The following is a 120615-nucleotide window of genomic DNA, read 5'->3' as shown; positions in this document are numbered from 1 at the left end:
AGGGGCATTTAGTGGGGGTAAACGTCACAGAGTGTAATTAAAGAGGAGCTTGCCCTTAGGAGCTCTCCCAGTTGACAAAGCGAGTAAGTGACAGTGTCTGTTTTTTCTTTTTTCTATCAAACCAGCAAATATTGACTTAAAAGAGCATGGCTTAGAGAAATATTAAGTTGTTTCACAAAATTGTTATCACTGTTTGTCAGACACATATAGAATTCTTCTAAAGTGGCCCGTTTTTCATTTCAACTTTTTTCCTCTCGACACAAGTTAAACGACTGTGCTAGAAAAAAAACAGTCTAAACTAGTATGATTTATGACATCATCAAATGTGTGTTATCTGTAATTGATCAAAAATATGAACAGAAGCGGTCAATTAGTGGCGCGTTTGTCCTGCTTTATCTGTCCCACTAATGGTACTTCTGGAATAAATATGGTGCCATATCTTATCTGTGGCAATTCTCCATATTCACACCCACAGGAACGGTCCTGTACATCAGGCTATAAGGCCTTGAATCGCTAGATTAATGAGACAGACAAAGGTAAACTTGATTAGAGTAGAGTCACCCCATTCCACCCTTTCTGATTTGTAGTTAATCGCCTTGGATTGATTTAAGCCTTTGATTCTATAAGATCACTTCTGCGCAGCAGAATTTGCAATGACTTGAAGAAAAGAGAAATTTTTCAGCAGGAATTTCCACCTTGTTTTCTATTGACTGCTAATTGATGTTAGATAAAATTACAAACTAAGAAAAGTCCCGGGAATCATCAATCAAATAGCCATATTCTGCTGTACTCAGACCTATGGAGGACAGCTGCTATATAACAACGGCTGCTAAACAGGACTAATTCTCTGGAATGAAATATGCTGCAGAGGACGGCCATTTACAGGACCGGTATCAGAGCTATATTTCAAGGCCCAGCCGCAGCCTCTGCCCATTAAAGTGTGTGTGATGTATTTTAGGGCCGGTTTATGTCCTGCTCTTTTCTCAAAGAGGGCTACACACTGACATGATGGCTGATAGAAGATGCTTCTGGGCCAGCAGTGGCTCTCCATACAGAGTAAACCAGAGTAGAGGCTATATTATTAAAGAAGATAGACATCTGAAGAGTCAATTTGGCCAAACCGTGTGAATTCAGATTAGAGAAATACCAAAAATGTCATCGCTGCTTTCGTTTTTATTTGCCTTTACAAATAAATGTAAGCGCTGGTATCATAAATGTGCATTTAGTGGCTGGGATTAGCTTTAGTATTCTAGGATACACTAGTATCAGCCAGACTGTTGGAAAACCATTTTACAGCAGAATAAAGGTACGCATATGGAAAACAATGCACATTACTTGACCTCCGCAGTTGCTATATTTGTGGGTTAACACTGCTTCTGTATGTGGACTACCAGCACCTATTACACATGAAAACAAATGATGTTATGGTCAACAAAATAACAAGGTACTTTCTTTATACGCGTTAGGCGCAGTAGGTGTGACGATGGTATCTCCTAGTGAGCAAAAACAATGCTGTTTTTAAAAAATCGTTTTTTGTTTTACTCTGGTTTAGCTTTTAAATTTTACATGTGATACTTTTTAGCAGCGATATATTAAATTCATTAATAACAAGAGAATTAAAGCAGCTGTGAATGAAGCATATTCTCTGCCTAACAACACGTGCCAAAGACGTTTGCTGAGCCAAGAAAAATAATTTTAAAAACAGCCCTACTAGTGGGTACAGCACATAATTTAAGGCATACCAGTAGTCACACTTTGAACACATGGCCTGTTTCCTCATTGCCCCTAAAGATTGAAGACACAACTTAGAAGTTCAGCTCTGATTGCCCGCCAGATGGCCATACCGGAGAGATCACTTTTCTGAGAAAGACTTTCACCTGGAGGCTTCCTCAATCATGTTAAAATTTTACTGCAGCATCTGACATCTGACCAGCGTGCTGCATAGCCAATATGGAAAGAAAGTAGTTATGGAACCCACAGCTTTCTCTGCATCGTCTGCATAATAAAAAGCCCGTGAGTTTCATAAGCAAATAGAAATCTGCATCACGCACCCTTCAAAGACGTGGCTTGTCATTATGGCATCAGCTAATAAGCAAGTGGCAGGAAGTAAATAAAAACAATATGCAGCTAATAATATGACAATACCCAGCTGTTCGGCACTTCTGAGTATAATCAATCACCTGGGCAACAAGGTGATCTATAAAAATTTCATCACATTTATCTAGTGGAGAACTTCTACCCTGATAAGACACCAACTGCCACATGAAGTAAATAGTTCTTGAAGAACATTAGTGGCAAGCAGTGTATTGAGGTTGATTATCTCTGTGACTAATGCTCTGTCACTCTGTGGTATGAGAGGGCCCAGCGAGGACCCCCAGTAATGGAGCCTGAGCAGGTGCTGAAAGCCCATTGACATCAGGGGGGAGTGCACTGACAAGAATTTCTGATGAATTTCAATTACTGATCTATTAAAGCTAATGAGGTAAATGAACAGCCAGAATACATTTGCCAGATAGCTTGAGACAAGACCTCAGCCGTTCCACTGGATTTTGTGCGTATGTGGCCAAAGCAGACGGCATAACGCCAGTGTAGAAATGAAATAACTGGGCGAGTGGGGGCTGAAAATTTAACAGTCAAATAACCACTGGTAGCTCGGGAATTAAATGCTTAATATTAAGCACACTGATATGGCGAATAAAAGTTTCCACCGTTTGCTGTCATGTCCTTACTGAATGTAGGGATAGCATGCCACCAAGTGGAGTTAGTGCAACATAGCATAATGCAGGTTCGCCTGTATTTTGAGAGTTGCAGCACCATCTGCAGGCTTTATTGTGAACAGCAGTTTATTGAAATAAAAATAATTATACCATTAAAAATTGCCCTGTATACGCTGAAAACCTCCATGTACACTTCGAAGCTACCTTGCACTTGGGTAGGTTATTTAATTACAGGTAAATTATATATATGGAAGATATAAATGATCTTTTCAATACAGCTGCACAACTAATGACATAATGCTAACTCTTGATTGCAAGAGACATGCCCAACCAATAAAATACAATTAATTCATATAAAATAGAGCTTTCTTTAATTAAAATTTAGATTAAAATTACAATTGGGAGTATATCATTTTTAATATGGGTACTGGGCATCTTTGAACTAGCTAATCATGTGACACCTCATGGATATCAGATTGTGCACAATGATAAATATTGATCAGCTAATCACATCCTTAATCAGAGTTCAGCAAAGACCTGCCAGCTCAGCATAACTCAATATGTATGATCTATCAGTGATAATTAATGTTAGAAAATCAATATTATTTTTTTGTATTTAGTATCTTTCGGAATGTTTTTTTTAATCCCATTTGAAAATACTTTGTGTCAACTAAGACTATACCAAAAGCTGTCTTCATTTTGCTAATAAATAAAGTGCTTTGTTATTTTTTTATACTGTAAGATAAAAATGAAAAAGTTAAATCTGCTGCAAATCATAATGCCATATTAACATTGATTTAAAGAAAAAATATTACGGATTAGCTGCCTGATTAGGCTACAGATGCTGCATATGTGAAACAACACTGGCATCCAACATTTCTTTAGGTTTAAGATTCAACTGAGAACAAAACAACCTTGGTGGCTGAAAAAAAATTGTAAATATAGAGCAATAACTGGAAAACTTTGTAAAGCCGGGTGATTATTTTCTGTGGCTCTATCACAAGAGGTGACCTTTTCCACATATTAGCGCTGTTCTAACTGTAAAGATATAGATTATAGAGACTTTATCATGAAAGGTCATACCGATACTAAACTTCCTTACAGATTAGAAAAAGGCCCACGATTTAGTAGCTAAACGTATGTGTCTTCTTGTACAGCCACAACTTTTACTCACTCGAGATAAACTGAACTATATTGATTTTATTCATTCTTTCTGACAAACTTACAGAATAAAGATCCAGCAGAATAGATGGACATTTCTCCACAGTATATATTTAAGCATGAACAACAATGCAGCTCAGATCGCCGTTGAACAACACTTTGCCATCCTTCTCTGTGCTGCACTTTCTCCTTAGAAGATCTAACATGCCCGCTCTGATCTCTGGGGTGAAGGACTCGTGGAATTTGTTGTTTCCTGTCATGACACTCAGCAGGCATTCTCCAAGGTAGCTGCCTGGATTGAAGCACTCGGTAATGTCGAAGGTGTTGGGAGCTGAATGCTCATCGTATTTCAGACCCAGGCTCTCCAGACAGGCAATGACCTCTGCTGATGCACGGTCCTCTTTAATGACACCTACACACAGCTCCTTGCTGTAAGTCTTCCACAAGATGTCCCATCCACTGTTGGCTGGATAGCATGATATTGAAAATCACATACATTTCTGAATAAAAAAAATACTTCAAACAAAAGTAGTCAAGAGTAGTCAAAAGTAGTCCGGACTCAAAATATAAAAGTAAAAAGTAGCTCCTTGAAGGCCAGCTATGTGCAAAGCTAACAGAACTTCATTATGAATATAAAACTCAATATTATTAATGGAATATAAACTTTAATTCAACTTAAATTTAAACCTAAAGTAGCTGTTTTTAAATTTCCCCTTCAAATGCATTAAATACAAAACAAACATGCTCAGACATGGATTTTATATACAAAATATAACCCCAAGAGGGCACCATTCTTCCAGCGCAAAGAGAAAAATATGTTTGAAACAAGGCTCATCTCTGGTAAAAACAGGAGCATAAAACAAACATATAACTGTTTGCTTCTGAGTAATGCTGAATATGGTCTCAAAAATTTATAGTATACTTTCTTTACATTCACACAATCTGAATGTGACACCTTTAAACTGTTATACTGCGGACTAATTAATTAAGGATAATTAAAATCAAGTTCGGTTTACCTGCTTCGATGATGATCATAAGTCTGCCGTTAGCTTTTAGAAGGCTGTGGTAAAAGCTGATAGTTTCACAGAGGTTTTCCACATAATAGATCATCTGTACGGGGGAACATTATGGGGAGAACTTTCTAAAGCTTGAATGAATTAAGTGTTATCATTTACAATAAATCTGCCAGGACATTTTGTCAGAGGTTGCTTGACAATTTATCACACTAATTACACATTTATCTGTCAGAATACACTCTACTCCCGCTGTGGTCCCCACTGAATTCAAGCAGCAGTGCAGGATTTAGTGAGGACCCAAATATATCTCATTGTTAACAGAGTCAGACAAGGATATTACACTTTACAATACTTATACTTTATAGTTTGCAGTAGAGTTTAGCTCACCACAATCCCACCTTAGGCGAGAAGACAAGACACCATAGAGTGACAAAGCAAATTCTAGAATTCAGCAATGTGTTCCCGCTATTCTTTTACCGCGAATCTGCAGAAGGAAAACTCCTAATACCTGAATCATGTGTATGAAATCAAATTTCTTCATCTCGCCCTTCGTTTTCACTTGCTTTACATAGTCCTCGCTGCTCATGATGTTCCAGCCAAATGGGATCTTCTGAAGACTGGCAGTCTTTGCTACCAAAGCTTTAAGATGAACAAAACCAAATAGCCATGAATAACATTGAGATCTATGCTTATGTATATGCGATACATCAAAACACTGATTACACTGAGATAAAACGCTTAAGAGAATGAACTACTTTAAGAACATATAAAGAAAAGTAAAAATAAATATTGGGAGATGCGATTGTAGTCTTCTTCGTTGGTGTACATGAGAAGACCACAAAACAAAGAACCAAAAAAAACATCTGATGCATTCACATGAAAGTAACATCAGCAGACGTATCAGTAGTTTGGGGTTTGTTCCTATGCACAACAACAGACAATACAAGTGATACAAATGATTTCAGATGACGACGTATGCACGTTTTACACAATTTTCAGGTACTGCAACACAAATGAGTACATGATGAATTTTAACAACACACAAAGTAACTACTGACTTCTTTTGGCATTTTGAGAAAGCTCTAAATGTCAGCTGATAATGTTAGTACTTTCACTACTGGCACTAATACATCGGCTTTTCAGAAAGGTAAAGAAGAGCCTGAAGAGGAAACCCATCTGAAAATAGAGTAAAAATATTTCAACATGTGGTGTGAATGTGAATAGTTAATACCTTTGAAGTTGTCTGAAAGTTCAGAGCTGCCCTCCACAATGTCAGCAGTAATAGGAACAGCAGGGAATACAGACTGCAGCAGTGTGAGGATCTGAGCATCCAGCTCACCTGGGAAAAAGAAAATCAGGAAGTAAGAAGATTTTGAACACCTGTGGCTCCACATAACGCTTTAAAATGAAAATGCTCCAAAACATATTGTATAGAACACATAAAAAAAAACCCTGAAATGTATTTAGAAAAGTCAAATATATATAACGCAGATGTGTGTAATACTTCTTATTAGGGATGGGTATCGAAAACCGGTTCTTGTTGATAACCGGTTCCCAGTGTTTCAATTCCTTGGAATTGTTTGCCATTTTTAAAAACGATTCCCTTATCGATTCCAGTCGCCCCGAATGACGTCACCACGTTGCGGAGCGTCATTAACCTGGAAGGAAACACGGCGCCTAAGCGGCTCAAATGCTCAAAAGTTTGGTTTTACTTTACGAGAACGGATGACAACAGGGCAACTTGCAATACTTGCAAAGTAGATATTTTATTTAAGCGAGGAAACACTACGAATATGCAAAAGCATTTGCTCACAAAACACGCGATGACCTTAAATGAATGTCGTGTTTTTAATTCTGCTCCGGACTCGTGAATCTCAACCCAGCAGCAGCGGTAACGTTTGCACGTCCTCTCCTGTTAATGCGGCAGGTAAATAATCAACTAACAGTGCATATTATGTTAGCGCGATCTGCCTTATTACAAAACCTGCCATTACTGTGCGTTTAGATGACCATGATGAGACAGACAGAGTCTGTCTGGCTCAGATGCTGACAGTTCTCGCCGCAGTCTACCGGTAGCGTCTCCTTTCAGGCCAGGATAGACGAATGTCACCGAGCAGTGACAAGTTTGTGGTCAAAGGCTTGCACCCATTTGCCACAGCAGATGATTTTCAGTAAGTGAATGTGTTTAATTGTAGGCAGGGACATTACTGGATATTCTTGTGTAATTGCTACTGAATAATTTATGTTACACTTTGTTATTGCTACAGAAGAATATTTATTTTATTATTTTACATTTACAATTTTTTTTCCTGGGACCCCTGTGACACCCCATTGAAGAGACGTAGGCTGTGGATCTCTGAAGATCTCACTGTTGGGTTTGTAAGGCCATGTTACTCCTAAATTTCTATCTTGTTCAAAGAGAAGATATAAAACAAAGTTCTAAGCTAATCGACCTTAGTGTTCTCCTTTTTTAAAAAGAATCGATAAGAGAATCGATAAAGAATCGAATCGTTAAACAGAATCGAAAATGGAATCGGAATCGTGAAAATCTTATCAATACCCATCCCTACTTCTTATCATTCTGATTAACAGAATCATTAACAGTTTGTTGTTTGATGTCATTGTGCAATAACCGCAGTGATCTATGACCTATATTGATCATATGTGGAGCCAAGTGCAATCTGCAATAGCTTTGACAGTGACTTACTTTAATGTATTAATGCCCCCACAGACCCTGTTATTATGAGTTCTCTTTGCTGCACGCCTTTGAAGGGCATGGTAATCAGTTTAATTGGAGCTTTATAACAGCGATTCTCAAACTTTTTCTGGCATGCCCCACTTCAGACACCAAACAAAAAAAGTATCCAGGATTACATTTTAGTGAAATAAAGGTCAGCATGACAACATCAGAAAACTCTTTTCTTCAAAAAACCCTGTTCGTTCAGCTGCTCCACTTTAATCTGTGGGGAGTGCCACAGAGAACCACTGGTTTAAAACAAGTAAATATGTGATGGTCTTGAGTCTTTGACCCGTTTTTGAGTTTGTTATTTTGTTTTTGCAGAATATTAAGATGCTGATATTCAGTTTAGAGTGCCTCTGAGTTCTAGTTCCTAGCCCTTGTTTAATCATTTAGATCCCTCTCATGTCCAGTCTCTCGGTCTTGCTTCTGTGTCTTCTCCAACGTCTCCTGTGTAAGTTATTTGTGCCTCCTTGTGTAGTCCATCATGTTTGGTTATGCATGTTAAGTTCTCTCGCTCCCCCCTGTTGCCTGTATTTAGTCAGTCTGTGTCTCAGTGTGTGTTTCTCATAATTCCTGTGTTACTTAGATAGCCTCCTGTGCTGTGTGCGTTATGTTCAGTTTTGCTTCCTTGTCTCATTAGTGAGATTACATTCAGCTGTGTTCCCACCTGTGTTCTGTTCCCTCACTTCCCCTTGTGTGCATTTATGTCTGCATCTCCCTCATACTCTGCCTGTTTGTTAGTTTCCTAGTTTTCCCCAGTTTGGTTTCATGTCCTCTGTATTTCCAGTAATAAAGCTTAAAGAGTTTGGAGTTCAGTCCTGTTTGAGAGTCTGCATTTTGGGCAGTTTTTCTGCCCACTTCACGCTGCCATATGACAAAATAAGCCAAAACTACCACAGCTCACATATACAATGGTCAGTAATGCTACTACAATTAATATTACACTTATTGTTATATTTGATCACATACCTCCACCACTTCCAACACCAAGAACGCCCAGGCTGCTTTTACCCTCTCCAATCCTGCATCAAAAATAAGAACGTTAATAAACCGTTAAAGAAAGTGTACAGTATGTGTATGTATGTCACAAGATGTATGCTGGAAAATTACGATCTTACAAAATTGCACTATGGAGCCTCTGTGTTATAGCTGTCTAATTTATTATGGCTGGTGCTAGACTGGATCATTGAATAGATGGGTTGGCAGCTCAGTGGGTCGTACACGGCTCAGCTGCTTGCTTAATTTTTAAAACAGCTTCACTCCTGAATGGTGGTCTAAAAAGAGCATCTAAGAAGTGACTGTTTGAAAGCATGGATGTTTTCTTTTGTGAAAAAAACTAATTACAGAGCTCAAAGCAAGAGCATCATGACAGCTGCTTTTCAAAACGATCAGGCCAAACCTCTAAATGATCACAAAATCTAAAAAGAAAAATATGAAAATGTAAACGCTGAAAGCCATACATTTTTTGTTATTAAGCATTTCACCTCTACTTACAATATGGAATTTAATCTATTGCAAACTAGCAGACTACAGAATATCTCAAAGCATTTTTCATTTAATAAATAAGTTGGTGAGGTACATTTAGTTAAGTAAACATCTACTGTTTACTTATCAAGTGAATAAAGACAAGTGTAAAGGATAAACTGCAAGTGTACTGTTGGTCATTGAATTCTTTCAGGGGGTTTATTAAAAAATGACCAGTCTTGCTGAGCACAAGTTAACATTATTTCAACAGACAAATTGTGGATATTCAGGAGATCGTGGTGAAAAGAAACTTTTTATAAGAGGGCTGTGCGGCAGTGAAAGAGACAAGAAACCCTTCTTCTAGTCTTCCCGTCTGTTTTAAATAGCTGTGTGACAAATACGGATAAAAATATAATAACCAATCACAGCATAGCATCATCCATCAGGCTGATCCAATTTAGCACCAAATGGGTTGTTTTGACATAGTAGGGACAATCTGAAAGAAATTGAGTTTTTGAATGAAAATTCAGATTGTGTGCGTGCACTGCAGCTTGCATGAAATTGTAGGCAATTTCTTCTGCCTTTAAAAAGACATTTTGAAGTTATCTGCACAGACCCTGGTGGGCTAAATTACCCTATTCCCTAAAACAGCACGTAACATAAAGAATGCAACAATTTAAGCCTGGCTAACTAAATGGATAAATGCTCAAACGACTTTCCATAAACTAGCAGAGACTAGAGATGGCACGATACCACTTTTTTATGTCCGATACCGATACCGATATCATAAATTTGGATATCTGCCAATACCGATATGAATCCGATATAGTGTGTTTTTTAATCAATAAAACGTTTTTTTAATATCTTGCTGCATTTTGTATAAGTTTATTGTCACGGTCCTGGGTCGGTGACCCAGCGCTTTGAGTTTGTTATTAGTATTTTCTAGTTTATTCTGTTTTGTATTGGTGGTTGGGGTTTGGTTGTGTTTATTTTCCCTACCTGCGTCTCCCTCGGTGCTCTGTTCATGTCCCCGTGTTGTTATGTAAAACAGTCTGTGTGTTTCCTGTTTTACTTTGTAGGGTTGTGTCTCGTTATGTCCATTAGTTCCAGCTGTGTCCCCGCCTGTCTGCCATTACCCGATTACCCTGTGTGTGTGTGTGTGTGTGTGTGTGTGTGTATATATAGTGGGTGTCGGTCTGTGTTCGTTGTCGGCTCGTCTGTGTTTCATGGTGTCCTGTTCCTCGTCTGCGTCTCTCTGCCACTCACCCCGTTCGTATGATCTCCGGGTTGTTGTTTAGCTCACCCAGTTTAGGTTTATGTTCTGTCCTGCCCTCAGTTGTGTTATTTGTGCACTGTAAATAAAACCCTCACTCATATCACCATATCGGCTGTCTGCATTTTGGGTCCTCCTTTTCCTCCACACCACACGGCTCACCCCGCCAGCCGTGACAGTACGAGCCGACCACAAGATGGATCCAGCAGCTTTGTCTGGGGAGAGCGACCTCGCACGCATCCAACGCCTGATGGACTGGGTAACCCACACCACCAACGCAAGTGCGAAAGTGGTGGGGTTAAAAGCCATCGAGGCAATTCTGGAAGGGAATTCCTACCTCTGCCAGTTCGAGGGACTTTCGGACTTAATTCGCAACCTGCGTAAAGCCCGGGAGGTGGTGCAAGCTCGGGAATCCACAGACTTTGTCCAGCAGCAGCGGACTACGGCCGCCCCGGAACAGCCACGTCAGCTTCTCCCGCCGGAGGTTTTGCCCGGCCCGCCGGAGGTTTTGCCCGGCCCGCCGGAGGTTTTGCCCGGCCCGCCGGAGTCGTCCGCAGGGAGGAGGCGACGATCGCGCCGTCGGCGCGTCACCCCACAGCTGGATATTAGGACTATAGCACTGCAGGCTGTGGTGAGTGGACAAGACACTCTTTTGGTTTCACCAGAACTAGTGACGGTTTATACCGGGGCTGTGTTTTTTGAGCCTGCTGCAAAGCCGCAAGCTCGTTTAGCTGCACAGCCGCAAGCTCGTTTAGCTGCACAGCCGCATTCAGCTCGGCCCCCGGTATCCCCACTAGCCCAGTCATCTATGCCATCTTCACCGACCCCCTCTGTACAGGAGGCTGCGTCTCTGCCTCCCGTTTTGGACTCTTTTTCTAAGTATTTTTTGCAGAGAGACAAACCACACAATCCTGCAAACGTTCCTCAAGAGCTGGCCAGTTGTGAGACTGAGATGCACTCCAGGGCCTCCCCAGAGGCTGGGTTTCAGCCCCCAGCAGACTCTGGACCCCTGGAGGTAAAGAAGCCAGCTGAGGACTGCACCCGGCTGTCGCTGCCTGAGCTGAGTCAATGCTCGGTGCAGCTGCAGTCAGCTTTGGGTTTGCCAGAGGCCACCGTGCCTGCTGGTTCTGATTTGTTCCTGCCAGAGGCCCGTGCGCCTGCTGGTTCTGATTTGTTCCTGCCAGAGGCCCGTGAGCCTGCTGGTTCTGATCCGTTCCTGCCAGAGGCCCGTGCGCCTGCTGGTTCTGATCCGTTCCTGCCAGAGGCCCGTGCGCCTGCTGGTTCTGATCCGTTCCTGCCAGAGGTCTCCGCGCCTGCTGGTTCTGTTCTGCGCCCGCCAGAGGTCTCCGCGCCTGCTGGTTCTGTTCTGCGCCCGCCAGAGGTCTCCGCGCCTGCTGGTTCTGTTCTGCGCCTGCCAGGGGCCCCTGTGCCCGCTGGTCCCGAGACTGTTCTCGCTGGAGGGCCCGAGGAGCCCGTCCAGCCCCAAGACTCGTCCGCTGGAGGGCCCGAGGAGCCCGTCCAGCCCCAAGACTCGTCAGCTGGAGGGCCCGAGGAGCCCGTCCAGCCCCAAGACTCGTCAGCTGGAGGGCCCGAGGAGCCCGTCCAGCCCCAAGACTCGTCAGCTGGAGGTTCAGGAGAACCCAGCCAGCTTCCTGCCTCATCAGCTGGAGGGCCCGAGGAGCCCGTCCAGCCGCCAGCTGCAGCCTCATCATCCTCGCCGGCTGCCGCTCCATCCACGCCGCCGGCAGCAACAGCAGCTTCATCCACACCGCCGGCAGCAGCCGTGTCTTCATCCACACCGCCAGCAGCAGCCGTGTCTTCATCCTCGCCAGCTGCGGCCTCCGTGTCTTCATCCTCGCCAGCTGCGGCCTCCGTGTCTTCATCCTCGCCAGCTGCGGCCTCCGTGTCTTCATCCTCGCCAGCTGCGGCCTCCGTGTCTTCATCCTCGCCGTCGCCTGGTCCAGCTCCGGCTTCTTCGTCGCCTGGTCCAGCTCCGGCTTCATCGTCGCCTGGTCCAGCTCCGGCTTCATCGTCGCCTGGTCCAGCTCCGGCTTCATCGTCGCCTGGTCCAGCTCCGGCTTCATCGTCGCCTGGTCCAGCTCCGGCTTCATCGTCGCCTGGTCCAGCTTCTGCATCAGCTTCGCCTGGTCCAGCCTCTGCATCAGCTTCGCCTGGTCCAGCCTCTGCATCAGCCTCGCCTGGTCCAGCCTCTGCATCCGCCTCGCCTGGTCCAGCCTCTGCATCCGCCTCGCGTGGTCCAGCCTCTGCATCCGCCTCGCCTGGTCCAGCCTCAGCTTCCGCCTCGCCTGGTCCAGCCTCTGCATCCGCCTCGCCTGGTCCAGCCTCTGCATCCGCCTCGCCTGGTCCAGCCTCTGCATCCGCCTCGCCTGGTCCAGCCTCTGCATCCGCCTCGCCTGGTCCAGCCTCAGCTTCCGCCTCGCCTGGTCCAGCCTCAGCTTCCGCCTCGCCTGGTCCAGCCTCAGCTTCCGCCTCGCCTGGTCCAGCCTCAGCTTCCGCCTCGCCTGGTGCTGCAGGGGCCACGCCACCTTCAGGTCCCAAACTGCTGCCTCGACATCGGCGGTCATCTGCCAGGCCGCTTGTTGGGCGTCATCGTCGATATGGACGACCTCCCACAGGCCGCCGCTACCTTCCGCGCGGCCGGCCTCCGGACTTGTGTCGTCGCCGCCACCTTCCGCGCGGCCGGCCTCCGGACTTGTGTCGTCGCCGCCGTTGCCGTCCGCACGGTCGGCCGCCTGACCTGTTTCCCCGTCGCCGCCGTTGCCGTCCGCACGGTCGGCCGCCTGACCTGTTTCCCCGTCGCCGCCGTTGCTGTCCGCACGGTCGGCCGCCTGAACTGTTTCCCCGTCGTCGCCGCTGCCGTGTGCATGGCCGGCCTCCTGAAGTATGTTTTGGGACCCTGTTTGGGAACTCCAGTCTGTGTTGTGTTTTGGACAATCTGTTTGGCCCACTGGAGCTTGTTTTTTGTTTGGTTGTGGTCCCTCCGTCCTGGGCCCCCCGCCACCCACCCTGGGTTGGTCGTCTGTTTTTGTTTTGGGCTGTCTGGAGCCAGCCCTTGGAGGTGGGGTACTGTCACGGTCCTGGGTCGGTGACCCAGCGCTTTGAGTTTGTTATTAGTATTTTCTAGTTTATTCTGTTTTGTATTGGTGGTTGGGGTTTGGTTGTGTTTATTTTCCCTACCTGCGTCTCCCTCGGTGCTCTGTTCATGTCCCCGTGTTGTTATGTAAAACAGTCTGTGTGTTTCCTGTTTTACTTTGTAGGGTTGTGTCTCGTTATGTCCATTAGTTCCAGCTGTGTCCCCGCCTGTCTGCCATTACCCGATTACCCTGTGTGTGTGTGTGTGTGTGTGTGTGTATATATAGTGGGTGTCGGTCTGTGTTCGTTGTCGGCTCGTCTGTGTTTCATGGTGTCCTGTTCCTCGTCTGCGTCTCTCTGCCACTCACCCCATTCGTATGATCTCCGGGTTGTTGTTTAGCTCACCCAGTTTAGGTTTATGTTCTGTCCTGCCCTCAGTTGTGTTATTTGTGCACTGTAAATAAAACCCTCACTCATATCACCATATCGGCTGTCTGCATTTTGGGTCCTCCTTTTCCTCCACACCACACGGCTCACCCCGCCAGCCGTGACACTTATACTCAAGATTAAATAAATAACAACACTAAAGCTATTCTGTTATACCTGTATGTAAAAAATACACTGCGCCCAAAATATTTCATAGTTCAGCAACACTGATCAATCTAATAAACTTAAACCTGCTCCATCCTTCCTATTCTGGTATTTTAAAGAGTACTTAGCAGAAATATTAAGCAACCTAACTAATAGGGTTGCAAACTCCCAGCAAAAAACAAACAAACCACCCTCCACCTCATGATGCTTAATCGATGTAATCAAATTTAATTTGATGCAGGGGGAAAATGCACAAAAATAAATTATTTTTCAAGAATAATTAAATAGATTCAACATCTTTCTTCAACAGACTTGCAGACTGCACAGGTGGTGTCTTCCCAAAGGAAAAAGTAGTATAGCTTACTAGGGTATATTAGACTTAACAGTTACTATATACAGTAATGGACTTCTATAGATTTTACATCAGATTAAAACTTTGGGTGTAAGAGTCAGATAATTATTTATTAAAAGCTAGACATTTTAAATGAGAATAAGAAAGAAAAGTATGTCTTTGTGCCCCCTTTTCCCTGTTCATGCCCTATCGGCCCCCCTGGCTAAACTTTGCTAGATCCGCCCCTGCACAGTTACCAGCCGTCAGCTGCGTAGAAAAAGATCCTGGTGTACAAAGTAATATTAAATAAATTCTAACAACAGCTTATCAAGCTTAAACATGCTGCTGTTGTTCAGCCGCTGGTTTCCTCTTTCTGGTGAGAAGTGGGCCAAAAACTAAGAAGAGAGACGGACGCGCGACAGAAAAGCCGATCAGCTGATCATTAAGCAGTTTCACGATTGAAGTAGCAACAGGAGAGAGAGAGAGAGAGAGAGAGAGGCAGTCGCTCCTAATATCTGTTGTTAAGCTTAACATGGGAATGCTTTACAAACATTCAGAGATGAACTTACACACTTCCTTTACTTCTCTCTGGGAAAACTTGAAATGCTGGCAGCAAGGCTACAAATACACACAGCCGCTCCTGCTACGTGCTACGGTTATGAGCCGAGTTACGCCCTGTAGCAAGTTTTGTGAGGTGCTTTTTTGATATTTAATGGATCGGATTACATTTTTTATTTCTCACCGATATCCGATCCAGTAATTTGGGTCAGTATCGGACCGATACCGATACGTAATATCGGATCGGTCCATTTCTAGCAGAGACCATACTGTGGGGGGACTTCAGATGGTATAAAGCATCTGCTGTTGACAAGTGGAGGACACAGATGCAACTTATGTCAAAGTTTTCACATTCCAACCCTTGAGTACAGTCATTACTGTAGTGCAGTCTGTCCCCTACTCTTAGCTTGGACTATGGGTTATTACTTCAAGCATTTCATTTCCTGCTGTACCTTTTAAATTCTCTTGCTAGGAGATCGTTAACACACTGCATAATGGCCTTGTGCTCTCCTGAGTGTTCCAGATAGAACTGGAAAATGTGGACATCGTCACCCTCATAACAAGTGTTCTGTGCTTCTGCAGCCATGGCTGATTCCTGCAATACACAGAAATCAAAAACAACAACATAATCAAGTTGCTCACCACACTTTAATTATATAGTTACATCATAAGAATAAAAAAATACCTTAAATAGCTGTAGCCTCTGCGGAAATCGAGTTCTTCACCTTCTTTTGAGTTGCACACTTTATATTCCCTCCCACAAAGTGGGCTGGCTTCAAAGTAGTCTCGCTAAAGCACAAATAGTGGGCATCCTGAACTGTTGGACCGGTTGTGGCGAATGAGAGCAGAGACCCAACTGCTCTCCCCCTTCTTTTAAGTTGTGGTGTTTATCTTCTTTCCCATAAATGGGCTGGGCTTCAACATTTTCTCTGTAGAACAGGAATAGCGGGCTTGCCTCCACCTGTTCAATTGGCCTCACCTGCTCTTAACACTAACCAAACATATGCAAAGTATGCACTCATACCCCTTCAGTGAAACACTCGGTGATCTCCATCTGAGATGGCAGCTCATAGCTCTGGTAAGGCACTCCCTTGGAGTCCAGGAAGCTTTTGATGTCTCCAGTGGTCACACAATGACTTATGTCGGGTTGACACAGCTGTGCTCTGTAGGTCCGCCATAGCTTCCCCCAACCACTCTTGCCTGGAACAGATGAAAAAGAGGCTATATTACAACAATGACAATTTGACAAGCAGGTGTTTAGCACGGTCACCCTCCTAATTTCTGTCTAGAATCGGCCAGAAACTGAATCATACTTGACTGGATAAGTATAAATGAATAATGACTTGCTGGTGGTACAATGCCAGGAGAATTCATCCTCATATGCATCAGAGCAATTTTTTCCACCATGGAGATGCTAACATGGATCACGTTGCTATATCGCAGCTCAGGTATTTAATAACTTCAGAGGAAAGACTCAGAGGGAAGTAGGAAATAAGAAAAAGCTCCTTCAGGATTACACTCAGAGCCTTGTTTACTGCATTTTTATGCATCTACACACCAGGAGCAAAGTAGATGACACAAACCTCAGCATACACTGAAGATGTCGAGGAGATTTCGGGGACATCGGTGTGTGCTAGCAAACTGAATGCTGGAAAAGGTTTGGTTGTTTCTGTAAGATGCTGTTTGAAACCTTTCATCTCCAAACGTATTGCATGTATAAGCAGATTGTTCGTTAGCTATTTGCACCATAATTAAATCGTCCACATGAGAGAAAGAAAATATCCACTTACCAGACACTAGAATTATGAGAAGCTTCCCATTTTTACCAAGAAGACTCTGGAAGAATCTGACAGTTGCTTCGGGATCCTTCACGTAGTACAGCATCTGTCGATTTCACCACAGATAATGAGCTACTAACTGCATTCACAGAATGCCTAATTATAACGCTGTGCCAGGCAGTTGTTCTAATTGGACTTATTGCTGCCATTTGCCAGAAATGAATGTAACCCAGCTGTGTAAAAAACACAGGGTATGTTCATCGACACCGACCTGTATCATGTGAATGAAGTCCACCTTCTTGGTGGCCTTTTCGGCTTTCCAGTGCTCCTCAAACTCAGAGGCAGTCATCGTGTTCCAGTTGAACTTGATGTAATCTAAATCTGGTTTCTGTGACACTAAAACTGCAAACAGATAATTACTTAGTTATTTATTACAAGTTAACACCAAAATAAAGCTGGCATGAAATTTTACAGCTTAGAGTGGCTGATTTTTTTTTCAGGCCACAACGGAGCTGACACTTGTCACAATGATAAGAGCATTTCTGTAATTTGCACTCCCCCCCCCTCTAAAAACAACGCACTTGTTTTGTATCACACTTCATTAAAAACAATGGAGACCACTTGGCACAACCACACAGAGACCTTTGAGAATGATCACAACTAGGGATGGGTATCGAAAACCGGTTCTTGTTGAGAACCGGTTCCCACTGTTTCAATTCCTTGGAATTGTTTGCCATTTTTGCAAACGATTCCCTTATCGATTCCAGTCGCCCCGAATGACGTCACCACGTTGCGGAGCGTCATTTACCTGGCAGGAAACACCGCGCCTAAGTGGCTCAAACGCTCAAAAGTTTGGTTATACTTTACGAGAACGGATGACAACAGGGCAACTTGCAATACTTGCAAAGTAGATATTTCATTTAAGGGAGGAAACACTACGAATATGCAAAAGCATTTGCTCACAAAACACGCGATGACCTTAAATGAATGTCGTGTTTTTAATTCTGCTCCGGACTCGTGAATCTCAACCCAGCAGCAGCGGTAACGTTTGCATGTCCTCTCCTGTTAATGCGGCAGGTAAATAATCAACTAACAGTGCATATTATGTTAGCGCGATCTGCCTCATTACAAAACCTGCCATTACTGTGCATTTAGATGACCATGATGAGACAGGCAGAGTCTGGCTCAGATGCTGGCAGTTCTCGCTGCAGTCTACCGGTAGCGTCTCCTTTCAGGCCAGGATAGACGAATGTCACCGAGCAGTGACTAAGTTTGTGGTAAAAGGCTTGCACCCATTTGCCACAGCAGATGCCCCCGATTTTCGGTAAGTGAATGTGTTTAATTGTAGGCAGGGACATTATTGGATATTCTTGTGTAATTGCTACAGAAGAATATTTATTTTATTATTTTACATTTACAATTTTTTTTCCTGGGGACCCTGTGACACCCCATTGAAGAGTCGTAGGTTGGATCTGTTAAGATCTCACTGTTGGGTTTGTAAGGCCATGTTACTCCTAAATTTCTATCTTGTTCAAAGAGAAGACATAAAACAAAGATCTAAGCTAATTTACCTTAGTGTTCTCCTTTTTAAAAAAAAAAAAGAATCGATAAAGAATCGAATCGTTAAACAGAATCGAAAATGGAATCGGAATCGTGAAAATCTTATCAATACCCATCCCTAATCACAACGCACTGGAATTAAAATGTTACAGTGTGTTTGAAACTCTTTGCTGTTCGTGCATCCACCACTGACTTCCAGCATAACAGAGATTCAACTTATAGTAAGTTCATGGATTCATTTACATGAGCTAATTGCATCTGCAGTCGTAGGCTGGTAGGTCTTTTGTGGGTGGAATGCTGCTTCTCCAACAGAAAATAGGAGGTTCATTTACTCTATCAATATGTCTCTCAGCAAAGTTTAAATGTCATACATTTTATTTTATTTCTCTACGTCGACATTGCAATCCCCTTAGAATGAACCTTTCAATCATTTAAAGAGTTTTTTTTCTTACATATCATATTGCTATTTCTTAAACACCCAGTCATCTGAGGGGTAAAGGCCATGAAGTACACCTCCAGGAGAATAGTCCTAATTGTTTCAAAACCAATTACCAATCACATTTCACCAAATTCATAGTCAATAAGAAAGTCTGGAAATCCTCTGCAAAGCAGATCATTCGGCAAATCAGACCATCCAGCCTATAAGATGATAAGATTGCCCATCCCTTCCTGTAGAGGCTTACACTTCATGTTGCATCATTTGTAAAAACGCAGCATGTGTCTGCTATCTTGGGGAAACTTAAACACCTATTGTTTTCTTTGAACTGCAGATCTAAGGGGACAATTATGATCAGTTTCACAAATAACAAAAGATTTCAACATGCTTTAAAACATTTTTAAACAGCAAAGGTGTCTCTCATTAGATAGTAAGTTGAACAATGGAAAGAACCAGCAACAAAAATCAACAATGAGGAACCAGCGAGTCCCTGCTTTATGCATTATTTTTAATCAGATATCGTGTCTATAGGAGTTTTGTGTGAGTAACTGGTTGTAGCGTTAATGTATGCAAGGATCCTGGTCAGACAGCAGCAGACTTGAAACTCGTAACGATTCAGTGTTTTACTCAAAGATGCTTTAGTCGGGTTCATTCTTACAGACATTAAGGCTAAACTCTACAATGCCACTGGTGGTTAAAGGACTATTTCCTGCTAATATATGAACCGGTGAATTCTTAAGATGCTGTTTTTCACCAGTAAAAATAGAATAATATCCTTTTTTGCTTGTAAATAAATACTGAACCCCATTTTGGACAGCTGAGAATACAATGATTCATTTTGTGTTGTGTGAGAGAAGTGTGTGCCTGTAAAGACTGTACCTTTGTAGTTATATAGCTGCTGGCGGCTAGGCTCCACCACCTCGTTATCCACCGTCACCCCTGGGTGCTTCTTATGGAGCTCAGAGAGCATCTCTAGGTCAATCTCACCTAAAGGCACAGGCACACTTTTTATTTGGAAGACAAAGTTGACAAACACAAATTTGACCCCAGTTCCCAAACTGCTAAAAAGCCAAGCAGATCAACATCAGTTGAAATGGTGCAGGAAGCAGCTAACAGCATGTTTCAGTTTTGCAGAAAATCACACGTTTTCTGTTGCAGTAATTACAGAAGTGAAAAAAAAAATGTAATTCAACATCAGCAGACGGCATAACGCCAGTGTAGAAATGAAATAACTGGGCGAGTGGGGGCTGAAAATTTAACAGTCAAATAACCACTGGTAGCTCGGGAATTAAATGCTTAATATTAAGCACACTGATATGGCGAATAAAAGTTTCCACCGTTTGCTGTCATGGCCTTACTGAATGTAGGGATAGCATGCCACCAAGTGGAGTAAGTGCAACATAGCATAATGCAGGTTCGCCTGTATTTTGAGAGTTGCAGCACCATCTGCAGGCTTTATTGTGAACAGCAGTTTATTTAAATAAAAATAATTATACCATGAAAAATTGCCCTGTATACGCTTAAAACCTCCATGTACACTTCGAAGCTACCTTGCACTTGGGTAGGTTATTTAATTACAGGTAAATTATATATATCTTCCTAAACTTATTTATATAACAATATCATAAAAATGTAGATCATGGGTCAACTTAGAAGTCACTGACACTTCATTAGCTGTAAGCCATTGGTTCAGGAACAAGTGATTGCACTGGGCTTTCTATTTCACAAAAGTCAATTCATTTATGATATCTGAGTACTGTGATTTTTTTTATTTGGAGACACAAAGGAACATTTGGCACTTCCCACATCTCACATATGTTTTACTGTTGCACCCAACCATTCTACAACTGAAATGCCTTGGACTGTTAACCATTTCAGGCAAGTGGAGTGAACCATATTTTGTTACACTCTCATCTGGTTGGGGCTTCCTTTTCTTGATTTTTGGAGAGAACTCTTCATTACTGGTATTATTCAGGTCTTGTTCACATGTTTGTCCCTGGTTTCTCAGCCAAGAGGAGCTTGAACTCCAGATACTGTGAGTTCTTTTGGCACATTGAGATCATTGACAACTTTCAGCAAAGAGGTGATCTTGTAGAAACAATCAGGTGTCATGGATTCAGCTATAATTGCGACTCTTGTTTTTTTTTACTTTACTGGAAAACATTTCTGCATTTTACCCATATTTTATTTTTAACTCAAAATCAAAAATTCCAGATTCTCCTACATGTTGGTTTTGGACCAGATAGGACGACAAATTTCAGGTGGCTCTGTGTTTTTCTCTATTACATCTGCCACTGCATCTCGATAATCTTTGTGTGGCTCCTCCTGGGTTCTCACCCTCTCCTATCTGGCTCACATGACTCTCATCTTCTGAAAAATCTATGTTTGAATCTCCCTCAATTATTCTGTTAAGAATTCTCTCTGCCTTTGTCAAAGAGTTGTCTACTAGGAAAAAGTGAAATAAATATAAGTACAAAGTCCCGACGTGCACTAGAGTACACATTAATAAATTAGTCATTTCCTCTGTGAAACTATATAAGCTTAATTCTTAAAAAACCCTCAAATTATTTACTAGATGTTTATTTTTGAAAATTAATCAAAATCTGATTTTAAAAAACATTTTAAATGTAAATATCATGCTTACCTTTCTTTCTCCCATAAAATGTGCTTGTGGGCATGCCAGCCATTTTGAAAAGGTGGGAAAAAGACAATTGGCAAGGCCACACCCCCACAGATGTGATATCATTTTAAAGGTACTGTTGTCCTCTCTAAGAAACATCAGGACTTAGAAGAGTGGCAAGTAGAGTATGAGAGGTACAAGCAAAAACTAAATGTGTACTACAGTGCACAAAAATGAATTACTGGGTCTCAGGAGGTTATGGAAGATATAAATGATCTTTTCAATACAGCTGCACAACTAATGACATAATGCTAACTCTTGATTGCAAGAGACATGCCCAACCAATAAAATACAATTAATTCATATAAAATAGAGCTTTCTTTAATTAAAATTTAGATTAAAATTACAATTTGGAGTATATCATTTTTAATATGGGTACTGGGCATCTTTGAACTAGCTAATCATGTGACACCTCATGGATATCAGATTGTGCACAATGATAAATATTGATCAGCTAATCACATCCTTAATCAGAGTTCAGCAAAGACCTGCCAGCTCAGCATAACTCAATATGTATGATCTATCAGTGATAATTAATGTTAGAAAATCAATATTATTTTTTTGTATTTAGTATCTTTCGGAATGTTTTTTTTAATCCCATTTGAAAATACTTTGTGTCAACTAAGACTATACCAAAAGCTGTCTTCATTTTGCTAATAAATAAAGTGCTTTGTTATTTTTTTATACTGTAAGATAAAAATGAAAAGGTTAAATCTGCTGCAAACCATAATGCCATATTAACATTGATTTAAAGAAAAAATATTACGGATTAGCTGCCTGATTAGGCTACAGATGCTGCATATGTGAAACAACACTGGCATCCAACATTTCTTTAGGTTTAAGATTCAACTGAGAACAAAACAACCTCGGTGGCTGAAAAAAAATTGTAAATATAGAGCAATAACTGGAAAACTTTGTAAAGCCGGGTGATTATTTTCTGTGGCTCTATCACAAGAGGTGACCTTTTCCACATATTAGCGCTGTTCTAACTGTAAAGATATAGATTATAGAGACTTTATCATGAAAGGTCATACCGATACTAAACTTCCTTCCAGATTAGAAAAAGGCCAACGATTTAGTAGCTAAACGTATGTGTCTTCTTGTACAGCCACAACTTTTACTCACTCGAGATAAACTGAACTATATTGATTTTATTCATTCTTTCTGACAAACTTACAGAATAAAGATCCAGCAGAATAGATGGACATTTCTCCACAGTATATATTTAAGCATGAACAACAATGCAGCTCAGATCGCCGTTGAACAACACTTTGCCATCCTTCTCTGTGCTGCACTTTCTCCTTAGAAGATCTAACATGCCCGCTCTGATCTCTGGGGTGAAGGACTCGTGGAATTTGTTGTTTCCTGTCATGACACTCAGCAGGCATTCTCCATGGTAGCTGCCTGGATTGAAGCACTCGGTAATGTCGAAGGTGTTGGGAGCTGAATGCTCATCGTATTTCAGACCCAGGCTCTGCAGACAGGCAATGACCTCTGCTGATGCACGGTCCTCTTTAATGACACCTACACACAGCTCCTTGCTGTAAGTCTTCCACAAGATGTCCCATCCACTGTTGGCTGGATAGCATGATATTGAAAATCACATACATTTCTGAATAAAAAAAATACTTCAAACAAAAGTAGTCAAGAGAATTTACTCAAAATATAAAAGTAAAAAGTAGCTCCTTGAAGGCCAGCTATGTCCTAAGCTAACAGAACTTCATTATGAATATAAAACTCAATATTATTAATGGAATATAAACTTTAATTCAACTTAAATTTAAACCTAAAGTAGCTGTTTTTAAGTTTCCCCTTCAAATGCATTAAATACAAAACAAACATGCTCAGACATGGATTTTATATACAAAATATAACCCCAAGAGGGCACCATTCTTCCAGCGCAAAGAGAAAAATATGTTTGAAACAAGGCTCATCTCTGGTAAAAACATATAACTGTTTGCTTCTGAGTAATGCTGAATATGGTCTCAAAAATTTATAGTATACTTTCTTTACATTCACACAATCTGAATGTGACACCTTTAAACTGTTATACTGCGGACTAATTAATTAAGGATAATTAAAATCAAGTTCGGCTTACCTGCTTCGATGATGATCATAAGTCTGCCGTTAGCTTTTAGAAGGCTGTGGTAAAAGCTGATAGTTTCACAGAGGTTTTCCACATAATAGATCATCTGTACGGGGGAACATTATGGGGAGAACTTTCTAAAGCTTGAATGAATTAAGTGTTATCATTTACAATAAATCTGCCAGGACATTTTGTCAGAGGTTGCTTGACAATTTATCACACTAATTACACATTTATCTGTCAGAATACACTCTACTCCCGCTGTGGTCCCCACTGAATTCAAGCAGCAGTGCAGGATTTAGTGAGGACCCAAATATATCTCATTGTTAACAGAGTCAGACAAGGATATTACACTTTACAATACTTATACTTTATAGTTTGCAGTAGAGTTTAGCTCACCACAATCCCACCTTAGGCGAGAAGACAAGACACCATAGAGTGACAAAGCAAATTCTAGAATTCAGCAATGTGTTCCCGCTATTCTTTTACCGCGAATCTGCAGAAGGAAAACTCCTAATACCTGAATCATGTGTATGAAATCAAATTTCTTCATCTCGCCCTTCGTTTTCACTTGCTTTACATAGTCCTCGCTGCTCATGATGTTCCAGCCAAATGGGATCTTCTGAAGACTGGCAGTCTTTGCTACCAAAGCTTTAAGATGAACAAAACCAAATAGCTATGAATAACATTGAGATCTATGCTTATGTATATGCGATACATCAAAACACTGATTACACTGAGATAAAACGCTTAAGAGAATGAACTACTTTAAGAACATATAAAGAAAAGTAAAAATAAATATTGGGAGATGCGATTGTAGTCTTCTTCGTTGGTGTACATGAGAAGACCACAAAACAAAGAACCAAAAAAAACATCTGATGCATTCACATGAAAGTAACATCAGCAGACGTATCAGTAGTTTGGGGTTTGTTCCTATGCACAACAACAGACAATACAAGTGATACAAATGATTTCAGATGACGATGTATGCACGTTTTGCACAATTTTCAGGTACTGCAACACAAATGAGTACATGATGAATTTTAACAACACACAAAGTAACTACTGACTTCTTTTGGCATTTTGAGAAAGCTCTAAATGTCAGCTGATAATGTTAGTACTTTCACTACTGGCACTAATACATCGGCTTTTCAGAAAGGTAAAGAAGAGCCTGAAGAGGAAACCCATCTGAAAATAGAGTAAAAATATTTCAACATGTGGTGTGAATGTGAATAGTTAATACCTTTGAAGTTGTCTGAAAGTTCAGAGCTGCCCTCCACAATGTCAGCAGTAATAGGAACAGCAGGGAATACAGACTGCAGCAGTGTGAGGATCTGAGCATCCAGCTCACCTGGGAAAAAGAAAATCAGGAAGTAAGAAGATTTTGAACACCTGTGGCTCCACATAACGCTTTAAAATGAAAATGCTCCAAAACATATTGTATAGAACACATAAAAAAAAACCCCTGAAATTTATTTAGAAAAGTCAAATATATATAACGCAGATGTGTGTAATACTTCTTATTAGGGATGGGTATCGAAAACCGGTTCTTGTTGATAACCGGTTCCCAGTGTTTCAATTCCTTGGAATTGTTTGCCATTTTTACAAACGATTCCCTTATCGATTCCAGTCGCCCCGAATGACGTCACCACGTTGCGGAGCGTCATTTACCTGGCAGGAAACACCGCGCCTAAGCGGCTCAAACGCTCAAAAGTTTGGTTTTACTTTACGAGAACGGATGACAACAGGGCAACTTGCAATACTTGCAAAGTAGATATTTCATTTAAGGAAGGAAACACTACGAATATGCAAAAGCATTTGCTCACAAAACACGCGATGACCTTAAATGAATGTCGTGTTTTTAATTCCGCTCCGGACTCGTGAATCTCAACCCAGCAGCAGCGGTAACGTTTGCACGTCCTCTCCCGTTAATGCGGCAGGTAAATAATCAACTAACAGTGCATATTATGTTAGCGCGATCTGCCTTATTACAAAACCTGCCATTACTGTGCATTTAGATGACCATGATGAGAGAGACAGAGTCTGTCTGGCTCAGATGCTGACAGTTCTCGCCGCAGTCTACCGGTAGCGTCTCCTTTCAGGCAGGATAGACGAATGTCACCGAGCAGTGACAAGTTTGTGGTCAAAGGCTTGCACCCATTTGCCACAGCAGATGATTTTCAGTAAGTGAATGTGTTTAATTGTAGGCAGGGACATTACTGGATATTCTTGTGTAATTGCTACAGAGTAATTTATGTTAAACTTTGTTATTGCTACAGAAGAATATTTATTTTATTATTTTACATTTACAATTTTTTTTCCTGGGGACCCTGTGACACCCCATTGAAGAGACGTAGGCTGTGGATCTCTGAAGATCTCACTGTTGGGTTTGTAAGGCCATGTTACTCCTAAATTTCTATCTTGTTCAAAGAGAAGATATAAAACAAAGTTCTAAGCTAATCGACCTTAGTGTTCTCCTTTTTTAAAAAGAATCGATAAAGAATCGAATCGTTAAACAGAATCGAAAATGGAATCGGAATCGTGAAAATCTTATCAATACCCATCCCTACTTCTTATCATTCTGATTAACAGAATCATTAACAGTTTGTTGTTTGATGTCATTGTGCAATAACCGCAGTGATCTATGACCTATATTGATCATATGTGGAGCCAAGTGCAATCTGCAATAGCTTTGACAGTGACTTACTTTAATGTATTAATGCCCCCACAGACCCTGTTATTATGAGTTCTCTTTGCTGCACGCCTTTGAAGGGCATGGTAATCAGTTTAATTGGAGCTTTATAACAGCGATTCTCAAACTTTTTCTGGCATGCCCCACTTCAGAAATCAAAAAAAAAAAAAGTATCCAGGATTACATTTTAGTGAAATAAAGGTCAGCATGACAACATCAGAAAACTCTTTTCTTCAAAAAACCCTGTTCGTTCAGCTGCTCCACTTTAATCTGTGGGGAGTGCCACAGAGAACCACTGGTTTAAAACAAGTAAATATGTGATGGTCTTGAGTCTTTGACCCGTTTTTGAGTTTGTTATTTTGTTTTTGCAGAATATTAAGATGCTGATATTCAGGTTAGAGTGCCTCTGAGTTCTAGTTCCTAGCCCTTGTTTAATCATTTAGATCCCTCTCATGTCCAGTCTCTCGGTCTTGCTTCTGTGTCTTCTCCAACGTCTCCTGTGTAAGTTATTTGTGCCTCCTTGTGTAGTCCATCATGTTTGGTTATGCATGTTAAGTTCTCTCGCTCCCCCCTGTTGCCTGTATTTAGTCAGTCTGTGTCTCAGTGTGTGTTTCTCATAATTCCTGTGTTACTTAGATAGCCTCCTGTGCTGTGTGCGTTATGTTCAGTTTTGCTTCCTTGTCTCATTAGTGAGATTACATTCAGCTGTGTTCCCACCTGTGTTCTGTTCCCTCACTTCCCCTTGTGTGCATTTATGTCTGCATCTCCCTCATACTCTGCCTGTTTGTTAGTTTCCTAGTTTTCCCCAGTTTGGTTTCATGTACCCTGTATTTCCAGTAATAAAGCTTAAAGAGTTTGGAGTTCAGTCCTGTTTGAGAGTCTGCATTTTGGGCAGTTTTTCTGCCCACTTCACGCTGCCATATGACAAAATAAGCCAAAACTACCACAGCTCACATATACAATGGTCAGTAATGCTACTACAATTAATATTACACTTATTGTTATATTTGATCACATACCTCCACCACTTCCAACACCAAGAACGCCCAGGCTGCTTTTACCCTCTCCAATCCTGCATCAAAAATAAGAACGTTAATAAACCGTTAAAGAAAGTGTACAGTATGTATGTCACAAGATGTATGCTGGAAAATTACGATCTTACAAAATTGCACTATGGAGCCTCTGTGTTATAGCTGTCTAATTTATTATGGCTGGTGCTAGACTGGATCATTGAATAGATGGGTTGGCAGCTCAGTGGGTCGTACACGGCTCAGCTGCTTGCTTAATTTTTAAAACAGCTTCACTCCTGAATGGTGGTCTAAAAAGAGCATCTAAGAAGTGACTGTTTGAAAGCATGGATGTTTTCTTTTGTGAAAAAAACTAATTACAGAGCTCAAAGCAAGAGCATCATGACAGCTGCTTTTCAAAACGATCAGGCCAAACCTCTAAATGATCACAAAATCTAAAAAGAAAAATATGAAAATGTAAACGCTGAAAGCCATACATTTTTTGTTATTAAGCATTTCACCTCTACTTACAATATGGAATTTAATCTATTGCAAACTAGCAGACTACAGAATATCTCAAAGCATTTTTCATTTAATAAGTAAGTTGGTGAGGTACATTTAGTTAAGTAAACATCTACTGTTTACTTATCAAGTGAATAAAGACAAGTGTAAAGGATAAACTGCAAGTGTACTGTTGGTCATTGAATTCTTTCAGGGGGTTTATTAAAAAATGACCAGTCTTGCTGAGCACAAGTTAACATTATTTCAACAGACAAATTGTGGATATTCAGGAGATCGTGGTGAAAAGAAACTTTTTATAAGAGGGCTGTGCAGCAGTGAAAGAGACAAGAAACCCTTCTTCTAGTCTTCCCGTCTGTTTTAAATAGCTGTGTGACAAATACGGATAAAAATATAATAACCAATCACAGCATAGCATCATCCATCAGGCTGATCCAATTTAGCACCAAATGGGTTGTTTTGACATAGTAGGGACAATCTGAAAGAAATTGAGTTTTTGAATGAAAATTCAGATTGTGTGCGTGCACTGCAGCTTGCATGAAATTGTAGGCAATTTCTTCTGCCTTTAAAAAGACATTTTGAAGTTATCTGCACAGACCCTGGTGGGCTAAATTACCCTATTCCCTAAAACAGCACGTAACATAAAGAAGGCAACAATTTAAGCCTGGCTAACTAAATGGATAAATGCTCAAACGACTTTCCATAAACTAGCAGAGACTAGAGATGGCACGATACCACTTTTTTATGTCCGATACCGATACCGATATCATAAATTTGGATATCTGCCAATACCGATATGAATCCGATATAGTGTGTTTTTTAATCAATAAAACGTTTTTTTAATATCTTGCTGCATTTTGTATAAGTTTATTGTCACGGTCCTGGGTCGGTGACCCAGCGCTTTGAGTTTGTTATTAGTATTTTCTAGTTTATTCTGTTTTGTATTGGTGGTTGGGGTTTGGTTGTGTTTATTTTCCCTACCTGCATCTCCCTCGGTGCTCTGTTCATGTCCCCGTGTTGTTATGTAAAACAGTCTGTGTGTTTCCTGTTTTACTTTGTAGGGTTGTGTCTCGTTATGTCCATTAGTTCCAGCTGTGTCCCCGCCTGTCTGCCATTACCCGATTACCCTGTGTGTGTGTGTGTGTGTGTGTATATATAGTGGGTGTCGGTCTGTGTTCGTTGTCGGCTCGTCTGTGTTTCATGGTGTCCTGTTCCTCGTCTGCGTCTCTCTGCCACTCACCCCGTTCGTATGATCTCCGGGTTGTTGTTTAGCTCACCCAGTTTAGGTTTATGTTCTGTCCTGCCCTCAGTTGTGTTATTTGTGCACTGTAAATAAAACCCTCACTCATATCACCATATCGGCTGTCTGCATTTTGGGTCCTCCTTTTCCTCCACACCACACGGCTCACCCCGCCAGCCGTGACAGTACGAGCCGACCACAAGATGGATCCAGCAGCTTTGTCTGGGGAGAGCGACCTCGCACGCATCCAACGCCTGATGGACTGGGTAACCCACACCACCAACGCAAGTGCGAAAGTGGTGGGGTTAAAAGCCATCGAGGCAATTCTGGAAGGGAATTCCTACCTCTGCCAGTTCGAGGGACTTTTGGACTTAATTCGCAACCTGCGTAAAGCCCGGGAGGTGGTGCAAGCTCGGGAATCCACAGACTTTGTCCAGCAGCAGCGGACTACGGCCGCCCCGGAACAGCCACGTCAGCTTCTCCCGCCGGAGGTTTTGCCCGGCCCGCCGGAGGTTTTGCCCGGCCCGCCGGAGTCGTCCACAGGGAGGAGGCGACGATCACGCCGTCGGCGCGTCACCCCACAGCTGGATATTAGGACTATAGCACTGCAGGCTGTGGTGAGTGGACAAGACACTCTTTTGGTTTCACCAGAACTAGTGACAGTTTATACCGGGGCTGTGTTTTTTGAGCCTGCTGCAAAGCCGCAAGCTCGTTTAGCTGCACAGCCGCAAGCTCGTTTAGCTGCACAGCCGCAAGCTCGTTTAGCTGCACAGCCGCATTCAGCTCGGCCCCCGGTATCCCCACTAGCCCAGTCATCTATGCCATCTTCACCGACCCCCTCTGTACAGGAGGCTGCGTCTCTGCCTCCCGTTTTGGACTCTTTTTCTAAGTATTTTTTGCAGAGAGACAAACCACACAATCCTGCAAACGTTCCTCAAGAGCTGGCCAGTTGTGAGACTGAGATGCACTCCAGGGCCTCCCCAGAGGCTGGGTTTCAGCCCCCAGCAGACTCTGGACCCCTGGCGGTAAAGAAGCCAGCTGAGGACTGCACCCGGCTGTCGCTGCCTGAGCTGAGTCAATGCTCGGTGCAGCTGCAGTCAGCTTTGGGTTTGCCAGAGGCCACCGTGCCTGCTGGTTCTGATTTGTTCCTGCCAGAGGCCCGTGCGCCTGCTGGTTCTGATTTGTTCCTGCCAGAGGCCCGTGCGCCTGCTGGTTCTGATCCGTTCCTGCCAGAGGTCTCCGCGCCTGCTGGTTCTGTTCTGCGCCCGCCAGAGGTCTCCGCGCCTGCTGGTTCTGTTCTGCGCCCGCCAGAGGTCTCCGCGCCTGCTGGTTCTGTTCTGCGCCTGCCAGGGGCCCCTGTGCCCGCTGGTCCCGAGACTGTTCTCGCTGGAGGGCCCGAGGAGCCCGTCCAGCCCCAAGACTCGTCCGCTGGAGGGCCCGAGGAGCCCGTCCAGCCCCAAGACTCGTCAGCTGGAGGGCCCGAGGAGCCCGTCCAGCCCCAAGACTCGTCAGCTGGAGGTTCAGGAGAACCCAGCCAGCTTCCTGCCTCATCAGCTGGAGGGCCCGAGGAGCCCGTCCAGCCGCCAGCTGCAGCCTCATCATCCTCGCCGGCTGCCGCTCCATCCACGCCGCCGGCAGCAACAGCAGCTTCATCCACACCGCCGGCAGCAGCCGTGTCTTCATCCACACCGCCAGCAGCAGCCGTGTCTTCATCCTCGCCAGCTGCGGCCTCCGTGTCTTCATCCTCGCCAGCTGCGGCCTCTGTGTCTTCATCCTCGCCAGCTGCGGCCTCCGTGTCTTCATCCTCGCCGTCGCCTGGTCCAGCTCCGGCTTCTTCGTCGCCTGGTCCAGCTCCGGCTTCTTCGTCGCCTGGTCCAGCTCCGGCTTCATCGTCGCCTGGTCCAGCTCCGGCTTCATCGTCGCCTGGTCCAGCTTCTGCATCAGCTTCGCCTGGTCCAGCCTCTGCATCAGCTTCGCCTGGTCCAGCCTCTGCATCAGCTTCGCCTGGTCCAGCCTCTGCATCCGCCTCGCCTGGTCCAGCCTCTGCATCCGCCTCGCCTGGTCCAGCCTCTGCATCCGCCTCGCCTGGTCCAGCCTCAGCTTCCGCCTCGCCTGGTCCAGCCACTGCATCCGCCTCGCCTGGTCCAGCCTCTGCATCCGCCTCGCCTGGTCCAGCCTCTGCATCCGCCTCGCCTGGTCCAGCCTCAGCTTCCGCCTCGCCTGGTCCAGCCTCAGCTTCCGCCTCGCCTGGTGCTGCAGGGGCCACGCCACCTTCAGGTCCCAAACTGCTGCCTCGACATCGGCGGTCATCTGCCAGGCCGCTTGTTGGGCGTCATCGTCGATATGGACGACCTCCCACAGACCGCCGCTACCTTCCGCGCGGCCGGCCTCCGGACTTGTGTCGTCGCCGCCACCTTCCGCGCGGCCGGCCTCCGGACTTGTGTCGTCGCCGCCGCCGTTGCCGTCCGCACGGTCGGCCGCCTGACCTGTTTCCCCGTCGCCGCCGTTGCTGTCCGCACGATCGGCCGCCTGAACTGTTTCCCCGTCGTCGCCGCTGCCGTGTGCATGGCCGGCCTCCTGAACTATGTTTTGGGACCCTGTTTGGGAACTCCAGTCTGTGTTGTGTTTTGGACAATCTGTTTGGCCCACTGGAGCTTGTTTTTTGTTTGGTTGTGGTCCCTCCGTCCTGGGCCCCCCGCCGCCCACCCTGGGTTGGTCGTCTGTTTTTGTTTTGGGCTGTCTGGAGCCAGCCCTTGGAGGGGGGGTACTGTCACGGTCCTGGGTCGGTGACCCAGCGCTTTGAGTTTGTTATTAGTATTTTCTAGTTTATTCTGTTTTGTATTGGTGGTTGGGGTTTGGTTGTGTTTATTTTCCCTACCTGCGTCTCCCTCGGTGCTCTGTTCATGTCCCCGTGTTGTTATGTAAAACAGTCTGTGTGTTTCCTGTTTTACATATAGGGTTGTGTCTCGTTATGTCCATTAGTTCCAGCTGTGTCCCCGCCTGTCTGCCATTACCCGATTACCCTGTGTGTGTGTGTGTGTGTGTGTATATATAGTGGGTGTCGGTCTGTGTTCGTTGTCGGCTCGTCTGTGTTTCATGGTGTCCTGTTCCTCGTCTGCGTCTCTCTGCCACTCACCCCGTTCGTATGATCTCCGGGTTGTTGTTTAGCTCACCCAGTTTAGGTTTATGTTCTGTCCTGCCCTCAGTTGTGTTATTTGTGCACTGTAAATAAAACCCTCACTCATATCACCATATCGGCTGTCTGCATTTTGGGTCCTCCTTTTCCTCCACACCACACGGCTCACCCCGCCAGCCGTGACACTTGTACTCAAGATTAAATAAATAACAACACTAAAGCTATTCTGTTATACCTGTATGTAAAAAATACACTGCGCCCAAAATATTTCATAGTTCAGCAACACTGATCAATCTAATAAACTTAAACCTGCTCCATCCTTCCTATTCTGGTATTTTAAAGAGTACTTAGCAGAAATATTAAGCAACCTAACTAATAGGGTTGCAAACTCCCAGCAAAAAACAAACAAACCACCCTCCACCTCATGATGCTTAATCGATGTAATCAAATTTAATTTGATGCAGGGGGAAAATGCACAAAAATAAATTATTTTTCAAGAATAATTAAATAGATTCAACATCTTTCTTCAACAGACTTGCAGACTGCACAGGTGGTGTCTTCCCAAAGGAAAAAGTAGTATAGCTTACTAGGGTATATTAGACTTAACAGTTACTATATACAGTAATGGACTTCTATAGATTTTACATCAGATTAAAACTTTGGGTGTAAGAGTCAGATAATTATTTATTAAAAGCTAGACATTTTAAATGAGAATAAGAAAGAAAAGTATGTCTTTGTGCCCCCTTTTCCCTGTTCATGCCCTATCGGCCCCCCTGGCTAAACTTTGCTAGATCCGCCCCTGCACAGTTACCAGCCGTCAGCTGCGTAGAAAAAGATCCTGGTGTACAAAGTAATATTAAATAAATTCTAACAACAGCTTATCAAGCTTAAACATGCTGCTGTTGTTCAGCCGCTGGTTTCCTCTTTCTGGTGAGAAGTGGGCCAAAAACTAAGAAGAGAGACGGACGCGCGACAGAAAAGCCGATCAGCTGATCATTAAGCAGTTTCACGATTGAAGTAGCAACAGGAGAGAGAGAGAGAGAGAGAGAGAGAGAGAGGCAGTCGCTCCTAATATCTGTTGTTAAGCTTAACATGGGAATGCTTTACAAACATTCAGAGATGAACTTACACACTTCCTTTACTTCTCTCTGGGAAAACTTGAAATGCTGGCAGCAAGGCTACAAATACACACAGCCGCTCCTGCTACGTGCTACGGTTATGAGCCGAGTTACGCCCTGTAGCAAGTTTTGTGAGGTGCTTTTTTGATATTTAATGGATCGGATTACATTTTTTATTTCTCACCGATATCCGATCCAGTAATTTGGGTCAGTATCGGACCGATACCGATACGTAATATCGGATCGGTCCATTTCTAGCAGAGACCATACTGTGGGGGGACTTCAGATGGTATAAAGCATCTGCTGTTGACAAGTGGAGGACACAGATGCAACTTATGTCAAAGTTTTCACATTCCAACCCTTGAGTACAGTCATTACTGTAGTGCAGTCTGTCCCCTACTCTTAGCTTGGACTATGGGTTATTACTTCAAGCATTTCATTTCCTGCTGTACCTTTTAAATTCTCTTGCTAGGAGATCGTTAACACACTGCATAATGGCCTTGTGCTCTCCTGAGTGTTCCAGATAGAACTGGAAAATGTGGACATCGTCACCCTCATAACAAGTGTTCTGTGCTTCTGCAGCCATGGCTGATTCCTGCAATACACAGAAATCAAAAACAACAACATAATCAAGTTGCTCACCACACTTTAATTATATAGTTACATCATAAGAATAAAAAAATACCTTAAATAGCTGTAGCCTCTGCGGAAATCGAGTTCTTCACCTTCTTTTGAGTTGCACACTTTATATTCCCTCCCACAAAGTGGGCTGGCTTCAAAGTAGTCTCGCTAAAGCACAAATAGTGGGCATCCTGAACTGTTGGACCGGTTGTGGCGAATGAGAGCAGAGACCCAACTGCTCTCCCCCTTCTTTTAAGTTGTGGTGTTTATCTTCTTTCCCATAAATGGGCTGGGCTTCAACATTTTCTCTGTAGAACAGGAATAGCGGGCTTGCCTCCACCTGTTCAATTGGCCTCACCTGCTCTTAACACTAACCAAACATATGCAAAGTATGCACTCATACCCCTTCAGTGAAACACTCGGTGATCTCCATCTGAGATGGCAGCTCATAGCTCTGGTAAGGCACTCCCTTGGAGTCCAGGAAGCTTTTGATGTCTCCAGTGGTCACACAATGACTTATGTCGGGTTGACACAGCTGTGCTCTGTAGGTCCGCCATAGCTTCCCCCAACCACTCTTGCCTGGAACAGATGAAAAAGAGGCTATATTACAACAATGACAATTTGACAAGCAGGTGTTTAGCACGGTCACCCTCCTAATTTCTGTCTAGAATCGGCCAGAAACTGAATCATACTTGACTGGATAAGTATAAATGAATAATGACTTGCTGGTGGTACAATGCCAGGAGAATTCATCCTCATATGCATCAGAGCAATTTTTTCCACCATGGAGATGCTAACATGGATCACGTTGCTATATCGCAGCTCAGGTATTTAATAACTTCAGAGGAAAGACTCAGAGGGAAGTAGGAAATAAGAAAAAGCTCCTTCAGGATTACACTCAGAGCCTTGTTTACTGCATTTTTATGCATCTACACACCAGGAGCAAAGTAGATGACACAAACCTCAGCATACACTGAAGATGTCGAGGAGATTTCGGGGACATCGGTGTGTGCTAGCAAACTGAATGCTGGAAAAGGTTTGGTTGTTTCTGTAAGATGCTGTTTGAAACCTTTCATCTCCAAACGTATTGCATGTATAAGCAGATTGTTCGTTAGCTATTTGCACCATAATTAAATCGTCCACATGAGAGAAAGAAAATATCCACTTACCAGACACTAGAATTATGAGAAGCTTCCCATTTTTACCAAGAAGACTCTGGAAGAATCTGACAGTTGCTTCGGGATCCTTCACGTAGTACAGCATCTGTCGATTTCACCACAGATAATGAGCTACTAACTGCATTCACAGAATGCCTAATTATAACGCTGTGCCAGGCAGTTGTTCTAATTGGACTTATTGCTGCCATTTGCCAGAAATGAATGTAACCCAGCTGTGTAAAAAACACAGGGTATGTTCATCGACACCGACCTGTATCATGTGAATGAAGTCCACCTTCTTGGTGGCCTTTTCGGCTTTCCAGTGCTCCTCAAACTCAGAGGCAGTCATCGTGTTCCAGTTGAACTTGATGTAATCTAAATCTGGTTTCTGTGACACTAAAACTGCAAACAGATAATTACTTAGTTATTTATTACAAGTTAACACCAAAATAAAGCTGGCATGAAATTTTACAGCTTAGAGTGGCTGATTTTTTTTTCAGGCCACAACGGAGCTGACACTTGTCACAATGATAAGAGCATTTCTGTAATTTGCACTCCCCCCCCCTCTAAAAACAACGCACTTGTTTTGTATCACACTTCATTAAAAACAATGGAGACCACTTGGCACAACCACACAGAGACCTTTGAGAATGATCACAACTAGGGATGGGTATCGAAACCCTGTTCTTGTTGAGAACCGGTTCCCACTGTTTCAATTCCTTGGAATTGTTTGCCATTTTTGCAAACGATTCCCTTATCGATTCCAGTCGCCCCGAATGACGTCACCACGTTGCGGAGCGTCATTTACCTGGCAGGAAACACCGCGCCTAAGTGGCTCAAACGCTCAAAAGTTTGGTTATACTTTACGAGAACGGATGACAACAGGGCAACTTGCAATACTTGCAAAGTAGATATTTCATTTAAGGGAGGAAACACTACGAATATGCAAAAGCATTTGCTCACAAAACACGCGATGACCTTAAATGAATGTCGTGTTTTTAATTCTGCTCCGGACTCGTGAATCTCAACCCAGCAGCAGCGGTAACGTTTGCATGTCCTCTCCTGTTAATGCGGCAGGTAAATAATCAACTAACAGTGCATATTATGTTAGCGCGATCTGCCTCATTACAAAACCTGCCATTACTGTGCATTTAGATGACCATGATGAGACAGGCAGAGTCTGGCTCAGATGCTGGCAGTTCTCGCTGCAGTCTACCGGTAGCGTCTCCTTTCAGGCCAGGATAGACGAATGTCACCGAGCAGTGACTAAGTTTGTGGTAAAAGGCTTGCACCCATTTGCCACAGCAGATGCCCCCGATTTTCGGTAAGTGAATGTGTTTAATTGTAGGCAGGGACATTATTGGATATTCTTGTGTAATTGCTACAGAAGAATATTTATTTTATTATTTTACATTTACAATTTTTTTTCCTGGGGACCCTGTGACACCCCATTGAAGAGTCGTAGGTTGGATCTGTTAAGATCTCACTGTTGGGTTTGTAAGGCCATGTTACTCCTAAATTTCTATCTTGTTCAAAGAGAAGACATAAAACAAAGATCTAAGCTAATTTACCTTAGTGTTCTCCTTTTTAAAAAAAAAAAAGAATCGATAAAGAATCGAATCGTTAAACAGAATCGAAAATGGAATCGGAATCGTGAAAATCTTATCAATACCCATCCCTAATCACAACGCACTGGAATTAAAATGTTACAGTGTGTTTGAAACTCTTTGCTGTTCGTGCATCCACCACTGACTTCCAGCATAACAGAGATTCAACTTATAGTAAGTTCATGGATTCATTTACATGAGCTAATTGCATCTGCAGTCGTAGGCTGGTAGGTCTTTTGTGGGTGGAATGCTGCTTCTCCAACAGAAAATAGGAGGTTCATTTACTCTATCAATATGTCTCTCAGCAAAGTTTAAATGTCATACATTTTATTTTATTTCTCTACGTCGACATTGCAATCCCCTTAGAATGAACCTTTCAATCATTTAAAGAGTTTTTTTTCTTACATATCATATTGCTATTTCTTAAACACCCAGTCATCTGAGGGGTAAAGGCCATGAAGTACACCTCCAGGAGAATAGTCCTAATTGTTTCAAAACCAATTACCAATCACATTTCACCAAATTCATAGTCAATAAGAAAGTCTGGAAATCCTCTGCAAAGCAGATCATTCGGCAAATCAGACCATCCAGCCTATAAGATGATAAGATTGCCCATCCCTTCCTGTAGAGGCTTACACTTCATGTTGCATCATTTGTAAAAACGCAGCATGTGTCTGCTATCTTGGGGAAACTTAAACACCTATTGTTTTCTTTGAACTGCAGATCTAAGGGGACAATTATGATCAGTTTCACAAATAACAAAAGATTTCAACATGCTTTAAAACATTTTTAAACAGCAAAGGTGTCTCTCATTAGATAGTAAGTTGAACAATGGAAAGAACCAGCAACAAAAATCAACAATGAGGAACCAGCGAGTCCCTGCTTTATGCATTATTTTTAATCAGATATCGTGTCTATAGGAGTTTTGTGTGAGTAACTGGTTGTAGCGTTAATGTATGCAAGGATCCTGGTCAGACAGCAGCAGACTTGAAACTCGTAACGATTCAGTGTTTTACTCAAAGATGCTTTAGTCGGGTTCATTCTTACAGACATTAAGGCTAAACTCTACAATGCCACTGGTGGTTAAAGGACTATTTCCTGCTAATATATGAACCGGTGAATTCTTAAGATGCTGTTTTTCACCAGTAAAAATAGAATAATATCCTTTTTTGCTTGTAAATAAATACTGAACCCCATTTTGGACAGCTGAGAATACAATGATTCATTTTGTGTTGTGTGAGAGAAGTGTGTGCCTGTAAAGACTGTACCTTTGTAGTTATATAGCTGCTGGCGGCTAGGCTCCACCACCTCGTTATCCACCGTCACCCCTGGGTGCTTCTTATGGAGCTCAGAGAGCATCTCTAGGTCAATCTCACCTAAAGGCACAGGCACACTTTTTATTTGGAAGACAAAGTTGACAAACACAAATTTGACCCCAGTTCCCAAACTGCTAAAAAGCCAAGCAGATCAACATCAGTTGAAATGGTGCAGGAAGCAGCTAACAGCATGTTTCAGTTTTGCAGAAAATCACACGTTTTCTGTTGCAGTAATTACAGAAGTGAAAAAAAAAATGTAATTCAACATCAGCAGACGGCATAACGCCAGTGTAGAAATGAAATAACTGGGCGAGTGGGGGCTGAAAATTTAACAGTCAAATAACCACTGGTAGCTCGGGAATTAAATGCTTAATATTAAGCACACTGATATGGCGAATAAAAGTTTCCACCGTTTGCTGTCATGTCCTTACTGAATGTAGGGATAGCATGCCACCAAGTGGAGTTAGTGCAACATAGCATAATGCAGGTTCGCCTGTATTTTGAGAGTTGCAGCACCATCTGCAGGCTTTATTGTGAACAGCAGTTTATTTAAATAAAAATAATTATACCATGAAAAATTGCCCTGTATACGCTTAAAACCTCCATGTACACTTCGAAGCTACCTTGCACTTGGGTAGGTTATTTAATTACAGGTAAATTATATATATCCTCCTAAACTTATTTATATAACAATATCATAAAAATGTAGATCATGGGTCAACTTAGAAGTCACTGACACTTCATTAGCTGTAAGCCATTGGTTCAGGAACAAGTGATTGCACTGGGCTTTCTATTTCACAAAAGTCAATTCATTTATGATATCTGAGGAAGTACTGTAATTTTTTTATTTGGAGACACAAAGGAACATTTGGCACTTCCCACATCTCACATATGTTTTACTGTTGCACCCAACCATTCTACAACTGAAATGCCTTGGACTGTTAACCATTTCAGGCAAGTGGAGTGAACCATATTTTGTTACACTCTCATCTGGTTGGGGCTTCCTTTTCTTGATTTTTGGAGAGAACTCTTCATTACTGGTATTATTCAGGTCTTGTTCACATGTTTGTCCCTGGTTTCTCAGCCAAGAGGAGCTTGAACTCCAGATACTGTGAGTTCTTTTGGCACATTGAGATCATTGACAACTTTCAGCAAAGAGGTGATCTTGTAGAAACAATCAGGTGTCATGGATTCAGCTATAATTGCGACTCTTGTTTTTTTTTACTTTACTGGAAAACATTTCTGCATTTTACCCATATTTTATTTTTAACTCAAAATCAAAAATTCCAGATTCTCCTACATGTTGGTTTTGGACCAGATAGGACGACAGATTTCAGGTGGCTCTGTGTTTTTCTCTATTACATCTGCCACTGCATCTCGATAATCTTTGTGTGGCTCCTCCTGGGTTCTCACCCTCTCCTATCTGGCTCACATGACTCTCATCTTCTGAAAAATCTATGTTTGAATCTCCCTCAATTATTCTGTTAAGAATTCTCTCTGCCTTTGTCAAAGAGTTGTCTACTAGGAAAAAGTGAAATAAATATAAGTACAAAGTCCCGACGTGCACTAGAGTACACATTAATAAATTAGTCATTTCCTCTGTGAAACTAAATAAGCTTAATTCTTAAAAAACCCTCAAATTATTTACTAGATGTTTATTTTTGAAAATTAATCAAAATCTGATTTTAAAAAACATTTCAAATGTGAATATCATGCTTACCTTTCTTTCTCCCATAAAATGTGCTTGTGGGCATGCCAGCCATTTTGAAAAGGTGGGAAAAAGACAATTGGCAAGGCCACACCCCCACAGATGTGATATCATTTTAAAGGTACTGTTGTCCTCTCTAAGAAACATCAGGACTTAGAAGAGTGGCAAGTAGAGTATGAGAGGTACAAGCAAAAACTAAATGTGTACTACAGTGCACAAAAATGAATTACTGGGTCTCAGGAGGTTATGGAAGATATAAATGATCTTTTCAATACAGCTGCACAACTAATGACATATTGCTAACTCTTGATTGCAAGAGACATGCCCAACCAATAAAATACAATTAATTCATATAAAATAGAGCTTTCTTTAATTAAAATTTAGATTAAAATTACAATTTGGAGTATATCATTTTTAATATGGGTACTGGGCATCTTTGAACTAGCTAATCATGTGACACCTCATGGATATCAGATTGTGCACAATGATAAATATTGATCAGCTAATCACATCCTTAATCAGAGTTCAGCAAAGACCTGCCAGCTCAGCATAACTCAATATGTATGATCTATCAGTGATAATTAATGTTATAAAATCAATATTCTTTTTTTGTATTTAGTATCTTTCGGAATGTTTTTTTTAATCCCATTTGAAAATACATTGTGTCAACTAAGACTATACCAAAAGCTGTCTTCATTTTGCTAATAAATAAAGTGCTTTGTTATTTTTTTATACTGTAAGATAAAAATGAAAAGGTTAAATCTGCTGCAAACCATAATGCCATATTAACATTGATTTAAAGAAAAAATATTACGGATTAGCTGCCTGATTAGGCTACAGATGCTGCATATGTGAAACAACACTGGCATCCAACATTTCTTTAGGTTTAAGATTCAACTGAGAACAAAACAACCTTGGTGGCTGAAAAAAAAATTGTAAATATAGAGCAATAACTGGAAAACTTTGTAAAGCCGGGTGATTATTTTCTGTGGCTCTATCACAAGAGGTGACCTTTTCCACATATTAGCGCTGTTCTAACTGTAAAGATATAGATTATAGAGACTTTATCATGAAAGGTCATACCGATACACACTCAGAAATTAAAGTACAGAAATGTACCTATAGGGGTACAATGGCTTGTCACTGGGGTGGTACCCTCTAAGGTACCGTTCTGTACCCTAAACTGTGGGTACTGATTTGTACCCTTGTAATTTGTACCTTTTACACGTCAAACCTGTACTTTAAAGGGCAAAGTTGTACCCTTAGTATAAAGTACAAAAAAGAACCCTTAAAAGGAGTACAAAAATGTCTTTCTAAAGGTTCAGTATCTACACACAGATTTCCTATATTTTTCCTCTCAAGATTTGAAAAATTGAAGATACAAAGTCAAAAATACTTGTCACATTTATTACCTTCTTAAATACATTGCTTAACTGTTACATACAAACTGTTATCAACAGAGAATGTGTCATAAGCTGCAATATCAATTTCCTGTCCAGGTTTTAGCAACGTCCATTCACTATCAACTCTAACACTGTATGAATGAAAATTGTTGTCATATAACAGAGGAATGAGAATTTTTCCACAAAAGACCCACATTGTGTCAATATTAAATATGTACTTAATTTGCCAGAACAGAGGAATCTTCTCTGAATGCAGTACATCAATGACAAACACATCTCTTACACAGTATTTGACACTGTTCACAATTACTTCTGACACACGCTGGAAAGCTTTCTTAGCACTATCAACTTCAGAAAAGCCACAATAGACTGTCAGTGCTTGTTGCAGTTCCAGTGGTAATGACAAAAATGGTGTAGTCACACTTTTTCCAAAAACATTTTCAAATTCACCAAGTAAACTTTTGTTAGAAAACTCCCAGCACTGTCTGAACTGATGTCTGTTGCTCAAAGTTGTAGCAATGTTCATAAAATTTCTACAATTGCGGGACAACATTTTGAAATACTCATGCTTACTTTCAAATCTCATACACCATAACAAACGTAGAGGGCCGAACATTTCAATCAGTCTTGCATAGTGGATTAAATAATGACACTTTGGTGTAATTACATCCCCAAATACACTTTTCAGTTTTGTGAGAAACTCATGGACAAGCAACTTCAACAATAAAATATTCTCTTTTTGCACTTTTTTTGCCATTACAATCTCTGTTATTTCACGACATAGAAGAAAAACATGCCAATATTTACAATTAGGTGGCACACGGTCTGCCATCAGAAATGGCAGCAATCTGAACAGGCACCACTTTTGAGATGCTGATCCAACAATACCAACACTCTGAAGTCTCTCTGATAACTGTACTGGTTTGTTTGTTTTGTCATTCTGACCAATGGGCATTTTTTGCAATTCTTCATTGATCTCTCTAATTGTAATATGCTTCTCAGTGTGGGCTTTACAAATCACTAGTTTCATAACTAGAGGAACTACACCTTCCAACAGATCATGCATTACATCAGGTGGTAAAGCTTGCGTAACACTGAAATAACTCAGTCTGTCAAAAGGACATGAACTATTTACACCATATATTGTTTTATCATCCGGAAATTCTTGGATTCGTGCAAGATGATACTGGTGAACCTCTGATGTTCTTAAAACAAAGCTTTCTTCCTCAAAGGATTGTTTCATATCTTCATAAGAAGCCATGCAATACCAACAAATTTTACCAGTGTTAAATGACATAGAAAAACCACCAATCATGTGAGCTGATAAATTATCACAAGATAAAGTTGCAAGAGCAGCATGAATAGTGTGTTCAGTTTTATCAATGGTAAAAGTAAAGCCATCAGTGGAAAGTTTTTCCAAATCATCAAGCAAAGGTTTAAGGATAACATGCCAACCACACCACTTAACGAAAGAATAGCGTACCAATAACGCTAGATGAATGTGTCTCTGCTGAGAAGTGTACCTTTTGTCCAAATTGCCTACAGTGTAATAAAATGCACTAAGTTTGTGTTTGGATCGTTTAGATCCTAGGGGATTAAGTACTTCAAATTCATCCTCATAAAAATGGAGTCGCAGTGCATTTGGGTTATCCTTGAAGAATTGATAATGTCTGAAGATTTCTCCATCAGAGTAATCTGTTAGAAATTCATCAGTTTCCGAATTGCCACTTGAAAAAATGTGATCTTGTATGTCTTCATGAGAAAGATAATTTTTTAGCACCTTATCAACAGGCACATATGAATACGAGCCAACTGTATGACCCACAGAGTCTCTTAATTTGCAATGAACAGGCTCTGTCATGTTGAGCTTTGATTTGCAATGTTCTTTGACCAAATAAGGAGATCGAATAGCTGTTGAAGCCTTCTCAAAAAATTCATTTGAATGCAGGACATTTTTAAGCTCTGGACACAAAGACACGTCAAGACCCATTTTCTCTAAATGATATGCTATAAAAGAGGCAGCACGGTGGCACGGTGGTTAGCACTGTTGCCGCACAGCAAGAAGGTCCTGAGTTCAATTCCACCATCAGGCCGGGGTCTTTCTGTGTGGAGTTTGCATGTTCTCCCCGTGTTTGCGTGGGTTCCCTCCGGGTACTCCGGCTTCCTCCCACGGTCCAAAGACATGCAGCTTGTGGGGATAGGTTAATTGGAAAATCCAAATTGCCATTAGGTGTGAATGTGAGTGTGAATGGTTGTCTGTCCCTGTGTGTTGGCCCTGCGACAGACTGGCGACCTGTCCAGGATGTACCCCGCCTCTCGCCCTATGACAGCTGGGATAGGCTCCAGCGCAACCCTGAAAAGGATAAGCGGAAGCAAATGGATGGATGGATGGATATGCTATAAAAGCATCGTAGTTCTCCTTGAAAAAACACATCAGAAAATTTACGTCTTCCACAATTTCTTCCTGAACAGAGACTTAAGAATGAACTTGAAAAGATTGTCTCTGAAATTTATCAAAAATTCATCCCAGGATGGAGGGGTTTCATAATTTTCAGTTATGTCATTTGCAAATTCATTTGGGTGTGGACTGACTACCTCCTGCTCATTTTCATCTAAGTCTTTATGGGGACACAACACCTGTTCTCTGTGTTTCCTATACACATGTTGTCTGAAAGATTCATATTTTTTGAAGGAAGAACAGCAGTCACTGAGTCCACAAGTTATATCAAAATTGGCATCATGGGAATGAATAAGTCCTATGTGCTGAATAAGCTTTGTCAAACTAAGGTTCTTCTGCCACATTTGGAGCACTGATATGGCTGAGGCATGGTGGTCAATACAGAAGATTTATTTGTCTGGTGACTGTGATTGGCAGAGGCCGGTCCTCACCCTCATCTATTTTCACAATGTACTTTTGGAGAAAAATCAGGGTGTTCTTCAGATGTTTTGGATAAGCAAGGTTGAAGACAAAATACAAGCAGAAAGAAGAGATGATTCCTTCAAAAATACACGAGCTTCTGCACACTTCACTGCCATCCAACTTCACAATGTTTGGAGCGCTTCTGGAGAACACTGGTTTCCAGTCTTCATGAAGTAGCTGAACAGTTGGATAGGGGGTTTTAGGATGAACCTTTGAAGTCAAAAGAGAAGGTAGAGGAAAGCAATATCTTAGTCTCTTAACAAAAGATACATTTGTTTTCCTTTTATATAGACTAAATATTTTAATACACACACCTCTCCAAGTATGACAAAGAGATCCAGTTTCTCCTTGAAGGCGTATGGCAGGAATAAAAGTGCAGCCCTTGTGTCAAGATCTGCCAAAAAACAAACAAACAAAAAAAAAAAAACCACAAGATCACCCATGCATTTTATCTGGCATTTCCAGTTACCTATAAAAATTATATAAAATGGAAGCCTTGAAGTTAAAAAAAAAAAGCAAATACCTGGTAGGTCATCAGTGAGAGCCTCCTCTCTTGCATCAAGGTAGAGCTGGTAGAGTGGGGTTTTCCCTCGTGTAAGGTCAATCACCTTTGCTGCAACACATGAGAGCCCTTCACGAAATCGCTGGCTCACAATACCCGTTGTTGGTTGGATCCACCCGAGTTCGTTGCACAGCTACGAGTAAAAAATTCATTTTCAGTACAAAATAACAGTGTATGAAAATGAAATAATCTAAAGTTGATATTAATTATGTATGGTGCTGCATAATTATTTTTTTTTATAGAATTTAACAACAATACTGTAAGAAGTTACATGAACATACAAAAAAAGGAAAGAGGGACAGATGAAGAAAGCAAGGTCAAGGGCAAATAAAATTTACTACTATAAACGTGTTAAATGTGACAGCTATTTCCAAGTTCAATTCAGCTTTCTGACTTACACCAGCAGGCATCCCTAAGAAGGGGTACTTCTTCAACACATCCTCCACAGGGATACCATCTGCAATTTCTTTTTGCTGCCAAGCAAACGTTTGCTTCATACGGTTATGAACCACCATGGTATCTGGTTGCATCTTCTGATATTGGCACTGTAAGACCTTTAAGTGGGCGTCTATGGATAATAAATCCTCTCCTTGGACGCATGGTCCCTTGAAAGAAAGCAAGAGTGAGAAAAGAAAGTCAAAACAGATTAGAAACCCAACATAAGACTAAATATACGATTAGAGCTGACACGATCTGTGCATCACAAAGAACTCGTATCGGTTAAAGTTAACCGATACCATGAACCAATATTTAAAATATGGAAACTCTGAAATAATTTCACATAAAATCTTAATTGTTAACTTGAAATTTTAGTTTTGGAGTTATATTTAAAATGTTTGTTTTTTTTTAAAAATCTAGTTCACCCTCTTTTAGCGCCTTCCAATTAATAATTTTTTGTGAGTTAGAAGTATTAACACTGGTGCTTTGTATTAGCAAGTGCTCTAATCCAAGTATTGGTATTGTTTCGGTTTGAAAAAAGGGGTACAGTTGCATCCCTAATCCTTAGTTTTAGATGTAATAACAGATGCAAGAACATTTTATAGCTCAAGATGTCCCTCACACCAACCTGACAAACATTTCTCTGACTTGTTCGTTGACATTTATTAGGCTGCCCTCTCCTCGTAGAACCAAACTTCTCCTTACAACGCCTCACTGTCGACTAGTGGTGCCCGCTCTGATTTGAATTTATGTCTCAAAGACATATGCCATGTGTGCTTGTTGAACAGAAACATAAGTTACTGTAAAAACAATCTACACAAAATACACCCAACAAAGAATCAGTAAACATACTTCATACAAACCTACTGAGAGGCTACAGATTGTCTTACTAACAAAACAAGATCGAAAAAAGCTTCACTTTTACTTTGTAATCTTGAAGGAACCTCATGCAAATTTTAAATTTAACTTACATAACCATTTCCCTCACGATCCTTGAGGAAAGGATACTTCATTACCAGCGTCTTCACAGCTTGCACATATTCAGAATTTGTGGGATACCTGTAATATCAGAAGAAACATAAGTGTTAGAGCAACTGCTGACAAACGAACTTTATCAAGTGTCAGTTATTGTTTCTTAGTAATGTAGCGTTTATTTTCAATATGACAAATTCAGCTTTTTCTAAAGCAACAAGCTAACATTACCCTGATTAACTTACATAGTATACTGTGCCACAGCTTCATATAGAACTCTGATTATTGTGTGTCTGTCCCTTGGATTTTTATGGCACGGTTCTTTGTTGTCCAGTTTTAGTTGCAGATTTTTGGGAAATCTTGGAATTTCAAAAGAGGCTGGCAGTCTCAAAGTATTTTCATTGCTGTGAAAACAGTTAAGTGTTTGTTTTTACTGCATGAATTGAAGTATAAAACACTACAGTAACAATACATATGGTAGAAACAATGATCATATTAACTAAATCCTAAAAGTGCATAACGGCCAACATGTATGCTTCAGACATACTAACTTCATTATAAATAAGACAATACCTTATTGAAGTTGACGAAGTAGATGGTTGCCAGTCTTCTGGAGAGACAGTCTGTAGAGTCAGCGTCACTGAAGATTCCTTCATCCTTGACACAAATTGGTTGAATTTAACCTGCTTTTTGAAGGATCCTTGGAAAAGGTATGCAACCATAGTCTCAGTAAGACCGCAGTCAACTGTGTCACCATCAACCTCATTGTCTGCAAGATAAATGGTAGTACAAACTCTAAATTCCATGTAAGGATATTTATCACCACATTTTTACATGGGTAAAAACAGTATATCACACACATTAAAACCTTTTGTACAACTTCTTTCAGTTCAAAGAAATATTCATTAAAAAAATCAGTAAATTAAATAAAATAAACCAAATTTTTAGAGTGAATCCTCTCGATATGCAAAGTTTTCATTTTTAAATTTAGATGTTTGTTTGGGACTACTGGACACAGGAGAGCAGAGTCTGAGCATGGTTTTGTGCCCTTTCAAGTTTGGAAGAAAAAAAAGACTAGAATGCTGTAATTTGTTAATATTCACTACTAAGGTGACTCCTTTCTCCAGACTTCCGACAGTTTCTGCCGTCTGTTCTTTCAGACCGATTACTTATAGCAATAACACCCGCAGGACCGTATTACAAGCTCAGATTACATGCTGAAAAAGTTCCCACATTGCTTAAAACGCAACTATCAAACCCCAGCTGCGACACCCTTGTTATATTTTAAACAAGTGCGGCGTCAAGATATTTCCTTTAAACGTTATATTCAGCCGCCCATGTGTGTTGATGGCCTTGGAATGGATGTAAAAACGTGATTTTATTAAACCATTAATACACTAACGGTAAACTGCATTCAGCTACCAGGGAATCAAATTTCGCGCCGTTCCGCTGCGCAGGGGTTACCGAACCCATAGACTGTGGCGAACCACATATATAAGTTCAAACTTATACAAATACTATGTGTACACATTTTTCATTTTTCAGAACTGTGACCTCAACTTTATACATGAAACGTTTGTAAAAAGACATAATTTGAGCTAAGAGAGTGCCGAAACTAGCTAAATTGCTAATATACGTTAAGCTAGGCTAAACCAATAATTAGTAATTGTAAATGACCCAGATTATTTATCTTATTGATATTTTTCAAACAGTTAAATCCCTGAACGAATTATACCGTATAATATAGATTCGACTCTTATTTTGAAATTCGGAACGGGCAACTTCCGGGAAGATCGTACTGCTACTGCTTGCCATAGAAACGGTTAATGAAAAAGTTACCGTTTTCCATCCATCTTTAAATTAGCATCTAGCTGGAAGGCGAACAGGTATGTTTGTTTGTTGTACTTGTTGTTTACATTTCGGACAATTTGTAAATGTATTATTTGATTGTTAATAAGTTTATGAGTGATCTAGCAGGCTGATGCTAGCACCTCCTATGCCCTTTCTGTGAATTAATTAGCATAACGGAAACGTGAATCAATCTATCAAGTGAATGTTTATTTTGTTTTATGTCATGATTACAGCTCTTACGATGTGTCTATGGTAACTTGTGAATAAATGGGTTGTAATACCCCACCATGGTCCATCCGTAATGATCATTGAGTGCATCGTCTGAATAAAGTCTGGCTGGAATGCTACAGTAAGAGCTGATCCCCCGCATCATCCTGCTGCCACTCTGCACCACGGAACCACGAGGACGAGTCACGGAGCTGTGTTGCTATTCGTCTGGGATTGACAAGACATTTCACGGAGCAGCTCAGCGCCATTCTATGGGTCTTCTCGACAGAGACTTTTTAATCATCATGCAGCTGGCTTAATGGTTTGATGTGACGGTCAGAAAAGGTATGGAACATTTCATTCTAATCGACAAGGAAAGGACATTCATTCTCATCAGTGGTGGTTAAAGGGAGAGAGAAGGTCATCAACTACTGTGGACATCTGCTGCATTAAGACACAACGGACATGAAGTAATAACAAGTGAAGTAATTTTGTTTATTGGTATTTACCACCACTACTGTATATTTATCATTCTTTCTACTGACCCAAAAGGGGGTGAAAGAGGGGGCATTTAGTTCCATTTGTAACTGTACAGTCTTAATGGTGTATTGATTTGTGTTTAGCATAAGAGGTTTACTTTACCACATCAGTTTGCAACAGCTAGCAGGTTGCATTCATTATTTTATACATTTCTTCTCAATGTTGTGTTGGTTATCTGCTTCTATTTCAACTTGGTTTAAAGTGCAAAGATTCTTCTCCCTTCTGTTAACGCAGCCTGTAAGTTATAGTAACCACAAGCAGCTCATTAACTAAAGCCTGCAAATTAGATAAGTAAATAACATAAACATGAAGGAAATGGAGAATCCCTCCTCACAAACAGAACTAGAGCATCAGACAGTCGACCTGCAGAATAAAATCGAAAGGCTTAAGGCGTCTCTTGAAGACACATCAGAAACTACAGAAATAGAACTTTTGGAGAAGGAAATTCAACACAGAGAAGAAACGTTGAACAACTTTCAAGGCGAGCTTAAAGAAGGCCTCCGACGCTCCACTCGAACAAAAATTCCAACTCCAAAGGCGCTCGAAATGCAACAGGAGGAAGCAAGAAAAAGGGAAAGAAAGTTCATCTTAACATACGAAAGATGGAAGATTCGAGCCCGAGAGTCAAGAGAGCAGCTCAAGTCAGACATTAGTAAAGGCGAGCTGGCATCTTTGATGGATGCTTTGGAGAAAGAGAAAGAAACTGTGTTAAATACTTACCTTGAAATACGAAGTCACATTACACCTTCTCCAGAATTAAGACGTCACGTTGACAGTTGTGAGGCAGTTACAGCCGAAATTATGAAAGTTACCTACGAGAGAATGTCAGACCTCGATGGTGATTATGATGCAGAACAAGTACATTGCCGTCTCAGGGAGCTGCTTAAGAACAGCTATGCACGCTCCATCTATGGATCCACTGCATCTAGAGTGACAAAGTCAATCCGTAGTCACAAAAGCACTTCTCTAACACTCAAACAGGCGGATGCCGCAGCAGAGCTGGCTGCTAAGGAAGTCGAATTTGAAGGGTTGCTGGAAGAAGAGAGACAAATGGAGAAGATAGAGGAACAGCAGAGAAAAATGGAAGTAGAAAAGCGCAGACTTGAACGCCTTCAAGCAGAAAAGAATTTGAGGGCTGCTCGGGCCAAACTGCAAGTCTACAGCCAGGTAGCCTCACAGGAAGGCAGTCTCCATTCCTCTAATAGTTCAGTGGGAAATCATCATGTTCCCCCTGCTATCAGCCCTCCAACTCCCACCGTCACAGCATCGCCACCCGACCTAAACGTGTCATCCCTTGCCCAAGCCCTACAAGACAGTATGGCTCTAAATAGACTTCCAGTTCCAGAGCCATCTGTATTTAGTGGGGACCCCATTCAGTTCATTGAGTGGAAAACTTCATTCATGTCACTTATTGACAAAAAGGCCATCTCCCCAGCAGACAAACTTTATTACTTGAGGAAGTATGTAGGTGGCCCAGCTCGTAAAACATTGGAAGGAACTTTCTATAGAAATGACAGCGACGCTTATAAGGATGCGTGGAACAAACTGGATAACAGATATGGCCAAACCTTTATTATACAGAAAGCCTTCAGAGATAAGCTCACAGATTGGCCAAAGATCCAACCAAGAGATGCAGAAGGATTAAGAGACTTCTCAGATTTCTTAAATGCTTGTCAAGATGCAATGACACATGTGAAGAGTCTTGAAATACTGAACGACTGTGAAGAGAATAAGAAGCTAATCCTCAAACTACCAGAGTGGATAGCATCTCACTGGAACAGGAAGGTTACTGAAGCCTTAAAGGGCAATAAGGAATTCCCTAGTTTTAAGGACTTCACCGCATTCGTGGCGACAGAGGCAGAGATCGCTTGCAATCCGATCACCTCAGCTTATGCCCTCCGCAGCTCTGAGTCGAGCACTGCAAAACAAGGCAGCAGAGATCCTAAGAGGAACAAGGCAAGCGTTCTAAACACACAGACTGAGGCTGACACCGAGAGGCTCAAGCCAGTTAAAGGAAAGGAAAGGCCTCCTTGTGCCTTCTGTCAAAATAATCAACACAGACTACATGGATGTCCCAAGTTTATTGCTAAAACTCTGGAGGAGCGCCGAGATTTTGTCAGAGAACATAAGCTCTGCTATGGCTGCACCAAACCTGGACATAGTGCAAAAGACTGTCGACATCGACACTCATGCAACACGTGCAAGGGTAAACATCCCACTTGTTTACACGATGACAACTATGTAAAGAAGGAAAGGGTCCTGCCACAGGAAACCACTATCCTGAGCAACGCCGGCCAAACGGAGGCTGCTGCAACTTCAATGTCAGTGATTACTGGACAGCCAACTAACACATCAATGATTGTGCCTGTGTGGGTGTCAAAAAAGGATGCAGGAACTGAGAAACTGGTTTACGCCCTGCTGGACACACAAAGCGACACAACATTTGTTGACCAGGAACTGAGTGATGTACTAAAGGCAGATTCCTGTCCAGTTAAGCTGAAGTTAACTACTATGATCGGACATGACGTGATTGTAAAGAGCCAAAGAGTCTCAGGGCTTTGTGTTCGGGGTTATCGCTCTTCCCTCCTCATCAACCTTCCTCCTGCTTATACCAAGGATTGCATACCGGTAAACAGAGCCCATATCCCAACAAGCGAGACAGCTAAAAGATGGAATCATCTCTCCAAGGTCATAGAAGAGATTCCACCTCTACAGGACTGTGAGGTTGGTTTATTGATAGGCTATAACTGTGCACGAGCAATGGCACCAAGAGACGTCATAACGGGAGGAGACGATGAGCCTTACGCAATTCGTACCGACTTAGGATGGAGCATAGTTGGTGGTGCGTCGACATGCCCCGACACTTCAAGTACGGCGGGACAGTGCTTCCGAGTTGCAGTCAGGGAGCTCCCACCAGTCACCCCAGCAGATGCCATTCGCATTCTAGAGTCTGACTTTAAGGATGCTAAGGAAGACGGCAAACCAGTGTCTCAGGAGGACATCCTGTTCCTGGACAAACTCAAGAACCACATCAAAAAAAAGAACAGTCTAGGTCACTACGAGATGCCGTTACCCTTTAAGGAGAGACCTACCTTACCTGACAACAAACAGCTTGCAGTCATGCGTCTGAGCCATCTAAAGAGGAAGCTGTTAAAGGATGAAGGGTACAAAGAACAGTATGTCAAGTTCATGGAGAAGGTCATAGAAAAGGGTGATGCAGAGGAAGTCCACGATGATGGGAAAGAGGGCAAAAAATGGTACATACCTCATCACGGTGTATTCCACGACAAGAAGCCAGACAAACTGCGCGTGGTGTTCGACTGCTCTGCCAAGTACCAGGGAACCAGTCTGAATGATCATCTGCTCACTGGTCCTGACCTGATGAACAATCTCAACGGCGTACTTCTTCGCTTCCGGTTGCACTCCACTGCATTGATGTGCGACATAGAGAAAATGTTTCATCAATTTCATGTGAGGAAGTCGGACCAGGATTACCTGCGCTTCCTTTGGTGGAAGAAAGGAGATCTCGGTGCACAACCCCAAGAATACCGTATGAGGGTGCATATCTTTGGCGCAGCCTCATCACCTGGTTGTGCGAACTACGGATTGAAGCATTTGGCTACAGAAAATAAAGACCAATACCCATTAGGCTCTCAGTTCATTCTGAGAGATTTCTATGTCGACGATGGAGTCACAAGTACAGACAGCTCAGAGAAGGCTATCAAGTTAGCAGAAGAAGCCAGAAGACTTTGTGCCCTGGGTGGTCTCAGGCTCCACAAGTTTGTGTCCAACGACAAAGCTGTCCTGGAAAGCATACCAGCAACTGAACGTGCATCAGACATTAAAACCTCAACCTTGCCTTTGATAACTTACCTTCAGAGAGAGCGTTGGGTATCCAATGGCACGTTGAATCAGACTGCCTGAAGATCAGCACCAACCTTAAGGAACAGCCTGCAACGCGTCGAGGCATATTGTCCATTGTTGCATCCCTGTACGATCCCTTGGGTCTCATAGCCCCTTTTTTGCTCAGTGGAAAGGAAGTGCTGCAGCAGATGTGCTGCCATGGAACAGGTTGGGACGACCCTCTAACCAACGAACTTCGCCCACGGTGGGAGAAATGGAAAAACGACCTCAACAACTTGGAGAGAATAAATATACCCCGAAGTTACGCCCCGGCAGATTTCGGAAAGGTTATCAAACGTGAGTTACATCACTTCTCCGACGCAAGCACTACTGGCTATGGACAGTGTTCATATCTGAGGCTTAGCAATGAAGAAGGAGACATCCACTGTGCACTAGTCATGGCCAAATCTCGCGTCGCCCCAACAAAGGTCACCACGATCCCAAGATTAGAGTTGACGGCTGCAGTCATCTCTGTGAAAACCAGCAATGTTTTGAAGGAAGAACTTGGATATGCGGACATTGAAGAGCTTTTTTGGACCGATTCCAAGGTGGTACTAGGGTACATCAATAACGAGGCTCGACGTTTTCACACATTCGTAGCCAACCGTATCCAGAAGATACATCTCTACACGAATCGAAGGCAATGGAGATACGTCCCTACCGACCAGAATCCTGCAGATCGTGCTTCTAGAGGTTGTTCTGCCAATGAGCTAATATCATCGAACTGGTTTACTGGCCCTGCATTTCTATGGGAAAAGGGAGTTGACCTCTCAGAAGAGGTGGCTCCGGAACTGTCAGTCGGAGATCCAGAAGTTAAGGAAACACGGACTCTAAACACGGAAACTGTAGAACAAGATTCTCTTACTTATCGGCTGACAAAGTTCTCGTCCTGGACTCGCGCCATCTGTGCAGTGGCTCGCATTCTTCGAAGGATCAACAAGGATAAGTCAATTGGCCTCTCTACAGTGCAGGAAAGAGAAGAAGCAGAGCGCCTCATCATCAAAGATCTACAGAGACAAACATACTCGGAGGAAGTGCGGCTATTGAGGAAAGGTTGTCAGCTGCCACCTCATAACAAGCTACATCACCTCAACCCCTTCTTGGACAACAATGGTGTGATTAAGGTGGGAGGTCGACTCTGTGATTCCAACCTTCCTCTCTCAGTCAAACACCCTACCATCATTCCAAAGGAACATCATGTTACAAGAATGATCATAGCATACTGTCATGAAGAAGTCAAGCATCAAGGCAAGGGGATGACTCTCAGTGCAATTAGGACAAGAGGTTACTGGATACCAGGAATTGGTAGGACGGTTGCATCTTATCTTCGCCGATGTGTAGTTTGTCGGAAGCTTCGGAGACGGACAGAAGAACAGAAAATGGCCGATCTCCCTCCAGAGCGAGTAAATCCATCTCCACCCTTTACCTACTGTGGAATGGATTGCTTTGGACCCTTCTATAGCAAGCAAGGACGTAGTGTGCGAAAACGATATGGTCTCCTTTTCACCTGCTTCTCCTCTAGAGCCATCCATATTGAAATGCTGGAGGACCTATCTACAGACTCATTCATAATTGGACTGCGCTGCTTCATTGCTATACGTGGAGCCGTGCGCCAGATCAAATCTGACCAAGGCAGTAACTTCCTAGGAGCCAAGAATGAACTGCAGGTAGCCCTCACGGAATTAGATGGTGATAAACTGACGAACTTCCTTTCTAAGAAGCAGTGTGACTTCATCCTAAATGCTCCTGGTTCAAGTCATGCTGGTGGAGTGTGGGAGCGTCAAATTAGAACAGTCAGGAGTGTTCTCAACGCGACCCTTGGACTCTCACCTGGAAACCTACCTGATGCTTCCCTCCGAGCATTCTTCTATGAAGCAATGACGATAGTTAATAGTCGTCCTCTCACTATTGAAAACCTACATGATCCCAACAGTCTTGAGCCACTGACACCAAACCACTTACTTACCCTGAAGTCTACCATGGCCCTTCCTCCCCCCGGCAAGTTCATAAGGGAAGATATGTATGCGAGAAAGAGATGGCGCCACGTACAATATTTGGCCGAGCAGTTCTGGAGCCGTTGGCGGAAAGAGTACTTGGCCAACATTGCCTTTAGACAACGCTGGCACACCCCAAAGAGAAACCTGCAGATCGGGGATATAGTCATAATGAAGGATGAAGACTTGCCGAGAAATGAATGGAGGTTGGGAAGGGTCGTAGAGACTACAATGGACAGAGATGGACTGGTTAGGAGAGTGAAGCTCTGTCTAGGTGACAGGAAACTTGGCAAAAATGGTGAGCGTCTTACTAAGCGGTCAGTGCTCGAACGGCCAGTTCAAAAACTAGTCTTATTGTTGGAAAATGACTAGTTCATTCCTTGCATACTATGCTTCTGTTGTTTGGTCATTATTTGTATTGTGAAATCATTTGTGTTCTCTCTTCCTATGGTTATGGAGTTATGATGTTTGTTACACTCAGTGTTGGGAAGGTTACTTTTAAAATGTATTCCATTACAGATTACAGAATACATGCCCCAAAATGTATTCTGTAACGTATTCCGTTACGTTACTCAATGAGAGTAACGTATTCTGAATACTTTGGATTACTTAATATATTATCATGCTGTTTACAACTACGTGAATGTACTATTGCTGTGATTTATTACTGTTACTGAAGGTCCGCGGCTCCGAACCGTAGTAAAGGGACCTCTGGCTAATACGGTGGGTTCTGTGTCGGGCTCATAGCCGAAAAATAGCTTTACTTTGTTGTCTGGGTCAACTTTGCTAGCAAGAGACAGAGAGAGGCGTTGAAAGGCTGCTGCAACGGAACTTATTGTTTTTGGAGGAAAACACGAACACGGTGTACAGTCGAGTCTTAATAGCTTACTTACAACTGGGCTCGTCAGGCACTCTACTTGGCTGCAGTGGTTATTATTATATTTACATGCTTCCAGCTCCCGTTTTTGCTCGATGACAGCTGGTACTTTTCCTTTTTCTCCCTCCCTCGCTCACAGACACATAACGGGTATGTGAGTCCATTCTCCCTGCAGCACAGACTATACTGCCTATGATGCTACATTCTTTAGAGCTATACCTGTAGCATTCTGCCTATTAGCTTAGCACAACAACAACAAAAAGGCGCTCTCTCACCCAGGAAACACGCAGAGAGCGAGCGTCACCCTGTAACCATGGCAACCGTAACGCTGCCGCCTGGAACAACAGAACATAGCTGTCAAACAAAACCCAAACAGTCCTGACCCGCGACAACATGAAACAGGGAAGTACCGCCGTGTAATCCATTTATTTCAACAAAGTAACTGTATTCTAAATACCACCTTTTTAAACGGTAACTGTAACGGAATACAGTTACTCATATTTTGTATTTTAAATACGTAACGGCGGTACATGTATTCCGTTACTCCCCAACACTGGTTACACTAATGATTTGGTGGGAGTGTAAATGACCCAGATTATTTATCTTATTGATATTTTTCAAACTGTTAAATCCCTGAACGAATTATACCGTATAATATAGATTCGACTCTTATTTTGAAATTCGGAACGGGCAACTTCCGGGAAGATCGTACTGCTACTGCTTGCCATAGAAACGGTTAATGAAAAAGTTACCGTTTTCCATCCATCTTTAAATTAGCATCTAGCTGGAAGGCGAACAGGTATGTTTGTTTGTTGTACTTGTTGTTTACATTTCGGACAATTTGTAAATGTATTATTTGATTGCTAATAAGTTTATGAGTGATCTAGCAGGCTGATGCTAGCACCTCCTATGCCCTTTCTGTGAATTAATTAGCATAACGGAAACGAGAATCAATCTATCAAGTGAATGTTTATTTTGTTTTATGTCATGATTACAGCTCTTACGATGTGTCTATGGTAACTTGTGAATAAATGGGTTGTAATACCCCACCATGGTCCATCCGTAATGATCATTGAGTGCATCGTCTGAATAAAGTCTGGCTGGAATGCTACAGTAATTACGCTACATTTTTCTTTAAATAAAACTTACCTCTGAAACGCTGAGCTTCAGCTTCGGTGACATCTAAGCCCCACTCTTGTATTTTTGTTAAGAGTTCCTCGGTTGAAAGTGAACAGAGCACACCAGGACTTGCAAGTTCATAATCCATCTCCGTCCGTTGATAAAACAAAATGGCACCTGCTGCATTTACGAGAATCCACCAGCTATTCGTTGAGTTTCTTCTTCTACTTTTTGTTTGATGTTGTGAGGATGGGCTCAACTCGCACTCCGAGTTCAATAAGGGTGCTTTTTTGCAATTCATCCAAATAGTTATTCTTTAAAAAAAACACTCTCTTAAAAAAATGTTTAAATGCATTCTTTCATATAAATTCATTGTTCTTAAAGCAGCTTAAAAATAAGGGCGGTTCAGGGAATACAAAAACAACAACAGCAATGAAAATAATAAAAAAATAAAATAAAAACACTAAAATATATGCTTAAATCAATACAGTTGCAAATAAATTACTGTCAAAAAGAATTTAAAAAAAAACCTCTAATCAAAAGGAGCTTAATCAACCTGTACTTTATCTTTTGAAAGAATGGGTACAAATAAGTACTTTTCACAATTAAGGAACATGTATGTACCTTTCAGACGCTAAAAAAGGTACAGATAGTTACCCCGAGGTCCAATATTTGTCCTTAGACTGTATTAATGTCATTTTTGTACCTTGGGGCACAGTAATGTACCCCTTCCGTACCCCTATTTCTGACTGTGTACTAAACTTCCTTACAGATTAGAAAAAGGCCAACGTTTGATCAAAGTGACTTAGTAGCTAAACGTATGTGTCTTCTTGTACAGCCACAACTTTTACTCACTCGAGATAAACTGAACTATATTGATTTTATTCATTCTTTCTGACAAACTTACAGAATAAAGATCCAGCAGAATAGATGGACATTTCTCCACAGTATATATTTAAGCATGAACAAGAATGCAGCTCAGATCGCTGTTGAACAACACTTTGCCATCCTTCTCTGTGCTGCACTTTCTCCTTAGAAGATCTAACATGCCCGCTCTGATCTCTGGGGTGAAGGACTCGTGGAATTTGTCGCTTCCTGTCATGAAACGCAGCAGGCGTTCTCCATGGTAGCTGCCTGGATTGAAGCACTCGGTAATGTCGAAGGCGTTGGGAGCTGAATGCTCATCGTATTTCAGACCCAGGCTCTGCAGACAGGCAATGACCTCTGCTGATGAACGGTGCTCTTTAATGACACCTACACACAGCTCCTTGCTGTAAGTCTTCCACAAGGTGTCCCATCCACTGTTGGCTGGATAGCATGATATTGAAAATCACATACATTTCTGAATAAAAAAAATACTTCAAACAAAAGTAGTCAAGAGAATTTACTCAAAATATAAAAGTAAAAAGTAGCTCCTTGAAGGCCAGCTATGTGCAAAGCTAACAGAACTTCATTATGAATATAAAACTCAATATTATTAATGGAATATAAACTTTAATTCAACTTAAATTTAAACCTAAAGTAGCTGTTTTTAAGTTTCCCCTTCAAATGCATTAAATACAAAACAAACATGCTCAGATCAACACGTTCTCACTCCCAAAGCCTAACATTTTACGCTAGGTGACAAATCGTCAACATATTACGTTTTCGGCTACCCACCACGTTCCTAAATGACGACCTCGGAAAAATGAGGAAATATGAGAACCGTATGGACTCAATCTACACATGTTGCTCTTTTTCTTCAAATCGCTTACAAACACGCTATTTAACATCATTAAAGTCTTGGTTAAGATCAGGAAAAAGGTTATGGTTAGGGCTAGGGATAAGGTTAGGTTTAGGGCTGGAATACAGGGCTGGAACGTCTATTACCGCGGGAGCGTCACTGCACTGGATTTCAGCCATAACCCGCCGCGTACCATAACAACGCCGAAGGTCTCCTTTTGCGTTCATCAGGAACGCCGCGGGACGTGACAAAACGTCGGCATGTTACGCCTCGGGAGTGAGAACGGGCTCAGATATAGATTTTATATACAAAATATAACTCCAAGAGGGCACCATTCTTCCAGCGCAAAGAGAAAAAAATATGTTTGAAACAAGGCTCATCTCTGGTAAAAACAGGAGCATAAAACAAACATATAACTGTTTGCTTCTGAGTAATGCTGAATATGGTCTCAAAAATTTATAGTATACTTTCTTTACATTCACACAATCTGAATGTGACACTTTTAAACTGTTATACTGCGGACTAATTAATTAAGGATAATTAAAATCAAGTTCGGTTTACCTGCTTGGATGATGATCATAAGTCTGCCGTTAGCTTTTAGAAGGCTGTGGTAAAAGCTGATAGTTTCACAGAGGTTTTCCACATAATAGATCATCTGTACGGGGGAACATTATGGGGAGAACTTTCTAAAGCTTGAATGAATTAAGTGTTATCATTTACAATAAATCTGCCAGGACATTTTGTCAGAGGTTGCTTGACAATTTATCACACTAATTACACATTTATCTGTCAGAATACACTCTACTCCCGCTGTGGTCCCCACTGAATTCAAGCAGCAGTGCAGGATTTAGTGAGGACCCAAATATATCTCATTGTTAACAGAGTCAGACAAGGATATTACACTTTACAATACTTATACTTTATAGTTTGCAGTAGAGTTTAGCTCACCACAATCCCACCTTAGGCAAGAAGACAAGACACCATAGAGTGACAAAGCAAATTCTAGAATTTAGCAATGTGTTCCCGCTATTCTTTTACCGCGAATCTGCAGAAGGAAAACTCCTAATACCTGAATCATGTGTATGAAATCAAATTTCTTCATCTCGCCCTTCGTTTTCACTTGCTTTACATAGTCCTCGCTGCTCATGATGTTCCAGCCAAATGGGATCTTCTGGAGACTGGCAGTCTTTGCTACCAAAGCTTTAAGATGAACAAAACCAAATAGCCATGAATAACATTGAGATCTATGCTTATGTATATGCGATACATCAAAACACTGATTACACTGAGATAAAACGCTTAAGAGAATGAACTACTTTAAGAACATATAAAGAAAAGTAAAAATAAATATTGGGAGATGCGATTGTAGTCTTCTTCGTTGGTGTACACAAGAAGACCACAAAACAAAGAACCAAAAAACATCTGATGCATTCACATGAAAGTAACATCAGCAGACGTATCAGTAGTTTGGGGTTTGTTCCTATGCATAACAACAGACAATACAAGTGATACAAATGATTTCAGATGACGACGTATGCATGTTTTGCACAATTTTCAGGTACTGCAACAAAAATGAGTACATGATGAATTTTAACAACACACAAAGTAACTACTGACTTCTTTTGGCATTTTGAGAAAGCTCTAAATGTCAGCTGATAATGTTAGTACTTTCACTACTGGCACTAATACATCGGCTTTTCAGAAAAGTAAAGAAGAGCCTGAAGAGGAAACCCATCTGAAAATAGAGTAAAAATATTTCAACATGTGGTGTGAATGTGAATAGTTAATACCTTTGAAGTTGTCTGAAAGTTCAGAGCTGCCCTCCACAATGTCAGCAGTAATAGGAACAGCAGGGAATACAGACTGCAGCAGTGTGAGGATCTGAGCATCCACCTCACCTGGGAAAAAGAAAATCAGGAAGTAAGAAGATTTTGAACACCTGTGGCTCCACATAACGCTTTAAAATGAAAATGCTCCAAAACATATTGTATAGAACACATAAAAAAAAAACCTGAAATGTATTTAGAAAAGTCAAATATATATAACGCAGATGTGTGTAATACTTCTTATCATTCTGATTAACAGTGTGATGGACCGAGCAGTGAAGGAAACTTAGTCCAAAAAAATGATTTTTTATTTAACCCAAAAAACATAATTAGTTAAATCATGCCAAAAGAATCAAAATCTTGGGCCCATAAAAGAGGTCAAAATAACAAAACTCTACTCAAAGTTGACAACACTACTGATAACACAAACAAACTGACCTAACTTAACGAGACAAAGGGGAAACTTAAATAGTGGCTGATCAGCCCACAAAAACAGGAGAAGGGGTAAAATACACAAAACCTAACTAAACCAAACATAATGAACTCCAATTCCCCCCCATGGTCCCGAGTTATGGCATGAACCAATTTGTAGTGTTCCTTTAAAACTCGCTCCGCCCCTTTTCCACCTCTTGGCTCCTTAATCAAGGGACTGGAACAGCTGCAACTAAGGTAACTCAGAAAACAAAAGATTAATCATACATAACAGTGTAAACTAAAATGTGCGCACTTATTTTAGAATACAGTGTTATGTGGATATGTGAATTAACTCTAAACCAAAACCAGTTATTTATTGTCCTGTAAACTAATTCCTATATTTAAAGAAAGACAAATGTGAATGCAATGTTACTTGTAAGCCTCTACCCTAACATGGTGGGTATTACCACTGTGTGGCTGTAAGTGAAGCCATCACACACAGAATCATTAACAGTTTGTTGTTTGATGTCATTGTGCAATAACCGCAGTGATCTATGACCTATATTGATCATATGTGGAGCCAAGTGCAATCTGCAATAGCTTTGACAGTGACTTACTTTAATGTATTAATGCCCCTACAGACCCTGTTATTATGAATTTTCTTTGTTGCACGCCTTTGAAGGGCATGGTAATCAGTTTAATTGGAGCTTTATAACAGCGATTCTCAAACTTTTTCTGGCATGCCCCACTTCAGAAATCCAAAAAAAAAAAGTATCCAGGATTACATTTTAGTGAAATAAAGGTCAGCATGACAACATCAGGAAACTCTTTTCTTCAAAAAACCCTGTTCGTTCAGCTGCTCCACTTTAATCTGTGGGGAGTGCCACAGAGAACCACTGGTTTAAAACAAGTAAATATGTGATGGTCTTGAGTCTTTGACCCGTTTTTGAGTTTGTTATTTTGTTTTTGCAGAATATTAAGATGCTGATATTCAGTTTAGAGTGCCTCTGAGTTCTAGTTCCTAGCCCTTGTTTAATCATTTAGATCCCTCTCATGTCCAGTCTCTCGGTCTTGCTTCTGTGTCTTCTCCAACGTCTCCTGTGTAAGTTATTTGTGCCTCCTTGTGTAGTCCATCATGTTTGGTTATGCATGTTAAGTTCTCTCGCTCCCCCCTGTTGCCTGTATTTAGTCAGTCTGTGTCTCAGTGTGTGTTTCTCATAATTCCTGTGTTACTTAGATAGCCTCCTGTGCTGTGTGCGTTATGTTCAGTTTTGCTTCCTTGTCTCATTAGTTAGATTACATTCAGCTGTGTTCCCACCTGTGTTCTGTTCCCTCACTTCCCCTTGTGTGCATTTATGTCTGCATCTCCCTCATACTCTGCCTGTTTGTTAGTTTCCTAGTTTTCCCCAGTTTGGTTTCATGTACCCTGTATTTCCAGTAATAAAGCTTAAAGAGTTTGGAGTTCAGTCCTGTTTGAGAGTCTGCATTTTGGGCAGTTTTTCTGCCCACTTCACACTGCCATATGACGAAATAAGCCAAAACTACCACAGCTCACATATACAATGGTCAGTAATGCTACTACAATTAATATTACACTTATTGTTATATTTGATCACATACCTCCACCACTTCCAACACCAAGAACGCCCAGGCTGCTTTTACCCTCTCCAATCCTGCATCAAAAATAAAAACGTTAATAAACCGTTAAAGAAAGTGTACAGTATGTGTATGTATGTCACAAGATGTATGCTGGAAAATTACGATCTTACAAAATTGCACTATGGAGCCTCTGTGTTATAGCTGTCTAATTTATTATGGCTGGGGCTAGACTGGATCATTGAATAGATGGGTTGGCAGCTCAGTGGGTCGTACACGGCTCAGCTGCTTGCTTAATTTTTAAAACAGCTTCACTCCTGAATGGTGGTCTAAAAAGAGCATCTAAGAAGTGACTGTTTGAAAGCATGGATGTTTTCTTTTGTGAAAAAAACTAATTAAAGAGCTCAAAGCAAGAGCATCATGACAGCTGCTTTTCAAAACGATCAGGCCAAACCTCTAAATGATCACAAAATCTAAATAGAAAAATATGAAAATGTAAACGCTGAAAGCCATACATTTTTTGTTATTAAGCATTTCACCTCTACTTACAATATGGAATTTAATCTATTGCAAACTAGCAGACTACAGAATATCTCAAAGCATTTTTCATTTAATAAGTAAGTTGGTGAGGTACATTTAGTTAAGTAAACATCTACTGTTTACTTATCAAGTGAATAAAGACAAGTGTAAAGGATAAACTGCAAGTGTACTGTTGGTCATTGAATTCTTTCAGGGGGTTTATTAAAAAATGACCAGTCTTGCTGAGCACAAGTTAACATTATTTCAACAGACAAATTGTGGATATTCAGGAGATCATGGTGAAAAGAAACTTTTTATAAGAGGGCTGTGCAGCAGTGAAAGAGACAAGAAACCCTTCTTCTAGTCTTCCCGTCTGTTTTAAATAGCTGTGTGACAAATACGGATAAAAATTTAATAACCAATCACAGCATAGCATCATCCATCAGGCTGATCCAATTTAGCACCAAATGGGTTGTTTTGACATAGTAGGGACAATCTGAAAGAAAGTGAGTTTTTGAATGAAAATTCAGATTGTGTGCGTGCACTGCAGCTTGCATGAAATTGTAGGCAATTTCTTCTGCCTTTAAAAAGACATTTTGAAGTTATCTGCACAGACCCTGGTGGGCTAAATTACCCTATTCGTAACATAAAGAAGGCAACAATTTAAGCCTGGCTAACTAAATGGATAAATGCTCAAACGACTTTCCATAAACTAGCAGAGACCATACTGTGGGGGGACTTCAGATGGTATAAAGCATCTGCTGTTGACAAGTGGAGGACACAGATGCAACTTATGTCAAAGTTTTCACATTCCAACCCTTGAGTACAGTCATTACTGTAGTGCAGTCTGTCCCCTACTCTTAGCTTGGACTATGGGTTATTACTTCAAGCATTTCATTTCCTGCTGTACCTTTTAAATTCTCTTGCTAGGAGATTGTTAACACACTGCACGATGACCTTGTGCTCTCCTGAGTGTTCCCGATAGAACTGGAAAATGTGGACATCGTCACCCTCATAACAAGTGTTCTGTGCTTCTGCAGCCATGGCTGATTCCTGCAATACACAGAAATCAAAAACAACAACATAATCAAGTTGCTCACCACACTTTAATTATATAGTTACATCATAAGAATAAAAAAATACCTTAAATAGCTGTAGCCTCTGTGGAAATCGAGTTCTTCACCTTCTTTTGAGTTGCACACTTTATATTCCCTCCCACAAAGTGGGCTGGCTTCAAAGTAGTCTCGCTAAAGCACAAATAGTGGGCGTCCTGAACTGTTGGACCGGTTGTGGCGAATGAGAGCAGAGACCCAACTGCTCTCCCCCTTCTTTTAAGTTGTGGTGTTTATCTTCTCTCCCATAAATGGGCTGGGCTTCAACATTTTCTCTGTAGAACAGGAATAGCAGACTTGCCTCAACCTGTTCAATTGGCCTCACCTGCCCTTAACACTAACCAAACATATGCAAAGTATGCACCGCTTTAGATGGTCTAAGATTCTGGTCTTAGATTTAGAACTGAAGAAGCTTCTTGAATGAGGGTTGAAACATCTTGAAGCAACTTAAAGAAGTCCAGATGCTTTTCTTTCTAAGCTCTTTAGACTACGATGACCTGGATGACTGAGAACCTTCACAGACACTGCTTTAGATGATTTCATACATTACATGTCATGGTTACATGGTTGTGTTTGCAGATCAGTAAGTAAAGTTGTCCTCAAGATGGTGCCAAAAGTTCAGCTATATCGTAGTGTCTTCAGAACATCTGCGGCCACAGCATACATCATCTTCACCATTTTATAAATATTAACAGCACAAGCTGTTGAGCTGAAAAGACATTCTGGAGCATAAATATATTTAAGCGGCAAAAGGTTGTAACAGTTATTGTAAACAATCCCCAACGCCATGATTATGATGAATCTACTCATCTAGGAAAACAATTTATTTTTAATGTATAAACCATCTTAATTTCAAAATGCTATTGTGACAGCTTCATCTTAGAATCAGTTGTATAAGTCACTTACTTCAGCTTTATACACGTCCAGTATAAGCAGCGTCTTTAATTCATCTACTTCTCACATTAAAATAAATATCATCTTCAAGTTTTTTCTGTATAACAAACAGCTTACAACCTTTCAGCTTATCTAAAATAGATCAGCCTGTACGGAAAACTGAACTGCTTAATGTTCTGTTTACTTTTAGATTTTGATTAATACATGTTCCAATGAAAACAACATAATGGCAGTGATGGCACCGAAGCCTGCCAAATACAGCTCATTAAAAATGATACGACGGTGAAATCTAAAGCTAATGTCCGAAGCCGTTTACGACTTATTTGTGAGACTCATAACAAACAGGAGTTATAAACAATTCACTTATATACAAGCATAAACTTTGATTTTATAGAACTGTTAAGAAATGCTCTAACAACAGCAGTCTATGGACTCATTATTTTATTAGTAAGTAGACAAAATATATAAACGGAAGCAGGTGTGTAGATATCCTCTACCCAGCTTGTTATATACATCAAGTGCAAAATAAATCAAACAATCTGATCCACCTACATTTACTATACTGACTTGATTTAATGAGCCATTCGCAGTTTTACTGTACCGGCCGCGTGTACTTAGACCTGCATGGCTTAATCTTTGAGACAAGCATATGCTACTGGCAGGAGAGCTGGTCTAGTACTATTGCTTCAAGGTTGTTGTTGAAGAGAACTTTACCGTTGGACTCTACACTACAGTCTGGGTGCTGAAGCATCTCCAGGACACCAGCTCTGAGCTCAGGTGAAGCTGTGTTACTGAAATCCAGCACCTCAGTGAGAAAATCAAGAAGCAGCTCTCCCTTCTCATCCCCTTCAGTGAAACACTCGGTGATCTCCATCTGAGATGGCAGCTCATAGCTCTGGTAAGGCACTCCCTTGGAGTCCAGGAAGCTTTTGATGTCTCCAGTGGTCACACAATGACTTATGTCGGGTTGACACAGCTGTGCTCTGTAGGTCCGCCATAGCTTCCCCCAACCACTCTTGCCTGGAACAGATGAAAAAGAGGCTATATTACAACAATGACAATTTGACAAGCAGGTGTTTAGCACGGTCACCATCCTAATTTCTGTCTAGAATCGGCCAGAAACTGAATCATACTTGACTGTATATGAATAATGACTTGCTGGTGGTACAATGCCAGGAGAATTCATCCTCATATGCATCAGAGCAATTTTTTCCACCATGGAGATGCTAACATGGATCACGTTGCTATATCGCAGCTCAGGTATTTAATAACTTCAGAGGAAAGACTCAGAGGGAAGTAGGAAATAAGAAAAAGCTCCTTCAGGATTACACTCAGAGCCTTGTTTACTGCATTTTTATGCATCTACACACCAGGAGCAAAGTAGATGACACAAACCTCAGCATACACTGAAGATGTCGAGGAGATTTTGGGGGGATCGGTGTGTGCTAGCAAACTGTCTCTTTTGTTGTCTGCAATATTTATGGACTCATTAGTGCTGACATGGGCAAAAAGGTTTTTTTTTTTTTTTTAAATGTAGGACTGGCTGTGAAGAATCTCATTTGGGGTGAGACTGGTTTTGGGCAGCATGGCAGCATGAGATGTCTGAGAGCAGGTGTCTTAGTAAATTGAGTTTTGGCCACTCTTGGTTTTCGCAGCAATAAATTTGAACATTTTTACTGAATTAAGTGAATAAAATAAGTTAAAACAGCAGTATAACTACTGCTCTATATTCTGAAGTGATGTGCGTGTACTATATATCAACTGAATGCTGGAAAAGGTTTGGTTGTTTCTGTAAGATGCTGTTTTAAACCTTTCATCTCCAAACGTATTGCATGTATAAGCAGATTGTTCGTTAGCTATTTGCACCATAATTAAATCGTCCACATGAGAGAAAGAAAATATCCACTTACCAGACACTAGAATTATGAGAAGCTTCCCATTTTTACCAAGAAGACTCTGGAAGAATCTGACAGTTGCTTCGGGATCCTTCACGTAGTATAGCATCTGTCGATTTCACCACAGATAATGAGCTACTAACTGCATTCACAGAATGCCTAATTATAACGCTGTGCCAGGCAGTTGTTCTAATTGGACTTATTGCTGCCATTTGCCAGAAATGAATGTAACCCAGCTGTGTAAAAAACACAGGGTATGTTCATCGACACCGACCTGTATCATGTGAATGAAGTCCACCTTCTTGGTGGCCTTTTCGGCTTTCCAGTGCTCCTCAAACTCAGAGGCAGTCAGCGTGTTCCAGTTGAACTTGATGTAATCTAAATCTGGTTTCTGTGACACCAAAACTGCAGACAGATAATTACTTAGTTATTTATTACGAGTTAACACCGAAATAAAGCTGGCATGAAATTTTACAACTTAGAGTGGCTGATTTTTTTTTCAGGCCACAACGGAGCTGACACTTGTCACAATGATAAGAGCATTTCTGTAATTTGCACTCCCCCCCCCCCCCCCCCCCCCCCCTCTAAAAACAACGCACTTGTTTTGTATCACACTTCATTAAAAACAATGGAGACCACTTGGCACAACCACACAGAGACCTTTGAGAATGATCACAACGCATTGGAATTAAAATGTTACAGTGTGTTTGAAACTCTTTGCTGTTCGCGCATCCACCACTGACTTCCAGCATAACAGAGATTCAACTTATAGTAAGTTCATGGATTCATTTACATGAGCTAATTGCCTCTGCAGTCGTAGGCTGGTAGGTCTTTTGTGGGTGGAATGCTGCTTCTCCAACAGAAAATAGGAGGTTCATTTACTCTATCAATATGTCTCTCAGCAAAGTTTAAATGTCATACATTTTATTTTATTTCTCTACGTCGACATTGCAATCCCCTTAGAATGAACCTTTCAATCATTTAAAGAGTTTTTTTTCTTACATATCATATTGCTATTTCTTACACACCCAGTCATCTGAGGGGTAAAGGCCATGAAGTACACCTCCAGGAGAATAGTCCTAATTGTTTCAAAACCAATTACCAATCACATTTCACCAAATTCATAGTCAATAAGAAATTCAAATTCAAATTTTTTTTATTTGTCACATACACAGTCATACACAGTATGATATGTAGTGAAATGCTTGGACAACTGCTCGTGACCTAAAGAAAAAGAAAAGGCTATGAATAAGATAGGAAATAAATAAATATGAAAATAAAAAAGGGTAAATTTAACCAGGAAGGAATAAAATAAAATATAAAAAAATTAAGTTAAGAATGAGATAACTGTACAACACAAAAAGAATGAAGGGTAAATTTAACTGGGAAAGAATAAGATAAAATATATAAATTAAAGTTGAAAATAAGATAACTGTACAACAAAATACAAAGTATAGACATTTATAAGAATGTAAGAGAAATATAAATATATATACACACAATAACAGCAGCTGCAATCCACATTATACAGTGTCTTGTGCAGTGCAAATATGCTTAAAGTGATGAAGTGTAAACAAATGTCCAGAATGTCCAGTGTGTGTGTAAGAACTATATGTGTGGGTCAGTACTGTGTGGTGGTGTGATTGAGAGACCGTATCGCCTGCGGGAAGAAGCTCCTCCTCAGTCTCTCTGTGTTGGTCTTCAGGGAGCGGAATCTCTTTCCTGACCTCAACAGAGAGAACAGTCCGTTGTTGGGATGGCTGAGGTCCTTCACGATCTTCCTGGCCTTGGTCCAGCACCGCCTGCTGTAGATTGAGTGCAGGTCAGGGAGCTCGGAGCGGATGGTGCGCTCAGCTGAACGCACAACCCTCTGTAGAGCTCGTCTGTCCTGCATGGTGCTGTTCCCGAACCAGGTTAAGATGTTTCCCGTCAGGATGCTCTCTATGGTGCAGGAGTAAAAGTTCCTGAGCACCTTGGGGGGCAGTCGGAAGTCTCTCAAGCGTCTGAGGTGGTAGAGACGCTGACAGGCCTTTTTCACCACGGTGTTGATGTGACAGGACCATGACAGGTCCTGCGTGATGTGAACTCCGAGGTATTTGAAGCTGTCCACTCTCTCCACTGGGCACTCGTTGATGACGGGGGTCTGGTAGTTCCTCTCCTGCTTAGTGCTGAAGTCCACTATCAACTCCTTTGTCTTACTGACGTTTAGAAGGAGGTTGTTCCTCTGGCACCAGTTCTCCAGATTCCTAATCTCCTTCAGGTAGGGCGTCTCGTTGTTGTCAGAGATCAGGCCCACCACGACGGTGTCGTCAGCAAACTTGATGATGGTGGTGGAGCTGGTAGTGGCCACACAGTCATATGTGTACAAGGAGTACAGCAGGGGGCTCAGAACACACCCCTGGGGGGCTCCAGTGCTGAGAATGGTGGAGGCTGAGACATGTCCGCCCATCCTTACTGCCTGTGGTCTGCCAGTTAGGAAGTTGGAGATCCACTGACACATAGATGAGCTGAGTCCCAGATGCTCCAGCTTGGTGGTGAGTGTGGAGGGAATTATGGTATTAAATGCAGAGCTGTAGTCTATGAAGAGCATTTTAACATAATTCCCCCTTCTAGTGTCCAAGTGAGTAAGTGATGTGTGGAGGAGATGAGAGATGGCATCGTCTGTGGAACGATTTGGACGGTAAGCGAACTGTAGTGGGTCCAGTGTGTCTGGTAGTGAAGAAATGATGAAGTCTCTGACCAGGCGTTCAAAGCACTTCATCACTACTGAGGTGAGGGCTACAGGGCGATAGTCATTGAGAGAAGCAGGGTGGGGTTTCTTTGGGACAGGAACAATGATGGACTCTTTGAAGCATGTGGGGATCACCGACTGAGATAAAGAGATGTTGAATATCTCAGTGAACACAGGAGCTAGCTGGTATGCGCAGGCTCTGAGGATACGACCTGGGATGCCGTCTGGTCCTGCTGCTTTCCTGGTGTTCACTCTCTTGAAGGCTCTCCTTACTTCATGCTCGGAGATGACGAGCACGTTTCCGGTGCTGGCAGTATCTTCCTGTCTGCAGCCGTTAGCGCCGCTAGCACTAGCATCGTTGGAGTCCTTAGCTGCAGCCTCGAAGCGAGCATAGAAAGTGTTCAGCTCATCTGCCAGAGTCACGGCCGTGTTCGTCATACCGGTTGTTGGTGCTTTATAATCCGTTATTGTCCTTAGTCCCCGCCACAGGCTCCTAGAGTCACTCTGTTGGAGTTGTGACTCTAGTTTCCTCCCGTAGCGCTGCTTCGCCTCTTTCACCGCCTTCCGCACGTTATATGACGCGGCTTTGTACAGGTCCATGTCCCCCGTCGTGAGTCCCGTGTTGTAGGCAGCTGTGCGGGATCTCAGAGCGTCGCGGATGGTTTTATCCACCCACGGCTTCTGGTTGGGAAACGTTGTGATAGTCTTTGTCTCCACGGTATCATCCGCTAGTTTCCCGATGAATCCCACAACCGCTTCCGTAAACACGTTGACATCATCGTCGGAGCTGTTTCTGAACATGTCCCAGTCTGCGTCGTCGAGTGCGTCCTGTAACGCGGCCACCGATTGATCCGTCCAGCGCGCGACCTTCCTCTGAACCGGAACTTCCCGTTTCAGCCTTTGTTTGTATTTTGGCATGAGGAAGATGGCGGCGTGATCGGATTTGCCAAACGGAGGGCGGGATTGTGCCTTGTAGCCGTCCTTGACCGTAGTGTAGCAGTGGTCCAGTGTCCTTTCACCTCTGGTGGGGCAGGTGATATGTTGATAAAAGTTCGGCGCTGCGCGTTTGAGGTTGGCACTATTAAAGTCCCCCGTTACAATAAGCGCAGCGTCCCGGTGTTGTGTCTGGTGCTGTGTGAGTGCCTCATGCAGCTCGCATAAGGCGGTGACCGTGTCCGCTTGTGGTGGAATATAAACGGCACTTATAATGACCGATGTAAACTCTCGAGGTAGATAAAAAGGACGACACATGATGGACAGTAGTTCCAGATTTGGTGTGCAGGAGCGTGTGAGAGGAACAACGTTCGCACTGTTGCACCAATTGTTGTTCACCATTAAACACACGCCGCCTCCCCTTGACTTCCCCGAGTCCCGTGTCCTGTCCATGCGGTGAACCGAGAAGAACTCGGCCGGCTGGATGGCGTGGTCCGGCACCGCTGGGTTCAGCCATGTCTCGGTGAAGCAGAGGAGATTGCAGTCCCGAATGTCTCTCTGGAACTTTATCCTGGCCCTGAGGTCATCAAGCTTGTTCTCCAGTGACTGGACGTTGGCGAGCAGGATGCTAGGCAGAGGTGTGCGGTGTGCACGAGCTCTCAGCCTGTTCCTGACGCCGGCTCGTTTCCCTCGAGGCCGCTTCGCGTCGCGTCCTTTGTTCCCCCTCAAGATCTCACTCGGCCAGCTCGGATCCGGAGTTAAAAACTTCGAATTGTGAGTACATCGTATACCAATAGAAACAAGAGTGTCACTGTCATACCTAATGTACCCAATGGTGATGATTTTGCCGATTTAGAAACGCTGAAAACTAACTTAAAGAACAAAAACAAAGAAAAGGTGGTCGGAGCAGTCGTGACGGCAGCCGACCTCACCGGCGCCATCCTAAATTCTTAAAGTCTGGAAATCCTCTGCAAAGCAGATCATTCGGCAAATCAGACCATCCAGCCTATAAGATGATAAGATTGCCCATCCCTTCCTGTAGAGGCTTACACTTCATGTTGCATCATTTGTAAAAACGCAGCATGTGTCTGCTATCTTGGGGAAACTTAAACACCTATTGTTTTCTTTGAACTGCAGATCTAAGGGGACAATTATGATCAGTTCCACAAATAACAAAAGATTTCAACATGCTTTAAAACATTTTTAAACAGCAAAGGTGTCTCTCATTAGATAGTAAGTTGAACAATGGAAAGAAGCAGCAACAAAAATCAACAATGAGGAACCAGCGAGTCCCTGCTTTATGCATTATTTTTAATCAGATATCGTGTCTATAGGAGTTTTGTGTGAGTAACTGGTTGTAGCGTTAATGTATGCAAGGATCCTGGTCAGACAGCAGCAGACTTGAAACTTGTAACGATTCAGTGTTTTACTCAAAGATGCTTTAGTCGGGTTCATTCTTACAGACATTAAGGCTAAACTCTACAATGCCACTGGTGGTTAAAGGACTATTTCCTGCTAATATATGAACCGGTGAATTCTTAAGATGCTGTTTTTCACCAGTAAAAATAGAATAATATCCTTTTTTGCTTGTAAATAAATACTGAACCCCATTTTGGACAGCTGAGAATACAATGATTCATTTTGTGTTGTGTGAGAGAAGTGTGTGCCTGTAAAGACTGTACCTTTGTAGTTATATAGCTGCTGGCGGCTAGGCTCCACCACCTCGTTATCCACCGTCACCCCTGGGTGCTTCTTATGGAGCTCAGAGAGCATCTCTAGGTCAATCTCACCTAAAGGCACAGGCACACTTTTTATTTGGAAGACAAAGTTGACAAACACAAATTTGACCCCAGTTCCCAAACTGCTAAAAAGCCAAGCAGATCAACATCAGTTGAAATGGTGCAGGAAGCAGCTAACAGCATGTTTCAGTTTTGCAGAAAATCACACGTTTTCTGTTGCAGTAATTACAGAAGTGAAAAAAAAAATGTAATTCAACATCAGCAGACGGCATAACGCCAGTGTAGAAATGAAATAACTGGGCGAGTGGGGGCTGAAAATTTAACAGTCAAATAACCACTGGTAGCTCGGGAATTAAATGCTTAATATTAAGCACACTGATATGGCGAATAAAAGTTTCCACCGTTTGCTGTCATGTCCTTACTGAATGTAGGGATAGCATGCCACCAAGTGGAGTAAGTGCAACATAGCATAATGCAGGTTCGCCTGTATTTTGAGAGTTGCAGCACCATCTGCAGGCTTTATTGTGAACAGCAGTTTATTTAAATAAAAATAATTATACCATGAAAAATTGCCCTGTATACGCTTAAAACCTCCATGTACACTTCGAAGCTACCTTGCACTTGGGTAGGTTATTTAATTACAGGTAAATTATATATATCTTCCTAAACTTATTTATATAACAATATCATAAAAATGTAGATCATGGGTCAACTTAGAAGTCACTGACACTTCATTAGCTGTAAGCCATTGGTTCAGGAACAAGTGATTGCACTGGGCTTTCTATTTCACAAAAGTCAATTCATTTATGATATCTGAGTACTGTGATTTTTTTTATTTGGAGACACAAAGGAACATTTGGCACTTCCCACATCTCACATATGTTTTACTGTTGCACCCAACCATTCTACAACTGAAATGCCTTGGACTGTTAACCATTTCAGGCAAGTGGAGTGAACCATATTTTGTTACACTCTCATCTGGTTGGGGCTTCCTTTTCTTGATTTTTGGAGAGAACTCTTCATTACTGGTATTATTCAGGTCTTGTTCACATGTTTGTCCCTGGTTTCTCAGCCAAGAGGAGCTTGAACTCCAGATACTGTGAGTTCTTTTGGCACATTGAGATCATTGACAACTTTCAGCAAAGAGGTGATCTTGTAGAAACAATCAGGTGTCATGGATTCAGCTATAATTGCGACTCTTGTTTTTTTTTACTTTACTGGAAAACATTTCTGCATTTTACCCATATTTTATTTTTAACTCAAAATCAAAAATTCCAGATTCTCCTACATGTTGGTTTTGGACCAGATAGGACGACAAATTTCAGGTGGCTCTGTGTTTTTCTCTATTACATCTGCCACTGCATCTCGATAATCTTTGTGTGGCTCCTCCTGGGTTCTCACCCTCTCCTATCTGGCTCACATGACTCTCATCTTCTGAAAAATCTATGTTTGAATCTCCCTCAATTATTCTGTTAAGAATTCTCTCTGCCTTTGTCAAAGAGTTGTCTACTAGGAAAAAGTGAAATAAATATAAGTACAAAGTCCCGACGTGCACTAGAGTACACATTAATAAATTAGTCATTTCCTCTGTGAAACTATATAAGCTTAATTCTTAAAAAACCCTCAAATTATTTACTAGATGTTTATTTTTGAAAATTAATCAAAATCTGATTTTAAAAAACATTTTAAATGTAAATATCATGCTTACCTTTCTTTCTCCCATAAAATGTGCTTGTGGGCATGCCAGCCATTTTGAAAAGGTGGGAAAAAGACAATTGGCAAGGCCACACCCCCACAGATGTGATATCATTTTAAAGGTACTGTTGTCCTCTCTAAGAAACATCAGGACTTAGAAGAGTGGCAAGTAGAGTATGAGAGGTACAAGCAAAAACTAAATGTGTACTACAGTGCACAAAAATGAATTACTGGGTCTCAGGAGGTTATGGAAGATATAAATGATCTTTTCAATACAGCTGCACAACTAATGACATAATGCTAACTCTTGATTGCAAGAGACATGCCCAACCAATAAAATACAATTAATTCATATAAAATAGAGCTTTCTTTAATTAAAATTTAGATTAAAATTACAATTTGGAGTATATCATTTTTAATATGGGTACTGGGCATCTTTGAACTAGCTAATCATGTGACACCTCATGGATATCAGATTGTGCACAATGATAAATATTGATCAGCTAATCACATCCTTAATCAGAGTTCAGCAAAGACCTGCCAGCTCAGCATAACTCAATATGTATGATCTATCAGTGATAATTAATGTTAGAAAATCAATATTATTTTTTTGTATTTAGTATCTTTCGGAATGTTTTTTTTAATCCCATTTGAAAATACTTTGTGTCAACTAAGACTATACCAAAAGCTGTCTTCATTTTGCTAATAAATAAAGTGCTTTGTTATTTTTTTATACTGTAAGATAAAAATGAAAAGGTTAAATCTGCTGCAAACCATAATGCCATATTAACATTGATTTAAAGAAAAAATATTACGGATTAGCTGCCTGATTAGGCTACAGATGCTGCATATGTGAAACAACACTGGCATCCAACATTTCTTTAGGTTTAAGATTCAACTGAGAACAAAACAACCTCGGTGGCTGAAAAAAAATTGTAAATATAGAGCAATAACTGGAAAACTTTGTAAAGCCGGGTGATTATTTTCTGTGGCTCTATCACAAGAGGTGACCTTTTCCACATATTAGCGCTGTTCTAACTGTAAAGATATAGATTATAGAGACTTTATCATGAAAGGTCATACCGATACTAAACTTCCTTCCAGATTAGAAAAAGGCCAACGATTTAGTAGCTAAACGTATGTGTCTTCTTGTACAGCCACAACTTTTACTCACTCGAGATAAACTGAACTATATTGATTTTATTCATTCTTTCTGACAAACTTACAGAATAAAGATCCAGCAGAATAGATGGACATTTCTCCACAGTATATATTTAAGCATGAACAACAATGCAGCTCAGATCGCCGTTGAACAACACTTTGCCATCCTTCTCTGTGCTGCACTTTCTCCTTAGAAGATCTAACATGCCCGCTCTGATCTCTGGGGTGAAGGACTCGTGGAATTTGTTGTTTCCTGTCATGACACTCAGCAGGCATTCTCCATGGTAGCTGCCTGGATTGAAGCACTCGGTAATGTCGAAGGTGTTGGGAGCTGAATGCTCATCGTATTTCAGACCCAGGCTCTCCAGACAGGCAATGACCTCTGCTGATGCACGGTCCTCTTTAATGACACCTACACACAGCTCCTTGCTGTAAGTCTTCCACAAGATGTCCCATCCACTGTTGGCTGGATAGCATGATATTGAAAATCACATACATTTCTGAATAAAAAAAATACTTCAAACAAAAGTAGTCAAGAGAATTTACTCAAAATATAAAAGTAAAAAGTAGCTCCTTGAAGGCCAGCTATGTCCTAAGCTAACAGAACTTCATTATGAATATAAAACTCAATATTATTAATGGAATATAAACTTTAATTCAACTTAAATTTAAACCTAAAGTAGCTGTTTTTAAGTTTCCCCTTCAAATGCATTAAATACAAAACAAACATGCTCAGACATGGATTTTATATACAAAATATAACCCCAAGAGGGCACCATTCTTCCAGCGCAAAGAGAAAAATATGTTTGAAACAAGGCTCATCTCTGGTAAAAACATATAACTGTTTGCTTCTGAGTAATGCTGAATATGGTCTCAAAAATTTATAGTATACTTTCTTTACATTCACACAATCTGAATGTGACACCTTTAAACTGTTATACTGCGGACTAATTAATTAAGGATAATTAAAATCAAGTTCGGCTTACCTGCTTCGATGATGATCATAAGTCTGCCGTTAGCTTTTAGAAGGCTGTGGTAAAAGCTGATAGTTTCACAGAGGTTTTCCACATAATAGATCATCTGTACGGGGGAACATTATGGGGAGAACTTTCTAAAGCTTGAATGAATTAAGTGTTATCATTTACAATAAATCTGCCAGGACATTTTGTCAGAGGTTGCTTGACAATTTATCACACTAATTACACATTTATCTGTCAGAATACACTCTACTCCCGCTGTGGTCCCCACTGAATTCAAGCAGCAGTGCAGGATTTAGTGAGGACCCAAATATATCTCATTGTTAACAGAGTCAGACAAGGATATTACACTTTACAATACTTATACTTTATAGTTTGCAGTAGAGTTTAGCTCACCACAATCCCACCTTAGGCGAGAAGACAAGACACCATAGAGTGACAAAGCAAATTCTAGAATTCAGCAATGTGTTCCCGCTATTCTTTTACCGCGAATCTGCAGAAGGAAAACTCCTAATACCTGAATCATGTGTATGAAATCAAATTTCTTCATCTCGCCCTTCGTTTTCACTTGCTTTACATAGTCCTCGCTGCTCATGATGTTCCAGCCAAATGGGATCTTCTGAAGACTGGCAGTCTTTGCTACCAAAGCTTTAAGATGAACAAAACCAAATAGCCATGAATAACATTGAGATCTATGCTTATGTATATGCGATACATCAAAACACTGATTACACTGAGATAAAACGCTTAAGAGAATGAACTACTTTAAGAACATATAAAGAAAAGTAAAAATAAATATTGGGAGATGCGATTGTAGTCTTCTTCGTTGGTGTACATGAGAAGACCACAAAACAAAGAACCAAAAAAAACATCTGATGCATTCACATGAAAGTAACATCAGCAGACGTATCAGTAGTTTGGGGTTTGTTCCTATGCACAACAACAGACAATACAAGTGATACAAATGATTTCAGATGACGACGTATGCACGTTTTACACAATTTTCAGGTACTGCAACACAAATGAGTACATGATGAATTTTAACAACACACAAAGTAACTACTGACTTCTTTTGGCATTTTGAGAAAGCTCTAAATGTCAGCTGATAATGTTAGTACTTTCACTACTGGCACTAATACATCGGCTTTTCAGAAAGGTAAAGAAGAGCCTGAAGAGGAAACCCATCTGAAAATAGAGTAAAAATATTTCAACATGTGGTGTGAATGTGAATAGTTAATACCTTTGAAGTTGTCTGAAAGTTCAGAGCTGCCCTCCACAATGTCAGCAGTAATAGGAACAGCAGGGAATACAGACTGCAGCAGTGTGAGGATCTGAGCATCCAGCTCACCTGGGAAAAAGAAAATCAGGAAGTAAGAAGATTTTGAACACCTGTGGCTCCACATAACGCTTTAAAATGAAAATGCTCCAAAACATATTGTATAGAACACATAAAAAAAAACCCTGAAATGTATTTAGAAAAGTCAAATATATATAACGCAGATGTGTGTAATACTTCTTATTAGGGATGGGTATCGAAAACCGGTTCTTGTTGATAACCGGTTCCCAGTGTTTCAATTCCTTGGAATTGTTTGCCATTTTTAAAAACGATTCCCTTATCGATTCCAGTCGCCCCGAATGACGTCACCACGTTGCGGAGCGTCATTAACCTGGAAGGAAACACGGCGCCTAAGCGGCTCAAATGCTCAAAAGTTTGGTTTTACTTTACGAGAACGGATGACAACAGGGCAACTTGCAATACTTGCAAAGTAGATATTTTATTTAAGCGAGGAAACACTACGAATATGCAAAAGCATTTGCTCACAAAACACGCGATGACCTTAAATGAATGTCGTGTTTTTAATTCTGCTCCGGACTCGTGAATCTCAACCCAGCAGCAGCGGTAACGTTTGCACGTCCTCTCCTGTTAATGCGGCAGGTAAATAATCAACTAACAGTGCATATTATGTTAGCGCGATCTGCCTTATTACAAAACCTGCCATTACTGTGCGTTTAGATGACCATGATGAGAGAGACAGAGTCTGTCTGGCTCAGATGCTGACAGTTCTCGCCGCAGTCTACCGGTAGCGTCTCCTTTCAGGCCAGGATAGACGAATGTCACCGAGCAGTGACAAGTTTGTGGTCAAAGGCTTGCACCCATTTGCCACAGCAGATGATTTTCAGTAAGTGAATGTGTTTAATTGTAGGCAGGGACATTACTGGATATTCTTGTGTAATTGCTACTGAATAATTTATGTTACACTTTCTTATTGCTACAGAAGAATATTTATTTTATTATTTTACATTTACAATTTTTTTTCCTGGGGACCCTGTGACACCCCATTGAAGAGACGTAGGCTGTGGATCTCTGAAGATCTCACTGTTGGGTTTGTAAGGCCATGTTACTCCTAAATTTCTATCTTGTTCAAAGAGAAGATATAAAACAAAGTTCTAAGCTAATCGACCTTAGTGTTCTCCTTTTTTAAAAAGAATCGATAAGAGAATCGATAAAGAATCGAATCGTTAAACAGAATCGAAAATGGAATCGGAATCGTGAAAATCTTATCAATACCCATCCCTACTTCTTATCATTCTGATTAACAGAATCATTAACAGTTTGTTGTTTGATGTCATTGTGCAATAACCGCAGTGATCTATGACCTATATTGATCATATGTGGAGCCAAGTGCAATCTGCAATAGCTTTGACAGTGACTTACTTTAATGTATTAATGCCCCCACAGACCCTGTTATTATGAGTTCTCTTTGCTGCACGCCTTTGAAGGGCATGGTAATCAGTTTAATTGGAGCTTTATAACAGCGATTCTCAAACTTTTTCTGGCATGCCCCACTTCAGACACCAAACAAAAAAAGTATCCAGGATTACATTTTAGTGAAATAAAGGTCAGCATGACAACATCAGAAAACTCTTTTCTTCAAAAAACCCTGTTCGTTCAGCTGCTCCACTTTAATCTGTGGGGACTGCCACAGAGAACCACTGGTTTAAAACAAGTAAATATGTGATGGTCTTGAGTCTTTGACCCGTTTTTGAGTTTGTTATTTTGTTTTTGCAGAATATTAAGATGCTGATATTCAGGTTAGAGTGCCTCTGAGTTCTAGTTCCTAGCCCTTGTTTAATCATTTAGATCCCTCTCATGTCCAGTCTCTCGGTCTTGCTTCTGTGTCTTCTCCAACGTCTCCTGTGTAAGTTATTTGTGCCTCCTTGTGTAGTCCATCATGTTTGGTTATGCATGTTAAGTTCTCTCGCTCCCCCCTGTTGCCTGTATTTAGTCAGTCTGTGTCTCAGTGTGTGTTTCTCATAATTCCTGTGTTACTTAGATAGCCTCCTGTGCTGTGTGCGTTATGTTCAGTTTTGCTTCCTTGTCTCATTAGTGAGATTACATTCAGCTGTGTTCCCACCTGTGTTCTGTTCCCTCACTTCCCCTTGTGTGCATTTATGTCTGCATCTCCCTCATACTCTGCCTGTTTGTTAGTTTCCTAGTTTTCCCCAGTTTGGTTTCATGTCCTCTGTATTTCCAGTAATAAAGCTTAAAGAGTTTGGAGTTCAGTCCTGTTTGAGAGTCTGCATTTTGGGCAGTTTTTCTGCCCACTTCACGCTGCCATATGACAAAATAAGCCAAAACTACCACAGCTCACATATACAATGGTCAGTAATGCTACTACAATTAATATTACACTTATTGTTATATTTGATCACATACCTCCACCACTTCCAACACCAAGAACGCCCAGGCTGCTTTTACCCTCTCCAATCCTGCATCAAAAATAAGAACGTTAATAAACCGTTAAAGAAAGTGTACAGTATGTGTATGTATGTCACAAGATGTATGCTGGAAAATTACGATCTTACAAAATTGCACTATGGAGCCTCTGTGTTATAGCTGTCTAATTTATTATGGCTGGTGCTAGACTGGATCATTGAATAGATGGGTTGGCAGCTCAGTGGGTCGTACACGGCTCAGCTGCTTGCTTAATTTTTAAAACAGCTTCACTCCTGAATGGTGGTCTAAAAAGAGCATCTAAGAAGTGACTGTTTGAAAGCATGGATGTTTTCTTTTGTGAAAAAAACTAATTACAGAGCTCAAAGCAAGAGCATCATGACAGCTGCTTTTCAAAACGATCAGGCCAAACCTCTAAATGATCACAAAATCTAAAAAGAAAAATATGAAAATGTAAACGCTGAAAGCCATACATTTTTTGTTATTAAGCATTTCACCTCTACTTACAATATGGAATTTAATCTATTGCAAACTAGCAGACTACAGAATATCTCAAAGCATTTTTCATTTAATAAATAAGTTGGTGAGGTACATTTAGTTAAGTAAACATCTACTGTTTACTTATCAAGTGAATAAAGACAAGTGTAAAGGATAAACTGCAAGTGTACTGTTGGTCATTGAATTCTTTCAGGGGGTTTATTAAAAAATGACCAGTCTTGCTGAGCACAAGTTAACATTATTTCAACAGACAAATTGTGGATATTCAGGAGATCGTGGTGAAAAGAAACTTTTTATAAGAGGGCTGTGCGGCAGTGAAAGAGACAAGAAACCCTTCTTCTAGTCTTCCCGTCTGTTTTAAATAGCTGTGTGACAAATACGGATAAAAATATAATAACCAATCACAGCATAGCATCATCCATCAGGCTGATCCAATTTAGCACCAAATGGGTTGTTTTGACATAGTAGGGACAATCTGAAAGAAATTGAGTTTTTGAATGAAAATTCAGATTGTGTGCGTGCACTGCAGCTTGCATGAAATTGTAGGCAATTTCTTCTGCCTTTAAAAAGACATTTTGAAGTTATCTGCACAGACCCTGGTGGGCTAAATTACCCTATTCCCTAAAACAGCACGTAACATAAAGAATGCAACAATTTAAGCCTGGCTAACTAAATGGATAAATGCTCAAACGACTTTCCATAAACTAGCAGAGACTAGAGATGGCACGATACCACTTTTTTATGTCCGATACCGATACCGATATCATAAATTTGGATATCTGCCAATACCGATATGAATCCGATATAGTGTGTTTTTTAATCAATAAAACGTTTTTTTAATATCTTGCTGCATTTTGTATAAGTTTATTGTCACGGTCCTGGGTCGGTGACCCAGCGCTTTGAGTTTGTTATTAGTATTTTCTAGTTTATTCTGTTTTGTATTGGTGGTTGGGGTTTGGTTGTGTTTATTTTCCCTACCTGCGTCTCCCTCGGTGCTCTGTTCATGTCCCCGTGTTGTTATGTAAAACAGTCTGTGTGTTTCCTGTTTTACTTTGTAGGGTTGTGTCTCGTTATGTCCATTAGTTCCAGCTGTGTCCCCGCCTGTCTGCCATTACCCGATTACCCTGTGTGTGTGTGTGTGTGTGTGTGTGTGTGTATATATAGTGGGTGTCGGTCTGTGTTCGTTGTCGGCTCGTCTGTGTTTCATGGTGTCCTGTTCCTCGTCTGCGTCTCTCTGCCACTCACCCCGTTCGTATGATCTCCGGGTTGTTGTTTAGCTCACCCAGTTTAGGTTTATGTTCTGTCCTGCCCTCAGTTGTGTTATTTGTGCACTGTAAATAAAACCCTCACTCATATCACCATATCGGCTGTCTGCATTTTGGGTCCTCCTTTTCCTCCACACCACACGGCTCACCCCGCCAGCCGTGACAGTACGAGCCGACCACAAGATGGATCCAGCAGCTTTGTCTGGGGAGAGCGACCTCGCACGCATCCAACGCCTGATGGACTGGGTAACCCACACCACCAACGCAAGTGCGAAAGTGGTGGGGTTAAAAGCCATCGAGGCAATTCTGGAAGGGAATTCCTACCTCTGCCAGTTCGAGGGACTTTCGGACTTAATTCGCAACCTGCGTAAAGCCCGGGAGGTGGTGCAAGCTCGGGAATCCACAGACTTTGTCCAGCAGCAGCGGACTACGGCCGCCCCGGAACAGCCACGTCAGCTTCTCCCGCCGGAGGTTTTGCCCGGCCCGCCGGAGGTTTTGCCCGGCCCGCCGGAGGTTTTGCCCGGCCCGCCGGAGGTTTTGCCCGGCCCGCCGGAGGTTTTGCCCGGCCCGCCGGAGGTTTTGCCCGGCCCGCCGGAGTCGTCCGCAGGGAGGAGGCGACGATCGCGCCGTCGGCGCGTCACCCCACAGCTGGATATTAGGACTATAGCACTGCAGGCTGTGGTGAGTGGACAAGACACTCTTTTGGTTTCACCAGAACTAGTGACGGTTTATACCGGGGCTGTGTTTTTTGAGCCTGCTGCAAAGCCGCAAGCTCGTTTAGCTGCACAGCCGCAAGCTCGTTTAGCTGCACAGCCGCATTCAGCTCGGCCCCCGGTATCCCCACTAGCCCAGTCATCTATGCCATCTTCACCGACCCCCTCTGTACAGGAGGCTGCGTCTCTGCCTCCCGTTTTGGACTCTTTTTCTAAGTATTTTTTGCAGAGAGACAAACCACACAATCCTGCAAACGTTCCTCAAGAGCTGGCCAGTTGTGAGACTGAGATGCACTCCAGGGCCTCCCCAGAGGCTGGGTTTCAGCCCCCAGCAGACTCTGGACCCCTGGAGGTAAAGAAGCCAGCTGAGGACTGCACCCGGCTGTCGCTGCCTGAGCTGAGTCAATGCTCGGTGCAGCTGCAGTCAGCTTTGGGTTTGCCAGAGGCCACCGTGCCTGCTGGTTCTGATTTGTTCCTGCCAGAGGCCCGTGCGCCTGCTGGTTCTGATTTGTTCCTGCCAGAGGCCCGTGAGCCTGCTGGTTCTGATCCGTTCCTGCCAGAGGCCCGTGCGCCTGCTGGTTCTGATCCGTTCCTGCCAGAGGCCCGTGCGCCTGCTGGTTCTGATCCGTTCCTGCCAGAGGTCTCCGCGCCTGCTGGTTCTGTTCTGCGCCCGCCAGAGGTCTCCGCGCCTGCTGGTTCTGTTCTGCGCCCGCCAGAGGTCTCCGCGCCTGCTGGTTCTGTTCTGCGCCTGCCAGGGGCCCCTGTGCCCGCTGGTCCCGAGACTGTTCTCGCTGGAGGGCCCGAGGAGCCCGTCCAGCCCCAAGACTCGTCCGCTGGAGGGCCCGAGGAGCCCGTCCAGCCCCAAGACTCGTCAGCTGGAGGGCCCGAGGAGCCCGTCCAGCCCCAAGACTCGTCAGCTGGAGGGCCCGAGGAGCCCGTCCAGCCCCAAGACTCGTCAGCTGGAGGGCCCGAGGAGCCCGTCCAGCCCCAAGACTCGTCAGCTGGAGGGCCCGAGGAGCCCGTCCAGCCCCAAGACTCGTCAGCTGGAGGTTCAGGAGAACCCAGCCAGCTTCCTGCCTCATCAGCTGGAGGGCCCGAGGAGCCCGTCCAGCCGCCAGCTGCAGCCTCATCATCCTCGCCGGCTGCCGCTCCATCCACGCCGCCGGCAGCAACAGCAGCTTCATCCACACCGCCGGCAGCAGCCGTGTCTTCATCCACACCGCCAGCAGCAGCCGTGTCTTCATCCTCGCCAGCTGCGGCCTCCGTGTCTTCATCCTCGCCAGCTGCGGCCTCCGTGTCTTCATCCTCGCCAGCTGCGGCCTCCGTGTCTTCATCCTCGCCAGCTGCGGCCTCCGTGTCTTCATCCTCGCCAGCTGCGGCCTCCGTGTCTTCATCCTCGCCAGCTGCGGCCTCCGTGTCTTCATCCTCGCCGTCGCCTGGTCCAGCTCCGGCTTCTTCGTCGCCTGGTCCAGCTCCGGCTTCATCGTCGCCTGGTCCAGCTCCGGCTTCATCGTCGCCTGGTCCAGCTCCGGCTTCATCGTCGCCTGGTCCAGCTCCGGCTTCATCGTCGCCTGGTCCAGCTTCTGCATCAGCTTCGCCTGGTCCAGCCTCTGCATCAGCTTCGCCTGGTCCAGCCTCTGCATCAGCCTCGCCTGGTCCAGCCTCTGCATCCGCCTCGCCTGGTCCAGCCTCTGCATCCGCCTCGCGTGGTCCAGCCTCTGCATCCGCCTCGCCTGGTCCAGCCTCAGCTTCCGCCTCGCCTGGTCCAGCCTCTGCATCCGCCTCGCCTGGTCCAGCCTCTGCATCCGCCTCGCCTGGTCCAGCCTCTGCATCCGCCTCGCCTGGTCCAGCCTCTGCATCCGCCTCGCCTGGTCCAGCCTCAGCTTCCGCCTCGCCTGGTCCAGCCTCAGCTTCCGCCTCGCCTGGTCCAGCCTCAGCTTCCGCCTCGCCTGGTCCAGCCTCAGCTTCCGCCTCGCCTGGTCCAGCCTCAGCTTCCGCCTCGCCTGGTCCAGCCTCAGCTTCCGCCTCGCCTGGTCCAGCCTCAGCTTCCGCCTCGCCTGGTCCAGCCTCAGCTTCCGCCTCGCCTGGTGCTGCAGGGGCCACGCCACCTTCAGGTCCCAAACTGCTGCCTCGACATCGGCGGTCATCTGCCAGGCCGCTTGTTGGGCGTCATCGTCGATATGGACGACCTCCCACAGGCCGCCGCTACCTTCCGCGCGGCCGGCCTCCGGACTTGTGTCGTCGCCGCCACCTTCCGCGCGGCCGGCCTCCGGACTTGTGTCGTCGCCGCCGTTGCCGTCCGCACGGTCGGCCGCCTGACCTGTTTCCCCGTCGCCGCCGTTGCTGTCCGCACGGTCGGCCGCCTGAACTGTTTCCCCGTCGTCGCCGCTGCCGTGTGCATGGCCGGCCTCCTGAACTATGTTTTGGGACCCTGTTTGGGAACTCCAGTCTGTGTTGTGTTTTGGACAATCTGTTTGGCCCACTGGAGCTTGTTTTTTGTTTGGTTGTGGTCCCTCCGTCCTGGGCCCCCCGCCACCCACCCTGGGTTGGTCGTCTGTTTTTGTTTTGGGCTGTCTGGAGCCAGCCCTTGGAGGTGGGGTACTGTCACGGTCCTGGGTCGGTGACCCAGCGCTTTGAGTTTGTTATTAGTATTTTCTAGTTTATTCTGTTTTGTATTGGTGGTTGGGGTTTGGTTGTGTTTATTTTCCCTACCTGCGTCTCCCTCGGTGCTCTGTTCATGTCCCCGTGTTGTTATGTAAAACAGTCTGTGTGTTTCCTGTTTTACTTTGTAGGGTTGTGTCTCGTTATGTCCATTAGTTCCAGCTGTGTCCCCGCCTGTCTGCCATTACCCGATTACCCTGTGTGTGTGTGTGTGTGTGTGTGTGTATATATAGTGGGTGTCGGTCTGTGTTCGTTGTCGGCTCGTCTGTGTTTCATGGTGTCCTGTTCCTCGTCTGCGTCTCTCTGCCACTCACCCCGTTCGTATGATCTCCGGGTTGTTGTTTAGCTCACCCAGTTTAGGTTTATGTTCTGTCCTGCCCTCAGTTGTGTTATTTGTGCACTGTAAATAAAACCCTCACTCATATCACCATATCGGCTGTCTGCATTTTGGGTCCTCCTTTTCCTCCACACCACACGGCTCACCCCGCCAGCCGTGACACTTATACTCAAGATTAAATAAATAACAACACTAAAGCTATTCTGTTATACCTGTATGTAAAAAATACACTGCGCCCAAAATATTTCATAGTTCAGCAACACTGATCAATCTAATAAACTTAAACCTGCTCCATCCTTCCTATTCTGGTATTTTAAAGAGTACTTAGCAGAAATATTAAGCAACCTAACTAATAGGGTTGCAAACTCCCAGCAAAAAACAAACAAACCACCCTCCACCTCATGATGCTTAATCGATGTAATCAAATTTAATTTGATGCAGGGGGAAAATGCACAAAAATAAATTATTTTTCAAGAATAATTAAATAGATTCAACATCTTTCTTCAACAGACTTGCAGACTGCACAGGTGGTGTCTTCCCAAAGGAAAAAGTAGTATAGCTTACTAGGGTATATTAGACTTAACAGTTACTATATACAGTAATGGACTTCTATAGATTTTACATCAGATTAAAACTTTGGGTGTAAGAGTCAGATAATTATTTATTAAAAGCTAGACATTTTAAATGAGAATAAGAAAGAAAAGTATGTCTTTGTGCCCCCTTTTCCCTGTTCATGCCCTATCGGCCCCCCTGGCTAAACTTTGCTAGATCCGCCCCTGCACAGTTACCAGCCGTCAGCTGCGTAGAAAAAGATCCTGGTGTACAAAGTAATATTAAATAAATTCTAACAACAGCTTATCAAGCTTAAACATGCTGCTGTTGTTCAGCCGCTGGTTTCCTCTTTCTGGTGAGAAGTGGGCCAAAAACTAAGAAGAGAGACGGACGCGCGACAGAAAAGCCGATCAGCTGATCATTAAGCAGTTTCACGATTGAAGTAGCAACAGGAGAGAGAGAGAGAGAGAGAGAGAGGCAGTCGCTCCTAATATCTGTTGTTAAGCTTAACATGGGAATGCTTTACAAACATTCAGAGATGAACTTACACACTTCCTTTACTTCTCTCTGGGAAAACTTGAAATGCTGGCAGCAAGGCTACAAATACACACAGCCGCTCCTGCTACGTGCTACGGTTATGAGCCGAGTTACGCCCTGTAGCAAGTTTTGTGAGGTGCTTTTTTGATATTTAATGGATCGGATTACATTTTTTATTTCTCACCGATATCCGATCCAGTAATTTGGGTCAGTATCGGACCGATACCGATACGTAATATCGGATCGGTCCATTTCTAGCAGAGACCATACTGTGGGGGGACTTCAGATGGTATAAAGCATCTGCTGTTGACAAGTGGAGGACACAGATGCAACTTATGTCAAAGTTTTCACATTCCAACCCTTGAGTACAGTCATTACTGTAGTGCAGTCTGTCCCCTACTCTTAGCTTGGACTATGGGTTATTACTTCAAGCATTTCATTTCCTGCTGTACCTTTTAAATTCTCTTGCTAGGAGATCGTTAACACACTGCATAATGGCCTTGTGCTCTCCTGAGTGTTCCAGATAGAACTGGAAAATGTGGACATCGTCACCCTCATAACAAGTGTTCTGTGCTTCTGCAGCCATGGCTGATTCCTGCAATACACAGAAATCAAAAACAACAACATAATCAAGTTGCTCACCACACTTTAATTATATAGTTACATCATAAGAATAAAAAAATACCTTAAATAGCTGTAGCCTCTGCGGAAATCGAGTTCTTCACCTTCTTTTGAGTTGCACACTTTATATTCCCTCCCACAAAGTGGGCTGGCTTCAAAGTAGTCTCGCTAAAGCACAAATAGTGGGCATCCTGAACTGTTGGACCGGTTGTGGCGAATGAGAGCAGAGACCCAACTGCTCTCCCCCTTCTTTTAAGTTGTGGTGTTTATCTTCTTTCCCATAAATGGGCTGGGCTTCAACATTTTCTCTGTAGAACAGGAATAGCGGGCTTGCCTCCACCTGTTCAATTGGCCTTACCTGCTCTTAACACTAACCAAACATATGCAAAGTATGCACTCATACCCCTTCAGTGAAACACTCGGTGATCTCCATCTGAGATGGCAGCTCATAGCTCTGGTAAGGCACTCCCTTGGAGTCCAGGAAGCTTTTGATGTCTCCAGTGGTCACACAATGACTTATGTCGGGTTGACACAGCTGTGCTCTGTAGGTCCGCCATAGCTTCCCCCAACCACTCTTGCCTGGAACAGATGAAAAAGAGGCTATATTACAACAATGACAATTTGACAAGCAGGTGTTTAGCACGGTCACCCTCCTAATTTCTGTCTAGAATCGGCCAGAAACTGAATCATACTTGACTGGATAAGTATAAATGAATAATGACTTGCTGGTGGTACAATGCCAGGAGAATTCATCCTCATATGCATCAGAGCAATTTTTTCCACCATGGAGATGCTAACATGGATCACGTTGCTATATCGCAGCTCAGGTATTTAATAACTTCAGAGGAAAGACTCAGAGGGAAGTAGGAAATAAGAAAAAGCTCCTTCAGGATTACACTCAGAGCCTTGTTTACTGCATTTTTATGCATCTACACACCAGGAGCAAAGTAGATGACACAAACCTCAGCATACACTGAAGATGTCGAGGAGATTTTGGGGAGATCGGTGTGTGCTAGCAAACTGAATGCTGGAAAAGGTTTGGTTGTTTCTGTAAGATGCTGTTTGAAACCTTTCATCTCCAAACGTATTGCATGTATAAGCAGATTGTTCGTTAGCTATTTGCACCATAATTAAATCGTCCACATGAGAGAAAGAAAATATCCACTTACCAGACACTAGAATTATGAGAAGCTTCCCATTTTTACCAAGAAGAAGTTGTTCTAATTGGACTTATTGCTGCCATTTGCCAGAAATGAATGTAACCCAGCTGTGTAAAAAACACAGGGTATGTTCATCGACACCGACCTGTATCATGTGAATGAAGTCCACCTTCTTGGTGGCCTTTTCGGCTTTCCAGTGCTCCTCAAACTCAGAGGCAGTCATCGTGTTCCAGTTGAACTTGATGTAATCTAAATCTGGTTTCTGTGACACTAAAACTGCAAACAGATAATTACTTAGTTATTTATTACAAGTTAACACCGAAATAAAGCTGGCATGAAATTTTACAGCTTAGAGTGGCTGATTTTTTTTTCAGGCCACAACGGAGCTGACACTTGTCACAATGATAAGAGCATTTCTGTAATTTGCACTCCCCCCCCCTCTAAAAACAACGCACTTGTTTTGTATCACACTTCATTAAAAACAATGGAGACCACTTGGCACAACCACACAGAGACCTTTGAGAATGATCACAACTAGGGATGGGTATCGAAAACCGGTTCTTGTTGAGAACCGGTTCCCACTGTTTCAATTCCTTGGAATCGTTTGCCATTTTTGCAAACGATTCCCTTATGGATTCCAGTCGCCCCGAATGACGTCACCACGTTGCGGAGCGTCATTTACCTGGCAGGAAACACAGCGCCTAAGTGGCTCAAACGCTCAAAAGTTTGGTTATACTTTACGAGAACGGATGACAACAGGGCAACTTGCAATACTTGCAAAGTAGATATTTCATTTAAGGGAGGAAACACTACGAATATGCAAAAGCATTTGCTCACAAAACACGCGATGACCTTAAATGAATGTCGTGTTTTTAATTCTGCTCCGGACTCGTGAATCTCAACCCAGCAGCAGCGGTAACTTTTGCACGTCCTCTCCCGTTAATGCGGCAGGTAAATAATCAACTAACAGTGCATATTATGTTAGCGCGATCTGCCTTATTACAAAACCTGCCATTACTGTGCGTTTAGATGACCATAATGAGACAGACAGACAGAGTCTGTCTGGCTCAGATGCTGGCAGTTCTCGCTGCAGTCTTTCGGTAGCGTCTCCTTTCAGGCCAGGATAGACGAATGTCACCGAGCAGTGACTAAGTTTGTGGTAAAAGGCTTGCACCCATTTGCCACAGCAGATGCCCCCGATTTTCGGTAAGTGAATGTGTTTAATTGTAGGCAGGGACATTATTGGATATTCTTGTGTAATTGCTACAGAAGAATATTTATTTTATTATTTTACATTCACAATTTTTTTTCCTGGGGACCCAGTGACACCCCATTGAAGAGTCGTAGGTTGGATCTGTTAAGATCTCACTGTTGGGTTTGTAAGGCCATGTTACTCCTAAATTTCTATCTTGTTCAAAGAGAAGACATAAAACAAAGATCTAAGCTAATCAACCTTAGTGTTCTCCTTTTTTTAAAAAAAAAGAATCTATAAAGAATCGAATCGTTAAACAGAATCGAAAATGGAATCGGAATCGTGAAAATCTTATCAATACCCATCCCTAATCACAACGCACTGGAATTAAAATGTTACAGTGTGTTTGAAACTCTTTGCTGTTCGTGCATCCACCACTGACTTCCAGCATAACAGAGATTCAACTTATAGTAAGTTCATGGATTCATTTACATGAGCTAATTGCATCTGCAGTCGTAGGCTGCTAGGTCTTTTGTGGGTGGAATGCTGCTTCTCCAACAGAAAATAGGAGGTTCATTTACTCTATCAATATGTCTCTCAGCAAAGTTTAAATGTCATACATTTTATTTTATTTCTCTACGTCGACATTGCAATCCCCTTAGAATGAACCTTTCAATCATTTAAAGAGTTTTTTTTCTTACATATCATATTGCTATTTCTTAAACACCCAGTCATCTGAGGGGTAAAGGCCATGAAGTACACCTCCAGGAGAATAGTCCTAATTGTTTCAAAACCAATTACCAATCACATTTCACCAAATTCATAGTCAATAAGAAAGTCTGGAAATCCTCTGCAAAGCAGATCATTCGGCAAATCAGACCATCCAGCCTATAAGATGATAAGATTGCCCATCCCTTCCTGTAGAGGATTACACTTCATGTTGCATCATTTGTAAAAACGCAGCATGTGTCTGCTATCTTGGGGAAACTTAAACACCTATTGTTTTCTTTGAACTGCAGATCTAAGGGGACAATTATGATCAGTTCCACAAATAACAAAAGATTTCAACATGCTTTAAAACATTTTTAAACAGCAAAGGTGTCTCTCATTAGATAGTAAGTTGAACAATGGAAAGAACCAGCAACAAAAAATCAACAATGAGGAACCAGCGAGTCCCTGCTTTATGCATTATTTTTAATCAGATATTGTGTCTATAGGAGTTTTGTGTGAGTAACCGGTTGTAATGTATGCAAGGATCCTGGTCAGACAGCAGCAGACTTGAAACTCGTAACGATTCAGTGTTTTACTCAAAGATGCTTTAGTCGGGTTCATTCTTACAGACATTAAGGCTAAACTCTACAATGCCACTGGTGGTTAAAGGACTATTTCCTGCTAATATATGAACCGGTGAATTCTTAAGATGCTGTTTTTCACCAGTAAAAATAGAATAATATCCTTTTTTGCTTGTAAATAAATACTGAACCCCATTTTGGACAGCTGAGAATACAATGATTCATTTTGTGTTGTGTGAGAGAAGTGTGTGCCTGTAAAGACTGTACCTTTGTAGTTATATAGCTGCTGGCGGCTAGGCTCCACCACCTCGTTATCCACCGTCACCCCTGGGTGCTTCTTATGGAGCTCAGAGAGCATCTCTAGGTCAATCTCACCTAAAGGCACAGGCACACTTTTTATTTGGAAGACAAAGTTGACAAACACAAATTTGACCCCAGTTCCCAAACTGCTAAAAAGCCAAGCAGATCAACATCAGTTGAAATGGTGCAGGAAGCAGCTAACAGCATGTTTCAGTTTTGCAGAAAATCACACGTTTTCTGTTGCAGTAATTACAGAAGTGAAAAAAAAATGTAATTCAACATCAGCAGACGGCATAACGCCAGTGTAGAAATGAAATAACTGGGCGAGTGGGGGCTGAAAATTTAACAGTCAAATAACCACTGGTAGCTCGGGAATTAAATGCTTAATATTAAGCACACTGATATGGCGAATAAAAGTTTCCACCGTTTGCTGTCATGTCCTTACTGAATGTAGGGATAGCATGCCACCAAGTGGAGTTAGTGCAACATAGCATAATGCAGGTTCGCCTGTATTTTGAGAGTTGCAGCACCATCTGCAGGCTTTATTGTGAACAGCAGTTTATTTAAATAAAAATAATTATACCATGAAAAATTGCCCTGTATACGCTTAAAACCTCCATGTACACTTCGAAGCTACCTTGCACTTGGGTAGGTTATTTAATTACAGGTAAATTATATTTATGGAAGATATAAATGATCTTTTCAATACAGCTGCACAACTAATGACATAATGCTAACTCTTGATTGCAAGAGACATGCCCAACCAATAAAATACAATTAATTCATATAAAATAGAGCTTTTTTTAATTAAAATTTAGATTAAAATTACAATTTGGAGTATATCATTTTTAATATGGGTACTGGGCATCTTTGAACTAGCTAATCATGTGACACCTCATGGATATCAGATTGTGCACAATGATAAATATTGATCAGCTAATCACATCCTTAATCAGAGTTCAGCAAAGACCTGCCAGCTCAGCATAACTCAATATGTATGATCTATCAGTGATAATTAATGTTATAAAATCAATATTCTTTTTTTGTATTTAGTATCTTTCGGAATGTTTTTTTTAATCCCATTTGAAAATACATTGTGTCAACTAAGACTATACCAAAAGCTGTCTTTATTTTGCTAATAAATAAAGTGCTTTGTTATTTTTTTATACTGTAAGATAAAAATGAAAAGGTTAAATCTGCTGCAAACCATAATGCCATATTAACATTGATTTAAAGAAAAAATATTACGGATTAGCTGCCTGATTAGGCTACAGATGCTGCATATGTGAAACAACACTGGCATCCAACATTTCTTTAGGTTTAAGATTCAACTGAGAACAAAACAACCTTGGTGGCTGGAAAAAAAATTGTAAATATAGAGCAATAACTGGAAAACTTTGTAAAGCCGGGTGATTATTTTCTGTGGCTCTATCACAAGAGGTGACCTTTTCCACATATTAGCGCTGTTCTAACTGTAAAGATATAGATTATAGAGACTTTATCATGAAAGGTCATACCGATAAACTTCCTTACAGATTAGAAAAAGGCCAACGTTTGATCAAAGTGACTTAGTAGCTAAACGTATGTGTCTTCTTGTACAGCCACAACTTTTACTCACTCGAGATAAACTGAACTATATTGATTTTATTCATTCTTTCTGACAAACTTACAGAATAAAGATCCAGCAGAATAGATGGACATTTCTCCACAGTATATATTTAAGCATGAACAAGAATGCAGCTCAGATCGCTGTTGAACAACACTTTGCCATCCTTCTCTGTGCTGCACTTTCTCCTTAGAAGATCTAACATGCCCGCTCTGATCTCTGGGGTGAAGGACTCGTGGAATTTGTCGCTTCCTGTCATGAAACGCAGCAGGCGTTCTCCATGGTAGCTGCCTGGATTGAAGCACTCGGTAATGTCGAAGGCGTTGGGAGCTGAATGCTCATCGTATTTCAGACCCAGGCTCTGCAGACAGGCAATGACCTCTGCTGATGAACGGTGCTCTTTAATGACACCTACACACAGCTCCTTGCTGTAAGTCTTCCACAAGGTGTCCCATCCACTGTTGGCTGGATAGCATGATATTGAAAATCACATACATTTCTGAATAAAAAAAATACTTCAAACAAAAGTAGTCAAGAGAATTTACTCAAAATATAAAAGTAAAAAGTAGCTCCTTGAAGGCCAGCTATGTGCAAAGCTAACAGAACTTCATTATGAATATAAAACTCAATATTATTAATGGAATATAAACTTTAATTCAACTTAAATTTAAACCTAAAGTAGCTGTTTTTAAGTTTCCCCTTCAAATGCATTAAATACAAAACAAACATGCTCAGATCAACACGTTCTCACTCCCAAAGCCTAACATTTTACGCTAGGTGACAAATCGTCAACATATTACGTTTTCGGCTACCCACCACGTTCCTAAATGACGACCTCGGAAAAATGAGGAAATATGAGAACCGTATGGACTCAATCTACACATGTTGCTCTTTTTCTTCAAATCGCTTACAAACACGCTATTTAACATCATTAAAGTCTTGGTTAAGATCAGGAAAAAGGTTATGGTTAGGGCTAGGGATAAGGTTAGGTTTAGGGCTGGAATACAGGGCTGGAACGTCTATTACCGCGGGAGCGTCACTGCACTGGATTTCAGCCATAACCCGCCGCGTACCATAACAACGCCGAAGGTCTCCTTTTGCGTTCATCAGGAACGCCGCGGGACGTGACAAAACGTCGGCATGTTACGCCTCGGGAGTGAGAACGGGCTCAGATATAGATTTTATATACAAAATATAACTCCAAGAGGGCACCATTCTTCCAGCGCAAAGAGAAAAAAATATGTTTGAAACAAGGCTCATCTCTGGTAAAAACAGGAGCATAAAACAAACATATAACTGTTTGCTTCTGAGTAATGCTGAATATGGTCTCAAAAATTTATAGTATACTTTCTTTACATTCACACAATCTGAATGTGACACTTTTAAACTGTTATACTGCGGACTAATTAATTAAGGATAATTAAAATCAAGTTCGGTTTACCTGCTTGGATGATGATCATAAGTCTGCCGTTAGCTTTTAGAAGGCTGTGGTAAAAGCTGATAGTTTCACAGAGGTTTTCCACATAATAGATCATCTGTACGGGGGAACATTATGGGGAGAACTTTCTAAAGCTTGAATGAATTAAGTGTTATCATTTACAATAAATCTGCCAGGACATTTTGTCAGAGGTTGCTTGACAATTTATCACACTAATTACACATTTATCTGTCAGAATACACTCTACTCCCGCTGTGGTCCCCACTGAATTCAAGCAGCAGTGCAGGATTTAGTGAGGACCCAAATATATCTCATTGTTAACAGAGTCAGACAAGGATATTACACTTTACAATACTTATACTTTATAGTTTGCAGTAGAGTTTAGCTCACCGCAATCCCACCTTAGGCAAGAAGACAAGACACCATAGAGTGACAAAGCAAATTCTAGAATTTAGCAATGTGTTCCCGCTATTCTTTTACCGCGAATCTGCAGAAGGAAAACTCCTAATACCTGAATCATGTGTATGAAATCAAATTTCTTCATCTCGCCCTTCGTTTTCACTTGCTTTACATAGTCCTCGCTGCTCATGATGTTCCAGCCAAATGGGATCTTCTGGAGACTGGCAGTCTTTGCTACCAAAGCTTTAAGATGAACAAAACCAAATAGCCATGAATAACATTGAGATCTATGCTTATGTATATGCGATACATCAAAACACTGATTACACTGAGATAAAACGCTTAAGAGAATGAACTACTTTAAGAACATATAAAGAAAAGTAAAAATAAATATTGGGAGATGCGATTGTAGTCTTCTTCGTTGGTGTACACAAGAAGACCACAAAACAAAGAACCAAAAAACATCTGATGCATTCACATGAAAGTAACATCAGCAGACGTATCAGTAGTTTGGGGTTTGTTCCTATGCATAACAACAGACAATACAAGTGATACAAATGATTTCAGATGACGACGTATGCATGTTTTGCACAATTTTCAGGTACTGCAACAAAAATGAGTACATGATGAATTTTAACAACACACAAAGTAACTACTGACTTCTTTTGGCATTTTGAGAAAGCTCTAAATGTCAGCTGATAATGTTAGTACTTTCACTACTGGCACTAATACATCGGCTTTTCAGAAAAGTAAAGAAGAGCCTGAAGAGGAAACCCATCTGAAAATAGAGTAAAAATATTTCAACATGTGGTGTGAATGTGAATAGTTAATACCTTTGAAGTTGTCTGAAAGTTCAGAGCTGCCCTCCACAATGTCAGCAGTAATAGGAACAGCAGGGAATACAGACTGCAGCAGTGTGAGGATCTGAGCATCCACCTCACCTGGGAAAAAGAAAATCAGGAAGTAAGAAGATTTTGAACACCTGTGGCTCCACATAACGCTTTAAAATGAAAATGCTCCAAAACATATTGTATAGAACACATAAAAAAAAAACCCTGAAATGTATTTAGAAAAGTCAAATATATATAACGCAGATGTGTGTAATACTTCTTATCATTCTGATTAACAGTGTGATGGACCGAGCAGTGAAGGAAACTTAGTCCAAAAAAATGATTTTTTATTTAACCCAAAAAACATAATTAGTTAAATCATGCCAAAAGAATCAAAATCTTGGGCCCATAAAAGAGGTCAAAATAACAAAACTCTACTCAAAGTTGACAACACTACTGATAACACAAACAAACTGACCTAACTTAACGAGACAAAGGGGAAACTTAAATAGTGGCTGATCAGCCCACAAAAACAGGAGAAGGGGTAAAATACACAAAACCTAACTAAACCAAACATAATGAACTCTAATTCCCCCCCATGGTCCCGAGTTATGGCATGAACCAATTTGTAGTGTTCCTTTAAAACTCGCTCCGCCCCTTTTCCACCTCTTGGCTCCTTAATCAAGGGACTGGAACAGCTGCAACTAAGGTAACTCAGAAAACAAAAGATTAATCATACATAACAGTGTAAACTAAAATGTGCGCACTTATTTTAGAATACAGTGTTATGTGGATATGTGAATTGACTCTAAACCAAAACCAGTTATTTATTGTCCTGTAAACTAATTCCTATATTTAAAGAAAGACAAATGTGAATGCAATGTTACTTGTAAGCCTCTACACTAACATGGTGGGTATTACCACTGTGTGGCTGTAAGTGAAGCCATCACACACAGAATCATTAACAGTTTGTTGTTTGATGTCATTGTGCAATAACCGCAGTGATCTATGACCTATATTGATCATATGTGGAGCCAAGTGCAATCTGCAATAGCTTTGACAGTGACTTACTTTAATGTATTAATGCCCCCACAGACCCTGTTATTATGAATTTTCTTTGCTGCACGCCTTTGAAGGGCATGGTAATCAGTTTAATTGGAGCTTTATAACAGCGATTCTCAAACTTTTTCTGGCATGCCCCACTTCAGAAATCAAAAAAAAAGAAAGTATCCAGGATTACATTTTAGTGAAATAAAGGTCAGCATGACAACATCAGGAAACTCTTTTCTTCAAAAAACCCTGTTCGTTCAGCTGCTCCACTTTAATCTGTGGGGACTGCCACAGAGAACCACTGGTTTAAAACAAGTAAATATGTGATGGTCTTGAGTCTTTGACCCGTTTTTGAGTTTGTTATTTTGTTTTTGCAGAATATTAAGATGCTGATATTCAGTTTAGAGTGCCTCTGAGTTTTGTTAAGTTCTAGTTCCTAGCCCTTGTTTAATCATTTAGATCCCTCTCATGTCCAGTCTCTCGGTCTTGCTTCTGTGTCTTCTCCAACGTCTCCTGTGTAAGTTATTTGTGCTTCCTTGTGTAGTCCATCATGTCTGGTTATGCATGTTAAGTTCTCTCGCTCCCCCCCTGTTGCCTGTATTTAGTCAGTCTGTGTCTCAGTGTCAGTCTTGGCAGCCGGGGGTCAGTCCGCCAGGGCCTCCGCTCCTGGCCGCCACCCGGCACACAATGCACCCGACCCCTATGGCGCCTCCTGCGGGTGGTGGGCCTGCGGGAGGATGGGCCCATGTCTCCTCTTCGGGCTGTGCCCGGCCGGGCCCCATGGACTAAGGCCCGGCCACCAGACGCTCGCCCTCGGGCACCCTCCCCGGGCCTGGCTCCAGGGCGGGGCCCCGGTAACCCTATCCCGGGCAGGGTAAACTGTTCCCTCTGTGTTTTTTTCATAGGGGTCTTCTGAATCGCTCTTTGTCTGGTCCCTCACCCAGGACCAATTTGCCATGGGAGACCCTACCAGGGGGCAAAAGCCCCCAGACAACATAGCCCCTGGGATCCCTGGGATCCCTGGGACACACAAACCCCTCCACCACGATAAGGTTGCGATTCACGGAGGAGGAACACACCCTCCGGGGACCGGAGGGTGTGTTCCAACTACAGGGGGATCACACTCCTCAGCCTCCCCGGGAAAGTCTATGCCAGGGTGCTGGAAAGGAGAGTTCGTCCGCTAGTCGAACCTCTGATGCAGGAGGAACAATGCGGTTTTCGTCCTGGTCGCGGAACACTGGACCAGCTCTTCATCCTCTCGAGGATACTTGAGGGTGCATGGGAGTTTGCCCAACCAGTCTACATGTGTTTTGTGGACTTGGAGAAGGCATTCGACCGTGTCCCTCGGGGTGTCCTGTGGGAGGTGTTGCGGGAGTATGGGGTGTCTGGCCCATTGCTACGGGCCATTCGATCCCTATACAACCGTTGCAAGAGCTTGGTTCACATTGCCGGCAATAAGTCGGACTCGTTCCCGGTGGGTGATGGGCTCCGCCAGGGCTGCCCTTTGTCACCGGTTCTGTTCATAATTTTTATGGACAGGATTTCTAGGCGCAGCCAAGTGGCGGAGGGCTTTCGCTTTGGTGGCCTCAGGATCTCATCTCTGATTTTTGCGGATGATGTGGTTCTGTTGGCTTCATCGGGTGAGGGCCTCCAGCTCGCACTGGAGCGGTTCGCAGCCGAGTGTGAAGCAGCGGGAATGAGGATCAGCACCTCCAAATCTGAGGCCATGGTTCTCAGCCGGAAAAGGGTGGAGTGCCCACTCCGGGTCGGGGATGAGGTCCTGCCCCAAGTGGAGGAGTTCAAGTATCTCGGGGTCTTGTTCGCGAGTGATGGGAGAAGGGAGCCGGAGATCGACAGACGGATTGGGGCTGCAGCTGCAGTAATGCAGACGCTGCACCGGTCCGTCGTGGTGAAGAGGGAGCTGAGTGTAAAAGCGAAGCTCTCAATTTACCGGTCGATCTACGTCCCTACCCTCACCTATGGCCACGAGCTGTGGGTAGTGACCGAAAGGACGAGATCGCGGATACAAGCGGCGGAAATGAGCTTCCTCCGAAGGGTGGCTGGCATCTCCCTTAGAGATAGGGTGAGAAGTTCGGCCATCCGGGAAGGGCTCAGAGTAGAGCCGCTGCTTCTCCACATCGAAAGGAGCCAGCTGAGGTGGTTTGGGCATCTGGTAAGGATGCCCCCTGGGCGCCTCCTGGGTGAGGTGTTCCAGGCATGTCCCACCGGGAGGAGGCCCCGGGGCAGACCCAGGACACGCTGGAGAGATTATATCTCTCGGCTGGCCTGGGAACGCCTTGGTGTTCCCCCGGATGAGCTGGAGGAGGTGGCTGGGGAGAGGGAGGTCTGGGCCTCTTTGCTTAGGCTGCTGCCCCCGCGACCCGGCCCCGGATAAAGCGGATGAAGATGGATGGATGGATGGATGTGTCTCAGTGTGTGTTTCTCATAATTCCTGTGTTACTTAGATAGCCTCCTGTGCTGTGTGCGTTATGTTCAGTTTTGCTTCCTTGTCTCATTAGTTAGATTACATTCAGCTGTGTTCCCACCTGTGTTCTGTTCCCTCACTTCCCCTTGTGTGCATTTATGTCTGCATCTCCCTCATACTCTGCCTGTTTGTTAGTTTCCTAGTTTTCCCCAGTTTGGTTTCATGTCCTCTGTATTTCCAGTAATAAAGCTTAAAGAGTTTGGAGTTCAGTCCTGTTTGAGAGTCTGCATTTTGGGCAGTTTTTCTGCCCACTTCACACTGCCATATGACGAAATAAGCCAAAACTACCACAGCACACATATACAATGGTCAGTAATGCTACTACAATTAATATTACACTTATTGTTATATTTGATCACATACCTCCACCACTTCCAACACCAAGAACGCCCAGGCTGCTTTTACCCTCTCCAATCCTGTATCAAAAATAAGAACGTTAATAAACCGTTAAAGAAAGTGTACAGTATGTCACAAGATGTATGCTGGAAAATTACGATCTTACAAAATTGCACTATGGAGCCTCTGTGTTATAGCTGTCTAATTTATTATGGCTGGTGCTAGACTGGATCATTGAATAGATGGGTTGGCAGCTTCACTCCTGAATGGTGGTCTAAAAAGAGCATCTAAGAAGTGACTGTTTGAAAGCATGGATGTTTTCTTTTGTGAAAAAAACTAATTACAGAGCTCAAAGCAAGAGCATCATGACAGCTGCTTTTCAAAACGATCAGGCCAAACCTCTAAATGATCACAAAATCTAAAAAGAAAAAAAAAAAAATGAAAATGTAAAAGCTGAAAGCCATACATTTTTTGTTATTAAGCATTTCACCTCTACTTACAATATGGAATTTAATCTATTGCAAACTAGCAGACTACAGAATATCTCAAAGCATTTTTCATTTAATAAGTAAGTTGGTGAGGTACATTTAGTTAAGTAAACATCTACTGTTTACTTATCAAGTGAATAAAAACAAGTGTAAAGGATAAACTGCAAGTGTACTGTTGGTCATTGAATTCTTTCAGGGGGTTTATTAAAAAATGACCAGTCTTGCTGAGCACAAGTTAACATTATTTCAACAGACAAATTGTGGATATTCAGGAGATCATGGTGAAAAGAAACTTTTTATAAGAGGGCTGTGCAGCAGTGAAAGAGACAAGAAACCCTTCTTCTAGTCTTCCCGTCTGTTTTAAATAGCTGTGTGACAAATACGGATAAAAATGTAATAACCAATCACAGCATAGCATCATCCATCAGGCTGATCCAATTTAGCACCAAATGGGTTGTTTTGACATAGTAGGGACAATCTGAAAGAAATTGAGTTTTTGAATGAAAATTCAGATTGTGTGCGTGCACTGCAGCTTGCATGAAATTGTAGGCAATTTCTTCTGCCTTTAAAAAGACATTTTGAAGTTATCTGCACAGACCCTGGTGGGCTAAATTACCCTATTCCCTAAAACAGCACGTAACATAAAGAAGGCAACAATTTAAGCCTGGCTAACTAAATGGATAAATGCTCAAACGACTTTCCATAAACTAGCAGAGACCATACTGTGGGGGAACTTCAGACGGTATAAAGCATCTATGTCGACGAGTGGAGGACACAGATGCAACTTATGTCAAAGTTTTCACATTCCAACCCTTGAGTACAGTCATTACTGTAGTGCAGTCTGTCCCCTACTCTTAGCTTGGACTATGGGTTATTACTTCAAGCATTTCATTTCCTGCTGTACCTTTTAAATTCTCTTGCTAGGAGATTGTTAACACACTGCACGATGGCCTTGTGATCTCCTGAGTGTTCCAGATAGAACTGGAAAATGTGGACAATGTCACCCTCATAACAAGTGTTCTGTGCTTCTGCAGCCATGGCTGATTCCTGCAATACACAGAAATCAAAAACAACAACATAATCAAGTTGCTCACCACACTTTAATTATATAGTTACATCATAAGAATAAAAAAATACCTTAAATAGCTGTAGCCTCTGTGGAAATCGAGTTCTTCACCTTCTTTTGAGTTGCACACTTTATATTCCCTCCCACAAAGTGGGCTGGCTTCAAAGTAGTCTCGCTAAAGCACAAATAGTGGGCGTCCTGAACTGTTGGACCGGTTGTGGCGAATGAGAGCAGAGACCCAACTGCTCTCCCCCTTCTTTTAAGGTGTGGTGTTTATCTTCTCTCCCATAAATGGGCTGGGCTTCAACATTTTCTCTGTAGAACAGAAATAGCGGACTTTCCTCAACCTGTTCAATTGGCCTCACCTGCCCTTAACACTAACCAAACATATGCAAAGTATGCACCGCTTTAGATGGTCTAAGATTCTGGTCTTAGATTTAGAACTGAAGAAGCTTCTTGAATGAGGGTTGAAACATCTTGAAGCAACTTAAAGAAGTCCAGACGCTTTTCTTTCTAAGCTCTTTTGACTACGATGACCTGGATGACTGAGAACCTTCACAGACACTGCTTTAGATGATTTCATACATTACATGTCATGGTTACATGGTTGTGTTTGCAGATCAGTAAGTAAAGTTGTCCTCAAGATGGTGCCAAAAGTTCAGCTATATCGTAGTGTCTTCAGAACATCTGCGGCCACAGCATACATCATCTTCACCATTTTATAAATATTAACAGCACAAGCTGTTGAGCTGAAAAGACATTCTGGAGCATAAATATATTTAAGCGGCAAAAGGTTGTAACAGTTATTGTAAACAATCCCCAAATCAGTTACAACGCCATGATTATGATGAATCTACTCATCTAGGAAAACAATTTATTTTTAATGTATAAACCATCTTAATTTCAAAATGCTATTGTGACAGCTTCATCTTAGAATCAGTTGTATAAGTCACTTACTTCAGCTTTATACACGTCCAGTATAAGCAGCGTCTTTAATTCATCTACTTCTCACATTAAAATAAACATCATCTTCAAGTTTTTCTGTATAACAAACAGCTTACAACCTTTCAGCTTATCTAAAATAGATCAGCCTGTACGGAAAACTGAACTGCTTAATGTTCTGTTTACTTTTAGATGTTGATTAATACATGTTCCAATGAAAACAACATAATGGGGTTGGCAGTGGAGCACCGAAGCCTGCCAAATACAGCTCATTAAAAATGATACGACGGTGAAATCTAAAGCTAATGTCCGAAGCCGTTTACGACTTATTTGTGAGACTCATAACAAACAGGAGTTATAAACAATTCACTTATATACAAGCATAAACTTTGATTTTATAGAACTGTTAAGAAATGCTCTAACAACAGCAGTCTATGGAGTCATTATTTTATTAGTAAGTAGACAAAATATATAAACGGAAGCAGGTGTGTAGATATCCTCTACCCAGCTTGTTATATACATCAAGTGCAAAATAAATCAAACAATCTGATCCACCTACATTTACTATACTGACTTGATTTAATGAGCCATTCGCAGTTTCACTGTACCGGCCGCGTGTACTTAGACCTGCATGGCTTAATCTTTGAGACAAGCATATGCTACTGGCAGGAGAGCTGGTCTAGTACTATTGCTTCAAGGTTGTTGTTGAAGAGAACTTTACCGTTGGACTCTACACTACAGTCTGGGTGCCGAAGCATCTCCAGGACACCAGCTCTGAGCTCAGGTGAAGCTGTGTTACTGAAATCCAGCACCTCAGTGAGAAAATCAAGAAGCAGCTCTCCCTTCTCATCCCCTTCAGTGAAACACTCGGTGATCTCCATCTGAGATGGCAGCTCATAGCTCTGGTAAGGCACTCCCTTGGAGTCCAGGAAGCTTTTGATGTCTCCAGTGGTCACACAATGACTTATGTCGGGTTGACACAGCTGTGCTCTGTAGGTCCGCCATAGCTTCCCCCAACCACTCTTGCCTGGAACAGATGAAAAAGAGGCTATATTACAACAATGACAATTTGACAAGCAGGTGTTTAGCACGGTCACCATCCTAATTTCTGTCTAGAATCGGCCAGAAACTGAATCATACTTGACTGTATATGAATAATGACTTGCTGGTGGTACAATGCCAGGAGAATTCATCCTCATATGCATCAGAGCAATTTTTTCCACCATGGAGATGCTAACATGGATCACGTTGCTATATCGCAGCTCAGGTATTTAATAACTTCAGAGGAAAGACTCAGAGGGAAGTAGGAAATAAGAAAAAGCTCCTTCAGGATTACACTCAGAGCCTTGTTTACTGCATTTTTATGCATCTACACACCAGGAGCAAAGTAGATGACACAAACCTCAGCATACACTGAAGATGTCGAGGAGATTTTGGGGGGATCGGTGTGTGCTAGCAAACTGTCTCTTTTGTTGTCTGCAATATTTATGGACTCATTAGTGCTGACATGGGCAAAAAGGTTTTTTTTTTTTTTTAAATGTAGGACTGGCTGTGAAGAATCTCATTTGGGGTGAGACTGGTTTTGGGCAGCATGGCAGCATGAGATGTCTGAGAGCAGGTGTCTTAGTAAATTGAGTTTTGGCCACTCTTGGTTTTCGCAGCAATAAATTTGAACATTTTTACTGAATTAAGTGAATAAAATAAGTTAAAACAGCAGTATAACTACTGCTCTATATTCTGAAGTGATGTGCGTGTACTATATATCAACTGAATGCTGGAAAAGGTTTGGTTGTTTCTGTAAGATGCTGTTTTAAACCTTTCATCTCCAAACGTATTGCATGTATAAGCAGATTGTTCGTTAGCTATTTGCACCATAATTAAATCGTCCACATGAGAGAAAGAAAATATCCACTTACCAGACACTAGAATTATGAGAAGCTTCCCATTTTTACCAAGAAGACTCTGGAAGAATCTGACAGTTGCTTCGGGATCCTTCACGTAGTATAGCATCTGTCGATTTCACCACAGATAATGAGCTACTAACTGCATTCACAGAATGCCTAATTATAACGCTGTGCCAGGCAGTTGTTCTAATTGGACTTATTGCTGCCATTTGCCAGAAATGAATGTAACCCAGCTGTGTAAAAAACACAGGGTATGTTCATCGACACCGACCTGTATCATGTGAATGAAGTCCACCTTCTTGGTGGCCTTTTCGGCTTTCCAGTGCTCCTCAAACTCAGAGGCAGTCAGCGTGTTCCAGTTGAACTTGATGTAATCTAAATCTGGTTTCTGTGACACTAAAACTGCAAACAGATAATTACTTAGTTATTTATTACGAGTTAACACCGAAATAAAGCTGGCATGAAATTTTACAACTTAGAGTGGCTGATTTTTTTTTCAGGCCACAACGGAGCTGACACTTGTCACAATGATAAGAGCATTTCTGTAATTTGCACTCCCCCCCCCCCCTCTAAAAACAACGCACTTGTTTTGTATCACACTTCATTAAAAACAATGGAGACCACTTGGCACAACCACACAGAGACCTTTGAGAATGATCACAACGCATTGGAATTAAAATGTTACAGTGTGTTTGAAACTCTTTGCTGTTCGTGCATCCACCACTGACTTCCAGCATAACAGAGATTCAACTTATAGTAAGTTCATGGATTCATTTACATGAGCTAATTGCATCTGCAGTCGTAGGCTGGTAGGTCTTTTGTGGGTGGAATGCTGCTTCTCCAACAGAAAATAGGAGGTTCATTTACTCTATCAATATGTCTCTCAGCAAAGTTTAAATGTCATACATTTTATTTTATTTCTCTACGTCGACATTGCAATCCCCTTAGAATGAACCTTTCAATCATTTAAAGAGTTTTTTTTCTTACATATCATATTGCTATTTCTTACACACCCAGTCATCTGAGGGGTAAAGGCCATGAAGTACACCTCCAGGAGAATAGTCCTAATTGTTTCAAAACCAATTACCAATCACATTTCACCAAATTCATAGTCAATAAGAAAGCCTGGAAATCCTCTGCGAAGCAGATCATTCGGCAAATCAGACCATCCAGCCTATAAGATGATAAGATTGCCCATCCCTTCCTGTAGAGGCTTACACTTCATGTTGCATCATTTGTAAAAACGCAGCATGTGTCTGCTATCTTGGGGAAACTTAAACACCTATTGTTTTCTTTGAACTGCAGATCTAAGGGGACAATTATGATCAGTTTCACAAATAACAAAAGATTTCAACATGCTTTAAAACATTTTTAAACAGCAAAGGTGTCTCTCATTAGATAGTAAGTTGAACAATGGAAAGAAGCAGCAACAAAAATCAACAATGAGGAACCAGCGAGTCCCTGCTTTATGCATTATTTTTAATCAGATATCGTGTCTATAGGAGTTTTGTGTGAGTAACTGGTTGTAGCGTTAATGTATGCAAGGATCCTGGTCAGACAGCAGCAGACTTGAAACTCGTAACGATTCAGTGTTTTACTCAAAGATGCTTTAGTCGGGTTCATTCTTACAGACATTAAGGCTAAACTCTACAATGCCACTGGTGGTTAAAGGACTATTTCCTGCTAATATATGAACCGGTGAATTCTTAAGATGCTGTTTTTCACCAGTAAAAATAGAATAATATCCTTTTTTGCTTGTAAATAAATACTGAACCCCATTTTGGACAGCTGAGAATACAATGATTCATTTTGTGTTGTGTGAGAGAAGTGTGTGCCTGTAAAGACTGTACCTTTGTAGTTATATAGCTGCTGGCGGCTAGGCTCCACCACCTCGTTATCCACCGTCACCCCTGGGTGCTTCTTATGGAGCTCAGAGAGCATCTCTAGGTCAATCTCACCTAAAGGCACAGGCACACTTTTTATTTGGATTTGCAAACACAAATTTGACCCCAGTTCCCAAACTGCTAAAAAGCCAAGCAGATCAACATCAGTTGAAATGGTGCAGGAAGCAGCTAACAGCATGTTTCAGTTTTGCAGAAAATCACACGTTTTCTGTTGCAGTAATTACAGAAGTGAAAAAAAAATGTAATTCAACACCATGAGAGACAGTTATCACAGCGATACCTTTTCAGTATCACGTAACCAGGGATTTGGCTCTAATTCTAACTGAAGGTGACAGGTTGCCATGTACAAAGGAGCTCATCTGGACACGTGTTAAATCTTTTAGATTGAATAAAATCTTTCAGGGGAGTTTCCAGTCATTCTAATGTATTTTGCAGCCGAAAAGAGAATCCGTAATGCTCCAATATGATTCTGACATGACAGCTCAGTAAATTAAAAGGATTGGCGGAGACATAACCAAAGGGTAACAGCTCTCTGGGGGCATGTACTGGGTTTGCTCAGGAAAAATATTAACCTTGCTGTATCACGGGCGCTGAAAACAATGTGCAGTAAAGCTATAGAACAGCGAGGTCATGCTATCTGGCCTGGGTTGAAGATTAATCTCACAAACTGGACAGATGTCTACAAACTGCTGGCAGTGATAATAAGGGCAAAGTTTTGTTGTTTTTTTCCTGTTACAACCATAAATGAAAAAACTGCAGCAACAGCAGTAACAGACGGCTTACGCAATGTCTTGTCACTTTCGATGCTGCGCAGGTCGCGCTGCTTTTTAACGCGTCGCATTTAGACCAGTGGTAATAGAATTTTCTTACCAGCTCCACTTCCAACTCCAATGACATCCAGATGTGACTTTCCATCTCCAACGCTGAGGAGAGAGCAGATAAAACACTTCAGAAAGGTTCACATCCTCCAACCTGTGACATGTGGGTCACATTTTTGGGCTTGTAACTGTCAGTTCTCCCTGACACTTGGGCATGTGAGATGTTCTGAAGTAGCGACTGAAGAATCTACAGATACCCAGGCTTTGATTATTGCTGTGGCATGTTCTGTCACTCACTGTATGATTTTTAATAACACCTTTTTAATTTGCTCATGAGTCACATCTTTCCAGATTCCTCTCTGATCTGCTTTTTAGACCTGCACAGAAGAGGAGAGAGTCTGTTTTTCTGCTGCATGTCAATTGCCTCCTACAGCTTATATCAACAGAAAATAACACAGGAAGAGATGGAATTTCCACAGCAATCAGTCATTGTCTTTTACAATCATGCACATATTGTTTGGCTGGTTAATCTAATACGTACACTTGTGTAGGCAGTTATTTGATTCTGTGAGTGAAACGGTACTTACATATTCCGCTTTGGGCTGTAGTGCAATCCTAATCACTCAGCAATTCTGACTGCTTTCAGCAGTATTAAGCAGAGCACACGTTGACTGATTGACACAGCTTAGTCACTAAATGGTCTGTGTGCTCCAGATCTTCCTTTTCACACTGTATTTTGTCACCTCTCGACATATTCCAAATCGGTCCGACGGTATGAGTGGCTGATGTTTATACAAGAGGCCCAACATTAAAACTAACCACGGGTGAAATGAATAATATTGATCATCTCATTAAACTGTAATTATCTAGGGTCCAGGCATTTATGTGTATGTTTTTTAAACCTATATCACTGCTCTAAACATTGCTCAACTGGTCAGGAATGCCATACAGAACATGACAGACACCCTAAACTGGTTGTCCAGCCTTCAAACTCCCTATTTGCATAATCCATAAGGTGCAACAGAGGAATCCAGTCCAAGAAGGCTCCACAGATTAGCTGTAATTGCTAATTAATTGTAATTGAGCGCAATTGCTCATAGGGCAATCATAGAGATCCATGCACAGAGATGTGTGTAGAGATGCGTCTTTGACACACGGGGTACTTCAACAATATTGTAATTTGATGGTTTTAATGTTGTGGCTCATTCTTAATGATATTTGAAAGGTTTCAAAATGACTTCATAGACTTTGCATAATTAAGTAAAATAAGAAACGGCACACAACAAAATATAAACTTTATAATGCCTGATTGTATTTTTTTCAATTGACTCACCTCTAATAAGATTACAATAAATGGTTGCCACCCAATTCCCACTTACTTTTAACCCTGACTAATGTTGACACGACCATGCATCTAGTCTAAGGAGCTTGGAAAGAAAGCAATTTTCTTCAAAAGAAACTTAAAGAAGTCCAGACTACCGTGGCTTAGATGAAGTCTACCATGACCTAGATGACTGAGAACCTACACAGACATATCAAGTGTTAAAGTTAATTAGCTGTTCTTAAGGGTTTTCCATCCATCGGTCCACTTTCTTTCCCTTATCCAATTTGGGATTGCAGTTTTGGGCTAAATCCAGATCACCCAGAGAGCACCCATGAGGATACAGGGAGAATATACACAATCTACACAACCGGCTGGTGGATTTGAACCCAGGACTTTCTTGCTGTTAGGAGATGATGCTAACCACCACAACACCAGATATAAGTTAATTTTATTCAATTATTTTACCCAATCTGCGCTAATCTACATCTCAAATTACCATAATAAAAAGGAGCTGAGGTTAAAGGTTATTAACGCCTCCTGACTTATGGTACTCTAGTTTATCAGCTTCATTTTTAAATCATATGTTTAATACAGTTAAACCTTACTGTATCAGGTTTTTGAGGCTCGCACCAATGTTTCAGAGTTTTGACAGTAAATGATTGCTTTGATTCTCAGATTCAGCTGTAGTATAATGCATGCCATGTTGAATGGCATGGTCGTGCAGAGTTGCTCAAAGCTGTGTGTGGTAGATTACCTGGCCAGTATATCTGGCAGTTTATTGTGGATGAAGTCCCGCATACACTGGTGTTCAGACGAGCGCTCCAAAAAAAGCTGGAAGGATTTCTGGTATCGGTCATCATCATTAACCAAACTCTTGAGGGAAGATGCCATGGCTCACAATCTGCCAAAAAAGAAAAAAAAAGTATTATTTCAAGTGAGCATTAACATGCTTGCTGTCATATACAATGACCTGCCACGACGTGTTACTCAAACACTGTTAACAATGACACATCTGGATCATTTTTGCTTTTTATCCCTGAAAAATAAGTTTTCTTACATTGAACATCACCTAAGTCAACATCTCCAAAAGCTTTCCTGCATTTATTCTTCACTTCAGCTCCCATTGTACTATCTATAGGAATACTAAAGCTGAGCATGCATCCATGACTACCAGATCTTAACAGTCGTTACAGAACAGCCTGTGTATTTGGAGAAATGGCTTAAAAGTGAGAACACAGATTCTGAGCCACTGCTCTCCGACGGATAGGTTTCTTTTATTTTCCCAACACATCCCACTTTCAGGCAGCAAGAGCTGCTTGATGTTGGGTGACCCCTATTGGCTTGTGATCAGACACTTATGTAAATCTGAAACCAATGACCAATCCAGGAACTAATACAAAGAAGAGAAAAACCTAAATATATGACATGCCACCTACTATAAATGTGAATTTTCTAATTTATACATTTTTTGAGAGACCGTCCTAAAAATACCAGACCATGATATGTTTCTAGTACTTAGGTTTAGCAATAACATTTGACATCATAAATCACTTTCATATGTCCATTTATCTACTTTCTTAAATGCAGCAGATGCTGACATTTCCACTGAGCTCAGCTAACATAGTGATAGTTAATCCAGTCTACCTACACTGTTGGATCAATAACTGGTCAAGGGTCTTAATCAACCCTGAAACAACACAAGTATTGAAACAGACAGCCAACAATAGCCGAAATCATGTTTTAACAACAGTCTGTTGTCAACTTACATGTAACTGAATCAATGTTGAACACTGCTGTTGAGTCCTACTCCCTTTTGCACCACTGATCAATATTAGAACAGCAGTAACATCACTACCAAAGGTCCACAGGACCATAGTGGTATTTCAGCTAGTATTTAATACAGCACACTACAAGGAATACTTCAAAATATTAGCACAATTATAACATTTATCCTGGCTATTAGGGGTGGGGGAAAAAATCGATACTGTGTAGTATCGTGATATTTTGTTTGCTAATAATGTATCGATACAGGGACAGCAGAAATCGATATTTTGTTACAAACAATTTTTTTGTGGACTGGAACATGCTCTGACTTCAGAGCATGTTGATCCTTTTTCTGAGCAAGAATCCTGACATTCATTCACTGTCCAAATGTGTTTTATGGCAGCAATAAACATGACAGTTTACTTATTTTAATTTAAGACATGTTTTATTTTAATTAAGTTTAAAACTTTTTTATTTAATGTAAAATTATATTTTGTTTTCATTTACTTTCAAATTCTTCAGTTGCTGAAGGGGCTGCATAGTTTTCATAAACTGCATAGTTCAGAATAGCTATAATTGTACCAGATGGTTGCGTTCAGTTAAGTTGAACTAGACTGTAATACAAGCCGTTCAGTTTGTCAACAATAAAACTGAAATGAGAGAAAGACTGAGTGTGAGACTTTGTTATTAGATAAAATGAATATTGATAAAGTTTACCTTTATGTACAGAATTTGAATATCGCAAAATATTTTAAAAAATTGCAATAATATCGTATCGTGCGTTAAGTATTGTGATAATATCGTATCGTGAGTTGTATGGTGATTCCCACCTCTACTGGCTATAGATAAAGGATTAATATATTTAACCGTACAATTTAACATTAGGTTCTAACATGCAAATAACAGACAACTTCACATCAGTTAAAGCAGTTTATTTACTTTATTATCATCAGGGTTGGTTTAAAACTTGCTTTGTCAATTTACTCCTACATTTTCATCCAGACTCCCTTCACACCGTCTTGACCGTAGCTGTGAACTGCCTGGGTAAAGCAGACTTCACACTGCCACATTGACCAACTGATGAGTTAGACCATCTGGAAAAGAAAACACCAAAGCAAAATATTTATAAAAAATGAATAAAAATATGATAAAAATATGAAAGGAACACACTTTGTTCTGATTTGGGCTTAACTTTCTCCTAATTCACCCTAGCTAGCATTATTCTACCAGGTACAGTAACAGGCTGACTTCAGTATCTGGTCACTGTGACGGTCACAAATCTTTGTCACAGTAACAATGGACATAACACATAACTGGTAAAAAAAATACATTTTACACAAATATTAGACAAATAACTGAATGCTTACCTGACGCACTTACAGAAGACATCTCTGGGGTTCTCAAATGTTGTCTACCACAGGATCAGCAACATTAATCGCTGACTTTTCAACATAATAATGTGGCAGAGGTGAAACCCTCTTTAATTTCGCCCAACTATAAATTGTTGACTTTTCAGCCTCACTGGTCAACTACAAAAACCCCTAAGAATCAGTCTTATTCCAGTGTCGGCTTCGCTGATATCTTAATGCTGATCCAACATTAAATTAACATTCAGATTTGACTCTCGACCACAGCCACGTTTCAGATGAAAAGTCAGTATTTCTTCAGTGTCTTCTTCCTCTCCTAAAGGACCAGATATTCAATGACTGATCCGCAAATCCAGATAAATGTGGGCTGGGATTACCTCTGCGTCACCTGAGGCATGTTCAAACGTGCACCAGTTGCCAATGACAAGTTTTCAAAGCATATAACTAAATTCCAGGAATAACCAGGAAACCTTCCTTTTCATGGGTGAATTAAAACAACGTTCACAATATAACGCTTGGCCATCGGTTTCCAGTTAAACCACGTAAACGGGTGATGTTAGAAGGACAGTCTGATCAGCAGCCAAGAGTGGAGAAGTGAGTAACTGTGTCGAGGAAATAGACAAAGTGCAGACCATAAGAAAGTGCAAGAGAAGTGAGGACGGGTACATCATCGGCGTCTTTGCGGCGGAAACACAACAACGCCACACAAACACGGGAGTCTGCTGCGTCCATCGACGCGTAGGCAGCTGCTAAAACAATTGAAAGCCAGCTGTTGCTCGCTGAACATGTGTCGCAGAGCCAGCTTTGCCTTATTTGTTTATGATTTGTTAAACAGCAGGAAGATTGAGCTAAAACACGGCAGTTTTCACTTACATGTGCAGAACTGCTGTTCGGATGTCTGCCCGGCTGGAATAAACCCTCCCACCAGCGTCTCCGCTGCAGAGCGAGGTGCAAAGGACACAGGGCGACAGTGCTGTTCGTCAGATTACGTTATAAAAAAAATACCGTGTCGTTATTTTACATTCAAGAAAAACTAGTGTTTAATGTGTTCAGTATACGGAAGCGTAGAGCTGCCACCCAGGCAAAAGAAAAATACAAGTGTATCACGTTATAATGTGAAAAGTTTATTGTTCAAACAAGATACTTTTCCTGTTTGTACAATATACTATCATGTTTGTACAATATACTTTTCATGTTTGAACAACATAATATCACGTTATTACAATATACATAATTATCACGTTCGTACAATATAATTATCACGTTCGTACAATATAATTATCACGTTCTTACAATATTGTACGAACGTGATAATTATGTATATTGTAATAACGTGATATTATGTTGTTCAAACGTGAAAAGTATATTGTACAAACATGATAGTATATTGTACATGTTTTTGTGGTGTAGTTTATTGCACATTGTGTTGCAGAAAATCTACAATTTATCAGAGTAATTTGACTCTGTTGGATGAGTCGATCAGTCTGATTATTTCTTATTAAAGTTTTTGTAAAATGTAAAAAAAAATAAAATCAAAATTTAAAAAAATGGTGGAACAGTCTTTCCCAGCAGGTCCTGTTGCTAGGATCCTCCCAACCCATCCCAACATTTGCAGACCATATTATTACTGTCATTATTAAATGGATGATGAAAGCAGCACTTCACCTGCCACATAGTCTTTGGAAAAATCTTTATTTTAGGCCTTAAAAAGCACCTGTAAACTGTAGCTCTGTCACAAGACAACAAAAGGCCTTTTCATCTCTGGCTTCAAATGAAGAGTGTTTAAATAGGAAAACAAGACAAATGAGTTTAACAAGGCTAAGATCAACAACTTGTCAAGAAAGATAGAAGCACTGACTTGATTTCTAATAAAAGAAATCCTTTTATTAGAAAATAATAAAGAAGCCCTTCTTTATTGTGTCAGTTGAGTCACTTACATCACTGTGTCACTTACACAACACAAGGATAGGCGTTGTGTAAGCAAGCGTTGTGTAAGCAAGCGTTGTGTAAGCGAGCGTTGTGTAAGTGCACTCGCTAACACAGCTAATATCCTCGGTTGTTTTATCGTCTTGTATTAGTTGTGATCAATTAGTAGAAGTTTAAAAGAATTGTTTATGAGTTCAGGTTGGATAATTGGCACATCTTCAGCACAAGTATAATAACTGTGCATGAGATTAGAAGCGTGTTTATTGTCAGTTTGTTGATTTTTCTTTCTGCGCTGCTGCAGTAGTGAGATGAATGAGATCTAGGATATGTCTGTGAAGGTTCTCAGTCATCCAGGTCATCGTAGTCTAAGGAGCTTGCAAAGAAAAGCGTCTGGACTTCTTTAAGTTACTTGAAGACGTTTCACCTCTCATCCGAGAAGCTTCTTCAGTTCTAAGGTCAAATGGTGGAGAGTCCCAGATATAAACCCAGTGGGAGTTTCCCCCCACAGAGGGACAAAAGGACCCCCTGATGATCCTCTAATCGCCTGAGCCAAGGTGTGGAACTGGGTGTGGGTCCCAATCAGCCAGAGTTTCGGGTGAGCTCGTTGTGAAACCTGGCCCCACCTTATCATGCGATTTCCTGAGGTCAGATGGCCCAGGATGTGAGTGGGCGTTAAGGCATCTGGGGAGGGAACTCAAAACTGGATTATAGATGGCAGAGAGTTGGTGTCGTAAACCACCGCCTCTGTTCAAAGATGGTCGCTCACAGTGGACATAGATGCTTCTTTCACTCCTCTTTCAAACCATCTGTCCTCTCTGTCCAAAATGTGAACATTGGCATCCTTGAAAGAGTGACCTTTGACCCTTAGATGCAGCTGGACAGCTGAGTCTTGTCCTGTGGAGGTGGCTCTTCTGTGTTGTGCCATGCGCTTGTGAAGTGGCTGTTTGGTCTCTCCAATGTAGAGGTCTGGGCATTCCTCGCTGCACTGTACAGCAAACACCACATTGTTAAGTCTGTGTTTTGGCGTTTTGTCTTTCGGGTGAACCAGTTTTTGTCTGAGCGTGTTGCTGGGTCTGAAATGCACCGGGGCCTCATCCCGGGGCCAGGTTTCACAATGAACTCACCCGAAACTCTGGCTGATTGAGACCCACACCCAGTTTCACACCTTGGCTCAGGCGATTAGAGGATCATCAGGGGGTCCTTTTGTCCCTCTGTGGGGGGAAACTCCCACTAGGTTTATATCTGGGACTCTCCACCATTTGACCTTAGAACTGAAGAAGCTTCTCGGATGAGAGGTGAAACGTCTTCAAGTAACTTAAAGAAGTCCAGACGCTTTTCTTTGCAAGCTCCTTTGACGAGATCTAGGATAGAAAGTGCGACGTTTATGACGTAATTGTTTCATTTTAAGTGATATTTAAAATATATCAGTGATATTTTACAACCTTGGCTCCTCAGAGAGCATCGTGCCTTCACCTACCGACACACATAGCCTAATCACTCTGTTGGGTTGTGTGTCTCAGTTTGCAAATGTCCCAAGAAATCATTGCATTTCACTGGGTTTACTTGACATCATTTACCTCTAAACACTGACTGAGGTGAATTTAAATCAGTACTTCATCATTTTTCCAGTGCAGCATAAAAGAAAGTCTTGCATCCTGTTTTTATTTTTTTAAAACATTGTGGAAGATTAAAATTTCATCTTGAACTAAATAATGCTGTTAGATGAAAATGAAAAGCACTGACCTGTTAACAACAATTTGTCCTTATTTCATAGACTCCATGTGGCAACCAGGATTTTTATTAATTGCATAAGCTTGCACCAGCTCATCTTTTTGACCTCACAGTTCTCCGTGTTCCAACTTTGCACTCTAAGATCTCAGTGTGCTGGCTCATGCAATCACCAAAATGGAAGTCAGAAAATTAGTGGGTGGACTGGCATGAAGTCCTTCTCTTCTCCTTCTTGATTAATTAGATACCCAGCCTGCCTAACTGTCAAATTCAGCACCATATATTTATTAGTCTGTCTCACTTTCTTTGCCTTTCTATCCCTAGAAGCCCCAGCAATACACACATACACACTATTGTGCATTTTGTGCTCTGTGATAAAAGCTTCTTTCAGCTGCTCCCTTGCAAGAAGGGGTTACCACAGCAGGTAGCTCCACATTTTTGATCTGGCAGGGTTTTACGCTGAAAGCTGGATGCCCTTCCAACCCCAAAGGGAATTTGTTTCTCTGGCAGGACTCAACCTTTCACTCGCCAAGTGAACGTGTTAACCACCACACTATCAGAAGCATGCGATGCCAGGTCATTGTAATCTCTTCAATCTAGCTTTAATAGTCCTTTGAGCTAAATAGCAATGTCAGCAATAGCATGTTTGCAATGACAACACTGACATTTTTGTGTTCTCCATTTCACTTGAATGTGTTAACGTGCAAGGATTTATATATTGGCTCTAAAAAGAAAAAATCTTTAGTTTGCCATTCACTTAGTTATAAGTCAAAGTACTGGATAAAATGCACTTTTGAGTTAGGGGAATGTAGAGAAACTTTTTACTTGGTTGTTCATTGAATCATTTGCTTTGACATTAAACACCACACAACAACATAGGGGTACACTTTAATATAGCCATCGTTAATAAATGGTTAATCAATTGTCAATTTACCTTCAGTTAATAATTATTTGGGAGGCACAACAGCTGAGATCCAGCCTAACACTGACCCTGAGTTGGATATGTGGAAGAAAACAGATAGATGGGTGGATGTTTACTAATCAATAAACAGTTGGTTTATTACACAGTTGCAACTTTACAATGAGCATCCAGATAATGTTCATAGGTGATGTTGATAACTCCTGTTCTAAAGCATAGTGTAGCAGGTAGATGGACACGGAGTGGTACATCTTCATGGGTTAAGTGAAAACATTAGCTTTCTGCTGCCACTACGTTAAAGCATGGTTGAAAACACACTCGAGACAAATCTATACAATGTAAGAGACTAATTGTTAGTTTCAGTGAAACAGCTGAATCAGGCAGTAGTAGTTTTGGACTAGCTCCAACATCCCCAACCCCCAAACTTACAAACTGAATAACTTAGTGAAGTCAAAGATAGCTGCCCTTGTATTAAGTCTTCAAGAAATGTCATAATTTATCAGCTTCAGCAGCACTGGTGATTAAAACTGACTGTAGAGGAGTCTCATGCAATTAAATCCTGATCCTGATATAAACCTTGATGGGATTATCCTAAAGGCATGGGGAATACTGGTGGTCAAGAGACCTGTAATGGACACGATCTGAATGCAACTGGCTTTTTGTTTCAATGTCTGCTGGGAAAATCCTAAAAAGACTTTTTTTTCCTGGAAAAAACATTAACAGACTTATTTTAGAGAGGCTGAACATATCAGAAACTAGATATATCTAAGAACTGCTTCACTCCTCTGGGCTGCAGATTCACACATAATACATTAGTAATAAATGATAATAAGCATTATCATGGTCATTATTTTAAAGCATTAAGCACTGATGATGCTAAACATTCACTAAGCGCTGCTCTGCCCTGACAAACTGCGGGATACAGCATTTTATTAGAATCAGCCAGCTTTCATATGATAAGACAAATAAAATTAATTAAACTAGCCATTTTCATTCCGCTCACAAGCATCCACTGAAATCTGCAAATATGTCTTGAAAGCTACTAAAATGAGATGAATAGAACATGACAAGATCGGCCCACATCTTTGCCACAGATCAGATGGCCGTGACACAAGCATTTGAATTCAACCTTCTCCTAAACAAAAGTGACAGTCTTAAATAAATGAATTAGATGAGACAAAAGATTTCAACACTGTTTCCTTCGCAAACCTGCGTGCATCCTGCGGGACTATCAGACTGGGAATCTGACTGGAGGGCAAGATGAATCTTATCAGCAGCTTATCTATTCTAGGCTTTGCCTCTGAGCCTGTATCAGTAATTAGAATTTATCAGGACTCGAAAGTCAAAGAGCCGATGGAGATCACAGGAGAACAAAAGCATCCCTCAAAAAAATATTTAAAAAGGTGCACCAAAGAGGAAAGAAAGCAGTGCATTGATTTCACATGGTTTCACAATTTATTTGCATTTTTGTCCAGCTCTCCATGTACACACAATAAAAACACAAGCAGCGTGATGCTGTAAACAATGGGTGAACATACTTTTAGTTTTTTGGGACACAACCAGAGAGATGTCTCATCAAATCAGGGTGTTTTTTCTTTTAAATACAGTAAATAATTAGTATGTCATGTTTTCAGAAAGGGGTTTCACTTTACTTTTATTCGTTATCCATGTCATCATTTTCCACATGTTCCTTTGTGTCACTTTATCGGCCAAATATTAGAAACACTATCTAAATTAAACGATTCTGAAATGTTAGGTAAATTGTAAAACAGAATCTTTGCAAAGGCCACTTGGAGAACGTTCTGCCAAAATGGATCTAGCATGCCTACATACAATCAGCTGTTGGAATACAGTCACGTAACAACCGTATTTGCACAACCGTTAAGATTAAAGAGTTCCCGATAAAATACATTCAGGAGGAGGTCGGACAACACAAGACCAAATCTCCAGTTAGTCTTGGCAGAACGAGAAACAGCATAAACTCTGATCAGAGTCAAAATTAGCCAATACCAGGAACTTCATTCTCCACTGGGCTGTGTGAATATTGCACAAAAGGAAGGTGAAATGTCTCGAATCTACCAAGATGCTATGAGTGGAAATATATATATTTAAAAAAAGGCAGGGCTAGAAAATAAGACTAGAATAAGAAAATAAGATAAGAAGCTGCCGGATTATTAAATGATGTGCTCATAAATATTTGGTATTTGCTATCTTTTATGTCTTCAGCCCTGTACTCATGGTACAAAAATAACAACAACAAAAAAAGACCTTGTATTTGGATGTATTGGATTTGTAAAATAAAGCACTAAAATATGACAATTTTTAAATAAATAAAGCGCATCTGCTCTGTTAAAGCACTGTGTGTAATCCAGTGGATAATTTGTCCTCTCTATGCTCCGGTATCTTTGATGCTTAGTCCTTTCTTGCTTTGCATTTAGTGAAAAAGTGTACAGTGCTTAACACATTAATTAGACCACAACCCATAGAAAGGTTCATACCACAACTGGCTTAATTAAACAGTAACGGTAATTACCAGAATAATATTTTATGTTTCTGTAACAGTTAAATCGACCTGTATGCGCAAACTTGTTATATGCTGACAAATAACTATCATTGATATCCACGAATTTTCACATTTAGTTTAAAAAAACAACAAAAAAAAAAGAGCCCAAACTGCTTGTTATTTTTTGATAAAAATGTCAAATTACAGTTATTTCCTTGTGTTCCTGAACAGAGAAATTCGTTTTAGTGGTTGTCTATTATTCTTCATTAATTTCTGATTTTTTTAATCTAAAAATATGAATCCTGTTTATATTTGCCTAATAAATACTTATTTATTCTTATTATTCTTTTAATGGCAGGTGGTCTAATAACCTTTAAGCACTGCATATGAGGTATGGTCTTTATCATACTGGTATTACATACTGTAATTTGCATTATGTGCGATACTGCACTCGTCACCAAAATACTCGGACATTTTTTGGTTTTGTACAGATTACTCCGCTCTGACTTACTTACTCAATTTTGTCCTCAGTGGTCGAGAATCCAGGGAGAATTAGGGAGGAGAAATTACTGCATCATTGTATCGTTAAACTCAAGGCAAGCCTGCATTTGGTTTTCACATATACACAACATATGGCATCATCAACAAAACACAATCTGACAGCAAAAACTTGCATTACAATTAAAACACTAGAAAAGTCATCGGAAAGGAAAACGGAATCAGCACTAACGTAGTGCATAGACCATCGTGTTTATTGTCGAAAATTCAAAAAAAGGCTGTTTAGTTTACTCAAAAGGCTTGAGACGTTTTCTTTCACAAAGATCCACCACTGATGAGAAAAAGTCAAATACTCCCACCTGTGTGGGTCTTTGAATATCACGAGTCAACCAGGATGTCCCTCGGATTCTTGACACGCACAAAAAAGAAAACGAAAAAACCCCCTCCAAGATCAACAGCTGTGCATTCATCTTCTTTCGCAGGTTTTAAATAGTGCTTCAACTGTGTGTTCATGTTGCAAGCATTAAAAAAACAGAAAAGAAACTAGAGGTCCATGTCTCATTTTTTCACTTTGATCAGCTCTGGATCCTCTTCTTTGAGGAAGCGAGTGGCTCTAGCGAGATTTGTTACCCTTCAGCAGCAAATCATGTGTGATCGTTGCTATTCGCTGATCTATTTGAGACATTGCAAAAACCGAGCAAACAGTAAGTGACGGATGTGCTTCCTAACAATCTGAACACAGGCAGCAGGCTGTCTGATCCCGAGTGTGTCCTTGTGAGGTATAGCAGCCTGGTTACATATCCATGTCACCATCATAGGCCAGGGTCAAGGGCTTCTGCGGTGGGGGAGACGTCTTAGTGGTTTTGGATGGCTTACTGAAAAAAAAAAGGACAGACAAGAAAGAAAAGCTAAGAGTTCATGTGGCTTAGTAGCACAAGGCAGCCCAACTTGATTTCAGTCCTTACAAAGAATTCCATTATCTGATAACAGCAACACAGCAGACAAAGTATAGAGTAGACTATAACTCATACTTGGCAGGGTTCTGTCCATGGAAAGACACTTGCTTTCCCTTCTTTATGTTCTCTGTTCTCATACAGAATGTGCACAAACCACAATGAATCTTTTGTTTCTGAGACTGAACACCGAGTAGAAAACGGTACATACCAGACCAGGAACGATAACGCTATAATGAAGAGTATTAAGATGAATCCAACAGCAGTCACGGCATAAACCCACAGCTTTACTCTTCCATCTGTGCAATCAGAAAGCAGTTTTTAATAGAAAGTTTTAAATATATGCAAGTCTACATCTATTTTATGAATATCTTTTAGAACTTTTTCCTCACTGCTCAGAATAAATAAGTAGGGTTAGTCCTGACTACAGTTTTAGGCATTTAAAGTCTATTGAACATTGTTTTTCTTGTGATATATAATGAATCGTGTAAAAACATGGACCTAAATTCCTCCCCCGTCCCGGTGAGCAACAAAGTTAGGTTCAAAGGGTGTAGCAGTACTGGTTGGTCTGCACACATGATTTTCCTTTCAGTACCTGGGCCGACAGGTCGTAGGGTCCACTCGTTGTAGAGGTCTTTGGCCTTAGACGGCCCAGGTTTTAATCTGCCAGAGTTAGTTTTCACATCTGCTTTCTTATTGTTGTCCACCCCCGGAGTTCTGGTGCAGTAATCCAAGAAACCGTGAGTGGTCATCACCTCAGTGTAACCCTTCTCACACCCACACACTCCACTCTGCATGAGGGGGAAAGAAGCCCAGAAGAACATCATTTACAGCGAGCTGACGATGACTGCAGTTGTTGCTTTCCAATTCCTGCAAAGCACTGCTGACAAATGGGCTGCCACACATTTGGACTGTTCTGTTTTACTCAACAAAATATTTCTCACTCTAAACACAGGTTTACTTTGTCCAGCGCTAAATTGTTCTCGTCGGGGGGTAGATTACACCGCTTCCCAGATCTGGAAACGGATAAGAATGCGCCCCTTCAGGCTAAAAACAGGCACCCTGAAACAAATGCAACACGTGATTTCACAGTGTTGCATTTGTGGGTGCAGTAACACGGTGGTACTCTAAGGGGCAGTAAAACTTCAAGCTAAATCTATTATTTGTCATTTTCATGCTGCTTGTGTGCAGTCCCCCCCCTTATAGGTGTAGTCTCTAGCTGACATGGAGCCCACGTTCATTGGTATTAATCTGATTATTCTTTAATGGCCTGTTCTGCCAAATTAAAAATGTCATCTGTCAAAATCCATTTAACTCCCCACCGAAAACGTGGAGGCAGCAAAAAGTAAAAAATAAAACAACAAAAAAACCACAGTGAGAATTACAGAGATCACAGCTGCCTGATCAAAGTGCAATGGTCTTACCGGCGTGCAGTGTGAGAACGGTTTTGTGCACGGAGGATGACAGTGTCTTAGCGTGGTGGGCCTTTTTTGTGGGAAACATCCCCCTGGAGAAAGACAGTGTGTTCTTATTTCTGTTCCTTTACCTATTGATTGCTAAATTAATGTACTGTCACACCAGATTAATGGGCTCAGTTGTCTATCAGAGCCCCCCATCAGTCTGTGAACATTTTAATTCCAGCATGGAAAATTGCATGTCAAAATATCAAAGAGTAATGCCTTAGGTTGTTGCCTTCTTTGCAGAGGGAGGTTATTCCTTCTGGGCTCATATTTGCCAAAAACACTTCCTAGCAGTGATAAGATCACATTCAACCACTATTTACAGCACATCGAGCTCGCCTAAAGCTTTCATTCCCCCAATACCATTACCTTTGTTCTCGTTCTCTACGCCTGCTTTACTTCCCACAAATACAAATGCACGTTTATATTTATATGGA

The 120615-nt window shown here is 41.7% G+C and overlaps 13 protein-coding genes and 1 pseudogene across 16 annotated transcripts in view; 2 read left to right on the top strand and 12 right to left on the bottom strand.

Moving 5' to 3' along the window:
* Nucleotides 1-3897: 3897 nt before the first annotated feature.
* Nucleotides 3898-15787, bottom strand: LOC148098317 (histamine N-methyltransferase-like). Its single transcript, XM_087830091.1, has 7 exons — nucleotides 15630-15787; nucleotides 15397-15539; nucleotides 8604-8656; nucleotides 6126-6233; nucleotides 5403-5533; nucleotides 4895-4988; nucleotides 3898-4344 (listed from the first exon to the last, which is right to left on the bottom strand). The coding sequence occupies exons 2-7, from the start codon at nucleotides 15528-15530 to the stop codon at nucleotides 3992-3994; spliced, it is 873 nt and encodes a 290-aa protein (XP_087686217.1). The 5' UTR covers nucleotides 15531-15539; nucleotides 15630-15787; the 3' UTR covers nucleotides 3898-3991.
* Nucleotides 10527-13878, top strand: LOC148098318 (uncharacterized). Its single transcript, XM_087830002.1, has 4 exons — nucleotides 10527-11518; nucleotides 11753-11999; nucleotides 12264-13211; nucleotides 13865-13878. The coding sequence occupies exons 1-4, from the start codon at nucleotides 10568-10570 to the stop codon at nucleotides 13876-13878; spliced, it is 2160 nt and encodes a 719-aa protein (XP_087686128.1). The 5' UTR covers nucleotides 10527-10567.
* Nucleotides 15788-15811: 24 nt separating the features above from the next.
* Nucleotides 15812-19762, bottom strand: LOC148098316 (histamine N-methyltransferase-like). Its single transcript, XM_087830092.1, has 5 exons — nucleotides 19598-19762; nucleotides 16994-17124; nucleotides 16735-16828; nucleotides 15969-16144; nucleotides 15812-15873 (listed from the first exon to the last, which is right to left on the bottom strand). Exons 1-5 carry the CDS (start codon nucleotides 19686-19688, stop codon nucleotides 15862-15864), a joined length of 504 nt encoding a protein of 167 aa, XP_087686218.1. The 5' UTR covers nucleotides 19689-19762; the 3' UTR covers nucleotides 15812-15861.
* A 2767-nt stretch (nucleotides 19763-22529) lies between these two features.
* LOC148098314 (histamine N-methyltransferase-like) lies at nucleotides 22530-34041 on the bottom strand. The gene is made up of 7 exons (XM_087830032.1): nucleotides 33882-34041; nucleotides 33649-33791; nucleotides 27196-27248; nucleotides 24728-24835; nucleotides 24005-24135; nucleotides 23497-23590; nucleotides 22530-22976 (listed from the first exon to the last, which is right to left on the bottom strand). Exons 2-7 carry the CDS (start codon nucleotides 33780-33782, stop codon nucleotides 22624-22626), a joined length of 873 nt encoding a protein of 290 aa, XP_087686158.1. The 5' UTR covers nucleotides 33783-33791; nucleotides 33882-34041; the 3' UTR covers nucleotides 22530-22623.
* Nucleotides 29105-32124, top strand: LOC148098315 (uncharacterized). The gene is made up of 5 exons (XM_087830001.1): nucleotides 29105-30099; nucleotides 30256-30530; nucleotides 30648-31273; nucleotides 31304-31555; nucleotides 32111-32124. The coding sequence occupies exons 1-5, from the start codon at nucleotides 29146-29148 to the stop codon at nucleotides 32122-32124; spliced, it is 2121 nt and encodes a 706-aa protein (XP_087686127.1). The 5' UTR covers nucleotides 29105-29145.
* Nucleotides 34042-34063: 22 nt separating the features above from the next.
* Nucleotides 34064-38014, bottom strand: LOC148098313 (histamine N-methyltransferase-like). Its single transcript, XM_087830033.1, has 5 exons — nucleotides 37850-38014; nucleotides 35246-35376; nucleotides 34987-35080; nucleotides 34221-34396; nucleotides 34064-34125 (listed from the first exon to the last, which is right to left on the bottom strand). Exons 1-5 carry the CDS (start codon nucleotides 37938-37940, stop codon nucleotides 34114-34116), a joined length of 504 nt encoding a protein of 167 aa, XP_087686159.1. The 5' UTR covers nucleotides 37941-38014; the 3' UTR covers nucleotides 34064-34113.
* Nucleotides 38015-41101: 3087 nt separating this feature from the next.
* Nucleotides 41102-56692, bottom strand: LOC148098312 (sterile alpha motif domain-containing protein 3-like). Of its 3 annotated transcripts, XM_087830025.1 has the most exons (8): nucleotides 56422-56692; nucleotides 46474-46669; nucleotides 46146-46304; nucleotides 45900-45987; nucleotides 44889-45095; nucleotides 44452-44623; nucleotides 44243-44322; nucleotides 41102-44138 (listed from the first exon to the last, which is right to left on the bottom strand). In XM_087830025.1, the coding sequence occupies exons 1-8, from the start codon at nucleotides 56690-56692 to the stop codon at nucleotides 43842-43844; spliced, it is 1470 nt and encodes a 489-aa protein (XP_087686151.1). In that variant the 3' UTR covers nucleotides 41102-43841. The 3 variants fall into 3 exon arrangements, with proteins under 3 accessions (XP_087686151.1, XP_087686152.1, XP_087686153.1); XM_087830026.1 differs by lacking the exon at nucleotides 46146-46304 and having other exon boundaries at nucleotides 56422-56560; XM_087830027.1 differs by lacking the exons at nucleotides 46146-46304; nucleotides 46474-46669; nucleotides 56422-56692 and adding an exon at nucleotides 45557-45704 and having other exon boundaries at nucleotides 45900-45980.
* An 81-nt stretch (nucleotides 56693-56773) lies between these two features.
* On the bottom strand, nucleotides 56774-63878 carry LOC102794642 (histamine N-methyltransferase-like). Its single transcript, XM_087829654.1, has 7 exons — nucleotides 63613-63878; nucleotides 63380-63522; nucleotides 61975-62027; nucleotides 59905-60012; nucleotides 59184-59314; nucleotides 58676-58769; nucleotides 56774-57699 (listed from the first exon to the last, which is right to left on the bottom strand). Exons 2-7 carry the CDS (start codon nucleotides 63511-63513, stop codon nucleotides 57347-57349), a joined length of 873 nt encoding a protein of 290 aa, XP_087685780.1. The 5' UTR covers nucleotides 63514-63522; nucleotides 63613-63878; the 3' UTR covers nucleotides 56774-57346.
* A 1030-nt stretch (nucleotides 63879-64908) lies between these two features.
* Nucleotides 64909-71881, bottom strand: LOC148098311 (histamine N-methyltransferase-like). Its single transcript, XM_087829768.1, has 4 exons — nucleotides 71717-71881; nucleotides 66645-66775; nucleotides 66386-66479; nucleotides 64909-65495 (listed from the first exon to the last, which is right to left on the bottom strand). The coding sequence occupies exons 1-4, from the start codon at nucleotides 71805-71807 to the stop codon at nucleotides 65128-65130; spliced, it is 684 nt and encodes a 227-aa protein (XP_087685894.1). The 5' UTR covers nucleotides 71808-71881; the 3' UTR covers nucleotides 64909-65127.
* A 2767-nt stretch (nucleotides 71882-74648) lies between these two features.
* On the bottom strand, nucleotides 74649-86730 carry LOC148098310 (histamine N-methyltransferase-like). Its single transcript, XM_087829843.1, has 7 exons — nucleotides 86591-86730; nucleotides 86358-86500; nucleotides 79325-79377; nucleotides 76847-76954; nucleotides 76124-76254; nucleotides 75616-75709; nucleotides 74649-75095 (listed from the first exon to the last, which is right to left on the bottom strand). Exons 2-7 carry the CDS (start codon nucleotides 86489-86491, stop codon nucleotides 74743-74745), a joined length of 873 nt encoding a protein of 290 aa, XP_087685969.1. The 5' UTR covers nucleotides 86492-86500; nucleotides 86591-86730; the 3' UTR covers nucleotides 74649-74742.
* A 49-nt stretch (nucleotides 86731-86779) lies between these two features.
* Nucleotides 86780-90621, bottom strand: LOC148098309 (histamine N-methyltransferase-like; annotated as a pseudogene).
* Nucleotides 90622-92005: 1384 nt separating this feature from the next.
* Nucleotides 92006-100396, bottom strand: LOC148098308 (histamine N-methyltransferase-like). Its single transcript, XM_087829715.1, has 7 exons — nucleotides 100240-100396; nucleotides 100007-100149; nucleotides 98642-98694; nucleotides 94747-94854; nucleotides 94026-94156; nucleotides 93518-93611; nucleotides 92006-92541 (listed from the first exon to the last, which is right to left on the bottom strand). The coding sequence occupies exons 2-7, from the start codon at nucleotides 100138-100140 to the stop codon at nucleotides 92189-92191; spliced, it is 873 nt and encodes a 290-aa protein (XP_087685841.1). The 5' UTR covers nucleotides 100141-100149; nucleotides 100240-100396; the 3' UTR covers nucleotides 92006-92188.
* Nucleotides 100397-101568: 1172 nt separating this feature from the next.
* Nucleotides 101569-111143, bottom strand: LOC102779766 (histamine N-methyltransferase-like). Of its 2 annotated transcripts, XM_087829841.1 has the most exons (7): nucleotides 111065-111143; nucleotides 107815-107961; nucleotides 105789-105841; nucleotides 104865-104972; nucleotides 103286-103416; nucleotides 103027-103120; nucleotides 101571-102137 (listed from the first exon to the last, which is right to left on the bottom strand). In XM_087829841.1, exons 2-7 carry the CDS (start codon nucleotides 107949-107951, stop codon nucleotides 101770-101772), a joined length of 891 nt encoding a protein of 296 aa, XP_087685967.1. In that variant the 5' UTR covers nucleotides 107952-107961; nucleotides 111065-111143; the 3' UTR covers nucleotides 101571-101769. The 2 variants fall into 2 exon arrangements, with proteins under 2 accessions (XP_087685968.1, XP_087685967.1); XM_087829842.1 differs by lacking the exon at nucleotides 111065-111143 and having other exon boundaries at nucleotides 101569-102137; nucleotides 107815-107954.
* Nucleotides 111144-116211: 5068 nt separating this feature from the next.
* thsd7ba (thrombospondin, type I, domain containing 7Ba) overlaps nucleotides 116212-120615 on the bottom strand; it is a 196442-nt gene continuing 192038 nt past the window's right edge. The window contains exons 26-29 of the mRNA XM_087829901.1: nucleotides 120143-120225; nucleotides 119314-119509; nucleotides 118930-119017; nucleotides 116212-118640 (exon numbers count right to left, since the gene is read on the bottom strand). Of these exons, the coding sequence (XP_087686027.1) occupies nucleotides 118559-118640; nucleotides 118930-119017; nucleotides 119314-119509; nucleotides 120143-120225 (449 nt within the window). The 3' untranslated portion in view covers nucleotides 116212-118558. The remainder of the gene's footprint in view (nucleotides 118641-118929; nucleotides 119018-119313; nucleotides 119510-120142; nucleotides 120226-120615) is intronic.

Source organism: Neolamprologus brichardi, chromosome 16 (assembly GCF_056152115.1).
Source record: "Neolamprologus brichardi isolate AB-2024 chromosome 16, ASM5615211v1, whole genome shotgun sequence".
NCBI lineage: Eukaryota > Metazoa > Chordata > Actinopteri > Cichliformes > Cichlidae > Neolamprologus > Neolamprologus brichardi.
Note: the sequence above shows the minus strand (reverse complement) of the source record. Positions and strands in the feature narration are given on the sequence as shown.

Coding starts and splice junctions, on each gene's coding strand:
- LOC148098315 (XM_087830001.1), top strand. CDS start 29,146: ATGGATCCAGCAGCTTTGTCTGGGGAGAGCGACCTCGCACGCATCCAA. Junction 30,100..30,255: donor CTGATTTGTTCCTGCCAGAG/GCCCGTGCGCCT, acceptor CGCCCGCCAGAG/GTCTCCGCGCCTGCTGGTTC. Junction 31,274..31,303: donor TGCCAGGCCGCTTGTTGGGC/GTCATCGTCGAT, acceptor GACCTCCCACAG/ACCGCCGCTACCTTCCGCGC.
- LOC148098311 (XM_087829768.1), bottom strand. CDS start 71,807: ATGCTCTCTGAGCTCCATAAGAAGCACCCAGGGGTGACGGTGGATAAC. Junction 66,776..71,716: donor GCAGCTATATAACTACAAAG/GTACAGTCTTTA, acceptor ATCTGTCTGCAG/TTTTGGTGTCACAGAAACCA. Junction 66,480..66,644: donor ACTTCATTCACATGATACAG/GTCGGTGTCGAT, acceptor TGAAATCGACAG/ATGCTATACTACGTGAAGGA.
- LOC102779766 (XM_087829841.1), bottom strand. CDS start 107,951: ATGGCATCTTCCCTCAAGAGTTTGGTTAATGATGATGACCGATACCAG. Junction 105,842..107,814: donor CTGCCAGATATACTGGCCAG/GTAATCTACCAC, acceptor CTCTCTCCTCAG/CGTTGGAGATGGAAAGTCAC. Junction 103,417..104,864: donor GCAGCTATATAACTACAAAG/GTACAGTCTTTA, acceptor ATCTGTTTGCAG/TTTTAGTGTCACAGAAACCA.
- LOC148098313 (XM_087830033.1), bottom strand. CDS start 37,940: ATGCTCTCTGAGCTCCATAAGAAGCACCCAGGGGTGACGGTGGATAAC. Junction 35,377..37,849: donor GCAGCTATATAACTACAAAG/GTACAGTCTTTA, acceptor ATCTGTTTGCAG/TTTTAGTGTCACAGAAACCA. Junction 35,081..35,245: donor ACTTCATTCACATGATACAG/GTCGGTGTCGAT, acceptor TGAAATCGACAG/ATGCTGTACTACGTGAAGGA.
- LOC102794642 (XM_087829654.1), bottom strand. CDS start 63,513: ATGGCTGCAGAAGCACAGAACACTTGTTATGAGGGTGACGATGTCCAC. Junction 60,013..61,974: donor TGGTGTTGGAAGTGGTGGAG/GTATGTGATCAA, acceptor TCTTTTTCCCAG/GTGAGGTGGATGCTCAGATC. Junction 57,700..58,675: donor TATGATCATCATCCAAGCAG/GTAAACCGAACT, acceptor CATGCTATCCAG/CCAACAGTGGATGGGACACC.
- LOC148098314 (XM_087830032.1), bottom strand. CDS start 33,782: ATGGCTGCAGAAGCACAGAACACTTGTTATGAGGGTGACGATGTCCAC. Junction 27,249..33,648: donor CTAGCAAGAGAATTTAAAAG/GTACAGCAGGAA, acceptor TTTTTGATGCAG/GATTGGAGAGGGTAAAAGCA. Junction 24,136..24,727: donor ACTTTCAGACAACTTCAAAG/GTATTAACTATT, acceptor TTCATCTTAAAG/CTTTGGTAGCAAAGACTGCC.
- LOC148098308 (XM_087829715.1), bottom strand. CDS start 100,140: ATGGCTGCAGAAGCACAGAACACTTGTTATGAGGGTGACATTGTCCAC. Junction 93,612..94,025: donor ATTTCATACACATGATTCAG/GTATTAGGAGTT, acceptor TCCCCCGTACAG/ATGATCTATTATGTGGAAAA. Junction 92,542..93,517: donor TATGATCATCATCCAAGCAG/GTAAACCGAACT, acceptor CATGCTATCCAG/CCAACAGTGGATGGGACACC.
- LOC148098316 (XM_087830092.1), bottom strand. CDS start 19,688: ATGCTCTCTGAGCTCCATAAGAAGCACCCAGGGGTGACGGTGGATAAC. Junction 17,125..19,597: donor GCAGCTATATAACTACAAAG/GTACAGTCTTTA, acceptor ATCTGTTTGCAG/TTTTAGTGTCACAGAAACCA. Junction 16,145..16,734: donor TCTCATAATTCTAGTGTCTG/GTAAGTGGATAT, acceptor CATCTGTTCCAG/GCAAGAGTGGTTGGGGGAAG.
- LOC148098312 (XM_087830025.1), bottom strand. CDS start 56,692: ATGAATTGCAAAAAAGCACCCTTATTGAACTCGGAGTGCGAGTTGAGC. Junction 45,096..45,899: donor ATCGTGAGGGAAATGGTTAT/GTAAGTTAAATT, acceptor CTTTCTTTCAAG/GGACCATGCGTCCAAGGAGA. Junction 44,624..44,888: donor TCTTAGGGATGCCTGCTGGT/GTAAGTCAGAAA, acceptor TTTTACTCGTAG/CTGTGCAACGAACTCGGGTG.
- LOC148098318 (XM_087830002.1), top strand. CDS start 10,568: ATGGATCCAGCAGCTTTGTCTGGGGAGAGCGACCTCGCACGCATCCAA. Junction 11,519..11,752: donor CTGATTTGTTCCTGCCAGAG/GCCCGTGCGCCT, acceptor CGCCCGCCAGAG/GTCTCCGCGCCTGCTGGTTC. Junction 12,000..12,263: donor CCAAGACTCGTCAGCTGGAG/GTTCAGGAGAAC, acceptor CATCCTCGCCAG/CTGCGGCCTCCGTGTCTTCA.
- LOC148098310 (XM_087829843.1), bottom strand. CDS start 86,491: ATGGCTGCAGAAGCACAGAACACTTGTTATGAGGGTGACGATGTCCAC. Junction 79,378..86,357: donor CTAGCAAGAGAATTTAAAAG/GTACAGCAGGAA, acceptor TTTTTGATGCAG/GATTGGAGAGGGTAAAAGCA. Junction 76,955..79,324: donor TGGTGTTGGAAGTGGTGGAG/GTATGTGATCAA, acceptor TCTTTTTCCCAG/GTGAGCTGGATGCTCAGATC.
- LOC148098317 (XM_087830091.1), bottom strand. CDS start 15,530: ATGGCTGCAGAAGCACAGAACACTTGTTATGAGGGTGACGATGTCCAC. Junction 6,234..8,603: donor TGGTGTTGGAAGTGGTGGAG/GTATGTGATCAA, acceptor TCTTTTTCCCAG/GTGAGCTGGATGCTCAGATC. Junction 4,345..4,894: donor TATGATCATCATCGAAGCAG/GTAAACCGAACT, acceptor CATGCTATCCAG/CCAACAGTGGATGGGACATC.